This window comes from Fistularia commersonii, chromosome 6 (assembly GCF_037954325.1).
Source record: "Fistularia commersonii isolate RoL2024-O1a breed Wild chromosome 6, RoL_Fcom_v1.0, whole genome shotgun sequence".
In the NCBI taxonomy this organism is placed as follows: domain Eukaryota; kingdom Metazoa; phylum Chordata; class Actinopteri; order Syngnathiformes; family Fistulariidae; genus Fistularia; species Fistularia commersonii.
This window is the reverse complement of record NC_141289.1, coordinates 8440762-8558668: the sequence shown is the minus strand read 5'-3', so window position 1 is coordinate 8558668 and position 117907 is coordinate 8440762. Positions and strand designations below refer to the sequence as shown.

General features: G+C 44.0%; 5 protein-coding genes and 1 long non-coding RNA gene across 14 annotated transcripts; 2 read left to right on the top strand and 4 right to left on the bottom strand.

Moving 5' to 3' along the window:
• Nucleotides 1-5113: 5113 nt before the first annotated feature.
• On the bottom strand, nucleotides 5114-10419 carry lig4 (ligase IV, DNA, ATP-dependent). Its single transcript, XM_086147950.1, has 3 exons — nucleotides 10359-10419; nucleotides 7941-10011; nucleotides 5114-7338 (listed from the first exon to the last, which is right to left on the bottom strand). Exons 2-3 carry the CDS (start codon nucleotides 10001-10003, stop codon nucleotides 6684-6686), a joined length of 2718 nt encoding a protein of 905 aa, XP_086004076.1. The 5' UTR covers nucleotides 10004-10011; nucleotides 10359-10419; the 3' UTR covers nucleotides 5114-6683.
• A 6234-nt stretch (nucleotides 10420-16653) lies between these two features.
• On the bottom strand, nucleotides 16654-20339 carry LOC147233312 (uncharacterized). Of its 2 annotated transcripts, XR_015106222.1 has the most exons (3): nucleotides 19729-20334; nucleotides 19500-19606; nucleotides 16654-18881 (listed from the first exon to the last, which is right to left on the bottom strand). It is a non-coding gene; the product is annotated as an uncharacterized LOC147233312 (long non-coding RNA). The 2 variants fall into 2 exon arrangements; XR_015106221.1 differs by having other exon boundaries at nucleotides 19500-20339.
• Nucleotides 20340-36829: 16490 nt separating this feature from the next.
• LOC147233311 (insulin receptor substrate 2-like) lies at nucleotides 36830-49217 on the bottom strand. The gene is made up of 3 exons (XM_086147949.1): nucleotides 46403-49217; nucleotides 45687-46186; nucleotides 36830-39726 (listed from the first exon to the last, which is right to left on the bottom strand). Exons 1-3 carry the CDS (start codon nucleotides 49072-49074, stop codon nucleotides 39722-39724), a joined length of 3177 nt encoding a protein of 1058 aa, XP_086004075.1. The 5' UTR covers nucleotides 49075-49217; the 3' UTR covers nucleotides 36830-39721.
• A 1189-nt stretch (nucleotides 49218-50406) lies between these two features.
• Nucleotides 50407-64612, top strand: acp2 (acid phosphatase 2, lysosomal). 4 transcript variants are annotated; one of them, XM_086147974.1, is made up of 14 exons: nucleotides 50407-50540; nucleotides 50635-50718; nucleotides 57821-57916; nucleotides 58102-58188; nucleotides 59062-59122; nucleotides 59204-59295; nucleotides 59379-59477; nucleotides 59559-59648; nucleotides 61345-61428; nucleotides 61507-61555; nucleotides 61744-61832; nucleotides 62029-62135; nucleotides 63021-63196; nucleotides 63271-64612. In XM_086147974.1, the coding sequence occupies exons 2-14, from the start codon at nucleotides 50674-50676 to the stop codon at nucleotides 63414-63416; spliced, it is 1221 nt and encodes a 406-aa protein (XP_086004100.1). In that variant the 5' UTR covers nucleotides 50407-50540; nucleotides 50635-50673; the 3' UTR covers nucleotides 63417-64612. The 4 variants fall into 4 exon arrangements, with proteins under 4 accessions (XP_086004100.1, XP_086004101.1, XP_086004099.1 ...); XM_086147975.1 differs by having other exon boundaries at nucleotides 50524-50540; nucleotides 50640-50718; XM_086147973.1 differs by lacking the exon at nucleotides 50407-50540 and having other exon boundaries at nucleotides 50587-50718.
• gpr137c (G protein-coupled receptor 137c) lies at nucleotides 64393-78743 on the bottom strand. Of its 4 annotated transcripts, none has more exons than XM_086147967.1 (8): nucleotides 77904-78743; nucleotides 72050-72099; nucleotides 71529-71636; nucleotides 71303-71441; nucleotides 69753-69890; nucleotides 68075-68200; nucleotides 67860-67984; nucleotides 64393-67758 (listed from the first exon to the last, which is right to left on the bottom strand). In XM_086147967.1, exons 1-8 carry the CDS (start codon nucleotides 78276-78278, stop codon nucleotides 67473-67475), a joined length of 1347 nt encoding a protein of 448 aa, XP_086004093.1. In that variant the 5' UTR covers nucleotides 78279-78743; the 3' UTR covers nucleotides 64393-67472. The 4 variants fall into 4 exon arrangements, with proteins under 4 accessions (XP_086004093.1, XP_086004097.1, XP_086004095.1 ...); XM_086147971.1 differs by having other exon boundaries at nucleotides 78353-78743; XM_086147969.1 differs by lacking the exon at nucleotides 77904-78743 and adding an exon at nucleotides 72228-72994.
• Nucleotides 78744-79407: 664 nt separating this feature from the next.
• Nucleotides 79408-96281, top strand: txndc16 (thioredoxin domain containing 16). 2 transcript variants are annotated; one of them, XM_086147965.1, is made up of 20 exons: nucleotides 79408-79814; nucleotides 80083-80251; nucleotides 80732-80814; nucleotides 81006-81082; nucleotides 81341-81415; nucleotides 83896-84017; nucleotides 84214-84304; nucleotides 85116-85284; nucleotides 85775-85944; nucleotides 86076-86136; nucleotides 86234-86369; nucleotides 86453-86605; nucleotides 86799-86858; nucleotides 87960-88164; nucleotides 91011-91147; nucleotides 91512-91596; nucleotides 92233-92374; nucleotides 92960-93147; nucleotides 93236-93426; nucleotides 95822-96281. In XM_086147965.1, the coding sequence occupies exons 2-20, from the start codon at nucleotides 80095-80097 to the stop codon at nucleotides 96049-96051; spliced, it is 2532 nt and encodes an 843-aa protein (XP_086004091.1). In that variant the 5' UTR covers nucleotides 79408-79814; nucleotides 80083-80094; the 3' UTR covers nucleotides 96052-96281. The 2 variants fall into 2 exon arrangements, with proteins under 2 accessions (XP_086004091.1, XP_086004092.1); XM_086147966.1 differs by lacking the exon at nucleotides 81341-81415.
• The last annotated feature ends 21626 nt before the right edge of the window (nucleotides 96282-117907 follow it).

The window sequence follows — 117907 nt, the reverse complement described above, 5'->3', positions numbered from 1 at the left end:
ATATATTCAGTGTTGTGACTTTGTGGGACAATGTCATCAGATTTTCTCACAATATCTTTTGAGGAGTATTAATATGCGATCTTTATATTCTAATATCGTAATAATAATTTGCTGTTGGTTGCAGAAAGACACCATTTCGATGTACGCTTTTTTAAATTTTTCTTATTAGGAATAACTGTGTGGAGAGGATCTTGGACAAGAGACGGGAGTCTTCACTACATTTAAACCAGAGAATATCTGTGGTGGAAAAAAGAAAAAAGAATGATTGAAATAAGGGGAATATATATAAATATGCATGTGACAAAATCGAGCAACAACGTGGCTGTTTTTTTCTAAGATTCAGATGTGAGATGAATTAATAACAGTAAATACTAATTTCAAAGTATTAGTAAATAGTGATATTAATAGAGCGGATTCCATGAAAACACAGTGAAAATATGTCATGGAAATAAAATCGTTCATTCATTCATTCGCATCCCTCCGCAAGAGGGCTATGGAAGAAATAAAGAAATAAAGAAATGTTTTATTTTGAATTCACGCCACTTCCGGTGTTGCCGTACTAACGCGCACTGACGTGACCACACGTCTCGCTTTCTGACGCGATGCGCGCGCAACGCAGCCGCAGCATACTTCAGCTCGAGGTGAGTCAAGACGAAGCTCCCCTTCCACACACACACACACACACACACACACACACACACACACACACACACACACACACACACACACACACACACACACACACACACACAATTTCTAAATTCCAAATACAAGTATCATGTTCACGGTGACCCGGTCTGAAATATAGTTTTGATTTATGTAAAAACAAAAGAAAAATATCATTTTTTTTAATCATAAATCTAAATTTTTTCTTCCCTACTTGACAGGAATATCAGTTGTTTAAGTCCCCTGCATGTTCCTGCCATTGAGATTTATTTATGTATTCTTTTTTTCCAATTCACTCTACATTTAGGTTAAAATTAAAGTGCACACACTCACACACACACAACTCTTGTTACATACCAAGTAGCATTCGTGTGATCAATTTATTTATTTACTCACTATCTGCACCGCTAATCCTGCACCGGGGTTAAGGGGCGCGGGAGTCCATCCCAGCTGTCATTGGACGAGAGGCGGGGTTCACCGTGGACCGTTGCCAGGCAACCACTGGGCCACATATAGACACATTCACTCTCTCATTCTCACGTGGTATAGAGACGAGAGATTTTACACGATGTAACCAACGCAGAAACCTCTGCCGCTATCTGTTATGGTAAATGTTCTCATCTGCCGTGCACTTTATTGTTTATTCCGTTTTGTTTAGTGTCAGGAAATGTTTTGTCTTGTCTTTGTGCCACGCATTTTTATTCTGTTTCTGTGGGAGAGCAAGAAACCTTTTCTCAATTACACTGTATATCTGACACTCGGAGAAATGGACCACAAAGCTGACTTTGTACGAACAATAACGCAATCTCTCATTCACACTTTAATGACAATTTAGGGTCTCCAGGGGGCCTCCTGCATAACTTTGGATCGTGGGAGGAACCCAAAAAATGCGCCCCTACCGCAGCCGAGCCGGGGACTCTCTTGTTGTGAGGTGGAAGTGGTAACCAGTAACCATATGTAAATGTTTTTTTAAAAAATGACAACAGATATCTGTAGATACATCACACAGTGTTTCATTTTAGCTGATGTCATTCAAATATCATGGTGAAAATAACATTGCACAAACATTGGGATGAAAGCATCTGGCGTCGACGTTCCCACCTCGGAAACATCCAGGAAAGGGGAGCGCGAAACTATGGCTGTCGAAAAGATTAGTCAGTAACAAAAATTTTTTGTCAGCATCAAAAAGGTGCTTCAATTGGCATAATTTGATTATCATTAATGCAATATGTTGGTATGGGACGTATGGTATTTGTCAATGCTATTTAATTATTGAAGGGTGCGGGAACGACTAATTGCTGCAGTCCACACCCTGCAGCCAGGATACAGGACATCATTTATTTCAGACAAGTGGTTGCACGGTCCGATTGCAAACATTTCGCTTTTTCTCTTACTCTGCCGAGCTTCTTTATCTTCGCCAAGTGGCGTCTCGTTACTCTGAATATTAAAATCTTACACTTTCTAACATAAAGCTGCCTTTAACTGTACTTTTTGTGCTCCCACTCTGATAGATTTCACAAGTATTGTATTTTTACCCCTATATCTACAAAGCAGGTCGGCATGGCGGTGGATGAACACATTTATAAAATGATTCTTTATACTGTTCAGCTGTTTTTGTGGGGAAAGAAAAAATTACAATAGGATGTAATGAGTACTTCTGATATTTCTGAAGTGTAAATTGTTGGAAATCCGTCTGTACACTTAGAAAATGTGACTAAAGTGAGGGCTTAAATAATGTAAATGAGTATTTTTTTTAAGACTTTGGCATTTTCAGGCTCACTTGAGGAAATTATCGGAGTCCATTCTTTTTCGTCACCACTCTCCAGCAGCTATTGCTGCCTTAATTAGAGCATTTATCCCCTCGGTATGGGCATCCCGTGGTATTTGTGAAATGTAGCTTTTGGCTTCGGACAGATTTGCTCCTTAGCGAAAGGATGTCTTCCCGTGGACAAACAGCTGGGAAGAAAATATATATACGTGTATAAATAAAGATGGCGCTTCAGCTCCGGAGACGGAAACAAATCATACACACAAAGAGATGCAGGTATAAGTGCCAGTTCAGAACCTCTAATTAAAACCCATCAGTCAAACACTCCATACCTTCTGGAAATAGTCCAGAGTGGGCGCCGTGCTCCGGAGTGCTCGCTGAGATAAAAATGTATTACAAACCGAGTTCGAAGACCTGGAACTTTATGGTTATTGCAGAAAAGAAAATGGTTTGACCATCAGGACCACGTGCTGAATAAAGAAATACATCCGGGAACTACATGTCACCGGGAGATATTACTCCCAGTGTGTGATTAGGAACAAGAACCTCATCACTTCTACTTTGAAAATGTATTCACGCGGCATTTACCCACAACAAAGCCCAGGACGCGGCGGGAGGCTGCCTGCGCCCCGGGGGCGATGGAAATGAAGGTTATAACATATCGACGATTCCCAAGACGCGTCCATGACATTTCTGAAGGTGGGGACAGGGGGGGGGGGGGGGGGGGGGGGGGGGGGCAACCAAAATAAAAAATAAAAAAAACTGTCGACAACTTCATTGGAGGGCCTTGAGCTGAGCTGGTTTTCAACATGCTCTTGTGCGGGGTCTCTTGGCCTTGCTACCACAGCCCAGTCAGGTGTGGAGGTTAAAAATTGCAGCTTTAGTAACAGCAAGGGCAGTAATTTTGATTTTCTTTTTTTTTTTTTGGAGAGTTCATCATTTTTTAGTACAGTGGGGACCTTTCGGCGCGGAGACTCCGTGTTCTCTTCGCGGGAGGTTTATTGGAGATCCTAAATTGTACCAACAAACCCTGTGGTTATCCTAATTGGGCCTTTGCCAAATCTGAAACCACCAGACGCAAGAGCATCGTACAAGAGGAGGACATCATCAAACGCGAGGACATCGTTATACCATATGTTGTCGGCGTTTCGGGAAAAACCCGGAAGGGTCTTCAATAAACTGCATACCAGTCCACTTCAAACCTTGAGGCAAAGACTGGTGCAGCCGAAGGACAAAACACCTTGTCATAAGACTGAAAATCTGATGCGTGCTGTCACCCGCATGGATGATTGTGATGACGTTTACCCTAACCCTAACCTTGTGAAAATGATCTACCTCCACTAAAAATGCTGAATATATTTATCTATATATCTACTGAGTATACTTAACACAATAAATGTTTGTGGATCTTGCATAACTGCATGAACCCTTACGGCACACTACAAGAGTACTTTTTTGGTAAATACCTTATTCTGATGACTTGAACGAAGTCAGCAGCATAGTTTAAGTTAGCTGTGAGTAAAATGACTGCTGTCCTGACAGCTGGGATTTTAGGTCCTTCACCTTTCTCCTTTTCTGCTCACTTTTTGCAGGGAAGTCAGTGCTTAAGTTTTTATGAACGGTCTGAAAATGCCGCTCCACATTTCCCTTTTTTCGGTAAAGCACTGGCAGACCGGTAGATGAGGCAAACGCACTTTGAAAATGTCATAGTGAAAAAAAGTCCCCATTCATGGAAGTGCTACGTTTTAGTCTTTTAACTTGGTCCAGCTCCCCCATTCATTTTTATACCCATAAGTTTAGAAGACATAAATTGGAGGCTAACTCGCTGTTCTGTGCACATGCACAGTGACGCCTGCGTCAGAAAAGGTCAGATTGGACAGACCGACTGTCAGTCAAGTGACAAATTTCATCATGAGGACGTCCTCATTTTAATGCCACGCGATCTACCCAAACTACCTTTCCGATCGACCAGGAGATAGCGATCGACGTTTTGGGCACACCTGCGTTAGGGAGACAAAATAACCTCTGCACAAATGCATGGCCCAACAGAGGAGAGCCACAACTTCAGGACAGAATTCCTTGGTCCACCTACACCTGAAGGACAAGGGCCACTTCTTTGAAGACAGCAATGTCCGCAATCTGGCCAGAGAAGACAGATGGTCGGAGAGAGGGGCCAAAGAAGCCAGAGGAGGGGGCTTAGGCACAGCCTTTTCCCCGACATCCAATGTCATATTGGGATCCGACCCAAGACGACTTAGCTTACACAGACCAGACTTATCTGCACCCTAAAAACCACCCAGAAACATCCAACATCACAAGCAGACGGCAGTAACTACCACCTGAGCCTAAAGCACATGTAATCCAATGGATTTCTCTCCCTTGTTTCACATTCTGAGATTTTTTGGCTACACCTTTTTCAATTTTAATCAAGATATATCCCCAGAAGGTGTACCTTTGTTCCCATGAAACAACTCCCCCATTATGTCTGTGGAGGTTCTCAGTCATCCGGGTCATGGTGACTTCTTGTCAAAATCTTCTTGTCGTGGCAACTGGACTTGAATTACTTCAATTGAAGATGTTAAAGAAATTCACATCTAGTTGCCACAAGACAAGATTTCGACAAGACTCCTCCATTAGGACAACAACCTCCTCCAACCAAGTTTCTACACAACTAGGTAACATAACAAGCAATAATAACTCAGACCGCTCCCCAACCCTGGTGCTTATATTCGGGAGCTCCCCAGCCTGTTACAGCTGAAGAAGCTTCTCGGAAGAGAGGTGAAACATCTTCAAGGGAAGAAATTCAAGTCCGTTTGCTAGAAGAAGAGTTTGACAAGAAATGACCATGACCGTGATGACCGAGAACCTCCACACACGTCTCTTTTATTTATATTTATATTCATTCTTTTTTTTTTTTTACAACTTTGTCACTTCTTGTGGTTTCCTTTTTTTACTGTTTCTTTTAAATCATCATTATTTTTTGTATAGGTATACGTCTGTACTGTGTACTTGTTTTTCGAGTAAGGCCCGTAAAATAAAATGTATAATTATTATTATTAATTGTTGTACATCTCTATATTTGCCCTGATAGGCTCCAGAGCCCCCCATCCCCACCTGACTATACAACAAGGGACAAGGGTAATAGAAAATAAATGAATTACTTTATTGAATTTGTTTTTAAAATGACAGTTACACACTTTCAAAACAGACACGTCCTGAAGAGCATTGCATTAGATAGCCATTCCAGCAAGGGACGAAGGATTCAAGCTGTCGTTTCTTTACAATAAGCAAAATAAACACTTTCTATTCGGTAAATGTTGATTAAACCACTAAGAGAGGCAACCCTTTAGTTAACCCTACAGCCAAACCCCAGGCAGATTAAAACAACACAGATCCCCAAAGCAGCGACACATTGATTAAAAACGAATCCTTCTCAGCAGGATTATTTAGAATGATACATAATTACCTACAAAATCCACAGCTCCAGGTTTACCATGGATTTTTCACGCTTAAGAGTTTTGCTAGCAATCCAAGTGGAGAAGAGTGGCTGATTCTGGGGTTTGGCTTCAATTATATTTCCTGGAAACAATTTAATGTGACGGTTAAAACTGGTTCAAGGGAAAATTGATGAGTTTGTGATTAAAAAAAGTACCATCAAGTCGCCTTATGGGAAATGTAGGAACTTTCTGTGCACCGATGATATATCTGCATCTGATGCTTAGATGATCCAGGGGGTTACCAGAACCTTTCAGGACTATGGTTTTCTCCCGATGCAAGACAAACACAATCGAAGTTACTGCAGCGTTCCCTCATCGCAACACACGCTTTGTTATTCTGAACAGTTTATCTCCTCCTGGATCCACCTGGATTTCCAAACAGGGACACCCGCAAACTGCACTAGATTCTGATTACAAATAAAAAAGTTCCAGCACCATTTTTTTTGGTAAAGTGAAAGGCTTTCAAAGCATAATGTAATTATTGCCTTACTTCAGAGTAACAAGCGTGATCATTTCATATTGATATTCTAATTAACATGAAGATTTCATACACCCCCTTTTGTTTTACACTGAATTTTAAAATATACTGCAAAAAACACACAAAAGGCATTGACCATTAACAGCAACAAAGTAAAATTCATGAAGTCCCTACCCTTGAGTCCATCCTCAACCTTTGTTGGTTAATTGCTAGATTTCATCATTATATTTGAAAGTCATTAAAATGTTTTTAAAAAAGGATTTTTTGGGGCTTTTCAAACCAAATAGTCGTTGTCATTCAGCAGGTAGCCTGCTTTGATCGAATCCGTCACCCAGGAGTCTCTCACAATCTTGAATTTCTCCACAAAGCGGCGCCTCAGTGCCCGAAAATCCATAAGCCTGGTTTCCTCGGAGATGACAACATGGGACACCCCTTCCTCCAACTTCGGCACCACCGTGCCTCCGTGAAAGCGAAACTCCAGCGCCCTGATGTCCAAACAGGCCCGGATGGTGCTGTCGGGGTCCCCTATGTCCATGTAAGCCTTGAAGGGTCTGAACATGCTGGTGGGGAGGTCGTCCAGGCCGTATCTTTCCTCCACCTGACCAACATTCACATTTGCCTCCTTGCCCGCACTGCCGACGCGGCCAAACACCTCCCGCAGCTGCTGCTCGTCCGTGTCCATGAAGTAGCTGTCGCCGTAGCTGTCGTACTCCCTCGCAAAGTGTTCCCGGGTGGACGGCGACATGTGGATCATATGGCGTGGCAGCCACGGGACCCTCCGCTTCTGCTCGAGGCACTCCAGCAACCACTCGGCCCGCACCACATCGTGCTGGTTGGATAATACCATGCTCTTCACGCGCATGTTCTCAATTCCTGCGATCACGCAGTAAGTGTCTGGCCCCGGGTTCTGAACCACAAAACCGCCACACCTGAAATGAACATGGCGTCAGCTATGGAGTGGAACTCAAAAAATTGAGCTGTTAGTTATTTGTGCGAAAAAGGCCCCTCCCGGTGAAGAATGATCAAAACGTCCCTCTCGAACCTTTGAGCAGCTTTCGGAATAATGATTTGGATTTTGTGGGCTGCAACTTTGCTCACTGACCCGCGGTGTCGTATTTCAGGACCGCCCAGGCCTTGGGCTTTCAGAAGAAAATTCGAAAACCCTCGATGTGTTTCCAGCCGGGCATTAAATGCTACACAAGGCTAGCAACTATATGGTGAAAAAATAACATTTCTCCCAAGCTGCAAAATAACACATGTACTCTTGCAACGTGTGGAACAGTATTACTCTGTCACTCAAAGATGTACAAAAAAACACCCCTGTTTAACATTTACTTAATCAGTTCAATGAGAAATCAATAGGGACACAAGATTTTTGTAGCACCAGTGCAGTACTGATCTAGAACATTGGCTTTGCGGCTCGAAAACTGCAATATGGGTGCATCTATAAACAGCTGCCGATCAAGTCATTGTTGCTGTACTGCAAAACTATTTGATATCTTAAACAAAAACATTTCACTGGCACATTTACCTGGCAATGTCCTTCTCCAGCTCGACCTTGGGGTGATCGGCGGTCCCGTTCAGGATGCAGAATTCCACGTTCTCAAACATATCATTCTCCTTGGAAATCCCCGAAAGGTCCTGGGACTTGAAATGGTCGAGGATGTCGACCGCCCTCTTGGACTTGGCGGGGATCTTTTGTTTCTTTTTTTGCGGTTCGTCACCATCAAGCTTAAGGTGCCGTGAGGCCAGTTTCCCTGACGCCTTGCCGCGAAACTGTTCCAGATCCGCGAGGGTCATGCACTGGTGCCATTCCTTGTCCTCCCGGATCTTCTCAATCCTCGGAAAGCGCAGCGTGCAGTTGGTTTTATACATGTCGCTGCCAACTATCTCAGCCGCCTTGACCTGGAGAATAACTGAGTTGCACGGCTCAATGTAAACTTCAGGCTTCTCCGCCCCGCATAGAATGGATACCGGCGGATTGTTTTTCCGATACACCTTCCAGTGCTCGGCGAGTTTCAAGCCGAGGTCGTACAGCTCTTTCATGGTGTAGCCAGAACCGACGCGACACAGAGTGTGGAAAACCGACGGCTGCTCGCCAGGCTTTGGAGCTTCGGCAACAGCACACAAGAAATGGGACATCATACCTCTCCGCCTCCCTTTACCCATGTAGCCTCCGACAATCAGCAGGTCAAGCTCATCCATCAGGCCGTCCACATATTCTGGTTTTATTTTCAGCCAGCCATCCCCTCGCTTGTCGGGTTTGTACAGAGACAAAGGATCCTTCACCATGATTCCTTCCTCTCTCTTGTCTATGGCATCATTGAGAGAATTCACCACGTCCTGGACAGTTCGCCCTTCTATCCTGGACACTAGATGTATCCTCCCCTTGGCCGGGGTGAAAATTGTCGGCAAAATTTCGTATCGCTTCCTCAGCGTTTCCCTGCCGAGCTTTTGGTTGTTGACTAACAGCACGTCGAACACACAGAAGCACGTTTGCAGCTCAGAGTCGTCCATCAGCCTCTTGATGTCGAATTTGCTTCCTTTCTGCATGAAGGTCTTTGTGGTCGGGTTGTACGCCATCATCTCCCCATCGAGGATGCAATTAATAACATGGCCATCAAACAAGTTATGTATGAATGGTGTCAATGAGCCCTCCAGCGGGGATCCACCAAACTGCTGCGTGTATTCAAAGGCATTTCTGCTATAGTACTTGTAGACATCTCCGTCCTTATGGAGCTGTATGCGCTCGCCATCCAGCTTGGTTTCTATGTAAAAAGTGCTGTTGCCCATCTGTCGTTCCACATTGCGAATGTTGGCCACGGCGGCCAGCATGGGCTTAAAGGCAGAGAAGAGTCCAATAGAGACCTCACTCAAACACACTGAGGGGTTATGAAGCTGCTGGCAAACCTTGTTCAAGTCTGTGTTCACGTTGTACAGCTCAGCGGCATCTGGGTGGAAGACCTGGAGAACTGTTTCCTTGCTGATACCCAGCTTCATGTCCTTCAGGATCATTCTGATGAGCCATTTCTGCTCAAGTGCTGAGCTCCGGGTAATGATCTGCAGCAGACTCTCTTTCACCAGGTCCTTCTTTTTACTTGCATTGTTGACGGCGACTGAATCCAGAAAATCATTGACAGCCCTGATGGAGAGGTCCCCCTGACTGGTGCACCGTTTCTTCAAGACAAAGTAAGCCATGCTAGCAAAGTCTCCCGCCTCTCCTTGGTTTGCGGTGGGAGCTCGGTAGTTCAAAAGCTTATTGGCTTCTGATCCGTTGATCGGCAGACCCAATACTTTGATGTATAGTTTAGCTAACAAGCTCTCCTTGATTCCATAAGCCATCCGTTCCCGTTCAAAGCTGGGAACGATGAGGCGCATCGCCGGGTAGAACGAGTCTGCTGTTTGTGGGCTGTCTTTGTGCAGCTTAGAATGAAACTCCCTCCATGACTGAATAAATACCCCAAGAATCCTGGATTTATCTGGTCGGAGTTTTGACTTTTGGATTTTCTCTAAAACGTTACACAGGTCACGAAAGGGAACCTGCATGTCAACGGTCCCTTGGTCGGCAGCATCGTTCTTGGAGGGTCCCTCCATGATATAATCTGTAATAAAAGGCAGGAAATAATACTGTAGAATACACTCAATTCATTGGAATGAATTCATCAATTACGGACTCCAGTTCTCTGGACGTCTTTACACAAAACCAAAGTTCTATGTGAACTCTTTCCTGAAGAATTTAGAAACTGACAAATAATTGTTTAGGTGTTTAAAAGTGAATCCTTTGCTGCGCCTGGTGCTTTATCTTTCAAAATACAAGCAGTTTTGGTCCTTCTCCTCATTAGCTACGAGCTTTCATTGTCAAACAAGGGGGAAAAAAATAGTTCTTCGTCGCTTCTCAAAACACAAGCAACGATGAATTTCAACATACAAAATGTATTCTAATCGTTACCTTAGTATTTTGAGCCTTGCAGGCGGCGGCCCGGACGGATGCGTTGCATGTTGACTTACTTACTTCCGGGTACTCAAACGTAAACAAGGGACGTCAGGGAAAGGTGCCCCCCTGAATACAAGGGAGGAAACAAAGGTTCCGCTTTGTTTCTTGTCTCTTTTATGAAACTTAAACGACACGGTTCAGTGCGACGAACCCACTATCTCCGATGTTAAGCTCTCAATATGTTGGTTTTAGGTACATTAAGAATGTAAAAGTATTGTATTCACACTGTTCCCTGCTGTTTTCTTTACTGATGCTGTAATTCCAGCTCCTAGTTTTGTTGTGCATCATTTATTGCAGCAAACTATGTTGCAACTTGATTTTCCCTTTAAATATATTCTTTAAAATTCTGTTCATTCTCTATCTTTTTCCCCAAACTGGATGACGGTATTTTATTTTTTTCAGCCAGAGGGTGGCGCTGATGAGCTGAAGTTTGGAGGAACTGGTTATGAATGACACAGGATCCTTTCAACAGTCTTGCTGACATCAGTCAGTCTCCTCTCTGAATGACAATTGAAGTTTTGCGCATTAGCTTTGATACTATCCACCAGTACTGAAAAAATATCAGATTTTTTTTTTTTAAAACAGATCATCTCTTTCATACAAGTGCTTTGCACATTATGCCACAAATACATCAAAAGGGAAGAACTATTTGCACAATATGATTTATACATTGTTAGCTGAACACCTAAATGTTCATTCGGTGGAGCAGTCAAATCCTAATGGCCAATAACTATCAGTTTATCACCTGAAAGGTTAATGTATACATTTATATTTCAAGATAACAAGCAGATTACTGCTAAATTGTAATAGCACACTCAAAGACTGCCTATCAGCCTCACTGTTACCGGGTAAAACTCGATCGAATCAATTGGCTTGTACAAAGAGGAAACATCGGTCATACTCATATAATGTGTTGGGGTCGTTTTATTCCCCGTCTACTCCCCGTTTATATTACAACCAAGTGGTTCAATAATAACAACCTTGAGGATGTTTCGTTTACAAGCTTGTGACGCTCACCTCAGTAATATCTGTTGTTACTTAGTACATGCCACTGGAATCTCATGAGAAATTTTCTACTTTGACATCTTGATTCAAACAGAAAGTACACAGCATTTTAACTACTTGGTTTTGTAAACAACAGTCACCGTTCTCGTCCTCATATATCAAATTCCTCCTCCAAAAAAAAGACAATGGGTGGTGTTTGTTCTTCATCCGTGTGGGTGGAGTATGTAACTTCTATCAGAACATTTAATAGAACAGTAAACCGGTCCTGTGATATCCCCACTTCAATTAATTCATTTCAGTAAGGCTTCCGTGACTCCATCCAACCACAAGTGCTTCTTAGTCAGTCATTCAATAGCTTTTGTGTGTGTGTGTGTGTGTGTGTGTGCGTGTGTGTGTGTGTGTCCTCTTCTGTCACACAACTTACTTCAAGATTCAAGATTCAAAGCATTTATTGTCACATGTACAGTGTAGAAACGAGTTTCCCTGTACAGTGAAATTCCTACTTTGCTGTCCGCAAATCCTCCCATCCTGCGAAACCATTCATGTGATTATTAGAATAAGTATAAGAATAAGAATAAGAATAAGAATAAGAATAACTTTATTTATCCCAAAGGAAATTGTTGTGCCAGAGTTACAAGAAAAACATAACAATAATAAACAATAGTAGAAAATTGTATAAACAGTAAAAAAAAAAGGGGTGGGGATAAGAAATACAAATGAACTATAAAGTGTCTACAAATAAACTATAAAGTGTCTTAGGTAACAAGTGAAGACTATAAAGTGTCTTAAGGTCTTAAGTACCAAGCGAAAGATAAGGAGTGGTTATCTAGACTAGTGATAGTTTTAATTTCACTGCATTTTTTAGCAATGGTCCTACTAAGTTACAGTCAGTTTTTTTTTTTGCTCATTTTCATGTAATTTCCGGTTCATTGTTTTTTTTACGTCATGTTTTCTCGTTTTCCAGGCAATCTTATTTTCTCAACATTTTTTTTTCCTTATCTAAAAAAAAAATAATCTAAAAATACCAATGAAATGCCAATAACAAATAACATGAACCAAAAAAAAACAAAAAAAAAACAACCGCTGGTGACGATCAGATTTCCGAGAAAAGCCCCGAGGTATTCTAGGATTCAGGAAAAGATCAATATCCATTTCATCTGTTTCTTGTTTGGCCTCCTCCACAGCTCAAATGTCATCACTTCCTACGACCGATAGAAGGCGCCTGGTGTACGAGAAGGAGACGCCAAGCAGCCCTGAGTCACCCAACCTGCAGGGGGTTGTTTACTTCTCTGCTGCTGCTGCTGCTACTGCTGCTGCAGTGGAGTCCCTCTGAAAAAAAAAAATAATAATGTTTATTTCAGAAAAGACTCCACTTGGAGCTCTGACGACTTCCATGATGCTCACTGGAGAGGAATACAATCTGACTGACTGTACTGTTCGCACCTGTCCTACGTGCACATTAATGGGAGTGGGCGGTGTTGTTGCACATGTGCCCATACGCACGAACGAGCACACTCCCTCCTTCTCCTGCAGCCGAGACTGGCTGTCGTGCAGCGTGCAAGGGGGGGGGGGGTTACATAAGCCCTGCTGGACGCGCCGCTGCACTGCAACGAGAGGCGACCTACAAGACAGTAAACAACTGACGTCAGCGCTCCTGTGGCATGCCTCTGCTCGCAGGGCCGAGGAGGAGGAGGGTGTTTACACTGCCTGGGTGCAGGACTGGAGTGAAGTTTTGGCATGGAGGCAAAGAGAGAGAGAGAGAGAAAGAGACGGATATAATTGAGTAGAGAAACGCAGCCACAGCCTGAAAATCACGACATGGTTGATGATTCAGCAGCAAGCTGCTGATAGTGTTCCCTTTTTTTTTTTTTGGAGGAGGAGGTTGTAAACACTTCCGCTTCCCCCTGCCTGCTGACATAAACTCTTAATAGAAACATGGCATGGGTGAGATTTTCAGCTTTTAAATGAGAGTTGAAATTTTCATAACATCTAAAACACAAATAACTAAACTCCCAACACAATCAGACGGAAGAAGATACCCTACTAACGCCAACATGTGTCCAAATCCATAACTTAAATCTCCATGTATGAAAGTGTTGTTTAAAAGTTCATTCATATATTTTAGTTAATTTGGTGATATGAAGGTAGTTGGTGTGAGAGAGGAAGATACAGAGAATAGGGTTAGATGGAGAAAGTTGACTCGCTGTGGCGACTCCTGACGGGAAAAGCCGAAAGAAGAAGAAGAAGAAGAAGAAGAAGAAGGTTTAAAAGTAATTCACGGTGTTTATATGGTTTACTATAAGCACATCCATGTTGCTGATTATTATTTCTATGTTTTCACGTGAAATATTTAACAGTTTGAAATCATTTAGTGAATTCTCGCGCACTTGGTTCCCCTGGTTTGGGTTCTTCTGCTTCTGATCGGCCATGTGGGTTAACAACAAGGAAGTGGGTTTGTTGTGAAGCTGTGGAAGCGTGGACATGAAGGTGAAATGCTGCTGAAGAAATCCGCCTCCTTCCTGCTGTCTCTCCAAATTTAAGAGTCGTCCAACCCACACATCGAGCGTGCATGTTAGAATACGCACAATGTTTTTCTACTATAATTATTTTCTAAAAAAAATTGTCATGAGTGTGACTCAAAATGTCTTTTTTGGGTTACATTTTTCGCTCCATTTCAATCAGTTTATCATTTCATTTATTGCTGTTTTTAACATTATTTCATGATTATGTTTCAGATTTTTCTGTTTTTTTTTTGTTTTCTTTGATATCCTTCGACATGTTCCCTTTTCTGATAAAATAAATCAGAAAAATAGCATTTCACAGATGAATGAGTATAAAAATAAAAAATCCCCTCCGACTTTCAATGAAAAATGTATATTTCTAAAAACAACTGGAAAACTGTTTTCATCCTCATTAAGAACTCAAAAGTAACAGAATAGAAAATATATAAAATAAATGCAAATAATGGTCTGGCTGTGTTTGGCTGCAAACAATGTTGCAAAACAATGTAAAAATAACCGTAACCCCATGGACAGACCTCTGATGGCGCTTGAATAAGCTTCAGCTAGAGGTCAGAAAAAGCACCTCCACAGACAACGTCATCCAAGCTTCCTTAGACATTAAATCAATCATCTCTAGCAGAAACTATTTCTTGGGAATTTGGGAAAGGCAGATAAGTTGTGGGAACCATAGGATTTAATGTTCTTTAATCGCTGACTGCTGGAGACTTTTTAAATCCCCCCTTTGTTCCCCCTTAACTTGAACTTTGAGCCAAATTGGTGGAACATCCCCTCCCGAGCGTCATGTAACAGAGGTGTGGCCCTACGAAGCTCGGTGTCAGTGTCCCCGTTGTTTGCCATAGAATCCAAAATGAAGTATAATGCATATTTTTGGAATGAAGGAGCAGCTGCCAAAAGGCTCGAGGTCTAAAGTTGACACACATTCCCGATAATCACAAATACGCCACCTGAATTAAGGGTGTGTTGTCAGTACAGCGTGTACTTAATAGCAAGGAGCATAATATCTGTCCGGTAGCAGTTGTTTTATAAACAGAGATGGGAGAAAAAAAACAGCAAGCGCTTGCCAAAGCGGCTTTTGATCCGCCGCTGCCTCCAGGCACAAGTGAACTCCTCACCACATAATCTTACACAAATGTCAGGAGGGACGAGGACAAACAGATTCCCTCGGTGCAAATCACGGAGGGTGAAATATTGCATTGCGTATCTTCGTCAGCGTGCGGGGGCTGCCGGTGAGCTTCGGGCCCAAATTAGAAAACATTAACGCATGTACGCCGCTCCACGCTGCGATCCGCGCTCTATCTTTTTCACCTGTTTAATTGCTGTCTGTCTGTCGCCGCCCTGGGGTCCCTGGCGCAACGTGCTGTGTCATAACATTCTCACCGCGCGCTCTCCTGTTATGAAATTGGACTAAAATCCCCGACCGCTCTGTTCTCATCGGGCCGACCGGACGGCGAACTGACCCGAGCGGCGGTCTCGCTCCGTTACATCACGCGTCGTAACAACACGGCGGGTCGGCCGAGGGTTACGCGGTGACCCTGAGGTGGCCTTGGTTTCGGCTAAAAGCATGAACGGCCGACGCGGCGAGAGGAGGCAGATGGACTCACAGATAAAGGTCAGGGTTGCAGTATAAGCATCTTAAAAAGACAAATAATGGTGAATTCATGAACCGATGTGATTACTGATAACAGTTATTCATTCGCACCTGAACAGTTGGTCGTATTTCCACTCGGACTGAAGTATTATTTCTGCAGCTCTAAATCTGCTCGGACAGACCTTTGCATATTAACTTGATCGATCGTATGATTTGCTCATTGTTTGATTTCCTGTTTATTGTAGCTAGAAAAATATCTGTCCGCTTTCTCCCCCCTGTCCATGTGGGGTTCCTTCGGGTTCCTCCCGCAGTCCAAAAACATGCAGAAGGTTCACTGGAGACCCTAAATCACCCAGATGTGTGAATGAGCAAGTGAATGGCTGCATGTCTCTATATGAAGTGTGAATGAGAGGGTGGATATATGTTTCTATGTATGATCTACTGGTCCAGGGTGAACCCAATGACATCCAATGACAGCTGAGAGCAGGATAAGCAAAATAGAGAATGAATGAATGAATGAATGAATGAATGAATGAATGAATGAATGAATTCCAGATTATGAGCACGTGCGTTAGACTTTGTGTGATACACGCATTTCTGTCCGCTGCTGTTTGTCCCAGAATTAAGGGTCTTTGTTCCTCTCATTCTTTCATTCATCCTTTATTTGGTTAAACCGCAACTTTTTTTATTCTGTATTTTTGCATATCCGGGCTGGAAATCCAACCGTCAGAAAAAAATTCAAATCAAAATTTACACCGTCTTTCTTTTGTATAACTGGTTTCTCATTGGCTAAGTGTCTAAAAGGGTGGGTGCAGTCGTAGTACCGCAAAAATTTGAAAGTTTTGAGATATTTAATTTGCCTAGTCGGATTCCTTGGCTTAATAGAATGGTGCCTTGGGTGCAGGACTGTGTCAGCCACTCATCCACTGTGGCTTACATTGCATACTTGTGTCGTGGGTGTGCCGCTGGAAGAGAAACTATGATGCACTACTTGCGAAATGGCCGTACAACTGATGAGAAAAAAAAACATTTTAACTGCTGATAGAATGAGAACAAAAACGGGGAATGTGAATAGAGTGCAAATTATAGTTATCATGGAGTATCATGATAAACAAAGCAGGGGTGGTTAATAATATCAATAATACAATAAGGGAACTTTATTAAAAAGAAAAATCACAGCTTTTGAATATTTATTTATAATCAATACTGTTTATCCTAAACTCGGGGTTGCCCTGGATTGGTTGATCAGAGGGCCGCATATGGAGAAAAATAAGCATTCACCCTCTTATTCACGCATCATATAATCATTCACACGTCATACAGAGACACACAACCTTTCACTCCCTCGTACATGTCATGTAGAGACATCCAATTATTCACTTTTATTCACATGTCTGGGCTATTAAGGGTTTCCAATGAATTTCAATGACACTCCACACAGAAAAGCACTGGAATCCAACCGGGGACCTTCTCGCTGTGAGGCAGAGGTGCTAAAATTACAAACAGTATGTTCCCCATCGTGTGCATAAAGATAATAGACATTTTCACATTTTGCCTTGATTTTGAGATCAGTTTTCCTCCTTAAAGCCTCCACTTGTGAACAGAAATCAGTGTTTTACACACCCAGACCTGCATCGTGGAGGACAATCAACCCTCCCTGTGGGAGAAGGAGACCCTCAGCCCTGACGTACGAAGACACATTCGGGGCAGGGAGTTCCAGGTGCAGAGGAAAACAAACGCAAGTCAATAACGCGTCGCAATAAACAACACGAAGGGGGCATATATGTGATTTATTGACGGCCCGCACGTTCTCGTTAAACGCTTTGTTAAAGAAATCAATCCTATCCGATCGTTAACATCTCAAGTGGGCGTAAATTATAAGAATTGATGGCCGCGCAGAAATAGCAGCAGGGGGCTGTATTATCGACCCGTCACAAAAGAATGATGAAAATGAATTGATCGGTTAATTTAGATACGTGTAGTTTTCGTAAGCGTTCTGACGCGGCCTGTAATCAACCATTGGCCGCGTCTATGGATTCTCAAACATTAAATAACACACCATTTTGCATTTAGCCCGGGTCCTACATTCATTTGAAAGTTACACAATGAGTTGTGATCGAGAACCGCGTATCTCGAAGTGAGGTTAACAAGAACTTGAGGTTGCGTAAGAAACCGTAAGAGGGCGTGGGGCTCCCTTAATTTCCCAGCAGCCACTGATAAATTGCTGAGCTGCCAATGCAAATGAGTTGCTGCGTTTCAGCTGAAATTCAGGAGGGCGGAGGTTATCTCCTTGGAATGGGACTTATCAGTCAGCGAGTTCAAAGAAAACATTATGGATCGAGACAAGAGACACTCAGGCCCGGGTCAATAAGACGACCTGACGGGGAGAGAGGCCGGCCAGTCAATGCCGACACTACGAACGTATGTTTCGGCGTTTGTAGGCGAACATGAGGGTCACTTGAATGGAAGAACCCTTTAAGAACATCGTCATTAGAGGGGAAACACCCATGTTCATGAAATTGCAACGGTGGAATGTAAAACCAGAGTCACGTTGGCGTGTTTCTCACATCACTTATATTTCTGCTTTGGTGTTGTTTACGTAAGAGAAGTAATTCTGTGAGGAGTCTGTATGAGTTGTCCCTCCACAATGTTCAGTTCTGCACCAGGGTGGGATGAACCGTTGGATGAACCGTTGGATGTTCGTCGTGCAGATGGTGGGAAGGACTGTCCAGCTCCCACTTTGTCCTACATCCTCCCCGCTGCCACCGATTGAAGACGGTCCAGGTTCAGTCCCATCTTGTTGAGCCTGTTGACCTCACTGGCTATCATAGACTGGTAGAAGGTCTTGAGGAGCTCGCTACAGATGCCAAACAACCTTAGTCTCCTCAGGAAGAACATCCTGCTCTGACCCTTCCTGCAGAGTGCATCAATGTTGCCTGACCAGTCCAATTTATTGTTAATGTCGACCCAAAGGCACTTGTAGGAGTCCACTATTTCCACCTCTTCACCCTGGATGGTACCTGTCTCCTCCGATTCTTCTGGAAGTCCACAACCACCTCCTTGGTCTTGGAGATGTCCAGCAGGAGGAGGTTCTGGTTGCTCCACTCAACAAAACTTTCGATCAGACCTCTGTAATCCTCCTCGTCCATCCAACGATGGAAGAGTCATCTGAGAACTTCTGGAGGTGGCAGGAATCGGAGTTGTACTGGAAGTCGGGGGTGGAGAGGAATGGAGACAGGAAAATACCTCTGGGCTCACGGGTTAGTTCTTGCTTCTTCCTTTCTGCCCCATTGGTTGGCCGACCTCCATCGCCGCCGCCCCGCGGGGGAAAAAAAATCCAACGATCTGTGTTTTCTTGTTCCGCTGCGAAGGGTACATTTATGAATCATTTGACCAAAATATGAAGCAGATGATGCTGCAGGCAGATATGGAATCTGACGGATAGGCAGGCCCCTCTGGCCGTGGGAACCAACTCCGCTACAGATCCTTCTCACAAAGTCCATCCTGCTGGAGGGCTCAATCGGAAAAACCCAAAGAGAAAAGGTAAATTATCTAATCTAACTTGAGGTGGCTATAAATACCCTTTTTTTTATTTTTGCTATTGAAGTACTTGCTAGTTTAGTAACCCAAGACAGCTACTTTTCTTATTTATCTATGTGCTATTTAATGTCCATTTCAACTGGATTATTTTATAGCATAAAATATCTCTGCATTTCTGTCCATAGTATAGCACATTTAACGCACATATCCCTTGGTATAATGTTCATATTATCCAATCTGGAAATCACTTGTAAATTATTGACATAATAGACCATGAGCATACTGTTCATGCACCTCTTGCTTTTTTGCAATTCTGGTTAGACGCTCAACTACATTTTGTTGCCCTGCACATGTACAATTGGTACCTAGTGTAAATCTTGACAGAATTTAAGTAAAGTGCAAAGGAAAATGTCTCTCAGAGAAATCCAAAAATATACACACCTGACGTGACCGCAGCACAACCAAAAATTTCAGTATCAACGCAGTAACAGATGGACCAGGAGGAAGTGACCCCTGCTCAGAGATTCACCTCGCGTATATACACTCCACTGAAATGGGAAATAGGACGATCAGCACAATGAAAATTCGCACATTCATATACATTAACACACTGGATGGGCAAGGCGCTCAGCAAACCATCAGGAGCAACTGGGGGGGAGGAAAAAAACACCTTTGCATCCAGACAGGAGGGTGGGAATCAAACGGGCAATCTTCTGCTCTACCAACTCCTTACGTTAAAAAAGATGGAAATGTTCAGCCACTTTTGGATAAAATAATTCTAATAGCTGCCCAGCTTGAAATTGGTTCCAGGAAGTAGCCTCCTCCTGGGGGAACCTTCCCCCCAGGCGGTAAGGGACCACAGTAGGGGCCGGTGTGAAACATGCATCTGCCTCGTGCACCTTAAAAACAAACCGAAGAAGAGGAAGAAAACATAGACAACATGGAGGTGGAAGCTGACACATCATTCCATGGATTATCAAATGGGTTGAGGTGATTTCATCTTCTCTCTACACTGCTAAGAACCCTGTTAGCTGTCAGCTAACTGGACACATTCCAGCTAAAATGTAGATGTTCCTCTGCACACCCTGGAAAGTCATCTGTGGCGTAGCGTGCCAGAAGAGCTCGGACCTCATTGTTGCTCTATTTCTCAACGGTTCTGTCCATTTAGACGCGAGATAAAAAACATCCGGCCAGGTTTCAAAAATGACGCTCCATAGTCCACTAGAAGTATCTTCTAATGGGGGTGGCCTATGAGTTTCGCCAAGCACCTACGTCATATGACTTCCAATGAAACTGTAAAAAGCTCTGTCCATGAGCTGAGGTTCCAGGAACTGCAAAAGGTTCCCACACCCCGAGAGCAGATTTACACAGAACCCAATATCCTTCATATCTTTAATGGTTGTCTAAAGTAACTGTAATATCAGGCAGCTATAACAACAACTGCACAAACAGGGAACCAGTTCTACTGTGGTTGTTTTCAATCTCACGTGTCTGCCAGTTTGCCCGATGATTTCATATCGTTTGTTCAATTCATGATGATAATTATTTAAACAAAAAAAAAAACACAATTCGAAATATTCTGTAATCTTAAAAATGCCGGTGAAGCAACAGTCAGCCGGTTGTGTGGACCGTAAGCCCGTAAGCCGGAGGGAACGCTCCGCAGGCGCTGTCTTTGTCCACGCAGCCGGCGCGTGTGTTTTGTAAGACGAAAAAAGAAAAGAGAACTTTGGAAGTTGACTGCAAAACAACGGCTTCGCTTGTTATGCGTGCAGGCGTGTCTCGGCCGTGTCACCAGGAATGAAAGGTCACACTCTGTTTACAACACACTCACCATTAATACCGAGATAATGTTGTTTATTGTGTTTTTCGGACATTTCTGCTGCGTCAGGGTTATCAAATTGGATTGAGCTGAATCTTTCATGTTTTTCGAACCCGCTGTTGATTTTAGGGTGTTAAAAAAAAAAAAAAAAAAAAAAAAGCCTCGCTCTCGCATACTGGTTTGCCCGTCTGTTTGCGGGATTTGTCGCAAGGTTTTGGGTACGGCGGCTTTGCGTGCTACTGCTCTCCATTAAGCCCCTCTGAATGTGTGTCTCCATCGACCCTGTCCTGCTTTAGCTTTAGCCTTGAAGCTGGCATGTTTGACGGATGATTTACTTGGCTGCTGTGCACGCAAACATGCCCCTGCTGTGACCTCGGTTTGCTTGGGGTTGCATGTGTGTGTGTGTGTGCGCGTGTGCGTTGCTGAGTAAGATTCCTATAGACGCTAATTCATTCCCACTAATAGGATTGAGCCAATCTGCAGGTGAAATGGTCATATGGGGTATATGACCGGATAGGGGGGTCGCTAGCAAAGAATGAAATGTACTCCAACTCAAAGGCATTCACAGATCTTCTGTCCTAAAAGTCCTTCTCTACTTTTTTTAAGGAAAAAAAAAACATGCATTATATATGTGACTGGCAAGGTTCCAGAAACAACAGTGTGAGATTTTAGCACATGTGTTATTATTGACTGCAGCTCCGCATAAACAAGAGTGCATTCCAGGGACGTGTCCTGCTCGCAGTAATAATATCCACTGGCCTGTATGTTATGTTCCAGCACATAGTGTTCCTGACCGCAGCAGACGTGAAGCATAAGGACGGCGAGACATCTTTTATTGTGTTAATTAATAAACACACGCGTTTGTCCGGTGCATTCTTTCGCCACGCAGACGTCTATTTTCACTTCCTGCACGCTGATATCTTTATTTGGAATCCTCAAAAAAGGAGAGGGGGGCAGACTGGAAGTGTTTAGTACATAGTGTGACCCCGGCCCCGACCGGCGATTAGTGAAAAAGCACGGGTTCCATGAATAGAAACCTTCGGAAAGAAATATTGACCTTGTCTCAGCGTTGATAGGCCGCAAACATATAATGGAAACACGTCAGCAGTGTTTTCTGAAAACATGACGAGAAATTTCCACAGGGTGACAAGGGGGAGATCAAGCAGCCTGTGTGTGTCTGCGTGTGTGTTTATGTGACTTCTGTGTGTGTTTAGCTCTTGTGTGTGTTTGTGTCCTGCGAACATGAGCTCAGTGGGCCTCTGTGTTTGTTGTTTGACCATAAAAGCCTGGTTGTTGGTCATAAAGTTGCACACCTCAGGGCACAGTGAGTGCAGGCAGGGTGTAAGACCTTAACACACATGCGCAATGTGCGTGTTTATGTGCGAGCATGTGTATGTGAGCGTCTGGGAGTGTGTGTGTGTGTTCATATTTAAGCACGGATCGGATATGCCGTATGGGACACCGGGTCAGGCCGTATCATTATGCTGTGTGTTTGAATGGGAGACAATGCGGACATGGTTGTGTGGGTGTCTGAGGCCGTGTCGCCCAGGTGACGGAGGGACACGTACTCTCTCGCAGATTAAGCCTTACATAACTCCACATTCTCCACAGCAGGTAAATAACCAGTGGGGCTAAGGTCAAAGTAGGAGACGGAAGCAGATTCGAAGCTCGGCAGATTAAAAAAAAAAAAAAAACAAACTCAGGCGTCACCTAGAAAGCTGAAGATTTTCCACGAAGGAGTCAAAATGCCTAAATGTTTTGCTTTACGTTACTTATGTCAGTACAGCTATGTCCTGTACCTGCTTTGGCGACCGTGAGCCCGAAGGATCGCTCATAATCCGAGCAAATTTTCCATCTCCCCCCCGGTGCCAGAGCCAGGGAGCAGACCCGACACCTGCTAGTGCAGCTGGTTCCCTTAAAAGAGCAAATCTCAGGGAAAAAAAAAAAAAACCCAAGCAATGTTGTTCCCCCACTTGAGTCCATTCATCCGTGTGCGACAGTAACCTCATGTCTTCTTTCAAGTCCCTGGGCTCGCTCGGTTCATGGGTTCACGGGGGGTGGCGTGATTTATTGCAGCATCTCGCCGGCCGTACAGCGTTATTTTTTTCTGTGACTATCAAAGCTATTATCGTCTCTTGTCAGCTATTAGCGCTGTATTATTAATAGCAGTAGATCATCCGTCCCTCCAAACCCTCATAGCCACTTTCTGCAGCAGATACAGGCAGACCTGCTCTGGATGGAAAGTGATTTAACGTTAATAAAAAGATCAGGTGAGATGTTGATGCTGTCGCTGCTGTCCAGGAAGAGACAGACAGACAGGTTACATTACAGGAGCGCAAGCTGATTACATTCATGTTAAATACTCAGACGGTCCAGACCCAGAGTGTAAAGGTCCAAATGAACAATGACGCAAACCACTTTTCGGAGCTGTTGAGCCTGAGGGCTGAGAACAGGCTCAGCGGCGGCGATGGTGGCGGCAGTGCTGGTGTCATAGCTCTGCTTTGCAGATGCTGAAGCCTGGCTAATAGACTTACAGAGGCAAGATTAGAGGAATGCATTGAGAGGAAAACGAGATTTGGACTTGCATCCTATCCGTAGGGGCTGAACAACATGGCCCGTATGCCTCGCTAGGCTTTAACAAGATTATTTGGGGAGGGGGCAATGTCTCACACTGTACATTGAACGCACAATGCAACATGTTCTCACACGTCACGTCCATCCAGAGAGCGCAGCAAAATAAAATCCACCTTTCATCCTTTGTCTGAAAGATAAACCAGCTAATAGCGACTGTGGGGACGACTCCTGATACGGACCTCCACGCATCTTGACCACGCGACCATCCCCATCTGTCGTGCTGAAAACATTCTCCAAAAAGAGACTCGGTTTAGTCCCTTCGTTTGAGTACATGTGGGGGTTTGATCCATCGTGCGTGACTAAAAAGTATGTCTTCATCACGCGGGTGGGACAGAGTCAGGCCGACCCGGAGACGGGAACGCTGGCGTCCGCGCTCTCACACATGTGGTGCAGATGCTGTTGTGTCTGCTCACTCGACATATATGATAATTACGAGCATCCGGCGCTAGAGGCCCGTAATTATACGGCTGTGCAACATCAAAATATTGTTTGAAATGTATCTGCAAGCTTGGGTCCTCCACCAGAGGCCTGGGAGCTCCTTGCTGTTCCCGGGGTTTCTCTCTTGTGGACAGAGATCTCAGTTTTTCTCCCAGCTTGGGGTTTACCGCTCCAAACGACCTGAATACTCCTGGGACTACTTTTGCCTTCACGCCCTACATCCTCTTCAGCTTCTCTTGGAGGCCCCGATGGTTCATCAGCTCCTCGTGCCCTTTCCGCCCGACGTTCCTGACACTTGGGATTGCTACATCCGACACTTGTCCACCACCGCTACATCCAGTTTGTTCCCCATCATCCTGTTTGTCTCTCTGGAACTGGAAGTCCACGCAGGATCTTGTTCTGGATCACCTTAGGAGGTGTCACCAAACATCAACCACCAATCTGGGACCTCCGGTCTTTACATGTTACCGTGTACAATCCATGCCACCAGATTATGGCTGTATGCTTTGTCATTTATGAGATACTAGTCACAGTGGCTTGACATCTATTATTATTATTGTTATTATTATTATTATTATTATTATTATTATTATTATTATTATTATTATTATTATTATTATTATTATTATTATTATTGCTGTTGTATAAGTAATTAATTAATACTACTACTTATCCTTATTGCTACTGTTGTTGTGATGATAAGGATAGTAATAACAACTACGAAAGCAATAATAATGATAATAATAACAACAACAACACTAAAACACTATCATTACTACTACCAGTACTATTGATAATAATAATAATGGACATCTTGAATTATTTGTGAATTTGAGATACCTAAATCTAACATGTTACAGTGAAAGCGGTATATTAATGGAATTAAATCCTCAAAACAGTGGGAAAAAGCCTGTGCACAAAATCCACAATAAAACCAATAGCTGATGATTAATTCATAGAGATGTGTGTGTGTTTACGTGCCTGTGCGTATTTGTGCGCAAGAGAGTGCTGCTTTTAGGTCACTCGCAGTATCATGGCAAATCCAGAGTTGTTAGAGTCAGACCGGTTGTGTGCTGTGAGCTGCTTTCAATGTTAAACTGTCATGCTCCACTTTATAAGCTTAAGCTAATGCCTCATTAGCATCAGCGTCTTACTGACTCTGCATCCTCCTCCGCTGCAGAGGGTCTCCTCGCATCAGTGCCATCCTCGCATTCACCAGCAGGAATGTGAAGCATGTGACCCATGGGCGTGAAGAAAACACCGTAATATGAAAGCTGTTCCCGCTGAACACATTCAACATGCGCACGCAGGTTTTAGAGAGGTATGGGTCAAATTCTAATCGCTGCCAAACTGGAATCGGGATTTAGTGATTAATTTCACAACGTGTTGAGGGAGCGAATATGTTCAGCACAGCTACTGGGATTCCCGAGCTATAAGGGGACACAGGAGGCGCCGTGTGCTCTATTGCTACCGTAGTTTCAGCTATATTCAGTTTAAAATTTCACATTTAATGGGAGGATCATAACCGTAGAAGTAACACAATGTCCAACACAATGTCTCCCAAACGGTTTTCATTGCTCTTCTGTCTTTATTTTGTTTGTAGTCATGCAGCGAAGGTTAGTCACACCCAGATGGAAATGTGGATAAGCCGACAGGCCTCATGCGCTCGACTACGCGTACGTCAAGGTCGTAATATCTCGTAATCTGGCCCTGCGTGTTTTGGCCTTTGATTGTCAGAGAATCCCGTGCAACAAACTGTCATGCGTTGTCTGCACTCGCTGACATGTGTGGATTAAGTGTTGGCGGGCAAAGAGTGCGCAATAATGGATTTCGCATATTTATGCTGCTTTTCCATGAATTTCATGAGCCACATGTAAATACAGGAAGTGAAGCAACGGCTCGGCTTTTCATGATACGCAAAGGATTATATGACATAAAATCTATATGACGCTCACGTATTATCTGACAGGGCAGAGTGAATCCATAACAGGGCAGTAAATGATGATAGGAAGAGAAATGTTTTTTGGCTTATGATGATGAGGATGATAATATTAACAATAATAGCAATACAGAGAATAATTATTATAATAGAGACAGAGACATTCAACCACTTATTCATAATTTAGGGAGGCTAATTATTATTATTGTTATTATCATCATCTTTATCATCTCAGTCATTATCATCGTCATCATTTGCGTCTTCATCATCAGAATTTTTATAACAATTTTTAAGTTCATTTTTATTTTCAGCGACTACTATCACTATAACTATTACCATAAATAGATAGTCTTAGTCTTATCTATTTATTTATGTTTATTTTTAATGTATCTTATCTATTTTTTTATTTCAAACACATTTCTATTGTTTCTATTGTTTTTATTTTTACAGTTTCTTTCAAATCTGTATTTTGTGTATGTGGAAATGTTTGTACAGTGTCCTTGAGCGTCGAGTCAGGCGCCTAAAATAAAATGTATTACCATCATTATTATTATTATTATTGTTGTTGTTGTTATCGTTGTTGTTTTTATTATTGTTGTTGTTGTTGTTTTATTGTCATTTGTATTTAAGAACTCAGTTGTTGCAATTCATTACATGCAGGCAACATTTTTTGAGGAAGAAAAAAGAGAAACCTTCAGTTCCTGGGAACCAGAACTGTGTGTCTTTTTACAGCCTGTGAAAGTAAATAGACCATGAGAGACACCTCATCCTCTGAGCATTTAAAGGTTGTGTAAATTATATATATGCAAAGCAGAGGGAGAAGGTGACCAGCTCCCAGTGGTGTTTTTCCCAGAGAGTGGATTTGCATCTTAGTGAAGCGTTTCATTGGTCTACAAGACCGACGTGTATTAACAAGCTCCGCCTGAGGTGTGCAGTGACTCATGTGGGTCGGCATACCATAAACATACTTTTTATCCATGCAAATATGGAAATATCTGTCTTTTTTCAAATGCCATGTATTCATTTGTACCTACTACTGGACTTTTTTGCACTGATAGCATTACAATGATATTATAAACCATCATAAGCCATACATCTGGTCCTTGCCGCCAGACTGAATTAGGAAACATCTCAACATCAACAGCCCACAGTCTTAACAGTTCTACATAAACAACTGCAGACAGAGTTGTGAAAAAACAATAAAGATGAAGACATGCTGGTTATCCCTCCTGCCTCGCAGCAAGATGGTCTCTGGTTCAATTCCCATCTGTGGGGAGTCTCCACGTACTTCCTAGTGTTTGTGTTGGGTTCCTCCGGGTTCCCCGGGTTCCTCCCACAGTCCAAAAACTGTAGGAGGTTCATTGGAGAACCTTTTTGCCCAAATGTGTGAATGAGTCACTGAATGTTTTTTATATCTCTATATGATGTGAATTAGAGGGCGAGTGGTAGCTTAGCTCTATATGACACACGGATGAGAGAGTGAATGGTTATATATTTCTATATGTCGTGAATGAGAGGGTGAATGTTGTGTGTCCCCTTATGCTTTGTGAATGAGAAGATGAACTTATCTCATTTTGTTATTTACGACCCCAAATACAGGATGCGGTATTGATAATGAATGAATGACTGATGGAGAAGAAATGCAAGAATTGCTGTCTCAAACACTCCGTCCTGCAACAAGCAGAAATGTCGGCGTCCCTGAGAAGCCGTCTCTCCTCTGCAGTTGCACACAATCACGTTCCCCATTAGAAGGAATGAGCAGGAGCAGGGGACCAGGTGAGAATGTCACGGAGGCCCTCTTCAACAGCGACTTGAAAACAACAGCGTCATTTATCTGAGCTTCACTTCCGTGCGAGTCAAATGTTCGACTGCAGGTGCTCGGAGGCTTGAATTCATCAGTACACGACAAAAGGAAAGATGAACCGAATTACATTTTGGCTCTGGCGCGACAATGTTTTCATGAGTTCCCTTTTGCAAAACATGTTTACGAGCCACCGGAGTGTTGGCTGATAAGGCAGCATGTGGACCGACAGGCTGGAGGCTTCCACTCCACTGCCAGCGTGGTAAACAGCAACAGGAGTGTTTGTGAACTGTGGGCGGGAACCGGGTTCCACATGCGGTCCAAACACGTGGACGAGCGCACAGCCCCCGAGATACAAGAGCTGCTCAGACTTGAGCTCTCCATTCAAATACACACACACACACACACACACACACGCGCGCGCACCGCCCCATGCGCATGTCATCCCTGACAGAAAAATATGCACTCGCCGTCTTTTGATTTATCTGCCAACATGATAAACGCTCGCTTCTTTTTTCTTCATCCCTCCAGAGGTACGAAAGCGGCGTTTGGTTTCCTCTATTAACACAAGAGCTCCGACAGGTAGTCTCAATATTCCGGGTTCCAGAACGGGATTCCACAGTGTGTAAGACTCGGAGACAGGGGGGCTGAAGCTCCTTTTTTTTTTTTTAATATCATTATATTTTCATTATTGTTATTGCAGTCGCCAGGAAGTGAGTCCGCAATGGGAAATAAATCAGGCAGAAAGAATCAGGGACAGATGAGGTCAAAGAGAAGAATGCGAGGTCTGCGCTGTAGCCTCAGGCACATCCCTGTGTTTCAGCGCAGGCATCTCCCACCCGGTGACAGTCAGCCCCGAAACCTCGTGTAGTGTTTGCAAGGATGAGAACTTCTCCAGGGATGTACTTAAGGGATTAACGTCGAACACCATGAGTTCCTCCTTCGTCATGACACTTTGTTTTTTTTTTTTTTCGTTTTCTTTGTATCGTCAAGATCTAGTGTTTACATTATGGCATTTTATTTCATATTACCACATCATTTCATATTATTGATCGAAAGACGTGCATTCGAGTTTCACAAAAAACATGATTTCAAGATAGGGCACGGTCATGTGACGCTGATATCTCGCTATTTGCGTGACAAAGCCGTATGTTTGTGATTTAACACCTAATGATTTTCACATATGTGTCAGTATGTTACATTTCCGCACGGGATCAGCGGAAGCACGAGCCCCTGCCGCCGCTGTGAAGCCCCACTGCCGGCTGGTGTAAGTGGGTCATGGCTCCGCCCTGCCACTGCTCGGCGGTGTTCAGTGTGAGCCTGGCTGAAACCCTCCTTAGGCTGATTCAGGGAGAAATAATGGGGCCAACAACTCACAATCCCCTCAAGATCTGCGGCATAGCACGCCAGCAAGCTGGCAGGGAGGCCGAGCAGAGCGCGGGATGGATGAAGGGTTGCCAGAGGAGTGGCTCTTCAACCTATAAGACCCTCTTTGCACGTTTGTATTCTCTGGTGAACCACACACACTCTCTCACACACACACACACCGCTCTGCAGCTGCTGAATGGAGCTAATGTGGATTGCGATTGCCTCTTTAAGTCCATGAATATTCACTTTGGGGACTTTGATTGAGCTCTATGTTCAGTACAGATGTAAAAGTGGATTTCTGTGTCATTTATAAAACAGTATCTCCTCGACCAATTAATTTAATTCATTAGCTGACACCGTTAGCAAACCAAATTCATTTTCACATTGAATTTAATGTAAATTCCATTGATCCATTCTCCAGCTCCCAATGCATTTTTTCAACTGTTAATGTAGTCACCCCTTTAGCCACATCAGGTGTCTTTGACACATAATCGTTCTTCAGGATTGTACAGATGGTTGACTCAGCCATGTTGTAGTGCTTGGTGAGATCTGTAACACAAACAACCCATTGAGCCATTATTTCCTTCTTCAGATCGACTATAAGTCTTAACTTCTTCTCAATACCGCTATCACAAGCACTTTTAACTTTCTTGGGAGTCACAATGAGGGCTAATTTAAAAAAACACCAAAAAAATCATATTAAGATGAGAATGCAACACTGAACACTGATGCCATGGTGAGTAATACGCACAACTGCCGCTGCACAACAACACCACGTGGTAGAAAGCCTGCGATTTTTGTTTGTTCGCATTTGGGCGCCAAAGACTTGTCAATGAAGCGATTGGTTCACGATGAGGGGCGTTCTTAAGCCGAGGTTCCTCTGTACGCTATTTAGATGATAATGTCTTGATATTTACGCCAACGTTAAACCCACAGAAGTATTTAGCTGTTTTTTTCATTATAAATGAGATCGGGAAGTCAAACTTATCTTTCAGATAACTTAAATTGCTTAAATGACAGTTATTTTATAACAGTTGCAAGTTTTTGGTTATTGTCTCTGTGGCAATGGACACAAGACTACGTTATGACCAAACCTGGGAATTTCAATAAATTAACCATTTTCTCTCAACGGCCGTTAACATTAATATCTGTCGTCCTATTAATAGGAGACATGCTCTAAGAGCGTTTTCCCCCAAGATCATCGTCACCACGACGTCCCGTGGAGACCGATCGGCCACACGTGCAGAAATCCGTGCCAAAGGAGCTGAAAGTGGCAATTTGCTTCGCCGAGGCGAATGAACGCGATCAGATCCGAAGCATGGCTGCAGACACGGACGGGAAGTTGGATGTCAAGCGACCGAGAAATCCAAGATCTCCATTAGCTTAATGCCTTATCAAGAATGTGTCCAGTCGAACTTTAAGATGTGAAAATGCTAATATGACATGCCCTTGGTGGAAGTTTGGTCACCTCATGTGATAAAAGTTGATGGACATGGAAAGACGATGAACTGCTGAGGGTCTAATTCGGGGGGGGTAATTTATCTGATCCAACCTTGAAGGACCCAGGGTTTCCACGGAGAATGTATCTGGTTCCTCCAGTGGGCGACACAGTGGCATCTCACTGCAAGAAGGTCCCTGGTTGGATTCCAACAGGGGGGGCATATCTGTGTAGAGCCTCCATGTTCTCCCCTTGTCTGCATGGGGTTCCTCCGGGTTCTTCGGGCTCCTACCGCATTCCAAAAACCGGCAGGAGGTTCACTGGAGACCCTAAAGCAGGGGTGTCAAACTCATTTTCACAAAAGGCCACATCAGCATAATGGTTACCCTCAAAGGGCCACATGTAATGGTAACAGTATTAATGTAACTAAATGTAACCAAATAAATGTAACTACTCCTTAACGTTATATTTTTCTTGAAACAGCCTTCAAATGCGTCAACTTTTCTCCTCCTGGACATTTAAGGATTATTTGTATTTCTCAAATCCACTTGTTGAAAAAAGGATTGATGTGAATACACTGCAATATAATGGCGGGATGCCTTCACTTTACGGGTAACGTGATTGGCATGAATTATGGGAAATGTAGTTTATCATCAATGCACGCATTTGACTATTTTATTTTAAGACATCCCACCTTTAAAGATGTTCTTACAGGCCACGTAAAATGAGGCAGCGGGCCACATTTGGCCCGCAGGCCTTGAGTTTGACACATGTGCCCTCGAGGGAGTGGTTCTATGTCTATGTATGTGTGACTGAGAGAGTGAATGGTTGTCCATTAGTCCCTCATTTATTGGGGGGGTTACGCTCCAGAACTAGCCCAGTAACGTAAATCCGCGAAGTGGCGTCCGTATCTTTATTTTATCATTCATATATGTTTTGAAGAGAGGTTGGAGAGGAGGTCCAAGCAGGTTGGAATGGGTGGGGAAATGTGTCAGGGGTACTATGCGATAGAAGACTATCGGCCAGAATGAAAGGAAAGGTGTACAAGACAGTGGTGAGACCGGCGATGCTGTATGGACTAGAAACTGTTATACTGACAAAAAGACAAGAAGCAGAACTAGAGGTTGCAGAGATGTAGATGTTGAGGTTCTCTTTGGGAGTGACCAGGATGGATAGGATCAGGAACAAGTCTATCAGAGGAACAGCACATGTTAGATGTTTTGGAGAGAAGGTCAGAGAAGCCAGACGGAGATGGTTGGGTCATGTACAGAGAAGAGATAGTGAATATATTGGTAGACGGATGCTGGAATTGGAGCTGCCAGGCAAGAGGTCTCGAGGAAGACCAAAGAGAAGATTTATGGATGTAGTGAGAGAGGATATGGAGGTAGTTGGTGTGAGAGGAGGATACAGAGAATAGGGTTAGATGGAGAAAGTTGATTCGCTCGGGAAAAGCTGAAAGAAGAAGAATATATGTTCTATGGTTATATTACCCTCCACACACTCATAACAACCTTCGTCACTCTTTATGTGCCTGACTGAAGATTCATTAATGCTGTAGTGGAGGCCGACGCCGGCGAAACTTTTTCCTAAAAAGTTAAAAATCCACAATACAGTAAGATCCGGAAAGGTGAACCGGCGAGGGACGGCCGAATATCTGATTTGAATAAATGAGTGAATGGTTGTATGGCTCCACATGACGTGTCTATGAGCGGGCGGATGGTTGTCTGTCTCTATTCGTGGTCCAGGGTGAACAATGCCCCTCGCCCAATTACGATAGGGATAAACTCCACCCCCCCCCGACCTAAAGTGCAGGATACCCCGAACAGATAGTGAATGACTGATCGGTTAGGGTTAAAATGTGTTAAAATCTCTATTCAAGGACACCTCTGGACCGTTTGATTACTTTTTACTGAAAAGTCCCTCTGAACTTGACCCGAGATGGTCACTTGCTATGGAAAATACATCAATAAAAAAATCAAATCAGATGGAAATGCTTGAAGTGTGGTTGCACGTGCCGGTGTGTGATTGAATCGGGAGAACTTTCGCCGCCGCGGATTGAATTAACGCATCAAATATGCTTCGCAAAACCCTTTGATCCCACTTGAAAATTGAATTACCGGACTCTTTTTTGACACTGGTCATCTACTGGATTCCTCGGAGACCACGCGAGGAGTTGCTGGAAGGCAAACCTCGAAGTTGCGTGCACATGATCCTGGATGTGTTTCTAAGTTTGCAAACAAATGAAGGTGTAATAGTCGAGTTGTTTTTCCGGAGCTCACCGAGGAGACCCGCCGCCCTGACACCCTTTATATAGCGAGCCGCGTTTTCATCGGGGTGTGACAAACAGCGCCGGGAAAAGCAGCGCTGCGACAAAGACTCGTGTTTTCGTGTCACCCTGCGGTTTTCGCCTTCGGAGCGTCCATGTGCCCTTACATGTATCCTCAAAGAAAAAGGGGAAGAAAATGTGATGTTTTCAGACAGTGAGTGCAGACGGAGCCAAGGAACATTGTGTCCCTCCTGGTGGCTCGGCGGTGGGCTCTTATGTAAGGCTGGTTTCTGCCTGGCAGCAGAGCAGAGCCCCGTTGATAGTGTCCAATGATAATTAATACAAACCGGCGAGAGGTGTGTCCGCCGTGGCTGCTCGTGTGTCCGCTTGCTAAACTAAGTGCATTAGGACTATTTACAGTCAGGTTATAATCGCATTTCAAGTGATATTTTTTATTGAGTGCGACATCAGATGGGTAATTAAGGAGATAGCGTGGTGGCGGCGGCCCGAATGCATCTCATCTTGGGCTTGATGTTTGAGCAGATGTCAGTAAAGTAGCGTTTCTCAGTGTCGCAGTGCGTCCATGTGACGTGCCAGCCCTTTGGACACAACTGATACTATTCGAAGACCTTCACTGCAGGAAGAGGAGAGTCTTCCTTTGCTATTGTGATCTGATTGGCTTGAAACATGAGGCTGAAGTTTGAGAAGATGTGCTATTTGCAACCATTCATTCATTCTCTTCTTTTGCTTATACTGCACTCAGGGCCAAGAGAGAGCTGAAGCCAATCAGAGTTGTGATTGGGCGAGAGGCAGGGTTCACCTTGGATAGAGGCATGCAACTATTCGCCCCCTCGTTCACATGTCACACAAAGATGTACAGCTATTCATTCTCTTATTCCTCCATCATGTCGACATGCAACCGTTCATCCCCTCATTCACATCATATAGAGATGTACTACCATTCATCCCATCATTCACACATCAAATAGACATACGACAATTCCATCTCTCATTCAAATTGTGATATAGAGATATCAACCGTTCGCTCTCATTCCTGCATCATTTAGAGATGCATCTATTCGCCCTCTCATTCACGTCACATAGAGATAAACAGCTATTCGCTCTTTCATTCCCACATCATATAGAGACGATACAACCATTCTCGCTCTCATTCCTGTTACACGTAGACATGAGACAACTCTCCTTCTCATTCAAATGCCGTGTAGTCGCTCAATCATTCACCCTTTCATTCACACATCATATAGACCGGGGGTGGGCAAACTACGGCCCGCGGGCCACATCCGGCCCGTTGGTCTTTTTTATCCGGCCCGCCAAAGATTGGTACAGATTGAATTATTGGATCAGTGAATGTGGGAACTCAAACAGGAGATTTATTCACTTTTGGAGCCACTTGAGAATTTTCCTGGTCTGAATGACACAGATCGGCTTTGTGATTTAGCCTTTACTGTGGACATACAGACAAACATGAATGAGACGGACGTGAAGCTACAAGGGAAAAACCGATTTGTGCGTGAAATGCAAGAGAACGTCAGAGCCTTCAAAACCAAACTGATTATATTTTCAAAGCAAATGTCAGACAAATGAGTCTGATATGTCCTGTTAACAAATGCGTTTTTTTTTTTTTTATATGTATGGTATCTTGTGCTGACCGGGCCCTTCTGTCAAATTTTAAAAATCAATGCGGCCCCTGTGCCAAAAAGTTTGCCCACCCCTGATATGGACATACAACAAATCACCCTCCCATTCGGACTTCTGGACAATTAAGGGTTTCCAAGGAATGTCACGACCTTCTTGTCGCGAGGCAGAAGTGCTGACATAGAAACCAGAATGAGAAAACAAAGCCACCAGTCTGACAGTTGAAATGTCCTGAACATTTTATTCCTACTGAAAGTTTAGTTGAAACAAAACGTATGCAGTTTTTCCCAAAGCCCATTACAATTAATTAACGCGACTATGCATGGAAACCACAACAGTTTTCATCCGAAAATCCTGTGGCTTGGCAGCCGCGCAAATCCGTGGATCCCAGGTTCAATTTATTCAGCAGATCCGTCTCGCCCCCTCCTATTTAGACCCATTTAAACTGATTTATGAGGCTCCACTATGCCAGGGCCAATCAGAGCCGGTTCAATACGAGGACTGGTTCGATAGCTCCCGAGGAGCAAAACTGACAGGAAATACTAGATGCGGCGATGCAGAAGGTCACGTAAATGCAAGACAGACGCTCACAGGGGATGAAGCCAAGTATATTAACAGTATAAAAATGCCTCTTTCGGGATTTCCGGTTGGAACGGCCCAGTGAACGTGTCCGTCGTGGAGCGAGATCCGAGATCAGCCGGAGGGAAACCAAACGTTCTATTTGGGACGTGAATCTCTGCGAGGAATTTTATAGCAATGCTGCTGATCGTTGTTTTTATTTTCGTCTCGACCAAAGTGGTAATTCTAGCAGTACTATCCGTGACGGGAATACTCCGGGACAGCGTGTGTTATTTTTAATCTGGATGGGGAGGAAAATACGCCTTGCTGTCAACAGCTTTGCTATAAAACTGTCCTCGGCGAAATGTTCGTTATTTTCGGTGATGCGTTTTGCCATGTCGAAGGAACATCCTTCGCCTCAAAGAGGCGACGTGTTTTTAAAGAGCCTGACGAGTGAGTCCGCAGCGGTTTTGGTGTCGGAGAAGAGATGCCGAGCAGGCAGATCGGCCTCGGCCTGCAGGAAACCCAGAGGAGAGGATGAGGTGTGAGCTTCCACTTTGATTGATCCCAATGCTCTGTGAGCTCCCTCACAAAACCAACAGATATATGAGGCGGGTTCTGCATCTGAGCAGGATTCTACTATTCCATGTGTTAAGTGTAAGACCTTTGTCCAGCTGTTCAGTCATACGTCCATTCGTTCATCCTCCAAACCGCTTTTCCCGTACTCGGGGTCACGATGGTGGTATGTCCCGGCTGTCATTAGGCAGATATACAACCATTCACTCTCTGATTCACAAATCCAAAAAAGACAACAACTCATTTTACACGTCATATAGAGGCTTAGAACCATTCACTCTTCAATGAACCTCCTGCAGTCATGCAGGAGGAACCCCCCGCGCAAGTGGAGATGCTACATTGGAATCCGATCAAGGACTTTCTTGTTGTGAGGTGGAAGTGCTGCACCACCACGTCCATTTTTGTATGTTCAATAGTTCGTGTTGTCATTTATTCTGTATTCTGAGCCTCTAATGAATCTTCAGAGCGCTCTTGAGCTATGGTTTTCTCTTCTCGGCAGCTATCGTGTGGCTTTATCTCCACTCGGTGAAACGTTACCTCCTGCTCTTTCATTGGCCGATACCCTCCGTCGCATTGATATAATCTAACGACCTGTCGCTGGGATAGAAATGGCATTTTCCACAATAATCCATTTTGTTGCATGAATCATCTCCCCGTGTTCATCTTGTTTACGGCAGTAATAAGTAACTAATGATAAGAGCTGCAACCTTGTCTGAAAACATCGGCCTATCTCATGTCGATGGCGTGTAATGAGATAACCGCGTGGCGCAGAAACACAAGGTCCAATATCTGCATGCGCGTGTGCGATAGAGTTGGGTGGAATGAGTTGTTTACTCGGGTGTTTTAAACCTCCTGACCTCCCCTGCTGTGACCACGTCGGCTCTTTCTGGAGATGCACGACTTGGCGGGAAGTCATTGGCTCAGTATGAGCTTCCTGTCTTGGCTCTGTCTCTTGTCTGAAATTGAAAAAAAAAAAAATAAATATAGGCACCGGCTCGAGAGTTCAGTTCTTTATTCTCCAGAGGACAGATGAAGGATATCCTCCTGTTTGGAAACGGATTCAGGAAGCCATTTGACCCCGTGCCAAAAACACGATACTAGCAAGACAGAGGCATGATGGGATTTGTAGTTTTGTAGTTTCTTCTCTATAAAATCAATATAGTCAATATATGCACACCATTTAAGGGACTGCTTATAATTGACTTTGCTCTGCCGTGCATTAAATCCATGTTAATCAGCACAAAGTTCAGTACATGAAATAAGGAAGACAGTTGCATCTCTTTAAATAAATTCATTTATTTCTGTAGGTTTTGCTATTCATAAATCAATACAGACAAAAGCAATACTTGACTACCAGAATTTATAAATCATTCTAATCATCTCGCGTGAGCATCACAATAAACAGTATATTGAAGTATGTACAATGGAAGACGACGACACATTCAAACCGAGTCAGTCCCAGTTGGATCCGTGAGTTTGTCCGCGAACAAAAGGGGAAACGGAGAAAAGCCGCGACCCAAGATCTCTGGGACAAAAAGAACAGAAAAAAAAAAAAAAAAATTGGCAGAAAGAGGAAGGAGCAAAAAGATTTTTTTTTTGTCGTTTTTTTCTCTCACCAAAATAAAAGGGAAACGAATGACACGATGTTAAATTTGGTTCCACTGTTGTAAACTAGATTTGTATTCATGTTGCTATTGCATATGCCGTTAGGTAAAAGTGAGTCATCAAGGCAAGGAGAGTCCTATAATAAAATATTTGTCATATAATCACACCGTGGAGGAACAAAACAAAAACATACGATACGCTGTACAACCCCAAAACACCCTGTTGCTGCTTGAAAAATTGGTAGCCAAAGTCTTTACACAGGAATATCATTGCAACATAGGTAAAATCTAAGTACTCTGTATTTTTAATATTATTTTCAATATTATTCTTATTATTTTATTTTTTAGTTAAACTCTTTTCTATGTACACAATATACAAGACTCTAAAGATAAATACATACCACATCTCTGCACGGTACAGCTCTGCATTATAAACTCTATCCAAAGCATTGCTTCCACCAGCTTTTGTGATACATTCAGATGAGGTTGAGGGTTTGACAATCTACCATCGGGCCGGGCGGCTTGGAGAGTTGACGCGTCTGCAGAGGGCCGTCAAGTATTGTTACTAGGTAGAAACCCACCGGAGGGCTGACGGGAGCAATTCAACTGTCGTCGAAACGTGGGGTTTAACAAACGGCCTCTTCGGGGGTTTAAGAACGCAATTTTACAAATGGGGTTCTGTTTGGCATTTTCTGCCATTTCATATTCATTAGCACAAGCAAACAATGGAGAAATATATACATATACAGGCCTGTCTCAGATAATTAGAATATTGTGATAAAGTTCTTTATCTTCTGCAGTGCAATTAAAAAAACAAAAACTACTTTTTCACGAAATAGGATTTTTGCGTTTTCTTAAGATGTAAGCCATAATCAGCAATCTTAAAATATTAAAGGCTTTCAATATTTCAGTTGGTTTGTAATGAATCCATAATGTATCACATTTTTGTTTTCGTAATTGCATTACAGAAGATCAAAGAGCTTCATCACAATATTCTAAGTTTCTGAGACAGTCCTGTATATCAATTCCATTGTTGTCAGTGTGTATTTTTTCGAGTCAGCTCTAACCAGTGGCAAATGGGATTGAAAAAACCTTTCGCTAACAATTCATATATATATATGCATATATTTTCGCATATATAATGGTGAAGCGCTCTCTCACTACTAATTGGTTTGCGCTGCTGCACGAATACAGCATTAGCATACATTTTTTTGGTCCACAAAGGCTTCATTTTTTAAATGCTCGACGTGCCGCGGCTGAGAAGCTGTTACACAAACTATCTTGAAATTTATTCATATTGTCTACCATTTCGTTATAATTTCCAGACAGCTGATTCTCCAGTGAACTTCCCCAATGGCGCCAAATGTGGCCATCGGCCTCTGCGCTTCTTTCCGTCCTGGCCGATACTAGATTGTTGTACTGTAAAAAAAGGACCACAGCGGGGTGGGAGGGAGGGTTTGGTCGCCTACGTGGAACTAAAGCGCAGGCTTTCAAGGTAGGAGTGTGTGAGGTTTTCAGGCTCGAGTGACTGAGGAACCACGGGAGGTACAGTGCATTCAGATGCCTGGTGTCTTGGGGTTGGAACTAAGTTACAAAGACATGCATGAATCTTAAAAGACATTTAGAAATATATTTCTGTAAGTCCAGCGCTTTCGGATTGGACAAAAAAATAAAACTAGGTTACAATAAATAACAAATTAGCTATTAAGAAAATACTTTAATACCAATACGATAAATCAGATCCGAAGCAGCCCCACTGTAATGTACATTTTAGAAATAATATATAGTAATGGTAAACTAGGCTTTTTTTTTGTTTATAAGTATCCACAAGAGGAGAATAACAATATAGAGGTGTAGGTCCGAAACAGACGTACTGCAATAGAATCTTTATCTCTTCTTTCATAAAAAACATAAGGACAGTATAGACATTAAGGCATTCGGTGGGTCTTATGAGACATTCGTCTTCCAAAAATAAATAAAATATCTCATCTAAATATAGTGATGTACTCAGTGTACTTTTCAGGTTTCGCTATCCTTGCTCACATCTGCCACCTCGGGCAGATTTTATTCATTTTTACAGTGTTCACTGACGTGCCGGTTGGTCACACTGTCACAAAACACACACACACACACACACACACACACACACGCACGCACAGACACACACACACGCACGCACATACACACGCACACACAGGCAATCATAAACAACCCTCAAATAAATAAATAGAATCTGGGTACCGTGACGGGTTTCGCTGTCGTTTGACTATCTTTGCGTCTGTGCTCACGTCGAAATTCTAGGTCGGAGGAAAAATGGCCTCTGAAAATGCTGAAACGCTGGTGCACGCTCGCACACGCGCACACATACACACCTGTCCTACATTCAGCTATTCACGACATGCATAGATGGTGACCTTCCTCTGAAGCACGTGCAAGTGTGTGTGTAAGTGTGTGTGTGTTGCAGAGGCCAGTGGAAGGGCAGGGTTGAGTTTTTTTGTTGTTGTTGTTGTTGTTGTTCCCAAGCAGCAGGTTGGTGAAGGCGCCAAGTCAGAGAACAATGAGTCCTTCAGTCTGAAAGAGACAAGAGAGGAAAAAAAGGGGCTTAATGGAAACATCAAATCACTTCACCTTTTTTATATTCTAATCACATCGAGTCTCTGACTGGTTCATTTAATCTTACTTTTCTGAGCAATCGTTAGACTTAATGTATTCCCCACAATGAGTAAACCCAAGCAGTATACTGGAAAACAAAAGTTGCCCCGCGGAAGCCATTTTTAAGGTTTTCCCGTCTCACGATGGCTGATTTCTGAATATTATAAATATCTATTCATACTGCATTTTTCAGCGGTCACGCGAATCAAACCCCAGGGCCGTTAAAGACATTGACCCGAGTCACCGCTGCCGCTCACTAACACCTCAATATTTGGAATTCCAACGACTCTAAGCCATTTTATGTGACCGTTCCAGCTTAGATGTTGCTCTTTCTCCCAACGCCTACCTGGAGATTTCACACCGTGCTTCCACGTGAGAGGCGAGAGCTCAAAAGCTTCTTTCATTTTAGACGGTTGTATGCATTTTTTTTTTTTCTTTTTTATGTCTGTTTTTCATTTTCATTTTCACTATCAGGCCCCCGCGGCCCTCCCACCCTCCCCCCGACCCTTTGCCAGTGCGGCACAGACAATGCTGAGCATTCAGTCAGCAGACATGACTTGTTGGAGTCTTAAACTGTACAGAGTGAACTCATTCACAGACTCAGATTAGCGTCCGTGTGTGTGAGTGTGTGTGTGTGTGTGTGTTTGTGCGGCTACAATAACAAGCAGGGACTGCGAAAACAAGAACAGCGAGTGCCGCACGCACACACACACACAGACACAAGGCGGGCGGGGGCGATTTAGAGCGCCCGCACTTCATTATTTGACATTAATAGCAATTAATCTAAGGACATCTTGGTATATTGTAATCTCCATCTCTCCTGTATGTGCCTCTTTCCGCGGTGGGAAGCTCTGAAAGGCAGCAGCGGCGGGGTGAGGGGAGGCTTGGAGCGGTCGGAGATGGTTGTAATTACATAATCTGGGATGCAGAGGGATGGCGGAGAGGGGGTTGGGGGGGGGGGTCTCCTGTCGCGTTGCTATGGACACACACTGAGGAGAGAGCCTTCATGTAGTGGCAGCAGGAACACAGCAGGTCGCCGGTTGTTTAAATTGTAACAGCTATCGATTGTATGTGTTTTATTCCCGTGAGTGTGCGTTGCAAAGAGAATGAGCAAAGTTTGACTTGAATGCCATCACCTACACCGGTTCGAAAAGGTCTGTGGTATCTTTTAAGAATGGGGGAGCGGAGAGGAAAATACATTTGGTGACCCCGCTCCTCTGATGAATCTGTGATTGAGCTTCCAGCCCAAACTGCACGGACCCATTGCCCTTACACACCTTGGGCTAAGTATTCCCCCAGCTGCTGGGAGAGTAGTAGTTGCTGCCTGTTCCTGATCTACCCCTGGCCGTCTAATCTCGCCTGCAGAGGCTATAATCTCATCTGGAGCCGTGGCTGGCTAAATGTGGGGAACGCTGGCCATGCAGTTATCTCGCAGCTAACGCTTCTGTCTGGAACATCCCGGCCTACTTTAGCCCCCCTCCTCCCAATGCCATGACACACACACACTGCCTGGAAACTCTGACACAAGAGCCCTGCAGTGTTACGTGTGCATGTTTGTTCTTTATATATCAAGTAACATGGCATTTCTGGATTTCCTGCATCGGGTGTTTTGCGCGATGGCAGCGTCAGAGGCGATTCGAGGAAGATGTATAATAAACTATTTAGCGGCCCGTTGCAGGCACGGGCGTGCACGCGGGCAGGGGTCAGATGCGTCGATTTGGAGAATTAGGCGGCGGGCGTTGAAACTGTTCTTTTTTGGCAGATATTACATTCAAATGTGGCATGTGTGAATTTTAGCTGTGTAACGATATTCGGCTACGTTTTAGATGAATGCACACACACGCACGCGCATGCATGCATATCCCTGCGAGAGAGCTTATGAAAGCAGGGAAAAGCACAAAAACAGAAAAAGAGCAGAGTGAGGAGAAAGCCTGAATGGACTGCGTGAGTCTCCCTCCGTAAACACTCCCTGCCCTCCACTGAGCATGCTCAGAGTCGCTTGGAGCGAGTTAGAGATGCATGGCTGTGCCAGTAGACCTCTTTCGCTCGCTGCACTTCCTACATCGGAGAGTGCATGAACATATATGACTTGAAGTGTGTGCGACAGTTATATGTAACCAGCGCTCGCAGTTGCCGGGGTGCCTCTGGATAATCATCCTCACGGTGACATCACCACCAACAACGGCGAGTGAATGACGTTAAGAGAAGGAGAAGCGGGATTTGAGAGTGGGATAGACACGAATGCCTCTAATCTGGCCCATGAATCACACACACATGCACTCACTGCTGATGGCCATGTTCTGTGCAGCCTGTGGGTGCGGCAGATGGCGTGGATGTCATTAGCAGAGGGATAGTGAGTAGGTAGAAATGCGTGTGAGGATGTGTGTGTGTGTGTGTGTGTACGCACGAACAAAAATATATACTGGTGTGCATGATTCTGTGCCAATCTTTGCATGAGCTGGGCAATAAGTCTTTGCAAGTGTGTGAAGGCAGAGATAAGGGGCAGGTGTTAAAGCCCCACATTCTGTTCCCTTACCTCCAAACCCACACACACACACACACACACCGTCGGCCTCCATCTGCCGATAACGCTGCACAGCTCCTCCCCACGTTGGAGACCGAGCGCTACTTTTGCATGAATGGCGATGTCCGTCGTCATTTCCTCCGAGTGCTAAACGCGCCATTTCAAAATGTTGGCGCCGAGCGTTCTTTGTAACGTATGGCTTGTTTTCTCGCAACCCGTTCTCAATTATGTGGTCAGAGGCAGTCGCTTGTGGTGTCCTCGATTGCAAGTGGGGGTGGGGAGGGCACGGTTTTGTCTTCCGGCTGTTTTTAGAAGCTCACATCTGCAATCTAGAGTCCAAAATACACATCTGGAATGAAGTTTGAAGCAGCAACAACAACAACAACAACAACAACCAACACCACCTTCCTGTTCAGTTTACAAACACCAACATTCGGGTCATGCCTGCAGGCTGGACTACCTTTTTGGATAATCTGTGATTCTATTTTGTCCGATGACCAACTCTGGAGCTCCTGTCCACCCGACGTGCTCAGCTGGAGGGGGAGCTCATCTTGCGTCACCCCCACCTGGACCTCGGACCGTGCCAGGATTCAATTCGAGCGCGATTTATAGCAGCGCGCTGAGTAAGTTGAGATTTTAAATGGGGCTTCGTCGCAGCGAGGGTTGTGATGACTTTGTGTCTCTCAATTTAATTCAGCAGTCATGTGGGTAGAATGAAGTTTCCCATTAAGCCCTCCGGCCACATGCCAAGCCAGTATTGTTAACCTGACTCCTTGTATTCCGTTACAGAACTAAATCAGACAAAAAAAACAAAACCAGCCACCAGGCCCTTAAATATCCACTATTAGGGAACCGACGCCAACTCACGGTAAGAATCATCTCCCTTTGACTCATCAGAGAGGAAGCCTAGGCCTTGTCGCCGTCTGATAAAGTTATTAGTCAGACTGCGAGGTGGAAACAGAGACAGCTGACTTGGCTAATCTGGGTCTGGTACAGAACATCCACCTGGCTGAGCTGTGGCGAGCCGACGGCACGGGAGGAGACCGGCGGCTCGGGGCGAGAGCGGAGGTAAACACAAGCTCTCGGTCACGTGGGCCGCTGACGGGAGCGGGACGTAAACACAACTTCTGATCCTCGCGGCGGACGTCGAAACCTTACGAACGGAATCGTATCCATCTGGGTCGAGAGATACGGCCACGTTCTGCCTGACTTGGGTGTAAAAGCGAGAGGAGAAACTAAATCAGTGGAGTCAAAGCACGGAGGTGTCTCGCCGGAATGAAAACCTGCATAGTTTCGTGTCCGGCCGGGCACGCCGTCTGGGGCCCCAGCGTGACGTCTCGATAAACACGAAATCAAAGCCCTTCTCCGGCGGGGCCCGGCGCCAGAGCCCCGTAGCACAGTTTGACCTCCCTCACCCCTCCCTCGCCGCACAGAGTGCTCAGTAAACAAGCAACGTGGTCTGCAGGCGCCCGCGCTCCCAGCGTGCACCTCCACTAACAAAAAAAAAAAAAAAAAAAAAAAGGCCTCGCCAATGACTTTGTTTGTTGAAAACCTTAAAAAACGAAAGCGTTTCGCCACCTCTTTCTACCAAGTACACAATGCTGCGCTCCGCCTCCATCCCCCTCCTCTGCTTGTCTTACTTCTGCTAACTGAACAGCCTAATGAGGCAGAAGAGCGCCAGAGTGCACGTGCCATCCTGTCCCATTATGCACGCATTCATTCGCTCTCACACTGTCAGGCAGGCAGCGATGGAAAACATAACAGGCGACTCGCTACCTCCCTGCCAAGTGGTCATGGATACAGGCTACAGCGATGAGGGGGGAAAAAAAGAAAAAAAAGCACCTCCAGAGGGGAAAACAAACACCCGCCGTCATGTGTCCACATGTATGTGCTCGACTCCTTCCCTTCCCTCGCCCGGGTCAATTACATCAAACAAGATTTATTAGTGCCACATAAATATTTGCACTCCATCACAACACGAGCGCACGTGCGAGTGAGGAGTGCAGCACGGACCTACATAGAAAAAACAACAAGCAGGCACATGTCCTCCTTTTTTCCTGTAAATTCAATTTCCATAAAGCTGCGGGGAAGCATCATTAGCTAAATGCCTATTTTGCAGCCGACCGCGTGCACCTCGGACAAAAAGCCACCAATTCAATTTAGGGGAATAACCTCGGTACTTCCATATGATAAATAACGTACCAATCCTGTTTTCGTTCACGCACAGGGAAGTCGTGTTGTAAAATCAAAACCGAAAAGGGATTCTATTCAAATGAGCTGAGACAAAAACAGGCACCTCTCGCAGCAACTTTTTAAACCTCTCTCTGCCAGGAATGTGGACCGTGACATCCAGTTACCTGATGGCCGCATAGCACCTCGCCCACTTTGTTGTTTTTGCTCTCCGGCTACAAGGACGCACACACACACACACACACACACACACACTCACTCCATCAACTGCCACCGCCTACCTCTATGTGCTTGCAAAACACTTGAGAATGGTCACGTAAAAGTCACACTCAGTGTTAGCGTCAAACCCTCTGCCATCGTTTTCTGTTTACACCGCATCCTGTGCTGGGGCAGACCTCTACTTTGCTCCCGGGGAGATACCAGGGCACGTTATCGATCGGCAGGATGGCGAGGACGTGGGGGGTCACATTAATTTGCAACACAACCTAATGCCTACCCCAGTGAAAAACGGCGGACGGAAATGCTCGGCGTGAAAGGACGGCTGACAGGAAGCTGCAGAGACAATTAGGCAACTTGACAGTTTGGGGTTGTATTACATTAATATCTGGGGATTTGTGATGTATCTTCAGCTTATTCTGTAAAAACAACTGATTCATAATAAGGACCGGCTGGAATGCGGAAAATCCACTTGTGTACTTTTGGTATTTGCAGCCCACAACAGGAGCAGAGGCAGCTTACCCTGCTCTGTCATGGTGCTTGTTTACTTCACCGCGCTCAGCCCCGGTCACGTTCCACAGCAGCCCTGTGCTGCGTTCACTTACAGTCAGAAACGTTGCTTCTGTTACATGACGGCGGTGGGAATAACAAGAAAAAAAAAAAAAAAAAAAAACAAATCTGCAGAAAAAGTGCAACTGTTCCCTTGCACCATCAACCTGTTATTATCAACATAGGGAGAATTATGAGCACAAAAAAAACTGCCGACCTAGAAGTGGGATTTTAAGTGGAGCATGTGAACGCACCATTAGTACCACGTACTTCATTTGAAATGCAATGACCGTTGGAATTTGAATTCATTTTTTTTTTCCCAACGGCAGAGCCGCTCTCATCTTTCATAACCAGGCCATCTCATGAAGCTGTGAGGGCATTCAAAACCAACCCGACTCACCTTTGGCAGTGGTTGCAGCTTCTTTGAAACCTAAACAGACATACGGCGTGCTGTGTAATCCATTGATGCCCCCTTTGCAGCTGCTGGTGGGTTTGAAGCCAACAAGGTCCTCGCATTTCTCCACAGCCCGATTGTCCAGCAGGTTCAAGGCAATGTAGTTCAACCCGTTGGGGTAACCGGCCGAGCTCTGGCGGTTGACGGGGCTGCCATACTCCTCGTCGGAGCCCTCGCTGCTCCGGGAGGAAATGTTTTCCACGGAGCTGTGCCTCTTCATCGCCTCTCCGCGGGCGAAGGACGGGAAAACAGGGGTCACTGTGGCTGTGGAGGAGAAGGTCTCGGAGCTGTGGCGCCGGCGTCCCTGCGGATTGGCACGGATCACCTTGGCCGAGCAGTCTGGGTCCACCATGGCGGACGGGGTCGCCCCGAGCAGGAAGACGCCGATGCTTTTGGGGACTTCCTGGTCCTCCAGGGAAAGCCTCTGCGCTCTGCTACTCTGGCCGCTGTAAATTCAAAATACAGAATGAGAAATGGTCTGTATGTTGCAATATTGGTAAAATAAATTAACATTTTTTTAATAATTACTTGACAGACCCAGTTTCTCAACTGTAACACCAATTCTGCCTCCTTTCATTAGTGATCACCGCCATCAACAGGTTTTACGTCTTTTATGCTTACCATACTGACAATTAAACCTGACAGCATAGAAAAAGACATACCTGGCTGAGTTGTGAGGCGCAAACTGTGGCGGTGAGTCCGCCGTCCCGAACGTCATGTCAGTGTAGTCGTTTTTCACCTCGTCACCCTGCGACCCTTTGTCGCTCCCAAGGCTGTACAATCCGTCCTCCTCTGCACAGGAGCACATGGACAGCTCTGGCAGTGCGTCCAGACGCCCAGCGGGAGCATCGGCCTCCTTGGGCGAGCGCGATCCCAGCTGCAGGTTTATGTAGTCTGCCAGACAGGATCTCCTTGGACCGCCGCTGTCGCCGCCACTTGAACCCAGCGATGAGGGCTGGCTCTCGGTGGAGGGCGGCGAGAACCTGGAGCTGCTGAAATCGATGTTGATGTACTCCCCTGGGCTCCGGGGCTCTCCGGGCATGGGGTGTTCATTCATGCTAGGAAGGGTCCTGAGGGTGTCCAGGGAGAGCCTGTTGGGTCGGCCCAGCCGCCCTCGGTAGGGGAGGGTCTCTGCCCGTCCATGCCGGACCGGGGAGGGCACAGAAGGGCTCAATGGTAAGGTCTGCGCCCCCGACGGCTGCATCACGGAGTAGTAGTCCGACTCTCCTGCCCTCTGCCTTGAACTCTGAGGGCTCATCAATACATACTGGCTGGTATCTTCAGTCTTGGAGGCCTGGGGTTTGGCCGGAAGAGTTAGAGAGCCAGTCTGGAAGGATGGCCTCATCGATGACGGTTCGCTTGCCAGCATGCTGACGAAGTAGTCAGGGGGGGTCTGGGGCGGAGGCGGGTTACCTGGTGACATGTTCATGTATTCGCCGTGCCTGTCGGGGCTGTCCACGGAGGATTTGGAGCTGCACCACATCCTCATGTAGCCGTTGTCCTCCAGAGAGACGCTGCAGGGGGAGCTGGTCTTGTAACCTCTGCCGGCGGCTGCTTGGGGATGAACCCGGGGGTTCACGATCTGCTTCGGCGCCGAGACGCACATGGGGCTCATCGGCACGTAGTTGTCCGCGTTACCCTGCTGGTGCACCACACCCGGGGTCATGGGCATGTAGCCGTCGTCGCCGAGGTTACTGCTGGAGCTCCTAGAAGAGCCGATCTCGATGTCGCCGTAGTCTTCGGGGTAGCACACTTTGGGCGAGGCGGAGTTATGGCCATCGTGGGTCATCCTCATGAGCGTGTACTCGTCCAGGGAAGCAGAGGACAGGGGCGTCACCACCTTCTGCTGACGGGGAGTGGTGAGGGAGTACGTCCGCTTTCTGTAAGCTTTGTCGAAGGCCAGGCTTTCACCCCCGGCCCTGGACCGGCCCCCGTTGGCCCCTTCCATTATCATGTAGCCACAGGGGTCACCGATGTCTCGCGACGGAGGCGTGCTGGACAGCGAGTCTGGGGTGTCACTGCGGGTCAAGGGGAGATACTTGGGTTCCCCCGGGCTGGAGCTGTAATCGTCACACAGCATGAAGCCCGTGTCGCTGAGGGAGCCAGAGATGGAGGCGCTGCAGCTGAAGGGCCGTCTGGCCTTGTCGGGGGTGGAGACGCCGGCCCCCACTCTCGGGGACATGCTGATTGGGCTCGAGATGGACGGAGGGGAGTTGGATGCCGGCATGGACAGGCTGTGGTGCAGGTTGGATGAGGAGTCCAGCATCCTGCAGGTGCGCCCGCTGCTCAGGGTGTGGGATCTGATGAAGTGAAGCCCAGACTCCGGGCTCGTGGGACTGCCGTTGACAGATATGGACATGGACAAGGGCCGCGTCACGCTCCCGTCGCCCTCGCTCGCCGTTCTGATCCGACAGGATGTGAACTTCCTCCCCGGCGACGTGGCGGCCGTACTGTCCGTCCTGGATCTCCTCACCAGGCCCGTCTGGCTCGGCGGCAGGTTGTTGAGGTTCCGCCGGGTGGGCACGGAGATGGGGTTGGTGCTGGCCGATTGGCTTTTGCTCCGCGGCCTGAACTCCGACAGCTCCTTCATGGCCTTCATGGCTTCCAGGATGGTCTCGTGGATATTCTGCGCCACCACGGAGTCCTCGGCCTGCATCCAAAACTCACCGGGCCCGGTGACGGCCGAGCGGCCCACCTCGATGAAGAAGAAGCTGTCCGAGTGGCCGCATCTGCGGATGTTCATGAGCTGCAGCTTCACCGCGGCCGTGTCCGAGTTCAACTTGACGAAGCTGATGTTACGCCCGGACAAACACAGCCTGTACACCCCGGTGAGGTTCTTCACCTGACCCAAGCCCTTGGCCTTGAGGTTGACCTGCCACACCTCCTTGTAAGCGGTGGCAGAAGAAGCAAGGCCCTCGCTTGCCTCCTCAAAGCCCACCAGTGAGGAGGTCGAAGCCGGGCTGTCGTACACCTTGCCCTCTGCGATGAGATCCGTCAGGACCTCGTACCAACTCTCTTGCTCCTGCTCGTTGTCTGCAGCCACGGCGAAGTACTCGTCCTTGGTGTAGAGGGCGACCAGGTGCTTGTGCTTGGCGTCGGCCCTCTTGTTGACGCACAGGCAGGAGTCCAAAGTTATCACCCGCTTCGCTGCAGACTTATTCTTCCATTTCTTCTCGCTTTCGTAGTACTCCAGACGCGCCGGGCGGCTCTCGGTGGCCTCCCGCAGCACGAAGAAGCGCCGGTGTCCGTGCTTCTGCTTCCGCAGGTAGCCGCACTTCTTCACGCCGCTCGTCCTGGGGAGCAGGGGGCCCCCCGGGGCCGGAGGGCTGGCCATCCGGGCTCACTGTCAGATAAGCGAGGGGAGGAGGGGTCTCCTAAATCGGAGGATTCGATCGGTGCGGGTTTGAATGCAAAATTTGTGTTTTTTTTAATCCATGTCCGTGTTTGCGGGGCGCCCGCAGCAGCAGCGGTGCGGTGCGACGCGGTTCCGGTCCCGGAGAAAAACAACATGTGACGCCGCTGGCCGCCGCGCTAAAAACAGACTAAAACAACCGAGTCATAGGGGGGCGGGGCTTCACCCGGGGAGGCGTGCCTGTCCATCAAAGGGCTCCCCCTTTTCCTATTGGTAGATCAAAGCATTCAAAGCAGGAAAGCTCCGCCCCCACCTCCCCCTCCTTCTCTTCGAACGCTTCTCACGGAGAAGAGGCGCGTCTGTCCATCAAAAGGCTCCGGCGATTCCCATTGGTAGATCAAAGCATTCAAAACAGGAAAGCTCCGCCCCCACCTCCCCCTCGTTCTCTTCGAGCGCTTCTCACGGAGAAGAGGCGCGTCTGTCCATCAAAGGGCTCCGGCGATTCCTATTGGTAGATCAAAGCATTCATAGCAGGGAAGCTCCGCCCCCACCTCCCCCCTTGTTCTCTTGGAACGCTTCTCACGGAGAAGAGGCGCGCCTGTCCATCATAGGGCTCCGGCGCTTCCCATTGGTGGATTCCATCCTTCAAAGCGTCTATACTCCGCCCCCTTCTCGTTGACGCTTCTCACGGAGGCGCGCCTGTCCATCAAACGGCTCCGGCGCTTCCCATTGGTGGATTCCATCATTCAAAACGAGTAACCCCCCCCTTTCTCTTCAACGGATAAATAAAAATTGACGGAATAAACACAGTATTATGTCCCACACAAAAACTCCCCGACGTTGAAAGCACATTTTTATTTCTTATTCAGGTGATGTAATTCACATTTCAAATAGATTCTATTTTTTCTTTTTTTTTCAAAAACATATATCATTATTTCGTGATTGACAGTCCGAAATGAGGCGTTTGGTGACTGCGAATTTTGTAATGCGCATAAGAATACTGGATTGTAAATCATTCATGCATCCGGTAGAGTACTGTAAACAACTGTGACGTCCCGATTGTTATATAAGGAGTGTTGTGACCTATTTATAAACCTGTGTGCATTTCCGCTACGACTGGAAATTTTCGATTCTGATCTCAAACAGCACCCTTTACCGTTTTTATGTTTACCGTCTTCTATGTGTGTTACGGTAATCCAGTCGCTGGCGCAAGAGAAAAACAAACAAATGAAGAAGGACGACCTTGATTCATGGGTGTTGATATATTTACGAGTCCGATGCGCTTCCCTGCTTATTTATTGAGTTTTCAGCTCAAGACGACAAGAACAGCCATCTCAAAGAGAGGAAGAAAAAAAAAGGGCCAAAACAAACGTCGCTTGGGTTCGACGACATTCTGCAGAAATGCTGCCACCGTCTGGATTCCCCTGTAGGCCCTGCAGCCCCGCCAAGTGCGTTTCCCTTCCGCGCTTGATTTAAGATGTAAAAAAAATAAAATAAAATAATAAAATTAAAACCTTCTCGGTGTTCATTACGCTGGAACAGAGCAGCAGACCACAGGGGCTCCTGTGAAGGGCCTGCTAGATGACAAGAGGAAACTTGCGGACATCTGTTCATTGGATCATCTCGGTAATTATACTCGTAATTCTCCCTGTGATCTCCGTGATCATTAGTCATGTCTGTGCAGAGCAGAGCAGGATCACACCCGTGTGGATCCCCCCCCCCCCCCCACCCACACACTAAACACGCACTTGGATTGTTTTTTTTTCATAATCTCCCAACAAGCAGATTGCCTCAGTGGCAAGTTTGAATTGGAGTGTTCGGATGAGGGGCCGGCTTTAACCCCTTCATAGTGAGCATATCAACCCCCTTTAAACAAGCAGATATTGTAGATTTAAGGGTAAGCCTCTAATCACTATTGTTGTAATGATTGTTTTTGTCCGTGCAACTCGTGTGTGTGTACATGTGTGTGAGAAATCCTGTTGACATTTGGCCCCTTGCCTATATTTGCCTATTTTTCTGTTTTGCACACGTGTTAATTTATTGGGGTTAAGCTTGCATGAAGCATGTGTTTTCAGCATTAGTCTCCACCTATAATCTGAGATGTGAGCAAAAACATAAACACCTCCACCAGGATTTAGCAAAGCCATATATGTGTGTGAGTGTGTGTGTGTGTGTGTGTGTGTGTGTGTGTGTGTGTGTGTGTGTGTGTGTGTGTGTTTGCGTGCGTGTGTGTGTGTGTGTGTGTAAATAGCATAAGGGTAAAACAGAAACAAAGCCGTAACTGTTGACCTGAAACTGGAAAAGGCAAAACAGGGGAAATATGAATTCATGTTTTCATTATTTTGCAGCCCGTCCCTGGGAGGTAACATGCCGACATATTCCCACTGAAGGTCTAATCGGGGTATGTTTTTGTCCTTCTTCAGGTCTGACGCACACAGAGACACAGGTGTGCAACAAGTTTCTCAAAAATGCTTCTGCTATGATATTATGAGTCTGCCGCCACATGGTTATCTCCCCTCAGACACAATAATGGGCCTGTTTTCTTGCCAGCGTTCTCTTTTTGGCTGAAAATTAACTCACACATTTAAACTATTTTCTTTTATTTGAGTTGTCTTTATCACACAATGCAACTAAAGTGAAGTGTCTTGGCGCTGGAGGCCTTACTTTAGCAGTATACTATGGTACTCACAGGTTCTGGTTTACTTTCCACGTTAACTTACCGCCACAAATCGATCGAGCACCTGTGTTCCTGGGAAAGCCTTCACTTTACGCTCTTTCCAAACGCTCCTCGGGAGCATCGGGTTTCTTTCAGACGACCATCTGACTCGTATCACTGGCGAATCAAGGTCAGCATTCTTCCTTTTATTTGGAGATTTCAAATTCACCTCACTGCTCAAACAGTTCCTTGTTGTGAACTCAACAAGCATGATAAACCAAGCATTCATTCAATAACATACATAATTGAAGTTGTCACACAGGTTAGTGTCAACTTTGTTATTTCTGTAATGAATATTAAAACTATTAACACATCATTTCAGCTATTACCATATAACAGTCAACATTACTGTTAGTATTAGTATCACTATCATTATCACACTCTTTCTCCGTCTTTCTGTCTCTTTTTCCTGCCTAACTGGTCGAGGCAGAAGGCCACCCTCATTGAGCTGAGGTTTCTGTGCTGGTAAAAAAAAAAAAAAGGCAGTGTCTTCCGCACTGGAGTTCCCGACTGCTCACTCATGGATGACTGTTGGTATTGTGGAAAATGTCATGCTCATGACAACTGCGATTTGATAAAATCTGATGCGACTTAACTTACATATCATCAATGCAGGACATGAATAATGTGCATTAAAATTGAGAAACGCCATTGTTTTAGACAACATATATGATTTCAAGAAGCCACATGTAGCTTGTTATGTTTAAATTTAAATTGGATGCTCATTTATTTGTAATAATTCAATCAGTAAAATGCTCCTCCAAGAGATATAAGCACATACCACAACAAACCTTAACATAATTCACAGGTTTTTAAGAGCATGTTTACCAAAAATTTCCCAATCTTCTTTCTCCGTTGTTCCTAGTTATATGTAATAAGGTGTTTCTATTGTATTAATATGAAAATGTGATATTTCCCGGCCCTCCATACAGCCTTGCGAACTCACTGGTAATGTGTATGAAATGTCAACGTTGGAGTGGAATCCTTGCTGGTGACCTTAACCTGTGGCTACTAGCGCACGTAAAGATCAGCTGCTGCAGCGGCATAAAGTCTTCCAGGATTAGTGCTTCATGTCGCCGTATCCTTGAACAACAAAGCTGCTTTTCACTATGTAAACAAATGCTGATCACGGTACGGGGTCATGCCAGTAAGCTGAGCTCGGAGCCGAGTGTTTCCCATGTTACGCACAAAAGGCCTTTTCACACCTATGTCTTTAACTTGAAACACTTCTTTGATTGTTGAAGTGCAATTATGATGTTTAACCTTGTGAAATCCATGAGCGAAATAAGAATGACAGGTCTCAATGCTAAATACATGCAGTCCCATCCTCACCCACCATTACCCAGTTTATTTTATCTTGTTCATTTATTTTTTTTAACAAATGTTATATTAATCAATCAAATCATTGCTCAATCTGAAAAGCCATCCATCTATTCCCAATGGTGCAGTGTGAGTTATTTGGTATTACCAAAGATTTTGTTCACCTATTGCTTAATAGCTTTTTTTTTTTTTTTTTCCATTTTTCGACTGAGACATTTACATTTAGTAAATATTGTAGCGAGTCAGGAATGTTGGGGTTTATGTTGATGTTTGTTTCTCTGTGGTTTTTGGGTTGCTGGGAATTTTTGGGGTGTGGTTTGGGGTGCAAGGAATTCTGTTTTTTTTTTTTTTACCTGGAATTGAGGGGGAACAGTCAGTTGTATTGCGGGCTTGTGTGGGGTGGCTGTGGCCAACAACAGCTATTGCTTATCAAACGGATGTTTTACTGTCAATCAAGTGTTTTTTCTGACTAAAACGCTACAATGTAATCCAATAGTCTATCTGATTGTTAGCCTATGCAGACTGCTTATATTTTAGACATACAATCTCCCATCATCAAGACAGGCGATGCACTCGTCTAGTATCTAGAGCAGTGGTTCTTAACCTGGGTTCGATCGAACCCCAGGGGTTTGGTGAGTCAGTCTCAGCGGTTCGGCGGAGGTCGTGCAGCACGCCCGACGCATAAATACGTGATGACGTGCCATGCTGGGCCGACACTGGCCGCAGGTGATCACACTCCATAGCTTGGCCTATCTGTGAAGTCAACTTGTGACTGTCGTGACGCAGCGTCGTGCGAATTCTTTCCTGATTTATTAATCTGTTCATACTTATTATGTCGAGCAATATGTACAATATGGATTCACGTGTATAACAGAATGGGATGGGAGTCAGCGTCCTAACTGTTTTTGTGTGAAAATCATGTTTTGCTGGTTTTGTTCTATTTATTATTTTTCTAATGAAGAAGGGTACGGTGAAAGCACATATGAAGCTGGTGGGGTTCAGTACCTGCAACAAGGTTAAGTACCTCTGAGCTAGACTTAAGTGATTAAACTCAAGAACAAATACTCGAAGCGCAACGCACATTATTTCATGACCAGATTCTGACCTCTAGTGGTTGAAGAGGAGAACCGCCATAGAAAAGATTAACAAAAAAAAAAGATTAACAAGCATTCAAGCCACACTGTGCAGCTTGTTTTTTTTTTTTTTTTTTTTTTAAATCCCCAGTAGAGTATAACAAGAGACTACATATATTGTTATTTAATCATTTCAATTTCTAAAGATACAGTTTCAAGGACTCAAGGATAGTCTCATTTTGCGTTACAAATGTAATTTGTTCAATTATTGACTTTTTAACACAGACTTCAAGGATTGAGTTTTCGAAACAACTAAAGTAGATCTGGGCATTTTACGGTCCGCAGGCCACATCCGGCCCGTTTTGCATTTTTATCCGGACCGCCAAACCAATATTTCTGAATATTTTAACAAGTATATTCAATCAATATTAAATTTAGAAACTTATTTTTTCTTTTATTGTTTTCCAAAATAATGTCAGTCGGTACATTTATATTATTATTAATGATTTTAAAATTGCAATAAAATACCAAAATATTGAACTTTTTAAATTGCAATTTTCATTTTGCTCACCAAGTTGGCCCGGGCATAAAAATTAAATCAGAAATGTGGCCCGCCAGCCAAAATAATTGCCCACTCCTGAACTAAAGCGTCGTCTTATCGTGCGGGTAGTTCCAGCTCCGACCACGCAGGGGCAACAGAGTATCGCGAGAAGACACACCCGGAAGTGCACACGAAAAAACCAACCAACTGTCAGCAGAGCGGTTGCAGCTGAAGACCCCGTTCTCCCTCAAGCATTCTGTAGCAAGCTAATGCAGGTTAGCCGACACGGACTCTACCATGGTTTCTGGTCCGTTGCTCTTTCTGTTTGTGGCGGGTTTAGTCTGTGGAAAAGCCGAAGGAAAGCTGGAATATGTAACAGTGGTGAGTATTTGTCGTCGGTCGCGGGACAGCGCGACGCAGCGTTGGAAATTCACCTTTTTTGAGTTGGCGGTCGCATATTTTCAAACACGAGTAGCGATGTCAACATAATTATCACTTATTAGAAATACCTGCGGGTCCTCCGAAGTTCGGCTTCCATGACACCAAGAACCCTGAATGTTAAAGTAAAATGCGAAATTCAGCTCAACTACCGATTGAGTCGCTTGCAAGAGGACGCGACTAATCTGTTTTAATTGTCTTTTCTACAGCTGTCAAGCCTAAATGAATAAATAACTAAAAAATAAGGACATTCTGATAAACGAGTCCTACTGTTTAAGACCATCGTGATTGTTCACTATCGTGTCAGAGGCTCATCAACATTGTCAAACGTTAGTTGTGTAAAAAAGCTCAAATTAGGTAATAATTTTTTTTTAAGCACCCATTGTGTGTGCTGGGCTTCTTGGTCGCCTCCGGAGAGAGCAGGGCCACACATCCTGGAAGTACGATGGTCGCTGCTGTCAAAAATACACATTGTTTCAGCACAATAGAAACCGTTGAACCCCCCCCCTTACTTCTGCCTCGTGATGTTTATTCAGATGTGAGTTTCAGCACCAGTTTAACTTCAGATCAATATCCCAACCTTACCCGATGTTCAAAGATCGAGATTGTCCAAAGGGCAGTCTTAGCATGTTTATATGTGCCCGAAAGCAATGTTTGCATCTGGGCCGCATCTTCCACTGACTCCCCTGTATTTGTAAAATGTGATACTAAAACCCTTACCCGCTATCTTCACTGTGATCTGCAAGGCAGAATCTCATTCACCATGCATATCACCATGCTTACCATGCATATGACAATAACCATTATAAAGACACTTTCCCTTTTTTTTAACACAGAGTGCTTATATTTTTACTATTTTCCATATTTTCCGATACTTTGCATTCAACTGCTTTTCACATAAAATGATTATAATGAAAATAATAGTAATACATTTCATTTACTTACTTGACACTTATACAAAAATTATAGATTTAAAATAACCAATGAAATGGAAAAATGTCACAAAGTGGAAAAAAAGTGTATGTATGTATGTATGTATGTGTGTGTGTATATTCACATACATATACACACACTGATGTATGTGTTTATTAATATATACACTCTCATGCATCTACCTACACATTCAAAACAAACAAATAACTTGACTATTTCAACTGTCCACTTTCTGCTGTGCAAATTGAAATGTCCCTGTCGTGGAACGATTAAAGGCCCATTCAATTCTACTCTATTTTCCATCCATCTGTAGCTGGAATGATGTGTTAAAGGCCTTTAGTTTTGAAGATAAACCCAAATATTTTAGGGTGTTACTTATATTTTAAGCTTTTCTCAAAAGTTGACACTTCGACAGCTGTCAAATGATGACAACAACGATCAGTTGGTATTATGTAGCTGTGGTTAACGGACGTTGTGTATGCGGGTGCTGTAGATCATCCTCCACAGTTAATTGTCACGATTGTCACTTTGTTTCACTCAGTGGAGCTGCTGAATGAAAAAGGGTAGTTATCTCATAGCCCCCACCCCCACCCCCACCCCCCCACCCCCACACACACACAGACACACAACAGGGTTGCCTGCAAGATGAACTGTGAATGGCTCATAAGGCAAATAAGATTAGGAGCATTGAATGGATAATCCACCTTAAAATAGTCAACACACTTTTTTTTACCGGCTATTTATGATGGACCAATCAACCATGTTTATGATCACCCTCTACATCTGAGACCATCTGTCACCAGAAGGGCCAAAGTTAAAACTGTTTTGCATAATGCTTGACATGGTTGCTGATGTAATGTTTCCTTGTAGTAGGATTGAGGGATTGAGGGAGTGGCTGCATAGAAGTCTGTAGCCCTGGAGTTGTCCTGGAGTGTGGGGGAAATAAATAAGCTCTGCTCCTACCCTGGCAGATCACGGCGTTGAAAATAGCATCAGAGACAGTTTATGATGGTGTCTGCTGATATGGAAGCATAAAAAATACTTATGTGGGTTTATGTTGCCTTTCTAAAAAGTCAGGGCCCGCAGCACAAAAGCCATGCCCCAGACAGTGCTGAGGTTGGCAAGTGTGTATTGCGGTGCATTGATGAGATAGAGATCGGTCATACATTGCAGTTGCAACGACATTTTTCAGACTGAGAGATAAGATACAAGAGATACAACCACTTCCTCTTGCCATCCACCCATCATCTGATTCTTATCCTGCACTCAGGGTTTCGGGGGATGCTGGAGCCTATCCCTGCTGTCATCGGGCGAGAGGCGGGGTACACCCTGGACTGGCACCCTGACGAACGTTCACTCACTCACTCATTCGGGGCAATTTTCCCAATTTTTTTACCAATTAACCTGTTTTTGGACAGTGGAGTTAAGCCGGAGAACTCAGAGGAAACCCACACAGACACAGGGAGAACATCCACTTCAGAATCGAACCAGTGTCCTTGCTGTGAGGCCAAAGTGCTCATCACCACTGCGCAAGAAGTGATGCAATGAGTTGCTAGCGGCGTGCCCCCTCCCTGTATCATGGGATCCCAGTGATCCTTGGAGCTCAGTCGTCAGGGGCAAAGCGTGGCTGAGATAACCCCCCCACCCCATGACACAAAAAAAGAAATAGATGATGTTTCAGGTGTTGCCTTGTGTCTCCCCTTGCAGTTGTTTCGCCATGGCGACAGATCACCGGTCAAAGCCTACCCCACCGACCCACACAAGGAGAACGACTGGCCACAGGGCTTTGGACAGCTCTCGCAGGTCAGGACTCTTTTCTGACCCTCAACCCGCCACTTGATAAGTCTATTTCATTTATGGAGTTACGAAATACTATACCAAAATTTGTTTTTCACACTTAATGGTGGCAAAGCAGGTAATGGTGCATGGCTTATTTTTATTTGCTGTAAAATTCGTGGATCAACTCCTGCATTTGCATTATCTCACAGGAGGGGATGAGGCAGCACTTTGAGCTTGGCCAGCTCCTGCGGAAGCGATACAAAGGCTTCATCAATGAATCCTACAACAGGCATGAGGTACTATTGTTATACTGAAAGAATAGATTTTTTTTTTTGACATGTGAAACTCAGAGACCTTTTGGACAATTAAGGTCTTATTGCACTGCCACTGTTCCATTGCAGTGGTCATATTCATATCTATAATCATATTTTTAATAATGTTTACACTCTTTCTATCAGCACATATCCAAGTGCACCGTGGATGGCAAATAAGGAATTTCACTGTACAGGGAAACATGTTTCTACACTCTACATTTGACAATAAACGCTTTGAATTTTGAATCTTTATAAAATTAAACACTCAGGTGAAATGACTCAGTCACCACATGTGCAATAACTGAATCTATATGTACAGTAACTCTTCCTACATTTGTAATAACCCATACCAAAATGTGCAATACTGGAACTTTGTGCACAAAAATTCGTACAAACATGTGCAATATTGAAACTATTTGTAAAACTGTGCCTTATCGCACTACATCCTGATACTGCATGACTTTATGTTGCTTTTTTTATATATTTATTTTTCAACTTAAGTCTCTACTAAATACATGAATGCTTAGCTGTGGTGTGAGTGGTTACATGCTGTGCGAAGTAAAATGCGAGAATAAATTGTAGCTGCAGGGCTCTTTTTCTTCCCATTTTAACTTCGCACACAATTGTGGAGTCACACTCAAATTTCGTTGTACGGCTGTCCAATGACAATGAAGCTTATATTCCATAAATGTCCTGCAAGGTGGGTGGATGAGCTAAGGCGTGATCTTCTGAGGGCACTGCAACCTTTCTGCAAGCCTATAATTTGCTCCTTTGCTCTCAGTAGACAGAGTGGGTGTAGAAAAACATGGCAGCCGTTGCTCAGCTTGACAAGTCAGATTTTTTATTTTCCTGCAGATCTCCATCCGCAGCACGGACTATGACCGCACCCTGATGAGCGCCGAGGCCAACCTGGCAGGTGCGACCGTCTTCTCCCCCCCTCAGTGTTTGTTGTTCCGATGTGTCACATTAACAGTTTGACACCATTCCTGTCCCCCAGGTCTCTTTCCCCCCAGCGGTGCTCAGGTCTTCACCCCAGACCTGAAGTGGCAGCCGATTCCCGTTCACACTGTGCCACAAAGCGAAGAGAGGGTATGACTTTGTCGAACCACCAGAACTCCGCTCATGCCTCTCGACGATTTTTGTCCTCAAACGCTTCTCCTGCTGCCTTTCAGCTCCTTTCCTTCCCTTTAAGTGACTGCCCACGCTACAAGCAGCTGATGAACGAAACTGAACAGACAGAGGAATATACCAACATCACCACCACGTACCAGGTGGGTTACCTTCAACAACACTGGCCCAAATCATGAGAATTTAGATTACACTGATGTGACTTGTTGTGTGTTTCTGTGCAGGATATTATTGACCTGGTGAGGAATAAAACTGGGCTCAATCACACTAGCGTGGAGAGTGTTTGGAGTGTGTATGATACACTCTTCTGCGAGGTGAGAATGTGCGCGCACACACACACACACACGCAAGGTTAGACTTCTAAATAATGTCTAACCTCGGCTTAGGAATTTAATTCATTCTTTGACTCCAATCATGAACAGAAATCAATGTTTCCCATTGAAGTCAATGGAAATCCCTTTGATCTGTTCTCTCACCCCAAAAACATATACTCTTTTTGAAACTTTTTCATGGGTTTATTTGTGGCAAAAAAAAAATACAGAAAGGACTTAAAGATAAACTTAATTAATACTGTGTTTCTGGTGTTCTTTATCTTCTTCCAGCACTTGTACTTGGCAATTTCCTTCAATATATCAGTGTCCATACAAGATTCTCACTAACGCTGACACTATCTCCAGCAAGCGGTTATTTCATCATTCAAACTAACAATAACTTTTCTACTCCTAACACTTGAGACCATTGCTTCATTAATTTAATTACCTCTTTAGCCACATCAGCCATCTTTAGCATATCTTTGTTCTTCAGTATTGTACAGATAGTCTACCAAGCCATGTCGTAGTGATCAGAGAGATCTGTACCATGAACACCACTCTCATGTTTAGCTATCATTTCCTTCATCAGATCAACTGTAATCCTAAACTTCTTCTTAAAACCGCTATCACTAGCACTTTTAACTTTTTGGGAGCCATAATGAGGGCTAACTTACTGAAGAAGCACAAATATGCGTTATAACAGGAGAACACGATGATGAACAATGTAAACAATGTAAAGTGCTACGCATGATTGCCGCTATGCTACAACACCTCAGGGCTTGTTTGTTTGTGTGTTCATGCACTGAGACTTCTTCGCAGCTCGTAAAGATTAGCTTCACCACCTCAAAATGTTATTTTTTTCCAGATTCTTGCTGGCATTTGATTTTTTTTTTTCTTTAGTCCTCTGAAAAATCATGCATTTCAAAAGTCCCATGGTCAGTTCTGAGGTAACCCTGCTGGCTTTTGACCTGTCTAAAGGAACCATCCTTAAGAGTCACTTGAATTGCTAAATATCTGAATTCCCCCTATTTGTGCCTATTGTTGCAGTTTGAGCGTGAATGACTGCTGAGTGTGTTTTTGATTTGGTTGCTCAGCAGCAGCTGTGCTGTGAAAACCATTTTGATATTTCTGAGTTGGGAAGAGCTGTCTGCCTCTAGTTGCAGTTTCACATCTGTGTAGTTACATGGGTACTGTTGTTGCGGGCGGCTTCTGAATGTCTGAATGTCTCTATGTGTGATCAACAAGTACAGGCTGAACTGCACCTCTTGCCTAGTGACAGCTGAGGTTGGCTCAAGCTTATGAATGGATGAGCATTTCCTTTAAAAATGATTTGAATTGAATTTTTCCAATATTTATTAATTCATATGTTATTTAAAAACCAGGCAATAATTGAAGGGTGCATGAACAAAGTGGGAAAATTTATGAATGAGAGGGTGAATGGTCATATGTCTGTATATGTGGCTGTGGTTGTGCCTGACCATGGATCCAGGGTGAACCCTGCCTCTCCCCGAATGACAGCAGGGATAGACTGTGGCCTCCATGCAACTCTTAGAGCAGAAGTGGCACAAATAATGAATGAATGGACACTAATGGCATTTGTGTGCACAACGTCTAAGCTGTCAGGATTCACATGTATTGATCGTGTATTGTTTGTTGTTCAACACGATAGAAGATTTCGCGGTCATGTGTGTGTCTCCAGGCCCGCCACAACATGTCAGCGCCAGACTGGGTGACCCCCTCCGTCATGGAGAAGCTCAAGATCCTCAAAGACTTTGGATTTCAGGTAAAAGCTTATTTGTTTTGTTTTTGGTTTTTTTTGGCATTTTCAGCTTCGGAGTCAATAATTGTACCCTTTTTTCAGGCCATATTTGGAGTCTACAAACAACGGGAGAAGAGCCGGCTGCAAGGAGGTATGTGCGCTTGTGTGAGTGCGTGCGCGTGTGCCAGCCTTCTCAAGTTCATGCCCTCTGTGGACAGGGCACACAAATGTAGTAACTCAATCAGATTTTAAAAGAACTTTTATCCCATTTGTATTTTGAGAGACTGCATTGGATAGCAGGTCCATCCAGCGTTTGTGCTCTTCTCATTAAACTTGCAGGCCTCCTGTTGGGTGAAATAGTGAAGAATCTTACAGAAATTGCTGCTTCAGAGTCTCAACAGCGACTGAAAATGATGATGCTCTCTGCGGTAAGTCTCCCCACGTGTGTGTATGTATATGAATACACACACACACACACATACATCCGTGTACCCCCTCTCTGCAACTTGTGGATGAATCCTGCCATCATACAGACTCTTGAGTCCACAATTATCTCCAGAGGAACACCATTTTTTTGGGGGGCGTTGGCACTTGACGGGAGACCTGTGTGTTTGTACTCCGCAGCATGACACCACTGTTGCGGCGCTCCAGGCCAGCTTGGACGTCTTCAATGGACGGCAGCCACCATATGCCTCATGTCAAATATTTGAGCTGCACAGGGGCGATAACGGGTAAACACACACACACGTACAAAGTAAACCCGGCTCTCAAGATAAATATTGACACACTTGCAGCCTCATGTGATGTTAAGGAAGTGATACTAGGAAGAGTGAAATACATTTTGATCCACTTTGGTGTGTTTGAAAGGGGAAGCCGAGCTTGTGGCTCTGGTTGCTTGTGTAACAAATTAAATTTCCACATTGAAAGGTATTGAATTGAATGAGAGAATGTAAAGAAATAAAGTGGTTTCATTAAGTGTATTTGACTTGAAGATGCCGGTGGTAGTGGAGGAGGTTTTTCATTTTGTGCTGTATTGCTTAACTTATGGACTCCACACTTAATGCTACGTGTTGCTGAATGTAACTTGCATACTTTGCTATACTTTATGGCTAAAGCGACAGACATGTAGCCGCTCCTCTTTTTAAAAACAATCTAACTGAGCCCGACCGGCTTTGAATGACTGCTCCGACGCTTTGTCCATTGACATTACCACCGTCCGCTGTTCAAAATCCCCATAAATGTCTCCTGCCTCAGTATCTCACTGACAACAACTTCTCCAATTCCAAAACACGCACACCTTGCTCGTTTTTTCCCAAGGTTTTCTTTGGGCTATCTCGCGGCAGGTGGCGCGTCCAACTGTTTTTAAATGCCACTTCATGGCCTCTTTGGTGTCAAACACTCATCCTGCTTACTCCTAACTGAGATTTGGGCTCCAATCACAAAGCAAAAAAGTCACTTAGCGACGTCTTGTACCTCGGAAACTCCTAAGTTTAGGCCGTTGTAAGTCAAGGTTTGTGCTGGAATGTGAGCCAGCCGTTGAGTGTCAATTTGTTTTGAGCTGCTAATAAAAGCCTGACTCTACGTGTGTGTGTGTGTGTATGTGCTTGTGCTCCCAGCTCGCTGTCGGTGCAGCTTTTTTACCGGAATGACAGCTCAGCGGACCCTTACCCTCAGCAGCTACCTGGCTGCGCCCTTGACTGCCCCTTGGAGGACTTTGTGAACATCACAAAGCTCTCCATTTCAGAGGACCGAGACCAAGAGTGTCAAGTGCCTTTGAACAGGAGTGATACAGGTGAGTGATTAACAGACACACACACACACACACACAAAGACAAAGCTTGGGTTAATTTTCTCCTCTGCCTGCAGAGGTAATCATCAGCCTGGCCGTGTCAGCCTGTCTGCTCCTGGTCATCATCGCCCTGCTTCTCAGTGTTGTGTGCTGGAAATCGCAGCCAATGAGCAGCCTGGGATACCAGCACGTGATCAACCAGGAAGTGGTGGAGGAGTCCTGACAGAAGCACGCGCTCCTCGCCCGAGGACAAACAAATGGCGAGTCTCTGGACAGCAGTAATGAAGATGATGACGACGACATACTCTGAGAACCAGGCCAGCTTTTTTGTAAAAATACAAACCTGCTTGGTCCAGCGTGGTGAGGAGCTGGCGTCGATTTTCCCTCTATCCACGCCGACTTGAATAAAAGATGAGGGTCTAAAGGACACCTCAGGAAAACAGCCGAGTTTCGGCAGAAGATTCTATAGAAGCACAAAGCGTTGAGCGGAGAGTGGCGGTATCCCCAACACGCACCCTCAGCAGGGGGCCTCCTCTGATTTTTAATCATGCATTTACCTGCCAGTCAATTTTTCAGTCCATTTGTTTTGTTTATATTTCTTTCATTTCTCTTTTTCATTCTAAAATTCAACTTCTGGTAATGGGAAAGTTTGGAAAACCTAACATGTGATTTCGATGGAGTTGTTTTTGTTTATTGATGTATGCCATACAATTCAAGGTTTCCCGCCACGTCCTTGATAACCCAGGATAAAAGGATTGACCCAGTTTTCCGGTCGTGGGGAAAGAACACGGGGAAAAAAAACAACTGGAAAATGTGTTGGTCAGATTTGCAGGGGTGTCCTGCTAGCCTGTGCAAATCTGACCATTTGAAGAAACGTCCACAGACTCAAACTAGCGCCTCTCATAGATAAAGCGCGTCGCTAGTGTCAGCCTGCGAGTGAGAGCCACTAAGAAATGTCCTGGAAAATTCACAAAAAAAAATTGGGAACTCTGTTCAGAGAACGCCGGTCGGAGACGTTTCCATTGTGCGTTCCCTGGATTGGGGGACAGGAGGGATTGATTCCTCAACTTTGAGAGTAAGATTACATTTGGGTATTATTGGTACAGATGTCCTGAATGAGCACATCATTGTACTTGTGTATGTTCGTGCGTGTTTATGAATGTTGACTCAGGCCCAAGTACCACGATGCCTTACATACTGTTTGTTCATTTTTATTTGACCCCCTGGAGCCAGAGCTTTGTTAAAGAGAAAACCTAATCCGTATTTTCTCTGGGGGCTCTGCTGAATATAACCTTTGACCTTTTCATTGTAAGTGACAGACGCTTCAGTTTTGAATGCTTTTTCTTCTCATGGCGGCGACAGCTGCTAACTTTTGACATTGGACTTCGTTTTTTAAATTAAAACAAAAAAAAACAAAAACTATGTATTTTTTCCACCAAACTGCAGTCAAGTTGGCGCTGTGGTTAAAAGGTCTGTGGTTGGATGGGAGACCTTTATGTGTGGAGTCTCCATGGTCTCCCCACGTCTGCGTGGGGTTCCTCCAGGATCCTCCCACTGTCCAAAAACATGCAGGAGGTTCAATATGGACTCGAAATGGTCCCAACATGTGAATGAGTGGTTAAATGCTTGTGTGTCTCTATATATGATGTGTGAATGGCAGTATGTCTCTATATGTGGCCCTGTGATTGACTGGCAGCCGGCGCCAAGTGAACCCCACCTCTCACCTAATGATGGCTTGGATAGGCTGCAGCATTGTTTCTTTTAAGAAATGTGGATGAGACGGTGAATGGTTTCATGTCCATTTGATGTGAATGACAGATGTATGATTGTACGTCTGTATGAGGTGTGAATGAGCATGAATAATGTGTCCATATGATGTGGGAATGAGAGGGTGAATGCTATTGGATCTCGAAATGATGTGAATGTGGGAGTGATTGGTTGTATGTCTATGTGGTCCTATGATCGACTTTCTAGGGTTGACCAGTGACAGCTAGGGTTGGCTACAGCCTATGAATGAATGAATGAATGAACTTTTCCATTACAGGTGAACATAAAACTGGGATAGGTGAGTGCGTGCGCACCACTCGGGTATGCGCAAGTTTCTGGCCTCTATTTTCCAATGTCAGGCTTTGCAATCCTTGCCCTAAGATAATATAAACAGTTGAATAAAGTGTTGATTTTAATGTTTTCCAATATTTACTGGTCAAATGTTCTTTAAAAACAGGGCAATGAATGATGTGTAAACAAAGTGGGAAAATGTGTCACCCTCAGCCAGAGTCTGAGAGCGAGCAGAGCCAAGCCAGTGAATACAACCTGGCCTATTTAGCAGCGAGCTGAGACTTAATTCCGATGTTCCCCATAAACTTGTTAACTGATAAATCCAACCACATGACCAGCTGTGAGACGCGGTGGGAAAAGTCAGGTCCTGAGACTCATGGGTGCAAGTACAATAAGGGCGTTTGAGCTTCCCCTCCACGCCCAGCGACCATCTGATGGTCAAATGTATGGGAGCGAGCAGCAAAGCAACGATATCCCAGCAATCACGGGAACGGACAGTCTTAGGTTTATCTTAAAAACAGTGCAGTAGGCCTTTATTCAAACATGGTAGTGCTTCTGTTTACACATTGTTAGTGATCTTTCGCACAAGTTACATTCAGTTTGGCCCCCGGATAAAAGCCTCGCGTTCGGTAAAAACACCTCACAACAGAGCGTCCGTTGCCTTCATGTAGCAGATAGCTGGGATAACATCTGTACAGGTATTTAAAAACACATTGGTGGGTTGGGAGGAAGGTGACCTTCGGGGTGTGGCACTTGGGATGCGGGACCATGCACGGCAAATGTAGAGCGCTGGATACGACAGAACGTGAATTGCCCTTTTGCTCAAAGGCTCCGACGCAACTTTTGCGGGCAGTAACTATGTCCATGTGTTTTGGTTTTCAGAAAGGGTACCGGCAGTGGAAATGTTTAGTTGAAATCAAATGTCAGCGATGGGAGAGATGTGAAAAAATGGGCTATAAAATTTTGTCAGATAGTAAAAAAAAAAAAAATCAGTGTAAAAATAGTGTAAAATAAAAAGTCACATTAAAAAAGCGCACTAAAACATTTCGCTCAAATTGCAACGCTTGTATTCAGACACTCACGAGCTTCCAGACATGCAGATGTGTGTCTGGCAGTCTCTTGTGCAAAAGCAGTTCCTTAAGGAATGGATCTACTAGATATGACGAAACATGATGGCACATTGATATTTCCTTCAACGAAAGGATAAAACAGACAAATGTCAATGAAAGCCAATAAATTCTGACGAGAATGGAAAAACATGGTAGGAGAACACATGTAGGCGGTGAGCCTTTCCTCCTAAGATGATCTTCATATAAGTGCAATAAATGTTGCCTGGCAGCCAGCAAAGTATTTGCTGAAGGCCTCAGACTGAGGGTGGGGTGGGGGTTCTACTCCAGTGTTTAGTACATTGTTACCTGTTTGAGAACCGGAAACTCTGAAGTAAAATAGAAATAAAAACTTCCAGACTTGTCAACTCATGGATTTATCAACTGCTTTGAGTCGTCCTTGGTTCCGACTGAATCGTGCAAACGAGTTGGCTAAGTTGGTCAGTTGGTATCTGTGGACTCCGAGGGCTAGCATCGGGTATGAGCTGGCTCCCGCCACAACAAACCCAATGCTAACGAGCAAATGAAGCGGTCAGCTACAAGTAGAACCTAAAGATAAGAAGAAATACTCTCTACATTAATCATTCAGAGAGACTATTTGAAGATCAACCACCGAGGCTTTGCCGACTTTTGAAAGGCTGTTTGGCCAACAAGCCATTTTTGATCCTGTATCACAGTTAGCTTAATTGCTAATTGAGGTTAGCGTCTGTGTGTCTGCAAAGCGTTGTCAGTGCACCAAAGCTAACGGCACTAACGAAAACTTAACCATCCTGCTCGCGGCACCTGACGGCAGTGGAATGATCATATCTTAGACGCATGACTGAAGCAGGATTTCATGGAATGGGGAGAAGGAGAGAGAAGATGTTTGATTATCTGGTCCCTGATTATCGAGGCCTCGCAAATGGTGATCCGACCGGAGGAGTGTTGGTCGTTCTGGGGGCTGAGAACCTGGTCCACAGCCTGTGGACGACCCCTCCTGTAAATTATGCCACCGCCTTTTTCAGAAGATCCACCAACTTTCACGCCCAAGTTCATCCCTGTTAATCAAGAGGAGCTTGCTATGATGTAGTCAGGGGAAAAGTAATGGCGGCGGGGAAAGATCATCCATCTTCTGGTCAATTCTGAGGGGTGCAGAAGTAGGTCTGTGACCCGCAGTAATAATTCTGTGACGTGGAGTAGAAGTTACTGTGATGGTGGTGGTGGTGGTGATGGTTGTTCTGAGGGGTGGAGTAGTAGTTGTGGTGGTGGTGGTGGCTCTGGATGTTCCCGTAAGCGAAGAGCAGCGGAGCGGTGGACGAGGGTGGCTGCTGGCTTGACGGCATGCCCGCCAGCAGGGCGCTGTTTCGCTGGATAGAGCCATACCAGCTGGACATACCCGGCTGGGGCGTAGAAGACAGGAGGCTAGAAGGCAACAGGTGAGAGCGGGGCAATCATCTAAATTGTACAGCAAGATTGTCATTGTGTGTGTGCACATGTGTGTGTGTGTATGCGTGTGTGCCCACCTGGCCCGATCGGCCCTGCTGGTAATGCTTCTGGACAGGTCGTCATCACTGTCGTACCGTCGAGGGTTGTCAAAGAAGTAGGCCCTGGAGCTGAAGCTGTGGCTGTTGATCATGCCGCCCGGAGCCTGCGAGAACCAATCAGAGGCTTGCTTCTAGACTCATTTTGTAGCATTGCTGATTGACATTTGCGTTGTTCGTCATTTGCAGCGCATTACCAAGTTCTGGTTGGGTCTCTGGACCCGGAAGAAAACCACCACCAGACTGGTGGGCAGCAGCTCCCAGAAGAAGAGGATGATCCCGAACACAATGTAGGCCTCGCCGCTGATCTCTTGTACGTCCGCCTGCACACAACATGCCCACAAGAACACCATCAGAGCGCAATTACTTTCCCAGGATTTCTATTCACAGTCGTACTCAGGGCGGGCATTCTTCTGCACTCAGAGGAAGTGAAACTTCGGTTTAGGAATTTATATCTTTCCTTGTCTGAATAGTTCACGAACCGAATCAATGTTTCCCAATGAAGACAATGTAAATCCCACTGATCTGTTCTCCAGCTCCAAAGAACATACTGCACTCTTTTTATGGGTTTATTTGTGGCACAAATACAGAAAGGAATTAAGGATAACCTTAATTATTACTGTGTTTCTGGTGTTCTTCCTCTTTTTGCCAGCACGTGCACTAAGCATTTCCTTCACTAAACAAGCAAAAGTAAAGCCTTTTTCACACGAGATCCTTGCAAACGCTATCTCCAGCAAGCTATCTTTCATTATTCCAGGCTAACAAGAACTTTTCTACTTCTTCTAAGACTCGAGACCTTTGCTTCATTAACGTTGTTCCCCTTTAGCCACATCAGCCGTCTTTAGCGCATCTTTGTTCTCCAGGATTGTACAGATGGTTGACAGTAGTGCTTAGAGTGATCTGTAACACGAACGCTGCTCACGTTTAGCTATTATTTTAACTGTAATTGTCAACTTCATCTTAACGCCACTATCACTAGCACTTTTAGCTTTTTTGGGAGCCATAATGAGGGCTAACTTACTGAAAAAAAGCGTTAACGGGAGAACACAATGGTGAACGATGTCAACGATGCAGAGTACCACGCACGAGTGCCGCTACACCGCAACGCCACAATGGGAAAGCCTGTGAGTTTGTTTGTTGTGCGTTCGTGCACGGAGGCTTGTTCGCAGCTCGATTCAAAATTTGATCTAAAATTCTGTTTGTAGGCTGTTTTGTTCGTGATCAAGGGCATGCATACGCCAAGATTTTACTCTATTTCTTGTTTATTAACAACAGTCAGAGCTAGTTGTTTCACCAAAGCCTGGCGGATTTGTGTTGTCTGCAGGCTTACTACACATAAACAAGTGTGTGTGTGTGACAGCGAGGTGGGCCGCAACAGATGGTCCCAAACCCCGTGGAGTCTTGACCTCCAATTCATCCCGTAAGCCCAGCTCCCATGAGGAAGTGCAAGATTTTATTTTTCTTTTACCTGTCCATTACCACAGGTTAATGCCACCCTCCCCCTATACCTCTGCAGGAACAAGGATGCTTGGATGTGGCGCCCAACAGCTGCGCAGATTAAAAAGAATCACTTGTAGTGATGTCAGATTATACACACACACACACACACACACATACGCACACACACACACACACAAACACAGAGGGGAACCCCTTCAAATCAGCTGTCTGTCTTAAAGCCTGATGTAGGTCAGGATATAACCCCCCCGACACACACACACACACACACACACACACACACACACACACACGGTTATTTATAGCCAAACAAAGCCCTTTACTCAGCGAAGCATTGCTTTTCCAAATCTCCTCAGATGGATTGCCCTCGTGCGCACACGCACACACACTCTGTAGTAATCACACCCGGTTTATTACCTGATCAGACACGTAATTGAGCAAGCTGGGCCTGTCCTGCGGGGAGAGCGCTACCACCACTAGGTTGTAACAGGCCCTGGACGTGTAGAGGAGGATCACCACAGCTCCGACGGCCGTGGCCTGACACAGCGACGTCCCCTGCAGAGACAGACGCCGCCGCGATTACATACCCACGCTCTCATATCAGCCCAAAATTGGAAAGTGGATAAGGGGTGACGGATGTGATCCACCGCGACCCCCGGGGACACGATCTTAGCAACATGCAGCTCCTGGGCTGCTTTGTTTTCCTCTCTCTGCTGAAAGTACGGGTTTAGTATCATCAAGTATAGAGAAAACAATCCGAGGACGCGTGAGCGCACGTGGGAGGAGAAAGGCAAAGCGGGGAGACCGGGAGCAGAAGATGAATACAGAAGCAAGCAAAACAAGAAGGGAGGGGAGTAATGTGCAGCAAAAAGCAGACTCTGCTTTAATACAGGCAGGGTTTTAATGAGGGTGTGTGTTCGCGTGTGTGTGTGCGTGTGTCGGTGGTATGTTCGGGAAGAAGGGAGAAAACAACCAGGTTCTTTGATCACTGCAAGATGGCTGGCTTTCACTGACACGCAACAGAAACTGAACTCATATGTAACCTAATGCAACATCATAAATAATAATAATAATAATATCTAGAAACAAAAGCAATGATGGTTAAACTATTTGAATGTTTCTGTTCATGCATTGACTATCTACACAGCTTACCCTGCACTCAGGATCAAGGGGGGTGCCATTCACCCTCTCCTTCAAACGTGAATTTGAGACATTCGCTCTTGCATTTGCATGTCACGCAGAACCATATGACCGTTCACTTGTTCACTCATGCCACAATGAGACCAGAATCATTCATTTGCCCAATCGCATTGAAACTTTTGACATTCACCCTCTCATTCACACATTATTTAAGACATAAAACCATTCACTCTTTCATTCGCACGTCAAAACAGGCATCCATTCACCCTCTAATTCACATTTCACATAGACATTAACCATTCACTCTTTCATTAACATGTCACAGACACATGACCATTCACTTTCTCATTAATTCACACATAAAATCATTCAGCCTCTCATTCACACATCATATGGAGACATACAACTGTTCGCTCTTTCATTCATACGTCTGGACCACTTCGGGCCTCCAAAGAACCTCCTATGTGTTTTAGACTGCTGGAGGAACCCCACACACACATGGAGACTCCACACAGAAAGGCTCCTCTGTGGGAATCCAACCACGCACCTTCTTGCCGTGAGGTGAAAGGGCTAAAAAAAAAAAATCTCCCCCTTGCTGCCCCTTGGGTATTTCCCTTGTCAATGGATTCTCTAAATTTGAATTGAGCTCATTTTCAACCCGTTGGATTACAAATTAACTGAAACCTGGAGAATCACGCCTGAGTTCATGTCTATACAAGTCTCTCCATATATATGTTTTATAATTACTCAATTTCCAACTGCTTGTCTTCTAAAGTTGGTTTGAGTGCACACGGACTCGCCCTCCCTCCCCTCCCTCTCCCTCGCACCTTGGACTCCAGGTAAACGCTGGCGGACGACATCTTGGCAATCTTGAATATGCAGACGGCGAGGGAGACGGCGCACAGGACGAAGAGGCTGTCATTGATCAGGACCCGGGCGAGGACGGCGTGTCGGATCCCCGCCTCGCTGCAGACACGGTTAAACGACCACCGTCAGTCGTCTCGTGTACAGAAACGAAAGGCGAGGATTCACTGCTAACTGCGCTGGATTTACCTGGGCGCCTCGGAGCGCTGCAGGGCTCCCTGCACCAACAACGCACACGTCAGATTCACCACCAGGAAAAACACACTCAGACACAGGAAGAAGAGGCGCAGAGGAATCCTGGAGGGAAAAATACCACTGAATGAATGACGGGAGAGCAACAACACAATTTAAGCTATTCATCCCATAGATGGATGGATGGATAAATGGATATAAAGACAGACTTTATAATTATAATAATGTATCCTTTATTAATCCCCGTGGGGAAATTTGTTCCCTGCAATTAACCCATAAAGGATGAACCATGAGCAGTGGGCTGCTGTTAGGGGTTCAGCATCTTGCTCAACAAAACTTAAACACACTAAGAGGAGCCGGAAATCGAACCAGAAATGTTCAGTTCCAAAGACGATTATTCTACTTCCTGCATAATGCCGCCCCGTGGACAGACATTAAATGGTCATAGCAACACGGTATGTCAGAAAACAAGGTCATAAAAAATTAAATACAAAATCCGACGAGAACAGCAATCTTACTTGTATTTGCTGAGCTCTGGAGAATACTTGGCCTTCGCTTTGAACATCACCTAGACGAGAGAGAGACAGAGACGAGACACTTTTCAGTTTTTATTCCTTATCATGCAAAGTTGTTGTCACGTTTTTTTCCGACTAACACTTGCACTTCGCACATCCCGCCATAAATGTCATCGCTGACCACAACGTGGACGACTCAGAGGCCACAGGGAGTGGAGGGGAGGAAGGCGGAGGATTTCGGAACAGGGCGGGTCAATGGTCCACAGCAATGGAGAGGGTGGAGAAGAGGCGCGATGGGCAGAGTGTGACAGGAAAGGTGGAGAATACAGATGTGAAGAGCAGCCGTGGTGATTTGGAGGCGGTGAGGAGAAGAGGCAGCGCTGGAGGCCACCGAGATGAAGATGTGCAGGTTCTCCTTGTGGAGTGAGGAGGATGGAGAGGATCAGAAATGAAGGACTGGAAATGAAGTCAGACTGAGATGGTTTGGACGTGGACAGAGGACGGATGGTGAGGATCTGGTTAGAAGGATGCTGAGGTTGGAGGTCTCGACCAGATAGGAGGTAGGAGACGGTGGATGGAGTGGATTGGATATGAAGTTAGTAGGATGCAGTTGATTGGCTGTGGAGGTCCCTGATGGAAGCGGCTCAAAGGAAAGAAGTTTCTCCTCCAAGACTTAAAGATAATAATAATCGATATTTTTTTGATGATTTGATTTCATTTTATTTTCTAAAACCAAAACTGTAACTTTCTACTTTTGCCCAAGCAAATGTCAAAGAAACACCACTTGGATTTGATCGTCTAACAGCTAATAAACACTTTCTAACAACCGGGCTGCTTCTTTTAGGAGAGCGGCATTAACTTGACGAACCCCAAGGAGATTCCTCAGCAGCCCTGCATGCACGCCATGCACTCCTAATACTATAAATGACGAAAGGAACTGTAAGCCTTCAGTTGCATCAGCCACATGCATAAGACCTTTCCCTGAAGAACGCCTCTTCTGCCAGCCCAGCAGGAGCTCACGCTTGCCAAACAGCGAGGCCTGGAAGATGACGCTGAAACTATGGAGGCATTTTCCATATCCGCACTTGCTTGTTGGATGCATGGCGACCGCAAACAAAAAACGTCGGCGTTGCCAGAAAACTGCACACAGGATTCGGAGACCTTGTGGAAAAACAGTGAGTCGTGTTGTTGCGTTTTTCAACCAAAGCAAGGAGCCGGAGCTCTTGAAACCTTGAATAAGTAGAAAAAAACAGGAACAGCTTTTTACTAATCTAACCATTCATCTGTTTGAAAATCTGGATTCTATTGGCTGCTCTAATCTAAAAAGATTCAAATTTCCTGCTTGACCCCGGTAACCCTTTCCCCAGCGCTCGGAGTTTGATGGACGATGAGCAAGTTAATGTTGACCGACAGTCAAAAGAAGCGGCATCAGCCAGCTTTTGAGGTTCTTTGGTGGCCATTCACAGCCCATAGACCCAGACAGCGGCTGAAGCCCATTAGCATTTTAGCATAGCGTGCTGGTATTAACCACTCATTTTACATGGGAATAGTCGAAGCATAAATAAATATTAATTCATTTGTTTTCTATTGAGCTTATCCTACATCGACATTCACCCTCTCAGTCACACGTCCGGGCAACTCGGGATCTCCAATGAACCTCCTGCATGTTTTTAGACAGTGGGAGGAACCTGGAGGAGCCCCACGCAGACACGGGGTGAACATCGAGGCTCCACAAAGAAAGGCCCCTCCCGTGGGAATCCACAAAAGTGCTAACCACTCCGCCACGGTAAAAGAGACCAAAGGAAAGGCCTGTGAAATCATTCAGATCTTTCTACATGCAAGACAAAACCAACAAACCCACAAAATCAGCATGTATCAATATGTGATCCACAATGGCAAATGAGAAAAAAAAAGGAAAAAGGAAGGCTTACTCATGCAATATTTCTATAAGAACAAATGAAAAATCGCCTGAGGAAGGGGAGAGACGTCCCCTCCCTGCAGGAACAAGAGGGTTTTATTGCATCTTCCTCTTCTTCAAATCAAATCTGGCCAGTTACAGGCTGCGACGGCCATCCAACGGGGGTTCGGCAGTGAGATGACACGGGACTTTGGCTGTCACCCTCCTTGTTTTTTCATATGTTTTTGTGACCTGAGCCATTGCAGCCTTTGCAAATACTGTTGTGTAAGTGACATATTTAAAATGTGCTAGAGGCCAAACCAGAGGGGAGAAAAATAACATGAGCTGGCAAACGAGACAGGAGACCATGACAGATCCTTCTCCCGCTCATTTAAATACTTCAATCAAATCAAAGAATACATGTCGCATCATTAGAAGCAGCTTTTTCTGATTACGTTTAGCTCGAGAAATAACGTGTCAATCGATTGATGTTTACAAATTCCGTTTGTATGCGTATTTCATACCCCTGTGTAAAAATAATAACAGGGTGTTGAACCATAATTTCAAAGAATGTCACTTGACTGAGGCGACGCAGAGATGAGGCGACGCAACAATAAGTTGAATTTATTGAGATGACCTCAGTGGGCTACAGTTATTTGTTTTCTCTTCATTCATTTATTCATTCATTATATATGCAAGTTATCCTGCACTCAGGGTCGCGGGGAGGGGGGGCTAAGGTGTAGCACAGCTGTCACTGGAGGAGAGGCAGGGTTTAACCTAATCACAGGGCCACATATAGAGACACACACTCTCTCATTCACGTATCAGGACAATTGCGGATCTCCAATGGACCTCCTCATGGTTTTGGACAGTGGAACAAACCCAGAGGAACCGCACACAAACACAGGGACGACATGACGGCTCCGCGTAGAAAGCTCCCCAGACTTGAACCTTCTTTTAATCACGATACAAGACGGCACTTCAAGTTGCTTGTGTTGTTTTTGACTCTAAAATGCAAATGAATGACACAAAGCCAAGCAGAGGGACGATCACTTTGCCCGCTTTGCTCCATGGCTGAAAATACAGGGAGACGAATCAACCCTGCAGATAATTAAAATTCACCGGTGACAAACCCCAAAGACAAAGACGTGGCAGCGCTCAACACAACGGATCCGTTCACTGCTCTCACTCAAGAGGAGGCAAACAAAACGTACCAATCAGGTGCCGGCGGCCTTCCTGCCAACACGTTATCAGCGTGACCTTAAAACCTCCCGTGAACAAGGTACAGGTGTGATTCAAGTGTGGGACGGGCAGGTCTGCGGCCTCCCAGCCCACTCGATCCCCCTCAGTACGCTGAATATGAACAGAAATGCTTCAGGTGTTCCGATTGAGGGCGACGAGTTGCATATCTTCGAACTGCGACGACCGAGTTGAAGTCTGTTAAACACAGACACGCACGTGCGCACACATTACCATGCTGCTTTGTGTGTGAGAATGTAGGTCAGAAGTTGGTCATTTCTAACCTAGAAATGGCGAAACCGTCCATAACTGAACTCACACCGATACTACGCTCTGTGCGTGTGAAACAGAGGGAGAATGTCCCTTCTGAGGAGCCGGGACGTAAGAAGGGGAAGGAAATCACAGGCTAGGGGTTGCATGTGTCATCGGGAGACAAGTATTTCCAAACGTGTATGTGTGTATTTGTGTATGTGTGCGTGTGTGTGTCACAAAAGGCATGACTTTGTCTCAGCTTCCTGCTCGCCTAAATTCAACTGACACAATTTTCTGTTTAATGTGTCAAAAAATATAATATAGCTGCAGCTGCTGACCCCAGTCCTTATGCTAAGCTAACTAACACGGGTTCTGAGCCCCTGTGCTGCAAACATGGAAGACAAACGTGTGGTACTTCCATCTCTTGCCGATGTGACCATGCCAACGTGGGCCAATGCTCTCAACGTTTAGTGTGAACCTTTACAATAAAAGTGCTGAAGGAGGCGAAAAGGGGCAAAGTCAGCCAGGTGATGATTCCTATAGGATCCGGATTCGACCTTTGGAACTTGACCAAAACCTTTTCTGAGTGAAACAACGTTAGTAGGGAACCGAGTCGCAAATGAAGAGGAGCTGCAGCAGCTTTGCAGCCGCAAATTGCTCATCAGACCAAGGGAAGAAGTTTTTTTGCAGAGATACATATATACGGGAGGGTGCACAGACTTCACTTTAAGGATCTTATATATTTAAATGCAAAGAGAAGCCAGAGGTTCCCACGCGGAAAGATAGAGTCATTTGTGAGCCTCGACTGGTCACGGATCAGCTGATGGGCAACAATGTTTATTCAGCAGTCATATGACGCCACTGGCTTCATTTCTTAATCTCCACTCAGACATGCCCCTCCCCGCCGTCCTGTTTACGACCGAGACACGTTTCTCTTTCCAGCCACCAACTCTTTGCTATTTCAAATGGGCAGGTGTTCAACAACTGTGACTGACCAAGGATGCACCCCCACACACACTCTCAAATAAGACTTTGTCAGAAAACACACATACACACCCACACGCACACACACATTCACATATCTGGGCCTACAGCAGCCTTCCTTACGCACCTACGGAAAATCACTGCCCTCATAAACATTTACCGCTTAGTACAAAATGTTGGAGCAAATATACAATTCACATGTTTGCTTTTGTTGATGATTTGAGACCAAACCGAGTCGCTGGTTATGTCAGTGACGATGATTCGCCGGTTTTAATTGCACCAGCAACTTAACGTTTGCACTTAAAACATCATAATGCAAAGACTAGTCTCTCCGCCGCGGTGCGCACCTTTGATTCTTGACCGGAGTCAATCCAATTTCAATTTTCTATTAATATCATCATTAGATAGCAATTAAAATGAATTAAAAATATATATATCGTTGTGCGAAATGTCGCAATTTGCATGTTTTCATTCATTTCGTGGCTGATTGGATTTGGAAGGGAACTAGCGACATCAGGTCACATGTGCTTAGGACCAAAAAGCAACATGCATAGGCATTTATTTACCAGTAAACTAAAAGCTTTTCACTATTTAACATGACATACTGCATTCTAGCAATTGCATTGTCTTGGTGTAAAGATGCCTTCCCTGCATGACTTCCCCCCCCCCATGAACATTTCAGAGTGTATATGTGCAGATATTTTGCATTCTGTGAGTGATGTTGTTTTTTTGGCAGTCTTACACACTGGAGGCTCCAGTTCCACCAGCAATGCACCAATTCAAGACACATGAGCAAGAAATAAACAACACTTGTACGAGCATCATCCCTGCACGGGATGAACACCGAAACAGGGCTGTTTTCACAAGGACGGCCTGGATGTTTGGCTGAAATGATGTCGTAGGAGCCTCCTTTCTTCCTAACATTAAAATATACAGTGTTTAAAAACACAGGAACCGGTTTTATGTAGGCCTGGGGAAAATGTGCTTGCTTTGAAAAAAAAACAAACAAACAACTGACTTTAACAAAGAATTAAAAGAAACCGGGTCAGATATCGTCACAAGTGGAAACTCTCGCACAATCCTAAAATTAAAAACGTCAGATCTGTGACATGGTGCAGAGGCCGGGTATCGTAGGATTGAGGCTTATCTACTCATTCCAGATGCAACTGTTTCTTTGTCAATCCGGTTCGGACAATGTAATGTCACCTTTTTAGTCAATTTCCTGTAAAACGATACCAAAAAGAGGGTGGCCGCTTTGAATCTTGTCAATGCATTATCCTTCAGTATTCAGGAGATGCGGCCTGGCTGCACTTTCCTCCAACATGTTGGAGTCAGAGTTGAAGTCTGAAGTTGGTAGAGGTGACGAATGACCGAAACGGTGTTGCAAAGCGGATGAGCTGTGAGATCAAATTCAAACAAAGGGTTGCAAAAACTGCATTGTCAGCCGTTTGGTGAAAGGAGGTCACAGTGTGCGTGCAGTCCTACCTGTGTGAAGTACAGGTTGAGCAGACACAGGGTGAAGAACTGCAGGCACACCGGGCAGCAGTAGAGCAGCCAGTAGGCCAGAGGCTGCAGCTGGTTGGCCTGCACCACATTTTTAAAGTAAAACGAAAAGAGGGTCGTCCTGAGCGCTGCCCACAGCAAACACAGAAACAGAAACACACTCTGGAAGCTGAAGCGCTTGTGTCCGTAGTGCAAGACGAGCCAGAGCTGCAGGTAAACGAAGGCAAAGAGTACCAAGTAGAGGACGGTGTATACTGTAGTTAGACTAAGCTCCAGTGTTGGGGAGATCGCAGCTCCTGGGGTCTCCTTCAGTGAGGTAAACAAACGGGAATTCACCTCCTCTCTTTCCGAAAACATCTCCACTGGCGGGGCCCCACTAACAACACGGGATGCTACGGAGGCAAAATAAAAGCACTAAAAGTGGGTCAGACCTGGGTTACATTCACCGTGGATAACAAAAAGACGAGGTGAATCCAGAGGGAATCTGCGATGGAAGCAGTTTATTCTGCAAAGAAGTGACATCATGGAGCTGCGCGGAGGGTTGAGTGCGATAGTGTGGTTCAAAAAATAAGGGAAGCGAAATTTTCTTTAAGAGCGCAGCGTTTGAAAAATAGCAACCGGAGGAAACAAGAGTGAGGTCCCCCAGTGAATCTCTGCAAAGCTGCTCTGCAAAAAACAACTTGAGGGGGGGAAAGCCTCTTGATCAGCTGTGATGCAGGACTAGACCCGCCCCCTTGCTCTCAATTAGCACGGAATCTAGCACTGCGTTCCCCGCCATTTTGGCTCTAGACGTACCTCGCGTCCCAGTAAATAACTGCTTGTCGGAGCCGCAGAAATCAGACAGTGTCCTACTAAGTCTCGCCAGTGGCCCTTCGTCACGCCCATTTTCACCTCCCGTCAACTCATTGGTTAGTTTTGCTGCCCAGCCTCCGCGATTGTCGCACTCCATAGGCCGGTGATGATGTCAACTGTCAAATGCTCCGCCCCCCTCAGCACGATGACTGGTCAGGAAGCAAACTCAAATTTGTTCTATGATTCCATTGGCTCAAAGAAACACGTGGGTATCTCTTGCAAAAAGCAGCCTTCAAAACAACTTCCAGAAAGGTTAAGTAAGATGAGAGACAGCGCCGATCTGTGGATAACCGGAATTTTTTCGAAGTAAAAGCATCATGCTGACGTACACGTTATTGCATTTATACCCATTTAAATATTCCAGTGGTATATCACGTAACTTCTTTTGGATAGGGGGAAGTACAGTATCTGTTTCTATGACATATAGATACATATATATGATCGGTAACTTTCATCTTGGTCTTAAAATCAAATATATAAATAGATAATAAATTACATTTATTCATTACGATTGTGTTTTCATATCAAATACCTTTGATATTTATGTGTTTTATTCAATATTAGATTATTTAATTATCATCGGACTGATTGGCTACATATTTTGTCTCCCGATAACAGGAAAAGCGAGTCACTTGAATTCGGTGTATTGACAGTTTAAAATGAACGCGAGACCTTACGTTACTCATGTTTAATGAACAATAACTTTGGAAAATAACTTTATATTTCGTTTTTTTTCTCTCCCTCGGACATGGCTCCACGCACTATTGTGTGGTTTTCACAAGAGCTTTAATCAAGCCATAAATGGAGAGCAAGTGGCTGCTAGCCGTGCATGCTAACCAACCATCGTCACATACCTAACACAAGCTGAAATCGAGTTTTTTTTTAATATATCATTTATTTTACACTTGAATGCGAAGTTACCTGATAACATTTTTACTCTCATGTATTTTCCTGCATTCCACATGTTTAAATTTGGATTCAAGTATTCCTGGCATCTGGAAAAACAACATTTTACCCTCGACTGCCTTTGGCTAACCTCAGGTAACTTAGCATTATTTATGTTTTTAAATTCATTTCAGGGACCAAATAAAACTAGTCTGTATATTTAAAGAAATAATTCGGTGTGTTTATGTCAAGCTCCTTTTTCTACCTCTGTCATTCACAAATTGTAGCGTTATACTTCTATAATACATATTCCTGTACAGTAATAATACTAATGTTTTTCCTTTCCTTTCCCTCCCTCCTTCTGTCTCTTTCCCTCTTTGCACACGATTTGTTTATCAATACATTTCCCAACATTTCCCCACAGCTCGTAAGAAACATGATGTGGATAAACGTGGCTGTTTTCACACTGTGGATGATCTCAGGGGGATGCACAGATCAGGCCAACATCTCAGACCCCATTCAATACACAGCCCTGGACTTCCTTGCAAAAGTGCATTCGGGAAAAATGATTTTCATCTATTTTGAGCACCAAGGTAGGCTGTGCAATGTGTCACAAACATATAACTCAATTTATCAGCATTTCAGACAATGCATTATTGTGGAAATGTACTACATTCAACCGCTTGGGTTGTTATTTTATTCAGAAATGGAGTTTCGTTGGTTGTGCAATTTTTTTTTTAATTCCAAGAATGAATTGAAAATATTTTTGGTCAGTAAAACAGCAAAAATTGTGTTGATTGTTTACAAAACATATATTTATATTTGTCCAGATTTTATACACCCCATCATCAAGTTGCCAAACCTGGTTTTGTGACAGAATTCCAAAGGGGGATTTATTTTCATTTATTTTGAGTGAACATCAACCGAATCAAAGAAAATTCAGTGTTGGTCAAATATAAGCATCAGTCAGAAAAATACACTGCAGAACACTCTGGACTACTAACAGAATGCTGCCAATGATATTTTTTTTTTAAATGAAGAGTAACTATGTGCCTCTCTTCTCATACCCCCAGTCTCACCAACCATCTCTCTATTCTTGGTTGAGTTGGAAAAGTCAGCTGAGGTTCTACGGGATTATGGGATACTGGTTGGCAAGGTAACTTTTACAAAGTTTGATAAATTTCACAGAATTTTGTATTGAAAAGATGTTGGCATGGTCATTCATAGCGGAAAGGAGGGTTTTTGCAGTGAGTGGTCAGATTGTGGTTGAATAATTGGGTGATTGTTCTGGATTCACATGAAACTAGACAGGTGGTTTCATTTTGTGCCCTTTTTCATTTTGTTCAGATCGACTGCAATAAGGAGCAGGTTCCTTCATATTGTGCCAAAGACCAACGGGTGCTGCATGTAGCATACCTGTTCAGGTATGTTGCTTTGCACTATTTACTTCTCATTGCAATGATATGCTCATCATTTATTGTTTTTTTGTTTTCTTGTTGCTATCTGCATCACTGTGGACAGCAAAATAAGAATTTCATTATACAGGCACACATGTTTCCTGACTGTACATATGACAATAAACTCTGAATCTCAAATCTTGAACATGGTGTTGTCTGATATTAGTGTGAAAAGAAACATTATTATCGTCATGGTCTGTCACAATTATTTTTTTTCTCTCTCAGGAATGGTAAGGAGTTCTTGAGTTTTGATTTGGACACTGTGTTTGATGTCAACTCCATAGTCTCTGAAGTCTTGTTGTAAGTAAACCGTGTTGAATGTTATATAGTTCTTTGACTGATACTTATCATCCAGGCCTCCCCCTGCTGTGTGTAGATCCTGGATGACCTTGAAGGGCATCCTTACTCTGACCACTTAATTTCTGACCATTCAAAATAGTTTATTCTCAATTAAATTCTTGCCATCGTTATTGTTTGTGAAATTTATAGGAAGCGATAGGCAGAAAATTGAAACAACTCCTCTCACGAGAGGAAAAAGAAGAAAAATATAGAACACTTACAAAGCAAATACCTTTATGTTTCTGCCGAACCCAAGTTAGCCAGGTGAGGGGAAAAGCTCTTTGTCAGGGACCGGGTCATTGAGGTAGTGTCATCTACCATCCCTTCTTGGTTCTCGGCTCACAGTGCCAGCTGGGTCCCCTCCTCGCTCTGCAATAAACCCCTCCCCGGGGGAGAGTTAGGGTTTCGGTGCTTGGTCGGTTCTCCACAGTGGTTATTTTCCACCATAGCAGTTCAGCAGAGGGAGACTGGAACCAAAGTGTAAATGGGTATTTATTTATTAATGATGTTTAGCAAGAGCTTCTGTATTTGGATTATGAAGAACCTGAAGCAGTATAAAGGATAGATACAAATGCAGGAAAGGATTGATTAAGATTGAATAGTTATTGTGGGAATAATGACTGGAAGAAATTGGATAACACACTTAAATTCAAATGAAGAAGCACCATTATCCAGGTCCAACTACTATTTTCTTTTCAGGCACTCTTTAGTAATATAGGACAATGGTACAGTTATAGTAATAATAACAATAATATTAATTTCATATGTATTACTATATGTTATTTAACCTTGCTCACCTGGGGTTATTAACTAAAGGAACATTGCCTCCCCAATGGCACCTCTGAAATATTATTAGTGCCCAGCTGAAGCAGAGCAACAGTAGTTTTCCTGCAAGTTTCAGGTCCTTCGGCAAAGCGATCATGTTGAAAACAAACACACAATGGGAAAATCAGCTCTTGTTTCATTGGTTTGTTTTTGAGAGACACCACAATGCTCAACTACACCAATTAGATTTCAGGACGTGTTTTGAGTGTTGTCAAGTGTTCCCCTCTCCGTCTCTGGAGGTGGTCAGCTTGAGATATTTTATATGATCTTAAAAGGGGCATTTCTTTTCCACAAATCTCATCTTTCCCCCCCACCAGCCATCTTATGGTTATCGTCCCTTCATCCTCAGGAAAATGGCTCCACCAATGCTGCCACAAGGTGGCTGCATTACTCTTCCATCTGCCATTCCCACTGAGGACTAAATGTGCTGAATCCCTGTTTTATTTTGTCAAACTTTGCTTTCAGCACCAACTTCCGGCCTAATACTAGTGATGAAGTATCAAATTTTTCAAATCCTGCTTTAAGAGCAATAGTTTTCAAGTTAAACATAACAGTGATTGCCTAATTTTTTGATGGCTCATTTATTTGATAAATAGCCTTTTTTCACAAAGTGTCCCCTTTGTTATCAAGTCTGTTTTATACATTTGCACCCTTATTCATGTTAAGATTTTCAAATGTCTTCTTATATGAATTTTTTGGTCATCAGGGCCAAAGTGCACTAGTCATTTCTGCTGCATTTCTCATTTAATGGTCCTTTAATTATAAAAGCACAAAACTTATGGATTAAATACAAGTAGCCTTGATTATTTCTGTTAAGTAGACTCCCATTTGAGATGGCAGTTATTCTTATTTATGCAGTTTCTGAATGCCAACTGGTCTAGGTTGAACTAGGTTCCAGAATGAATGAATGAAGCCTGGCATGATGAGATGATATAAGATGAGATGAAATGTAGTTTAATGATCCCATGCTTGGGAAATGGTTTAAATGATTGTTTAAATGATGTGCTGCATTTAAGTGAAAGTGGTCCAAAATCACTGTTTTTTTGTAATTAACGTCCATTTGTGCATTGTGTCAGAATAAACACAGCAAAGGACTAGCACTTAGCACTTGTTACAGATGAAAGTGTTAATCCATAGAATTAAGTAAATGTTTAGCTTTAATCGTCACGTAAACTATAGCATTACCTCATATGCATGACTAGTTTGGCATTTATTAATCGCATCAGCTCACTTTTTATTTAATTGAAAAAATACATATTTATATTCAATATTGCTGAGGAAACTCCTACTAAATTGGAGTTGTCAATAAAACAATCCCAGGAATAGCTGTAATTAATGTGTGTAAAGCCCAATTCATCTTTATTACAATTAATCACGTAAAGAGGTGCATCAGTAGAAATTGCGATATCCCGCTGCTCTGAGGGACTTCAATACTGAAGTCCCAAGCCAGGGTAAACAGAGTCTGAAATTTCCGAGACAATTGCTTGTTTCTGTCTTTTCATCATATTTCTTGACGGGGAGAAAAAATAAAAATCTAAGAGACCTGCCTCATCCTTCATGTTGTGTGCAGCCTTGATATGAAGGCAATGTTATGTCTCCTTGTCCTTCTCCTGCAGCGCCATCCTGCGCGACGAGGTCAAGTACGTCCACTCAGACAATGACCTCCTGGCCATGGAGAAAACTGCCAGAGGCAAGAGGGATATTGTGCTGGGTTACGTCAGCAGTCTGGGGACTCAAGGTGAGGAAACTCAAGACAAGCGGAGAGACAGAAAAATGGTTTAATGTGGTATTTATTAACTCAGATAACTTCTCCAGGTCTGTTTTGTTTCACATGAGAGCTAGGGGAAGTCAAAGTCGCAGACCACCCACTAAATCAATTGTCTTGTCAATGTGATGCATTAATTGTGTTGTTGGTTCTTACTGTGTTGCTCCAGAGCACAGATCCATAATGGAGACCGCTTACGTGTATGGATCAAAATACCAATTCATCCTCATTACCGGAGGCCCTGTCTTGAAATACTTAGGGTAGGTCCTTCCTCCTACATTGGTTCTCTGTTATGGGCGTGGAGGTTGAATCACATCGTTGTTCGTGGAGGATACAATCAAATCTTACGTTTGACCCAGACATGATGCCATGTTGTTTTTTTTTCGACTGGCTGCGGATTGATGGTACTGCAGGACATGTTATGATAGATGTCTAAACATTTGTATCCAATAAAAATGAGGCCAAGGAATCAATTTAAGTTACTATAGTTTAACATAAAACATTTCCCGCACCCCTTAAATGAAACAATTGTATTTAAGGTGTTCGCAAATCAGATGAAATTCATATTCAGTATAATTTCTGCAATTAAGCAGAGCTGTCTATCTGTCTGTCTGATTATAATATTCATATCTATAGTAATATTTATAATAATGATAATGTAATAAACTTTACACTCTTCCTATCATCACATATCCAAATGCTCTGCAGACACCAAAGTCTGTGTGCAAGGAAACATGTTTCTTCACTGTGCATGTGACAATAAATGCTATGCATCATGAATCTTACAATATAAACAATAGAATACAAAATATAAAAAGAGAAGTGTTGAATGAATGAATGAAATTAGTGTTACTTGAATAGCTTCCAGTTATTTTTGTTCCCTGGTTCACACAATAGATTCGGGTGGTGGTTGAAAGGAAAACCTGAAAAGAGTAAAGAAAACAAATATAAAGGTTGTATTGCTTTTAGAATATTGTTTCATCATGTCTCGTCAACTGTCTCAGCCAGGTCAATAAATCCATTTCAACAAGTCAAAAGATGAATTGGTGTTGTTCTCCATCCCTCGGTCAGCATGAATGAATCCCTGCCCTCGTCCGGAGTGTGGGTCCTGCACTGCAGCTCCCACGCACGGGTCGCGACCCCCACCAACACAGAGCGCTGCCCCCTGACACAGATGAGGAGGCCCCTGTCCACGCTCAGCCTCCATGCCTTCCTGCAGCTCATGGAGGTTCCTCTTGTGGTAAAGGAGGGGTCACAGGGGGGCTGGACCCATCGCAGCTGTCATTGGGCGAGGGGAGGGGTTCAACCTGATCACAGGGCCACATATAGAGACAAACATCCGCTCACCCTACAGACACACAACCATTCACTCTCTCATTCATACGTCAGGTAGAGACAAATCATCCACTCTCATTCACATCATATTGACAAACAACTATTAACTCTGATTCACATGCCATATAGACAACCATTCAGTCACTCATTCACCTGTCCTGTAGAGACATGCAACCATTGGATAAATATCCAGCAATTTGATGGCACTATATTGCCATAGCTATTGACTAATCACCCTCATAGATACAAGTGTAGATGTGGAAGCAGGCTCATGATTAATTGTTTCGTGTGGAAAAAATGACATTTTTATTAGTATTGAACAGAAGATAATATTCCAAAGGTAGAGGTGACCCGCAGTATTGCAATTTTTTTGTCTATGTCACTCTCACCCTCAGTCTGAAGTGTATGAAGACCCCTCTGCTGTCCCGGCCCCCCAGTTCCCATACCAGCTGACCCCCCAGCTCTTCCTCTTCTCTCATCCTGGGACCGAGGATGTGGACCGGGACACGGCCACCGCCCTGGCCTGGAGACTCCGCGGCCTCGCTCTGACGGTACTTGTGCACAGGTGAGGGGTAACGGCTTGCACATATCACACACCTTGGTTGATAACTGATGACACAAGGTATCCAGCTCCAGCTCACTTTTAATGGACTTTCTGAACTTTACGCCTCTCTCTTTGTCTGTGTGTGATATTAGGAAGAGTCCTGCAGTGAAAACTCCCAATGAATATAATGTTGCTTACAGGCTGCCTGAGAGGGTATGACTGTTACACACCTTCCCAAATGACACAGTTCTCATTTAGATGAACACGTTTGTATTTCACACTTGGTTTGTGTGTTTGCGTTCCCTTCCAGGGGCCCGAGGTGAAGTATTTGACCTTACGCAACTTTAACGAGGTGTCTGAGCTCTTCTTATACCAGGAGAAAGATGAGGAGGATGAGGAAGAGGAGGAAGGTGCGGAGGATGATGAGGATGAAGACCAGTCCGATGGTGAATCAGAATACATGGTTGCCATTAATTAGTGGATGAGTGAGGATGTGCGTGTATTTATGTGCTTGTGTGTCGGTCCACAGGCACACTGGAGGATGAAATCGCCGCCTCCGTGTATGAAAATCGAGGTGACATGTTGCACAACATGTTGGACTCGCTGATCCAGCTGACCTCTGAGAACTTCCACGCCGCAGTAGCACAAAGCAGCCTGACAGTGGTGCTCTACTACGTCAAATGTAAGTCCCTCTGCTGTTCGAGGACATCGTCTCTGCCAGGAACGCATCACTTCTCAGTGCTTAAGATTGCATTTCATTTTTCCATTTTAATTTAGAAGAGAGGCCTTGAATGGGGTTTAGCTAAAGCTAATTTCCACTTAAAGTGTGAAAATAATTGTGACTGGAAGTTGTTGTGTTTATATGTCACCACTAGGGGACGCTGTTTCAATGGCTGTTCTCAGCTCATTCATTGAAGTTGCGGAGAGACTTGCAGGTAAAGGAGATAAGTATGCTGTGGTGTGTTTATGGATACAGTAGAACCTCAGCCTACGAATTTAATTTGTTCTCTGTCTCCATTCCGAACCGAATCATCAATGAAAATCCCATTGATCCGTTATCCAGCCCAAAAATCATACTGCACACTTTTGAAACTTTTAAAATAGATATAGACAGGAATTAAACATACAGGACTGTCTCAGAAAATTAGAAAATTGTGATAAAGTTCTTTATCTTCTGTAATGCAATTACAAAAACAAAAATGTTATACATTCTGGATTCATTACAAATCAACTGAAATATTGCTGATTATGGCTTACATCTTAAGAAAACTCAAAAATCCTATCTCAAAATGTTAGAATATGATGAAAAAGTAATTTTTGTTTTTTCGATTGCATTACAGAAGATAAAGAACTTTATCACAATATTCTAATTTTCTGAGACAGTCCTGTAACCTTGATTTTTGCTGTTTTTCCGGGTTCTGTCTTTTCTTGACAGCACTTGTAGTTGAATAAATCAGCATGCAAAACCCTCGCTAACGCTATCTCCAGCTAGTTGTCGTTCATCAATCCAAACAAAGATTTGTGACCTTTGCTTCATTAACATAGTCAACCCTTTAGCCACATCAGCCGTCTTTAGTGCATCTTTGTTCATCAGGATAGTGCAAATGGTTGACTTAGCCATGTCGTAGTGCTTGGCGAGATCTGTAAACACGAAAACCACTCTCACGTTTAGCTATTATTTCTTTCTTCAGATAGACTGTAATTCTTAACTATGTCTTAACACCACAGGCACTTCTCACTTTTTTAGGAGCCATAATTAGGGTTAACTTACTGAAAATAACAAAAAAGCGATGAACAATGTTAACAACAGAGTGCCATGCACGACTGCACCATAATGCAGAAAAGCCTGTGAGTTTATTTGTGTGTTCGTGCACAGAGGCTTGTTCGCCGCTCGATTCAAAATATGATCGCAAACTCTGTCCTAAGGCTGGTTCTACTGTATTTCAAACTGTTATATTTGATGATACCATACTTGATACGCAAGGGGCTGAAAATAGGTGGCTTTCACGACCATATCGGTTATTCTCTGTACTCAGACTCGGAGGTGGACGACGTTCAGATGGGCGCTGTTGACTGCGGCGAGTGGACGGACCTCTGTGCTGCTCAGCTCAGTAACGGCCTCCCCATCCTGTTCCAGCCAATTACGGCCTTCCCCAATATCTTGCTGCTTCGCCCTCATGGAGCCGTGCGAGAGTACAGAGGAATGCTTGGAAGCAGAGCACTCCATCGCTTCATTATGTTGTGAGATCTCTTTACTTCATATTCAAGCCATTATCCTCTGAGAAGTGCTCATTAAGTTTGATTTTTAATCAGTGCAATATTAGAAATGAGATGCTAATCTTATTTTCCTGCAGTAGAAGTGCCGTAGTCCAGAGCACTGTGTATCAAGGGGTTTAAATTAATGATGTAGAACTAAATATACTGGACATGTCCTAATCATGGATCCTGAACCTAAAAGTATTTTGTGGTCTGTTGGGTGAAGATAAATGTAATTTAAGAAGTCAAAGCTCTTGTGAAAGCCATAGTTGTAAACCTTGGCTGTATTTGAAGGTAACATTCAAAAGTTTATTTACCTCACATTTAGCTCGTTTAAGGGGTATTTGCAGAAACCAATTTACAGAACTTTTGAGTTCAGTTAACATACAGCGTGAGTTTTGGAAATAGGACAATGATATGAACTTGTTTAAGGGATATTGCCTCATTTCTGTGTGCATGTGTGTGTCTAGTCTTTGTGAAAGTCAAGCACATAGTCACATAGGCCTTAGATTTGTCATTCAAAACAGGAAATACAGTAACTGGGAATAAGCAAAGCACTTAATCCCCCTTTTACATAGAATCCAGTCCATGTGCGTTTAAAAACATGCGGTAAATCCTTTGCCACTGGCAAGATTTACTGATATGGCTGAAGAGAAAAATCAAGAAAAGGCAAAACAACCTTTTTCGTCCCTGCGGGGATGTTTTTCTTGGACAGCAGTGCAGCTACACTGGACAAAAAAACTGGTAGATGAGCACACAAATGAGAAACAAAAGGGGGTCTCAATGTATTTAACACAGATCAGTGCTTTCAGAACTAGAGAGGGGGCAACAGGTGACTTCCTCCCTCCAGACCTCTCTAAAACCTGCTATTTTTCTTTACTGCCAGATATAATCACTAACATGTATGAGCTTAGTCGTGTATAAACAAGTGCAAACTATTCCTTCTGTAGCTAAATGGGCTTCTTGGTTTGGGTCACGCATTACTGCACCTCAAAAATAACCTACAACATGAAGCTACTGAGTTTGCATCAGACTCACAGGGGTTATTGCTAATGTTGATGCTCAGTCTTCTCTTCAGTTATCTTTCACCGAAGAGAAGATTTCTATCCCATGATCAGCCCCTTGATTTGATCCGTTGCATTTCATTAAGTCCTGATCTTGCGGTCTGACCCGTCTGTCCAGCAATGAAACCAGTCAGACCAAACTGCCATTTCTCTCTGACTCACCATTTTCTCAGCATTTGCCTTCATATTATATTTATATCTTTTTTTTTTTGTTGATTTAAATGAGGGGTGGGCAATATGTTTTTACAAGGGGCCATATGAGAAACCTGAACGGTATTGGAGGGCTGAACTGATGATAACTTAAACTTATTATAGCTCAAAAGAATTATGTCCCATTGTAAAAGGCAGTAAATTACATATCCTGATTAGCTGCTACTGGTTATCGCAATCATAAAATAAACAATACAAACAAAACAAAATCAATCATGACATCAGTGTTCTCAGAAGGTCTCTAGCGTTGACCTTCACATACACTAAAATAGTGTTTAGCAGTATGCTAGAAATATAAAATTGATCAACTTTATGCAAAAAGCAAAAAGTGCTTTGTATTAGTGTTATATGATAGCATATTACCGCTGCAGATTCCAACAAACACTCTCTGGTAAACTGTCCGTCCCTAAATAGCTTGCTTTTTCTGGCGATTTTGTGGGATATGGCATAAGTTGCCTTGAAAGCTGCATTTCTTGGTGTGCAAAGCTTTATAAAAATACCCTTGTTTTGCGGTTTTGCTAGCAAAATATCCGACTAGCTTCATCAGACAAGTCTTTGTATCCTTCTTCATGCTTAGTCAGGTAGTGGCGATTCAAATTGTAATCCTTATACGCTTTACTTTTGGCTTCAATAAATAAATATTTAGCAGTTCTTTTTTTTTTGTTGAAGATGTGGCGTTTAGCATCAACTCCTTTTTTTACCGGGAGCTGACATTTCGAGGGGTAAACTGGCTAACATCAATCGTCTCAATTCACATGTCATAGATGTAAATATGTGCGTCTTAACATTAGAAAAACAACAAAAAACGCTGAATTCTAAATTAAAGCAAGACACTTGTATAACATCAACAGAATGAATGTGTTTTTTCGGTTGACCTCATGCAGGCAGGCCAGGGACGGCAAAAAATGCTGTCCGTGGGGTGTAAAATGTCCAGGTCTGAACAAACAGATGATTGAATTTGAATTTCTGATTATTAGACTCTAGCTCACAAGTGACCCTTTTGTTTGTATAAACCACACCTGTCCAAAGTTCGGTCCGTGGGCCAAATGCAGCCCATGTTCAAATTTACACCGGCTTGCATCCTGTAAAAAAAAAGAAGCTATTTTATAATTCACCAGCAGATGGCAGTAGACCTGTGATTACACTTGTGCGTGAAACTTTGACCCTTGTCACAAGAGTCAAAGGGCATTGTGGGATCCTTTCCAGCCCTTTTCAAAAATGACGACATTTAAAAGACATCATTATGTTTCAAATGAACCTAGATATGTTTAATCTTTCTGAAAAGTTTTTTTTTTCCCCAGACAGACTTTTTCTCATTCTATGTGATATTCAAAAATGAGTGATTTTGATAAAAACTTTAAATTTGTGTTCTGCATTAAGACATGAAAAGTATGTATTTTGTCATAAAAAATAATGAAAAATTCATTTGCATTTAATGTTAATGGTTCAAAGAATGTCAGGCTGAACGGTCGTCCTTCACACATTTTCACACACCAAATATGGACCTCTATGCAAAAAGTTTGTTCACCCCTGGCATAAACTTTCTCATCCAACCAGGAGCCGGCCTTCCTCCCCAGTACCACTGTCCACCCAAGATGAAGTATCGTCATTTCTCCAGGAAGCGATGGATCCCAAGTCAGCGGGGTACAAGCCCGACAGAGTCCTCGGGCTGTTTAAGACGCAAACGCATGCAGGTTAGATGCTGAACCCATGACTAAATCTGCTGCCCTTTCTTTTTTCCTCACAGGTTGTTGTATCTTGTTTGGAATGCAAATGTTTAGATGCTGCACACCAGGTTAACACTGCTCTGACATGTCAACACAGCTGCTAAATGTTTGCCTTTTAGGTAAACACAGTTCACAGTCCTTATTTTTGCCCAGTCAGATTTAGTGTTGACTTCTTTATTTATTGTTTATACGCAGCTCCTGCTGTCATAGGACACTGCCTTTTTCCGTTGAATTAAAGAGAGGAAATGTACACTGTCTAAAGTGGTTCATTCGAAAAGGCAAGATATTGAAGGGTGATGACATCTCATATGATGCCTTCCCATCTTGCCAGGTCTGCGACTGTTTACTGAGGCAGCAGAGGCATTACGAGGACAGCTGCTGATGGGGCTCCTCACCGACGGCCTGGCGGAGAAATGGTAACAGCTATTGGGCGGCACTTCGAGGTTTCCCTCCAAGGCTGAGTTTGAAACACCAAATCAGGTCTTATCTCAACAAGGTACGATGAGGCGCCATCTAAATCGGGCCAATCAGAGCGGATGAGAGCACAAGCAGTTCTGTCGCTGGTTAATGTGATGTTTAAAAGTTAGCAGACGGAGCCGACGCATCGTCTCTACGTCCGTACGTTTGTGAACGAGAAACTGCTCAGGTCCCAGCAGAGCGATACATTGTCTCTGGGGGATTGCATAAGAGTATATCCTCCTTTCAATTGTCATCATCTGAGTTTGCCGTATATCAATGATTACTTAGAGAGTAAATCTGCTTTGGTGTCTTCACACAGTGCAACTAACAGACCAGGACATCTGCATTAAAATGAAAATCTATTAAATAATGTAAAGGTCTGTTGATATATAATGTATTAATCGTAGAATGTGTTTTTCACATCAGAAACAACAAGGACAACAGCCCGTGGTCACAATCCACCTCACACAAATCATTAGTTCAGATATAAAGATATTATATTCAGATGAATAATGTCCGACTGTCACTGTAACCGGTATTTGAGATGTATCGGTACATATGCCCTGTGTATGTGTGTGTGTGTGTTGCTTCAGGGCTGCAGATCTCAACGCAGACCTTCCACTCATTTTGGCGTTTCCATCTTGGAAAACTCTCAGTCATCCTTCCAAAATGTCTCTGTCTTCGTCTGCCGAGGAGCTGATCTCCGATATTAATGCGGCTCTGCTGCATCCACTGGTAATTCAAACCACGCGTCTCCCCAGCCTTCCCATGCCATGCGCTTCTGTGAATCCATCCAGACATCACCAGTTTATTTATTGGAACACACACTCCACTTGAGTAGCGGTAAAATGAAAAGCAGCCCTAATTAAAATCCAGAAGTTTTCCAACCTGGGTTGATAAAAATCTCCACCGTATTTGTAATAAAGTCTCAGTGGGTCCTGTAACGGGCACCATATGTGTTTTCATGGAGTTCTTAAACGGTTCACGCCGGCCTCCGTCAAGATGTTCAGTCAGCTCACATTGAATTCCGTAATGCAAAACCTCAACGCTGCCTTTGTATACAAACTGTCTGAGGGGCTGCCGCAGGGAAGCGTTAAAGAAATCTTTTATTTCCAAATTCCAGGCTCAATATTTGATCTGTTTTAACACAGCTCATTTGTCTTGTTTTGAACAGTGCTTAACCCTCATATTAAGTTAAGGGTCAATTTGACCCATTGGGTCAATGGGTCAAATGGGTCAAATTGACCCTTAACATAATATGAGGGTTAATAGCGTATTAGCCTCGCTGTCATCTTCCCGTATCTAACTTTGTTTCTCCAGCCCGAACTGACGGTGGAAAACCTGCCGGGCTTCCTCAGCCGGGGCAAAGCCCTCCTTGTCCTGTTTGTCGGAGAGGAGGAGGACGAGTTCGGTCAGAGGCAGACCCGGGTGCTGCTGGAAGAAATGAGAGGTTTGGTGGACTTGGGTGGGAGGAAGATGAAGCCTTACCTTCCCTGCTGGATCCACCTGTGTGTAGCCTTTGTCATTTAATACAATCGGTAATCCTAATTTCCCATAAACATTCATAACCTTCAGATCATTTGATTTGTTTCACAGCGGCCACACCCCGGCTGGCGTGTTGGTCCTCGAGTCCTACCTGGGCTCTCTTCCCCCGCTCCCCACCCTGGTTCTCACTCATTTGCCCAGCAGAAAAGAAGTCTACCGCTTCCCGCCCAGCAGCCCCATGCTGGCCCCGTCTGTCCTGCAGTGGCTGCAGCGAGTGGAAGAAGGGAGCGAGTTCCCTGCAGGTAAGAAGACAGTAAAGTAGAAGCGAATGGTAATGTTTGTATCACATTGCCAATGCAATTTGTCTCTTGAGCACATATTCATTCATAATCCTTCTCGTTAATCATGACTAATTGACCGTCATGAATTGCGTATTAATGAACGCGGCACAAATATTGTACCTGTAGAAATACGGTAAAAGCACGGAGCAGCGATATCATTTGGGGGAAAATACCTCTCCGACGTCCGGATGCTTCGACGCGCCGCTATCCGTCTGGGGCGTGGTCGTATTGCATTTCACTTCCCGGGTCCGGTGTCTGTGTGCTGCCTCACTGTCAGATGGAGGGAAAACCGCCATTAAAAAAACACGAATAAGGAGTCTCTCTAATGTGAGCGTCTGCCATCCCAGAAACCTCGAGAGGCCGCTAATAGACGCTCTCCTGCAATGAGTCAGTGCCTCCATCATCATGCATGCAGGAAAGATCTGAAATATATCCGTATTCCGGCTCCTTTTTCTGCGTCATTTCCCCTCTCCGCTCCCTCTAATTGCGGTAAAAATAGTATCCTCGGGGGGCGGCTGCGGCTCAGCCAGCAGAGCAGGACTTCCCTGCGGTCACGGAGTTGGCGGTTCGATTCTCGGAAGTATTCTCAGGCAAGACACCGAACCCCAAGTTACTCCCGATGGCCTGGTTAGCGCCTTGCATGGTTGTGTCTGAATAGGTTAATGCAAGATATATTTTTTTAGTTTTTTCAATTTTTCTTACTTTCATTGTTTTTTGATATACCTCTTGATGAAGTCATCCATCTATGCTATGCTATCTAGTATAAAGTACTTTCCCAGTGGAGAGCAAATATCAGCTCTTCATGTAAGGTAGTAAAATCTCAGCTGCAGCTGCCGCTAAATGGCATTGGATGAGGGTCTTTGGCGAGAAATGAGCAGCTTCTTTTGGGTAATAAAATCAAATTGTCAGCGTGATTCCCGCTCCCGAGAATAATTTCTTAATTTGCTCTCACACGGTGTTGTGACTCGCTCACAAACCCAGTTATTCTAGTTCTGTCTTTTGCAGAACCTTCATTTGTTTTCATCTACGAACAGTCACATTACCAAACAATGATTAGTGCGACCTGTCTGACTATTCCTTTATGCGAATAAAAAGGAGGCACGTCACTATTTGAGCTCCAATAAATTTAGATTGATTGATTTCATCTCTAAATAGCGTCAACACGGTCTATAAATATGAATAAAACCGTGACAGACTCGCGCTTGCGGAAGTCTCGCTCTGTCCAGGGGAATTCAAAAGGTATTTACACGGAGCTCACAGCTAAGAGGGGTAATAAATGTAAACTGGTCTTTAAATGACCGTGGTGATAGATTAGGTAAATTTAAACCGTCCACAGGCGTGAACCTTTGACCTTTCATACCGAGTAGTTTTCTGCAGTAGCAGTGGCTTCAGGCCGGTCTTGCCGTGACTTGTCTGCTATTTACTCCAACAAAATATTTGCAATCCCTGACGGATGGCAGCGGACACATCTAATGGTTTTTGAATGTTAATAAATGAATAAATATTTGAGGCACACTCGAGGACACTGTACAGACACTTACAAAAAATACAGATTTTTAAAAGAATAAGTAAAAATAAAAGTGACAAAATTGTTAAAAAAAAAAACGATTTTTTAATCACTCAAAATGGTTGTGTTTCATCACAATCCCTGTTTTTTCAATATCCGTGTCTCAGTGATTAATGGGGACACAAATACTTGAATTATGTGCAATATCGAGCCAAAAAGAGCAGCTGCACAGCGGCATGGTGACTCCATGGGGCATTCATATTCAAGATATTTGTTGTTTTTGTGCCCTAGACCAGGGGTCGGCAACCTACTGTTTTTTTTTTTGCGTAATTGTAATTCTATATTTGAAGATGACGGTGATTTCGTAACATTGTTTAGTTTCTTGTCGCTCAAATTACATGCCACAAACGCCACAAATGTGCAACACCCGCCTGAGAATGGTTAGAGACTCGCAACTCACTTGATGAAGTCTACAGGAGTGGGCCTTTGAGAATACATTTGTTTGGAAATGAGAAATAGTGGAGCTCGGTCAGGAGGGTGCTGAGGTAGGATCTGTCTGTCAGGAGGTCTGGAGGAAGACCAGAGTGGATGTTAATGGTCGGAGGGAAGTTAGTTGGTGTGAGAGACGAGGACGAGATGGAGGCAGGACACCTGAAGGGATCGAGCCATAGGAGGAGGGGGAGAACCCGCCCCATAAACCCCATAAGCCCCATAAACTTTTATCCAAGTAGTCTGAAATGTTCTTGTGGTCGTTTTATTTTATTGTAAGTCGCAGAACACGTGTTTATTGGCCGCCATGGTTTCCAGCCAGTTGTAAGTGGAGATGTCTGCGCTGCTCCCTCTCCTCAGGGACACTGGGCGAGGACAGCTGGCCTCCTGCCGTCAAGTTCTACGACTTCCTGTCAGTCATGGATGAGGAGGAGCCCGGCTGGGCTCAGCAGAAAAGTGCCAGAGAAGAAAACAAAGACGCCGAGGAATCCGACGTCAGGGAGGACGACTTGCCGTCTGAAAAGGCCCCCGGCTCTTCTCGCGGCTCCCCGACTCCTGCCCCGACGTCCAGCCTTCACTCTGAGCTCTAATAATGTCAACTCCAGTTATGCTTCACATATTTTTTTGATTATTTCATTTAACTCCACATAGCAATGGAGGACCAATTGTGGGACAGCACTGAGTTCCCTTCGAGGACTGCCAAATGTGAATGGTGTATTTTTAGACATGTTTACATTTATGTTCTGTACTGGCCTCTTGTCAGGTTTATAAGTGCTTTTTTACTGTTTGGCGGGGTTTTATTAAAGGGACCTGGAGCCGACGATCCACCGGGTCTGTCAATATTATGTCAAACTACAACCCAGGCCAAGATAGAAACAAGAGGAAGACATGTCATACCAGCTTACCAAAGGAAGAATGTTCTGCACATACATACTATAGACATGAACGTATACATATATTTATATAGAACAGCCTTTCTTGTCATTGCAGAACACAACAATATTTAAATGCAACTCCTTTGGTGTAGAAAACAAAGGGAGAGAGAGAAGGAAAAAACAGCAATGTACTGCACAATTTTTTGACAAAATTTAATGAAACTAAATGAAAACAAACACCACAGGACTGGCTAATTCAGTCCCAGCATGAATTACTGAAAGGCATTTCAAAGGTAACCCTACCTGGGAGGACTAATAGGTATAGATGCACAAAGAGTTATTTCTTTAACAATCACAATTTATAACATTTGGCCGCCATTGTTTTACTAGCACAATGCGTGTTGAGTATGGAAGTTGCATTGTGTTAACTTTGGCTTTCCACTACATTTAACGTCTGCTCTATATGGTACTGTACAGGTATGTACGGTAATAATGCCACATTGTGCTTCTTTAGGTCGCATATTCCAGCCTGAAGGAAACAAAGGGACTGATACTAGTCTCCAGAGTTTTCCAAGGGACAAGAAGAGCAGAAAGGAGTGGGGCATTACTTGTAAATATACACAGCTTACAAAGTTCTCGCTTCTTCTCTCTGGTTGCATTTGACGCATTTAGCCGAGCTAAGCCGCTGAAAGAGCTGACGGATGCTGCTAGTTTTCAATGGACACTCAAGCCAAACGACGTTCCTACGGTTTTCTTTCACAAGCAGACAAAATCCTCGGGAAATGAGTGAAGCCTGCTTGAAGAAACGCCACAGGCAAGAAATGTTGGATGTTATCCTGTAGCATCTGATGAGGAAAGAGCTGGCACTAACATGGTCATGGAGGAAGCTGACGATGAGTAACCTGGTCAGTCGGCATAGCAGACCATAAGCGATGACAAAAAAGTGGGGCGACTTACAGCAGACACTCTCTCTGTTAGAGTAGCAACGCCATTACCAGTGACTTTGGCCAACTCTTGCCTCCATGCGTCTTTGTTATTTTTCATTAGGAATCTCATTTGGACTCCTGTCTTCAGTGTCATCTTCCTCGCTCTTGTGTCCAAATGGGAAGGGTTGCACAGATGACATCTTTTTGCACCGTACGGTAAAATGAACGCGATCGGGCCAAGGGTCAACCTTGTGACATCGCTACCCAGACAGCGCTGCGACGTAAATAACATCAAATATTGATCAAATAGGACAATAATGTCTTGGAAACAGGAGATCACTTTAAAACCTATATAGTATATTTGAATATTCATTCATTCATCATCTGCACCACTTACCTTGCACATACATCCAATCAGTCTCAAAAATCTGGAGAATTTAGAATCTGATCAGACAGAACAGAGGTCTGATCGCGGAGTTTTGTTGGGTAGAGCAACCAGAACCACCTCCTACTCAACAGCTCCAAGAGAAAGGAGGTGGTTGTGGACTTCCGGAAGAATCGGAGGAGTCGGGTACCGATCACCATCCAGGGTGAGGAGATGGAGATAGTGGACTCCTAAAAGTATCTAGGGGTCCACATCAACAACTAACTGGACTGGTCACACGACACTGATGCACTCTGCAGGAAGCGAGCTCCTCAAGACCTTCTACCAGTCTATGGGAGCCAGTGAGGTCAACAGGCTCAACAAGATGGGACTGAACCTGGATCGTCTTCAATCTAACCCAAGCTTACTGTTCTGTATATTTCCTGTGCATTGTGTATTTGCAAGTGTATTTGCAGTCCCTATGTCCTCTATTGTAAGTCGCTTTGGATAAAAGCGTCTGCCAAATGCAATGTAATGTAATGTGATGTAATCGGTGTCAGCGGGGAGGGTGACGGACAAACTGGAAGCTATCCTGGACAATCCTTCCCACCCCCTGCATGACGAGCCGTGGCTGATGGGAAGCTCCTTCAGCCAACGGTTCATCCCACCCCGGTGCAGAACTGAACACCCCAGAAGCTCCTTTGTGAACTCGGCCATCAAACTGTGCAACAGTGTGTGGACGGCACACAACTCTTACCGACATGAGGTGCATCTGTTCTACTTCCACAATCTCACTAACTTACCTATTCACATGTCATGCCCTAAATCTGCTGTCTTTCTTATCCTTGTTGGTCCCAGCCTGCATGCATCCTGCCTATTTTTGTTTATTTATTTCATTCCTGTCATTACTGTTGTCACTCTATTTATATTGTCATTTAGTTCTGGTTGTGTATTTTTCACCCTTACTGTTCCTTTATATTGTCCATTATTATCCCTGACGTTGTTGCTGCCGTCTATTTATTCATGGATGTCTCGCAATCTTATGTCTTCTGATGCTATATTTATTTTCCTTTTTTATTTTTTGACTTTATAACTGTTACGCTGCAGTGACAAAGGAATTTCCCCTATGGGGATCAATAGAGTATCTTGCTTTTATTCTTATTCTCCAATGAACCTTTGCATTCTTTTGGGCTGTGAGAGAAACCTGGAGGAACCCCACACAGACACAGGGAGGACATGGATACTAAACACCGAAAGGCCCCCCTGTGGGAATCTTGACATTTGAATAAAATGTACGTTCCGTCTGTACGACAACCACTTCTCGAGAAGGAGAAGTTTGCAGCGCCTATCTCCTTTTCGTGATTTCTCCTCTGAGTATCTGATACCCTGCCGCCTTGGCGAGTGAAGAGGCTATGTGAAAATCTCTTTCTGAATCCTTATCTAGAAAAATGATCTCTGGCTCTTTACGCAAACTGGAAATGCCACCACTAAACAGTATTCCAACTGAACTCCCAGCACATCTGCAGACCATCTGTCACATCATGCATTGTTCGGGAATAGCTGGGACTCCAGGTGAAGTCGGATTGGCACCGGTCTGGTTCCCATCCCATAATAACAATGGCATTATGAGATAGTGCTGAGTTTTCCAGGAGGAATAAAAGAAAATGCAACCGGAGGATCTGCTTTAATTACTTAGCCTGATACAGATGAGCCATGTGGGAACAATTATATATCTTAATCAGCGTGTGCGATCTGCTTTCACGGTGTATTCATTGCTGGGATTAAATTTTCTTTCTAAACCCCCAAATTGAATTTCAGCGTTCCCCTATTGCCTCTCATTACCGTGTTGTGTTTTTTTTTTGGTTCTCCCTGAATCGAGAGTCCTGCGACTTATCTGATGTTCTCAGACAGGGAGCAGCAGTAATCTCAATTTAAAAGAAGCGAGAAACCCTTAAACGTTCATGACAGGTCTATAAATATAGTTCGTGGACTAAAGAGCTCAAAAAACATTTTCCCATCAGTGCCATATTTTATCCATCGAGTCAAATCATCTGGAGAAACAGCGTCCTCCTATGATATGAGGGCAAAATGGGTACTGCGGTACAAGGAGGGCCACCAGGTGAAGTTGGTGTTTGTAATTAAAAGTAGGAAGGGGGGCGTCAGGTGTTTCTCCGAAACTGCAGTAGAGCAGTTAAATAATCAAATGAAAGGGAAGAACGACAACCAAAAATGGATGTATCACTTCACCCAAAATGGAGAGACCGTGCTTCGGATCATGTGCGTCACCAGGTCCGTTTGAACCGTCTTTAAATGTTTGTATCCTGCTCCTTTCTTCTGCTCCTGTCACAACGTGTAGGAGCTGCTGTGTTGACTCCGCTTGAACATTTCAATTCTAAAACATGGTTCGATTTCTCTCGGGTTGTGAAGACGCTGATGTCTGATGTTGTACATGAATGGCAATGTGTTTGCACGCCGCAGTGGAACTTGGGCACTGCAATGCAGCTGAAGCATGTGTTTTTTGAGTCCTTTATTTGAAATGTCTAAATCTTTCTATTTTAAAACTCATGGCGAATGAGTCCGTAATATGCAGCTTATTGATATGAAGGAAAGTCACTTCTCTTTTGCTGATGTGAGTCGTATTGCTTTGTGGTGGAGTCATAGAAATCATCTGCCTATATTTGGTTCCGCAAGAAGCGTGGTGAACAAAAGTGCTGCTGCAGGCTATGTTGCCTGCCTGAGTGTATTCCTGACTTTCCAATCATTTGTTTGGTATTTTTGAATTTTTCACCGCATTAATGGTGCCACAAACTATCATATTATTGCAGGGAATGGGCAAAAGACTTTGCACATGCGGCTCTGTGATGCTTCCGTTGCTGAAACGAAGATGTGTATTACTGACTTTAATGAATCCATGATATTTGTAATTGAGTTTTGTGAAATGTCTTTTTTTTTTTTTTCCCCATGTCGAGTTCAGTCGGTGAGCTTGTGTGTGTTTATGCTTTGGTAAAACACACACTACCAGGCTGCAGGATGAAGTATTAAGCGCTTTGAAAGTGCGACACACCTTGTTATTGTACATGCAGCGCTAAGCTACTTCAATGATACACAGGTGATTCATGTTTTCTACATTTGAGGAAGGAACTTTGGAAATATCATTTCTAAACACGCCCTGTCAACTGATAGCACCGCCAATATCAATATTGTTCATCAAGAGCACGATAATTCCGCACGCAAGCTATAATGTCAATATGGCACTGAAAACAGGTGACGGCCCATTGGATCTGCCGTCGTGCACCTGTTGTCTCTGCAACCAATACCAATCTGTCAGTTATGGCCAGTCTTGGACTGGAGGGTAACATCTTCTATCTTCTGCACTCATTCATCTGTTCACCGCAATGTGTTTGCTCCACGTCCGTGTATTTAAAGAAAAAAGTTCATGACCCCCGAGGTGTCTCTGACCCCCCCCCCCCCCCCCATCCCCCGTTGCATGTCTTTGACCTGAGGCATCCTGGAGCCGGGGCTGCTTCCGTGCAGAGATGTGTTGGGAATTTTTTTTTTTTTTTTGGTGAACTTAATCCGGCTGTGTGGGAATAGGCAGAGAAAATGCGACACTAATCGAATTCTCCCAGACACACATGGGATCTCATGGAGCGCTTGAATCTTTGTGGGCTCTATTTTTGGAACGTTCACAACTCGAGCAGTTGAGAATAGAATAGATGCTGTCCAATGGACGGGTGTGGAAATTTCCATTTTTAAATGTGACATTTTTTTTTCCCCTTTTTATTAATATTTAACTTATGTGTTTGTGACTCAGGGTATGAAGAAGTATCTATGAGAAGAAGAATGATGACTAACGCATTTGGAAACATACAGTCCCACTCAAAATACATCTCCGTTTGAAGAGAGGCACACATACACAGTCACACTCTTTCTTTTGGATGTTGGACATCCATAGTTATTTACAGGAAAAGTTCCGGAAACTGCATGGAAACGTATATTTACTCCTCTGTAAAAGACGCTGCATTTTTTGGTTTTGCTGTTTGCGCATGGAATTATAGACTCGTGTTTGTGTGTGTGAAAATGGCATTCTTGATGCTTGTTTTGAGTTTCTTTATTGGATCCAGTGGAGAGGGGAGGGGCACAACCAGTGAAGGGTGTGTTTCAAGAACTTTGGTTTTCCCTGCATGTCATGAGGAGGTGAGAGAGAGTCTGAGTTTCAGACTGTTTACAAGAATCCAGCGGCCTCTGATTTATAACCCTATATGAACATGCATCACTTGTGTCCGAGTGGCATCTGTATGCAGATTCCAACGGAATGAAGGACGAAAGATTTAAAATGCACCACCCAGCATGCACATTCACCTACACACACACACACACACACTTAACTCTTGACAGATAGATGTGCACCTTTCGCAATGATCAACAAAAGCAGAATCTCTGGTTCTACAGGATAGAAGAGAACAGGTTGACAGAGATCCTGCGTAAAGTCATTCATTACTAAAACCGCCTCTCCTGCACTCTGGCTTGCAGAGGGCGGGAGCCAATCCCAGCTCTGATTGGGCGAGAGGCGGGGTTCAATCTGAACAGTTGCCTGTCAATCACGCTGCTACATAAAGAGGCATTCATCCATTATTCACCCTATCATTCACATGTCGTAATTTTGTATATTTTTGGACGCGGGAACCCAAGCAGGGACAGTCTTGTTTTGAGGTGCAAGCGCTAACTGCTACGCCTTTTTTTTTTCCATTAATGATGAAATAAAAATGAGTTTTCATCCACTATAATATATTAATTTCATCCTTTTCCGTGTGTGTGTGTAAAATAGTAGTAGATAATAGGATGAAATTGAATTCTAATCAGAATACTTTATTGACCCCCAAGTGGCGAAGAATCTAAATGGAACTCTATATAAAAAATAAAGTAATGAATGATTTAAAAAAAAAAAGTAAAGATAAAAAGAAATAGTTAAGGGTATGTAAAAATCTATAATGTACATACATGTGGTTTTACAAGTACAGGTATATGATTGCTTGTAGTATGTATAAATCAGGGCAATTGAACAGAAGACAAAGGAACTATTACACATACGGAGAATAATTTCCCACGACTCCGCCGACAGACATGTTTCAAACCAATAATGCCGAGGTGATTTCAGCCGATGGGAGGCCGCTGGAGTTTCGGTTAAAACTTCAGTTCCTGTCCAACAGATGGCATGTGTACCTGATGATGATGGGGAAAAAAATACATGAAGCCGATTTTTAAAGACCGAGCATTTTTGTTTGCACTTTCATAGCGTTTGGCTCTCAGCCAGGGGGCCGAGAGGAGGGGAAGGCCAGGCAATGAAAATGTCTGATTGTATTTCATCAATGAGGAAGTGGATCTTTTAAAAAAAAAAAAAAGTCCCATGTAAAGACTATTTCACAAACTCAAACCGCACACGGGTTTAAAACTCGAGGTTAGAACGATGATGCTGAGGTTTATGTTTCTGTTGCACACTTTTATGCTCAACTAAAGGGTGTTATGGTGATGTTGTCTCACACAGGTGTGCAGGAAAGGCATCTACAATGCTTCCCTGAAGTCAGACTGCCTTTATCCAACATTGCTCCAAAAGCAGGTTCTGGATATTGAGAATGGAGCAGACCGGGGATTAGAAGCAGGACCACCCGCTGACCCTGGCCGTTCTCCGTCTGGACGTTTGGGGAAGGTCCGTCACTGTAGCTCACCGTGCCGTCAGGTGCTGATGCTGGCTCACAGCTAAAGTTTTTCATGGTCAGAAGTAAATTGTAGGAGTTTTTGTGGTGTTGCAGCGTGCTCTCGTCTTCTTGATTTATGTATACGGTGGCAATGAGCGGTTTTAGATCAGTCTTTTCCTAATCTTGGGTTTATGACAATGTCAAACGTGTTTGATATTATTACAAGTCTTTCAGTTTTTATGGTGACGTAACATTATCAACAACCAATAGATGAGCTGCTGGACAAATAATTACCAGAGCGGTACTGATGGCAGAGATTGTATTTATTGGAGGTTTGGATGAATAGGAACAGCGAAGAACATCCCGAACAGTACGGAGCTGCCGGCTTGTATGATGTCAACTTTCCGACGTATCCTGAACGAGCAGAAAAGGAAAAGCAATGTAGTGAAATAGCAAAGGCTATGTAAACGTAAATGCTTAAAACAATCTAGTTGTAGTCATGTAAAAAGCGACCCTGTCACGTCACAATTCAGACATTGTAAGTTTTTACACTGAAAACTAGGATTTCGATGTCTTTTCCAAATCTTTTCTAAGTCTTCTGATGTATGAGCAGCTTAAGTCCACCTTGGTCCTCCTTCATCTACCTGCGCTGTTGCATCTGGATGGAGTGTTGAGTTTAAAACTGAGGAATTCTTCTTTCTTCTTGTTTCACACTTGAGTTCCACCTCAGCTTGGGTTCCATTTGTGTGTTTTGACTGAGAAGATCCAAAACGCAGGGAAGAGGAAGAGAAGAGCTTTGTGGTCTTCCAGCAGCATGCTGTGTCCTAATCACGCTGCAAGAATAGCATTGGTTTTTCTTTTTTTTTTGTCCATTAATTATGTCAGTCAACTTTATTGTCAATACGGCCACATGTTCCATTACATTACATACATTGAACTGACGCTTTTATCCAGAGCGACTTACAAAAATTGCCTTTCAATAACCGAAAATTCAAAGTACCAGTAGTCGTTCTGTGTAGTTTCACACATACAGAGCACGGAAATGGTTTCTCTGAGACGCACAGTGCAGTAGGAGAAAAATTTATAAATATCATTTCCGAAGTCCAAAAAAAGTTAAGATTCAGTGATTTAATGAACTGGATGTTCTGAACGTGTCTTTTTGTCCAGATGCAGAGGGATGGGTGTATACTGCATGAGTTGAAGTGGATGTAGCACCCCAAGATTAAGCTTAAATATGCAGAATCTGCAGAAACTACTTGTTTCTTTGGATAATTGCTGATTAAGCAAAATGTCGACATTGCCCAACTGTCTCATGTGATCAGAAAGCAGCCAGTGCGACTGAAAGTTCAATCCTTCTTCTTCTTTTCTATTATGTACCTTTCTCCCATCGTACAAGTTGAGGCTTTTCCTCCATTCGCTCCCCTTTGGTCCCAAACCTGCATCCCCACACAACCATTCATCCTCTCCTCCCGCTAACTGCTGCGCCAACGTGCTGTCCCTTGTGAAAAGATGAGATGGAATAATTATGATAATCAATATTTCGGCACCGTCCTGCCTTTAGGTGGAAATGTGATGGACTTCAGTATTTCCCCTCCGCGGGTTTGAGGCCGGTCGGAGCAGACAGAGGTCCAAATACAGGGCTCCATGTGTCTGCTTTGAGTTTCAGCCGTCCTGCTGGCAGATGTTCCTTGTTGAGAAGGAGCATCACGCTTCCCTGCGGGAGAAAATTAATCCACCCCGCCGTTCAGAGACGCCGCTCTTTAGGAGCGATGAATTTGTCAAAACAACCCTGTGAGGAACGGTGACTTCAGCACCTTCCCTCTTCATCATGATTATATATCATGACATGTTCATTTAAATCACGATAACGTGTGAGAAATAAGGTGTGCATGTGTGTCAGAGTGAAGGTTGTGTGTTTTTAGAGGTTCAAAACATGTAGCAAGATTTATTTAGTCCAGTGGATTCATTTCTGAGATCATCCTCCATTTTCAGCGCAACATTATCATAATGTACCTAATGTGGGCATGTGCACACACACACACACACACACGCTTTTAGTAGTATCTGCTTCCATTAAACTTTTTTTGCCGGATCAATACGGGAGGAAAGTCTCACATTTTCATTTCAATTTATTCGAAAGCTTTTAGGTACCAAATTAGTGACGGTGCTGCTCCTGTGTGTGTGTGTGTGTGTGTGTGTGTGTGTGGGCACACGCTGATACAACGCTCATCTCTGGTGATCCTCACTCTCCGACCCTTGGTTACGAAAACATCCTCCTCTGCCAGGCGCACTTTGTCTCAACATACATGACATCCTCCTCCTCCTCAGCTGCTCAGGAATGTCCTGCAGTGTTTATGTTCTTGATTAGATGGAGAGGGGGGAGTGTGTGTGTGTGTTCGTGGTGACCACGAGCACGCACACACTCTCTTGCAGGAGTATAGATAATGAGGAAAAGGCATCAAGCAACAAAATGTCCGCTGCACATCATCTTATGCAAACAATATTTAGCGTTTCCATCCACATGTGAGGTGTGTGAGGGAGTTCCTCCCGTGGGAGCAGGAGGCCCCGCGAGGGAACGGCCTGCAGGCTTCCTTCATCTGCGTCGCATTAGCTGGACTCCCTTTTGTCTCCGTCACGGATGCCCCCGCTTTGTGTTTCCCACTAAAACGCCAGACTGCCTCCTGATTACTGTTTGTTAGTCTTCCGCCAAATCTACAACTTTTGTTAATATATTGTGCAATACTGACTCGAAAACGAAAATAACGGGAGGGAAGTGGAATCCCGTTCACCGCAGTGGGTGAGAGGGTGAATCTTAGACCTGTTGTTCAGGAGAACAAGGCAATTCTTTTTTTTAAAAATGGTATTGATTAATTTTTATTTTGAACATGCTAAATAGTTTACAAAATTCACTTTTTTTCACAGGTACCTTTCAATTTGTGTGTGTGTGATATATATACTTACCTTTATATAAATATCACAAATTTACCATTGACATTTTTGCACAGTTTCAACACATGCAATTAGTATTGTGTGCAAAAGAAAACTGAACCTAATAAAACAATATGTGTGTGTGTTTGCATTTGCATTACAGTACTGGATTATAATCAGCTACTCCACATCTTTATGTTTATATCAAGTGCTTGTTTTGTATATCATATTTAATCAATATTAGTGATTGGCAGTAATTTCCAACAGACTTTGCTAGAAGTCTCCAGGGATTTAAACCCTGCTCCTTCAAACTTAATTTCTAGTTTATTTAATAAACTACTGGATTCTAATCAGACTGGAAAGGCAAACTAATGTTTCTTTTTTTTTTTTTCTTTAACCATTCTTTTTATCAGTAAAATCAACAAAGATTTGATTCTCAATTTGTCTGAAATGGAAATGAATAAGGTAAGAGCATTACAGGGTAGAAAAGTATGCCAATATAAGATATGGATACAAATCAACAAAGACCACAAAATACAATAGAATACAAAATAAAAAGAAACCAATGCCTTGTGCGGAATGGTTATAGGCAGAGCAGGTTTATAATGGAGATGTGGAGAATGCAATAAGTAAGGTGCCCTCGAGAGTGTATAAATATAATATAAATGTAAATATTGCATGGGTTAGATTTGTAGTTGGAGGTAGTGAGGTGGTTCAAAAAAAAAAAACTTTTGTGATGCCTGTAATGGAGCCCATTGGCAGATCTGGGGAAACATAATCATTTCACAGTCCTTTTTTTATCAAGCCATGTGTATTTGCATGCAGTCCAGAACATGCTGGATGCTGAAGCTGCTCTTGAGGTCGTCTTGTGGGGAAGGTACGGCAGAGGTGCTCCAAGGATGCGTTAATTTAGATAAATCAGATAAATTAAGTGATGATCATGAGCTTATGTTGTTGTTGTAAGTGGACATGGATTCAGAGTGATGGTTTATGGGGAGCGCCGACATACGGCGATCTGCACCTCGTACCGGCAGGGAGGAGGGAGAATACGTTCAGTCAGTGTGTTTTCTTTCACTCCTGCTGGCAAGTGCATAGTTCAGCTACACGACGGGGGGATGATTTCCGCATAGGGATCTGGAGGTCTGGTATCATGCATGTATACGCATACAGTGAGCCGCATGGTGTGTGTTTTATGGACCGGACTCGGAGCAGCATGCGTCGCCCAATTTAGACTATAAGATGTTTCTTCTTTAGTCCTGCAGCGGGCAAACATTCAGAGAACAGATTCTGTATGTGACAAAACACACACACACACACATCTGGTGGAAGGCCATTTACTCTGATGGTAGTTTTTGCAACATGGCAGTTTCTCTCTGTTTGCAAGGTCTTTAAGTGTCAAAACACAAGAGGATGGACATTGTTTGCCTCAGAGATTAACTTCCAAATCATGCAACTGCAGGTCCAACATGCTCAAAGCATCTAAAGAAATATTTTCTAAGGATCAAATTTTACGTCCAAAAGAGCCAGATGAGGTGGCTTCTGGTCTCTTTGGTTAAGAGGCTTCACCTTAGGCTTCATCTTCTCATCTCATCTTAGACCCCACAGCTGCAGATGATGGATGGATGGATGTTCTGTACATTTCCTGTGCATCATGTATTTGCAAGTGTATTTGCAGTCCCTATGTTCTCTATTGTAAGTCGCTTTGGATAAAAGCATCTGCCAAATGCAATGTAATGTAATGTAATGGATTAGTCCGTGAAGGCGTTTTGGAGATAAAAATGCGATATAAGTAGCAAACCATTTAAGTTTGTAGAATTCTGGAGCAGACCTATTCAGGAGGGACAATTTAAACCATATCTCAGTGGCCATCAGGAACCATCAATATTCATGGGAATGCTTGAGGGACAGAGAGAGAGGGGAAGTTCAGAATGGACAGAAATCAGAGGAAGTTCAAGGTCAAAAGGGAGGAGCAGCGGATACGGGAATGCAAAGAAAATGGATGGAAGAGGGACGATAAAGATATAAATAAAGCAGGGTGCTAGATATTTGGTCGGGTAACAAATGTACTCTGACTCAAATAGTGAATTTATTTTTTTTATTCTCTCCGCCTTGTGTGTTTGTTTGGGTCAAACATGATTTGAGTCACTGCTTCCTGCCTGTGGTTTTCAGAGGGGACTTTTTTTTAAAATTTATTTTCCTTTTTTTTTTTTTTTTATAAGGTGCGATGATTTAACGTCTGGCTTCTGGGGATGTCGACATGAAGATATACTTGTCGCTTTTTTTACTACATATCCACTGTGGATTGTGGAAACACCGCCTTCCCTTTGGGACACATCTGACAGTGGCGCTTCATTGTTTTAGAGTTGTCTAAACCACCGGCAGAGGTTCTAGTGACAATAATCCGTGGCGACCGCATTTGCCGTGCTGTCCATTGAGCATTGGCGTACATTTCTAACTGCCGGCGAGGAGAAAGCTGAGCATCTTGACTCAAGTCTTCTCTGGAAAAACCTTCTGCTGTACCGTGCACCGGTGACGTGCGCTGAGGTTCACGGCTGGTGAGGCACTGATGTCATCACAGTCAGATTTACAAATATATGAACCCTACAGAGTAGCTTATTCACCATTTTATAGGCAGCAGTTAACATGTATTGTTTAAAATATATCAGCATTCTTTACATATAAAAACTGTAGCATAGAAAAAAGCACATTTAAAAAAAAAAAAACCTTATCTCCTACCTTGACTTATAAATGAAGTCAATTGGCCGCTCCTTCTGAAGAAAGGCATCGGTAACTTGCTTGTAGGAGTCTTTCTTGTCTTTCTGTGTCAATGGAAATCACTTCCAGTGAAGACAGTCGTCCTCGATCGGTCCTGTTCCGACTGTATGTTTTTAGTCTTTTCAGTGCGGAGAATGACGGCTCCACCGATGCTGTCGTAACTGGAACAGTGACCACCAGCTGGAGCAACTTTGTCGCCTCAGGAACAGTTTCAATGAGATCCTTCTGGGCCAAAAAAGTTGAGAAGCTGCCCAGGAGATTTGCATTCGTCCCTCACCGTTTGTGAGCTACACAACTCTATGAGATCCCCCTTTAGCTTCACAAAGTCAAAGAATTTGTCATATTTCGACAGGCTCCGCAGTTTCGCGTCATCAAAATGTTGCGACATTTCACTGAATTTTGCGCCGTCCACCAAACCAAGGAAAGCCAGCTCACCAAAATGATCAAACCTGGCCTTCATTTGACAGCTCACATTTTCCAAAATCTTACAGAACACTCGTTCAAATTTAATTGTCTCCATCGCTTTGCAGGACTCTATAAAGTGTGTCAGTTTCATTGAAAATGTCCTCATAGGCTATAAGGAGAACGCATGTTGACGCTTTTGACAGCCACCGATCGTATCCTGCCGCCATCATCAGCGTGTCATTATCCCAGCAGTCTGAATTTTCCATAATAACATGAAATAATGTGAGCAGATCATTTTGGTGCATGCTTATTGTCTGCAGCAGCCTAGAGTTAGAGCTCCACCCAATAGGTGCTGCCCCGGGTAAACGGTGCTTGACAACATCATCCAGCAAATGAGTGCGCTTTGTGGACTTGATGAAAAACGACGCTAGTCCCTCAGCTGTTTTAAAAAACGGGCTACATTCGGGCATGCACTTTGCTGAATGCAAGAGCACGGAGTTCAGCTTGTGTGTGTAACCGTGCATAAACATGGCTTCGGGCACTTTTTCCCTTTGATTTTAGCTTGCACGCCATTAAGTTCTGAGGCCATTGCAGCGGCCCCATCATGAGTCCGAGCTACAAGCTTTTCAGAACAGTTATTCTTCTCCAACACTCGCAGGACATACTCAGCGATGGCAGGAGCGTGTCTGTCTTCAATCATGTTGTGAAAGCCCAAAAACGCCTCCTTCACCTCACAGCCTGCTTCAGATGTAGACGCATACCGTAATATGATCATAATCTGAGCTCGGTTTGTAACATCTGTGGTCTCATCTACTTCTACAGCAACAAATGGGGCTGCACCCATCTCCTTTTTAATGTCATTTCTAATGATGCTCCGATCAAATCGTTCTGTATTCTATTTGACGAGCCAGAAAATACAGTAGATGTATCCAAATGTCTCGCTAGCTTGTTATCTTTCTCAGCAAAAGCCAGCAATAGTTCAACATAGTTGCCACGATTAGCAGAGCCTGAACTACTTTCATCATTTCCACGAAATGCCAGCTGCTGTTTGGCAAGGAAGCAGGCGCCATTGATGAGATCTTTCAAAATCTCTGTTTTCCTTTACCTTAGCATTGCAGATGCTGATGTTGAGTCTTTGCTGTTCAGTCAAAGCCAAATCTATCCTGGACATCCCTAATGTTTTTAATGCGATTTGACTTTGAATGTGAGTGTTTGATTAGGCTTCTTTGCAGATTCTTCAGGCCATTTGACTCCAGACATTGTCAGAAGTTGAGAAAAGAATGCAGGAAAAGCAGAAAAGGCGCTTTCATACTGGACATCCACACAACCAGCCTTTTCGTGTGTACCACTCCGTTTGAAAAGACAGAGTCTTCCGTCTCGTAGTCTGAAGCAAATCCGTTAGCGCCGGCGTCGGTCTTCCCTTGCTTATTATCTCCTGCTTCGACTGAAAGTCCAGTTTAGAATATTCTTTCAGTTTAGCTATGTAATCCTCCATTTTGGAAATAAAGTCAAGCAAGAGGAAAAAATAATTGGATGGCTGCACTTGACTTGCTAACTGTTTACAATAGTTTGCCATTGCAAATTTTATTATTCTTGAGCCGAGTAGTAAAAAGGATCACTGGGATCACCAGTGCCCCCTACCATGAGGCACCGTCACTGTGTGCCTCAGTCAGTGTGTCTTTGCTGTCCCTTTGCGATCGCTCGGCATGAGAAACACGTTACAGTTGTTGACGAAAAAAAATTCTACACATCAGCTAAAGTATGAAAATTTAGTTTATATATTAGTGCTTGAAGTGTTTGAAAATTTTAATAGTGACATCCACAGAGACAGCAATACGGTCTCAGCCCATAGCATGGCAGCACAGTTAACAGGATCATTGCGCGATCTATCGTGGGGTCCCCTGGTTGCCGTGTCCCCGCACGTCTCGTCTTCATATTTAAACGATACATGTGATTTTTTTTTTTTTTTTTTTTTTCCCTAGCAACTTTTGAAAAAAAAAAGCGACTAAAAATGGTGTAGTTAAGTGGAAAATAACTTAACCCTCTCAGGCTCAAATTAAGTTGTGGCGTAATTAGCTAAGTAGCATTTAGCTGTCGCAAATCTGCAACATCTGCCTGGAGAGGGTTATTAATTGTACAAACCACTGAATAAATATAACCATTTAATTTATTTTTTTCATTTTACATTTTTTTTTTCTTTCCATGATGCCAGGTGAGGCCCAGCCTCCCCTGCCTCGACTGACTGCACGTCACTGCCGTGTACCAAACCCATGACCAGGGTTAAAAAATAAATAAAAAAAAAAAGTTGAAATTGTGCCTGGCTTTTTTTTTTTTTTGTTGATCTTTTGCCAATTTAGATGCTTTCAAAAAGGAAGCTAAAATGGTTACGTACGAATGATGCGGTCAGATTGAGCCGAACAGGAACAAGATTCAAAACGGCGCAATCTGATGGCACAAGATCAGGTCTGATTCTGAAACTGACTTTGACACTGATGCCTTCCCAGCTGTTCTTGGTTAGCGGTGAAAGGATTAAGTTCACGGTCATGTTTCTGGGCAGGATGAGCAGAGGATGGGAATCCTGGTCCAGCTTCATGCACACTGTGGTGCTCAAACCATCAGGGTAATTCTTTGCAAACCCGTTGTCTTCTTAAACCAGGGCACCGCCTCCTCCGAATGGGCTGCGCACAAAAATGTATGACGGCTAAAATAAAAAAAACAAAATAATCCAGTCTGACGGGTAATTTGATCGCCATCCAGACTTGGCAGTAAGATGTTTTTCCAGTTGGTTGTTTTTTTTTTATTTCAAGATGGTTTGGAGGACACACCTTGTGTGGTGCTGAGCTCATGCAAGGATCTGAGAAGTATAGCTGCAGCCATAAATCATTAGGTCATGTGAAATACTGCTCTGTCGCCAGACTTGATTAGGTTTTTTTTTTCATTACGGTGCCTGGCAACAGTCATAAACTGAAGGGAATAAAATGACACGTCACTGGACCTTTTGGAATTTCCATTTTTTGGCCAGCGCACTGTACTTTTAACGGGATAAAAATAAGATCCCAAACTGGCTGCATGGTGATGCAGCAAGAGGGTCCCCGGTTGGATTCCCATAGGAGGCTTTTCTGTGAGGAGTCTCCACATTCTGTCTGAGTTTCCTCCCACGGTCTGAAAAACATGCAGGAGGGTTATTGGAGACCATAAATTGTCCAGATGCTCGAATGAGGCCCGATGATCGGTCCAGAGTGAACCTCTCGCCTGGTGACAGGGATCAGCTCCCACCCCATGCAACCCTGACTGCAGGATTAGTGGTGTAGATAATGAATGAATCATGACGAATTCCTTTCTGTTCCATATTCATTGTATTTTCAGAAGGGTTGCCCACTTGGGAGTCATCCATTGTGTTTTTTGCTCTTTTTAGCAAAAAATGAATTACAGGAATCTGGGCATCCAGAATACGAACACACCATCAGGATATGTAATGAGAAAAAGATCTTTACAGAACACTTTCCAGCAAAGAGCTGTACAAGTGAGAAGGGATAAGAGTTCACACAGATGAAAACCTAAACATTCACGGCTATTATTGACATTCACTCAGCCTTCGCGTTGCCATGGAAACATCTGCAGCGACAAACACCTGGCCTTTTTCGCAAGCCATGTCGCAAGTGTCAATTGGACTGTATCAAAGATGGCTTCAGCCATCTAATCTGGGATAATATTTCATGTTGACTTGGATAAACCGTTCCCATGACAATGCCAGCTGTGATTCTGTGCATAACCCCCCCCCCCCCCCCCCCCCCCCCGGCTACCAGGATCATCGCTTTGTTGACCAATCATATGTTAGCAAGTCGGAGTCGGTTTTCCCTCCTCCGCGTCGTTTCTCCTGCCGTTCCAGAGGTCTCTCCGATCATGACTCTCTTACAAGTTCTGACTGGTCCAGCAGTGTGAGAACACACCCTGGGAGGGCAAGAATGGGGAGCCAGTCAAGTGCCGTGTTCTCGATCGCACGACTTTGTTGATTTTTAATTTTTATGGCTTTTCCCACGGACCCTGTTCAGAAACTCAGAATGAGAAAACAAAGGCGGTGGAAGCAGAAGCTGCACCGCCACCCAGAAGGAAGCGGCCCGGCGGTTGAGGACACAAACGAGGCTGACGGAAATTTCGTAACAAGCCCGTGACTCAAAGCGCGGAGGTGTCGTCACTATTTGTTCTCACAACTGTCGAGAGAGAAGACCTGTCATAAGACTGTTTCCATAAATTTATTAAGAGCCACACCAGACCCTGCTCAGATTATCAATCCATCTTATCAGTCTATCTTGTGCGTGCGTGCGTCATCTTCTCTTTTTGACTTTTTCGACTGCTACCTGCATTTTATTTATTTTATTTAATACTGCATTTATATAGCATAGGCATAAAAAGTGTACACGTTAGTAACTGGTGAGTGACGCACGAGCAGTGTCAGCAAGTTTCACTAGCGTTCACTGACTGAATCTTGATACACAAACACATTTCTATTACCAATGTTTAGCTTTCAATGAATTTCCTACATTGATGTCCACAGTCCAGCCAGATAAGTAGTTCTATGTGTGTATGAATAAAATTATATAAATTAAATAATATATGAATTATTAAAATATATAAAAGGTACTAAAAGGTATTGATAGCAGAAATGTAAAATTCTCAGCGCAGCAGCAAATACACATTGAAATTTCCTCACTGTTGGGAAATTAAAGGAGTACTCTTCCATACTGTGATAAAGACAAAGCACATGGAGCATACAATACAAAATAAATATAAATTAGTTACTTGAAAAAAGTGAAAGCTAAGTTTTATTTACAATAAATGACGGCAAGACTTATATTGTCACTGTCTTAAAGTAATCTTTCAAGTCATTTTTTTTTTGGCCTACATCAACTCCTTAATCAACATATGGGTCAGTTTTTTGTTTTCTGAAAAACTTTGAAATATTGTGATCACTTTAAGAAAACAATGATATAGAAAAAATATATGTGGAAGTGTATAAATGGATTAGTCCTGAATATATAGAGTGTGAGGTGCGGGTAGACAGAATTATTTCGCAGAGAAATGGTCTTTAACAGGAAGGATTTCCTGAATTATGGCAGCATAATCCGTAACTAAAACATTGCAGCCATGCAGCAGGTAGTAAAATGATAAATAGCCTCAAATAAAATGAATGAATGACGCTCCCACGTTCTTCGTGACGCTTTCTTCATTTCAAAACAGTATTACATTTTTACACAAAACTCCACAATTCTTTGGGATTATTAGCATAGTTCAACGGAATCATAACAACTGTAGGCTTTCATTGTAATCTCGATGTTGCTGAAACTAGGATGTGCACACATGAACACGTCGGAAGAGTCATGTCTGGACCAGTAAGCTCTTCCCTGTTTAACCCTCCAAGTCGATTTCGAGACGCGCGCTACAATCTTTGCCACTTTCTCCAGATAAGCCAGGTGAAACAAATGGGTTGACAAAGGTCCGCTAAAACAGAACTCACCATTCTGGGCTCTATATATACTGCTCAAAAAAATAAAGGGAACCCTTGAACAACACAATGTAACTCCAAGTCAATCACACTTCTGTGAAATCATAGTGTCCACTCAGGAAGCAACACAGATTCATTTTGACTTGTTTTAAGGACATTACATCAAAGTTGGATCAGCCTGGAGTTTGTTTTTACACTTTAATTTTGAGTGTGATTCCTAATCCAGACCTCCATGGTTGATACAATTGATTTCCATTGATCATTTTTGTGTGATTTTGTTGTCAGCACATTCAACTGTGTAAAGAGCAAAGTATTTCATATGAATATTTCATTCATTTAGATCTAGGATGTGTTTTTTAAGTGTTCCCTTTATTTTTTTGAGCAGTGTATATATCATGGAAACATCTAAGCTAATGATATAGCTACAGTGGATGGTGTCACGTCGGCCTCCAGTACCACAATAAGAACCAGGATGTTATCTTTGACAACTTGATGACCTAGGTGACATCTGGGTGTCCTAATGAGTCACTACAGATTCTCCAGCTCATTCAGAATTTTGCTGCTCGTGTTCCGGCAAGAACTTTAATGATGGATCATATTTCTCCTGCATTGGATCCACTGCACAATGCAGAGTAGAATTTAAGATCCTCCAACTCGCCCCATTAAGCATTTATTGGCCAGGAGCCGTCGTGGCTGAAGGAACCCTATCACCGAGTTAGATCTTTAAGCTCCCAGGACACGGGGCTGCTTGCCATCCCTGGAGTCACAAAAACAAGAAGAAGAGCCGTTCATGGAACCGTCCTCTTGTCTTGGACAGGAGGACAGACATCAAGAACAGGCTGAAAACCTTTTTTGACAGCTTCTAATCGTCGCTAGGCTGCCGTATACTTTGGTGTGCTGAGGGCTCTCGTTCTCTTTTCTACCCAAACCAGTCGAGGCAGAAGGCCTCCTGTAGAGCTGGGATCTGTTCAAGGTTTCTGCCGGGTAAAGGGTAGCTTTTCCTCGCCGCGGTTGTAAAGCGCTTACTCTTGGGGGAATGTTTGGTTCCTGTTCATTTGAAAGAAAGCGGCCCAGATCTGCTCACCGTTGTGATTCGGCACCATACGAATCAAATATGTGACTTGTCATGAGAGCCTCATTTATAATTTCAAGCATTTCATCTTTAGAAAAATACATCATGATGTGTTTAACTGGCAAAATGTCCCTCAAACCAATAGGACCGAGTGCAGTTCCTCTAATGCCTTAAAAACACTGCAGGGTTTCTAACAAGATTGGATGATCAGTGGTATCTGATGCAGCAATTGGATCTAAAAAGACCAGAGCAGACAGAAGTCCCTTATCAGATGGAAGTAAAAGGTCAATTGTAGCCGCGGCCAAACCCTTCCTAGTGCTACGACGCGTCCCAAAGCTTGCATTGAAAACTTTGAATAGACTATTGTTAGCAAGTAAGTACCCAGATTAACCACTGTCCGGATCTTATCAAGAAATGGGAGGTTTAGAAGATAGTCTGTAGCTTGCTAAAACCTCTGGATCGAGAGTGCGCTTTTGATTACCTTAAATGACTAGTAAATAGCCCTTTAGTGGAGATCATTTGATCTTATCTTAGATTTTGTTGAGGGTCTGAGAGACCCAGATGAAGAGATTATTGGTGATAGTTGCTCGAATTCATGTGGAGAGAAGCATTCTAGGTATGTATCAAGTCTCACTGGAGATCCTAATGTTTCTGTGTCGGCCGCAGAAGTGGATTGATTTTTGTCATTAACAAGCATAGTGTTAGCAAACAAACATACCACAGAGTCATTACTGATCACAAATGGGCTGATGGAGCACGGCGGAAGGCCTCCCTGTGCGGTTCCTGTATGTTTTGTTTCTATTTCATTTTGCAAGACTATGGAAGACTTCTAATTCAAAAGTATGCAATTTCCTTTTTGGGTCGTCCGCTTCAGTTTGTGGGTGTTGGAGTTGTGACAAGGTGTCTCTTGTTTTAAAATCTTTTTTTTTTTCTTTAAGGCAATAAATTCAAGGTGATTTAAAGTGCAACTGGCGCACCAGCAGACAACTGAGGAACCAAAGTTACCAAGCGAGTCATCTGCTCTTCCAAGGAAGGCACGATATTTGTTTTTTGCATTGACTGAATCATAACATCTTAAGGACTTCTTTGTCTACCAGCCTGTAATTCCTGGAATGAATTAAGAAAACAAAATAGTGTGACGAAGCGGTTGGACTGATAATTGTATGACTGTTTTCACAGGCTCAAGTACGTGATTATTTACCCTCAACATTACATTCAAGTCAATGGTCACTTTGCATTGTGAGGTGACTAAAGTCTGACCTTGGCGTGTTGCATGAATCTGTGGATCTGTCGGCAGAATGTGCGTCTCCGCAGAGGTGTCACCGGACTGCAAATCGGTTTGCTTTGTTACATCACATTTCCTCTGCTGCGGCTTTGCGCCGTCTCTGAAATCTGATCCTCCCCTACAGTCCAAATACCCATGGAATTGAAATCATGCGGCATCCTGTTTCAGAAACCAGTGGAATATCCCCGGCGTTGGCCCTCGCCGACACCTCTCGTGGATCCCACGCTGTCGGGACGTCGCCGGTCTGCTCGTAAAGTACGCTGCAGGAGGGTTCCCTGCGGCTTCCGGCACCGCCGTATTCCTTTCACAGCACCGGCTGACAGAGTTTTTCCACACGTTCCGAAGCACTGTTGGGATCACGTTACTTTTTTGCCGCAAATTATTTTGGGAACTCTGAGAATTTCTGTCTTCCCTGTGCGCAACAGCGGAGCCTTTTCAAATCAACCTGTGCTCCTTCCAGTCGGCGTACGCCAAGAGGGGACGATCTTCGTTCATATTTTCCACTGTTGCAGAAGCGAGGTTTCAGGGCGCTGCGTATTGTTTTAACCAGGAAGTGGTTTCATGACAACCGAAATGGCCGGGGGGGGGGGGAACCAAAAATCGAGGGTGGACGCCGT

What these genes read in the sequence shown, in the direction of transcription:
- lig4 (XM_086147950.1), bottom strand. Translation starts at nt 10,003, where the DNA reads ATGGAGGGACCCTCCAAGAACGATGCTGCCGACCAAGGGACCGTTGAC. An exon ending in CTGGAGAAGGACATTGCCAG is followed by an intron (nt 7,339 to 7,940) that starts GTAAATGTGCCA and finishes TGTTCATTTCAG; the next exon opens with GTGTGGCGGTTTTGTGGTTC.
- LOC147233311 (XM_086147949.1), bottom strand. Translation starts at nt 49,074, where the DNA reads ATGGCCAGCCCTCCGGCCCCGGGGGGCCCCCTGCTCCCCAGGACGAGC. An exon ending in GCGCCTCACAACTCAGCCAG is followed by an intron (nt 46,187 to 46,402) that starts GTATGTCTTTTT and finishes TTGAATTTACAG; the next exon opens with CGGCCAGAGTAGCAGAGCGC.
- acp2 (XM_086147972.1), top strand. Translation starts at nt 55,040, where the DNA reads ATGGTTTCTGGTCCGTTGCTCTTTCTGTTTGTGGCGGGTTTAGTCTGT. An exon ending in TCAAAGACTTTGGATTTCAG is followed by an intron (nt 61,429 to 61,506) that starts GTAAAAGCTTAT and finishes CCCTTTTTTCAG; the next exon opens with GCCATATTTGGAGTCTACAA. An exon ending in TTTGAACAGGAGTGATACAG is followed by an intron (nt 63,197 to 63,270) that starts GTGAGTGATTAA and finishes CTCTGCCTGCAG; the next exon opens with AGGTAATCATCAGCCTGGCC.
- gpr137c (XM_086147967.1), bottom strand. Translation starts at nt 78,278, where the DNA reads ATGTTTTCGGAAAGAGAGGAGGTGAATTCCCGTTTGTTTACCTCACTG. An exon ending in GCGTTTACCTGGAGTCCAAG is followed by an intron (nt 69,891 to 71,302) that starts GTGCGAGGGAGA and finishes CTGTCTCTGCAG; the next exon opens with GGGACGTCGCTGTGTCAGGC. An exon ending in AGAGACCCAACCAGAACTTG is followed by an intron (nt 67,985 to 68,074) that starts GTAATGCGCTGC and finishes TGGTTCTCGCAG; the next exon opens with GCTCCGGGCGGCATGATCAA.
- txndc16 (XM_086147965.1), top strand. Translation starts at nt 80,095, where the DNA reads ATGATGTGGATAAACGTGGCTGTTTTCACACTGTGGATGATCTCAGGG. An exon ending in AGTTGCGGAGAGACTTGCAG is followed by an intron (nt 86,859 to 87,959) that starts GTAAAGGAGATA and finishes CTCTGTACTCAG; the next exon opens with ACTCGGAGGTGGACGACGTT. An exon ending in CTCCATCGCTTCATTATGTT is followed by an intron (nt 88,165 to 91,010) that starts GTGAGATCTCTT and finishes TCATCCAACCAG; the next exon opens with GAGCCGGCCTTCCTCCCCAG.